This window comes from Meles meles, chromosome 10, assembly GCF_922984935.1.
Source record: "Meles meles chromosome 10, mMelMel3.1 paternal haplotype, whole genome shotgun sequence".
Taxonomy (NCBI): Eukaryota; Metazoa; Chordata; class Mammalia; order Carnivora; family Mustelidae; genus Meles; species Meles meles.
In genome coordinates this window covers 83,654,464-83,798,642 of record NC_060075.1, presented here as the reverse complement: position 1 = coordinate 83,798,642, position 144,179 = coordinate 83,654,464, and the positions used below count along the sequence as shown (strand labels likewise).

Below are 144,179 nucleotides of genomic sequence, written 5' to 3'. Positions count from 1 at the left end.
TCTGTTTTACCATCTGCATAGTTTTGCCTTTTCCAGAATGGCATGTAGTTGGAATCATAAAGTATGTAGCCTTTACAGATTATTGTCTTTCACTTAGCAATATGTATTTAAGTTTTCTCCATGTCTGTGGCTTGACGGTTCATTTCTTTTTAGCAATGAATAATATTCCATTGTGTGGATGTACCCTAGTTTATTTTTTTCATCACCCACTGGGCAATATCTTGGTTGCTTCCAAATTTTGGCTGTTATAAATAAAACTTCTGTACATCCACATATAGATTTTTGTATGGACATCAGTTTTGAACTCTTTTGTATAAATACCAAGAGGCACAATTCCTGGATTAAATGGTGAAAATATGTTTCCTTTTGTAGGAAACCACCAAAATGTCTTCCAAAATGGCTGTACCATTTTTCATTCCTACCATCAATGGATGAGAATTCCTGTTGCTCCACATCATTGTCAGTATTCTGGATTTTGACCATTTTCATAAATGAAAATGGTCACTATCTCTTTTTTTTTAATTTTCACATCTCTGGTGACATACGATGTGGAGCATCTTTTCATATGCTTATTTGCCATCTAAATATCTATTTCTGTGTCTTTTAAGGAATTGGTCTAGGTTATCAGATTCAATCAAATTTGCTATCAAATTTGTGGGCATATAGCTGGTCCCTCTAATGTAAATGGGTAATGATACCTTTTCTTTCATTTCTAACATTAGTGATTTGTCCACTCCCTTTTTTCTGTTAGTCTGTATAGAGGCTTATTGATTTTATTGATCTTTTCGAAGAACCAGCTTTTGGGTTTATTTATTTTTCTCTATTGATTTCCTGTTTGAAAAGTTCATCAATTTCTGTTATAATTTTTATTATTTATTTTATTCTTTCTTTGTATTCACTTTGTATTTTTTCCTAGTTTCCTAAGATGGGAGCTTAGATGATTAATTTTAGATCCTTAGTTTTTTGTAATATATGCATTTAATGTTATAAATTATCCTCTAAATATGATTTCACTTTACCCCACAAATTTTGGTAAGTTGTGTGTTCATTTTCATTTAGTTCAAATATCTTAATATTTCTCTTGAGATTTCTTCTTTGACTCATGTGTTATTTAAAAATGTGCTGTTTGATTCTTTCCAAGTACTTGGTAGAATTTCTACCTTTTTGTAATTGATTTCTAGTTTAATTGCGTTGTGGGATTCTACCCTTTTAAATTTGGTGAGATGTACTTCATGATATAGACTGTGATCCATCTTGATGACTATTCCATGCAAGCATGAGGAGATTGTATATTCTGCTGTTGTTGCATAAAGTAGTCTATAGATGCCTGTTGTATCTGGTTGACTGATGGCATTGTTTTTTCAACTGTGTTCTTACTAGTTTTCTGCCTGCTGGATCTGTCCATTTCTGATAAAGGGTGCTGAAGTCTAACTGTGCTAGTGGATTCATCTATTCGTCTTTGCAGTTCTACTTTTATCTTGTTTTGTAGCTGTGTACATATACCTTAAGGATCATTTTGGAGAACTGATACCCTTATGTGACAATTATGTGACACATTGATGTGTCAATATATAACACCTACTTTATTATTAGTTCCCCTTCAATTTTGAAGAATGATTTCTTAGAGTACAGAATTTTAGGTTTTTTGTCCTCAACACTTTAAAATATTTTCATTCCGCTCTTTTCTTACTTAAATTGTTCTGAGAAGTTGGATATAATTCTTATCTTTGTTTCTGTATAGGGAAAGTATCTCCTCCCCACTCCACTGACTTTTTCAGTATCAATGTTTAATCTTTGGTTTTCTGTAGTTTGGATATAATAAGTCCAGGCGTATTTTTGGTTTCTGTTTGTTTATTTGCTTGTTTTGTCATTTGTCCTTCCTGGTGTTCCCTGAAATTTCTGCATTTGTGGTTTGGTGTCAGACATTAATTTGGGGAAATTATCAGTCATTATTTTTTCATGTATTTCTTCTGTTCCTTTCTTTTTTCTCCTGGTATTCCCATATTTTGTATTTTTTGTACTTGTCCCACAGTTCTTGAATATTCTGTTCTGCTTTTATTCATTCTTTTTTCTCTTTGCTTTTCAATTTTGGAGTTTTCTACCAAGATATGTTCAAACTTGGAAATTTTCTCCTCACTCACTTGCTCATTCATTCAGACTGCCTGCTTGAGAGCTTGCTTGATTTGGTATTCAGTTCAACAAGCAGCAGGTTGTCTTACTACAGTGCATAGGGCTCTTCGTGATCCAGCTCTTCCTTCACTCCCCAGTCACATTTTCTTGCCATCACACCACACCCCTATTGTAATCATACTAAGTTGTTTATAGTCACGATATTCTTTCTTTAAACTCCAGATATTTTGCACAGACTGCTCCTTCTATCTTAACTTATCTTGCTAATATTATTCACTAATACATAAAATTGCATAGTTGTTAATTTCTTAAGTTAGGTTCCAAAATAACTAGAGAGGATTCTTGTATTATTTACTATCCTAGTCTCTGATCTTGACATAATGCCTGGCATGGTATACACTCAAGTTAAAAAAACAAACAAGTGATTTCTGTGTTGAAATGTTGTTGTTGTTGTTGATTGGCTTATTTGATATAATCAAATTGTTTTGAATGTGGCTAGGCATAGTTCTAAGCTGTGGACATTTGGGGGTAAAGTTTTTTTCTCTTTAATTGATTGATATAATTTTAGGGCTCTGCATCAATCAAAATAGAACAAGAAGTAATGCATTAAGAAATAATGCCAAAATCTCAGGAACTTGAAACAATGATTTCATATAGTCATTACATAGAGACAACATTCATGCAACAAAAAAACCCAGAATTCTAAGGACGGAGTACTGGGGAATATTTCACAAGTAAAATAAAGAAGAAACTTTTTCTGTATTCCAGTATAACTACATGAAGATAATTATTTCTATATTTTCTACTGTACATAAAATGCACTTATGTGCACCTATATGAATTTATAAACTCATACATATAAAGTTCATAATTGAATGCTGAAGAATATTTAGCTATTTAAGCCATTGTTATTAATTACATTTTCTAGAAAGAGAGACATTTGTATTCTGAGTTATAGGACTATTTTATCTAAAAGAGTGATTATTTAATTTTTTTCCTAATAATATTCCAGGACAAACATACATGAAGTATATTTTCTTTTTAGGTATTTGAATTAGCAAGAATGAAAAATTTTCTCACAAAAGACCTTAGTGATAGTTTGCAAGTTGTTTGCATGTCACCCTATTTTTTCCAGGTTTTATGTTATAGATTACTTCTAATCAAATTCCAAGACCTTGTTACTTTTATTTTCTTTAATATTTGGTTATAGCAGTTATTCCCGTTATTTAGAGAACTGTTTTCTAACTGGTGTGCTAGTATTCTTGAGCTTATTTCCCAGAAGGGGAGAGAATGTCTTACTTCAGGAATTTTATTTTTTAGGTCTCTTACTACTAGGAATGCAGATTATAACACTTTGGTTAAATGAAAGCATATATTACTTCCAACTCTTGCTCAATTTTTTCTAGCATATTGCTTCTTTCTATAGGCAATATTCTCAAGAAAGAATCTACTCTGCTTATAATTAGAATAAGTGGATCAATAACCATATCTTTTGAGTGGTTCCAAATTTCTCCACCACCCAGTCCAAGTGTCTCACCTTCCCACACTGGCCAGGCTTTTTAAGAAAAACTATTTTGGGGGCACCTGGGTGGCTCAGTGGGTTAAAGCCTCTGCCTTCGGCTCAGGTCATGATCCCAGGGTCCTGGGATCAAGTCCCACATCAGGCTCTCTGCTCAGCAGGAAGCCTGCTTCCCTTCCTCTCTCTCTGCCTGTCTCTCTGCCTGGTTGTGATCTCTCTGTGTGTCAAATAAGTAAATAAAATCTTAAAAAAAAAAAAAAAACTTTTGGCACATTTATAATGTTAACTCACACAAATATTTTTAAATCTGTTTTCTCTATGTTGTTGCTCTGTTTTCACATTTTATACCTTAAAATGTTACTCAGTTATTAAACAGCTTTCTGGAATAAAAACCTAGAAAATCTGTTTTTCTGAGTCATTTTTTTTTTAAGATTTTGATTATTTAATTGACTCAGAGAGCACGCACAAGCAGGGAGAGCAGCAGAGGGAGAGGAAGAAGCAGACTCCCCACAGAGCAGGGACGCCTCCCCCTCCATGTGGGGCTTGATCCCAGGACCCTGGGATCATGACATAAGCTGAAGGCAGACACTTCACCTATTGAGCCACAGAGTGCCCCTCTTCTGAGTAGTTTTAAAGCAGATTTAAAAATTGATTTAAAATTTAAAATTAATTTAATTTTAAATTTAAATTTAAAATTAATTTAATTTTAAATTTAAATTTAAAATTAATTTAATTTTAAAATTTAATTTAATTTTAAATTTAAATTTAAAATTAATTTAATTTTAAATTTAAATTTAAAATTTAAAATTTCCAACAAGTACTTTAGAATACTCAGGTGAAATTCATAAGATTGTTGTGAAAAATAAAGTGGGTCAGACATCCCTCTGTGAAAGATATAAGGTGCTCAGTAAACAAGTTACTTTTTTGAAAAAGTCTTTTCTAAGGTCCTTTTAACACGTGAGCCAGAATATACCAACCAGAGAGGACACATAATCTGGGGACCAACTCCGTCAAGCAAACCCCATCCATATCTCTCCTCGTAGCAGTGATTGGGGCACCACGTATCTCCTTGGGGGAGATTAACCGCAGTGTTTATAGAAAGCTGGTTTGGTAGTGAGTTAATCTGAGGCTTCTTTTTTGAAGGGACATGATAAGAGCCTCACAATTCCGTGTCCTCTCCACTGAATGCACTTGGATCTGCTGCGTTACTTAATTCATGCCTAGTCCTCTGTCTCTTCTTTCACATGACTGCATCTAGTCTTAGTTGTACTGGGTTCATCAGCTTTGGGGGTCTTAAACATGGATATAATTATCTTTGTGGGTATATGCAAAAGATATTTGTAAACACAAGCTTTAGCCTTTCTTTGGAAGAATAAAAAAAATTTTCAATGCAAACTTGTATGAAGACTTAAAAACCTTACTGTGTAGACTAGTTATCAGGCCTATCTGAGAGAAATGCAAAGGAATCACATGAAAGAGAATAGGAAATTTGAATTTAGTTAAGCATAGGAATGCAATGCCTTATGCCAATTTACCTTCAGTCACTCTCATTATTACTCAAGTTGTCTCATTATTACTCAAGTTGTCACTGACAGATGAGAATTAAAACATTTTTATTTTTGCTATCATTTGTATGCAGTGTTGTTCTGTAACATGTAAGTAGTTCTAAAAGTTCAGTACAGATGGGGTGCCTGGGTGGCTCAGTTGTTGGGCGTCTGCCTTGGGCTCAGGTCATGATCCCAGGATCCTGGGATCAAGCCCCACATCAGGCTCCCTGCTCGGCAGGAGGCCTGCTTCCCTCTCCTAGTCCCCGTGCTTGTGTACCCTCTCTCACTGTGTCTCTCTCTCTGTTAAATAAATAAATAAAATCTTTAATTAAGAAAAAAAAAAACTTTGGTACAGAAATCCGACTATAAAATAGCTCACTTACTTCCTTTAATGTATACCTTGAGGTAAACTTTCTTGTGTTTTATTCTCGTAGAGGTAGTGTGAGTGCAGAGGAGGATACTGGGGCGTCACTGGGCTAATAAGAATCTCTGATTATTTTTTCCTTGACTTCATCTGCTATTTGCCTATAGCCTGACTTCTTCAGGGCTTTCTTCCTGTTAACTCATCTTGACAACCAGCCAAAAGGAATTTCAAGGCAAACATAGTAAAAGGGCACATTCAGCTTTTTCTTCACTCCTGATCACAAAGCTGTTGTTGATTTCTTTTAGTTAAAAATCTCATCTAGAAAAAGTTATGGAGTAGAAAATTTGGGGCTTTCACGTTCTAAACTTTTGGAAACTCATTATGTCATCCTGAGGCTCTAATCCTTATTAGATCCCCTCCCTCTCCCTTACCTCCACCTCCCTGGCCCTCCAGACCCCGGTAGTTTTACTGCTTCGCCCTCAGTTTCCTGGAGGTTTATTTCCAACTGTGGAAGTTGGGGGCTGGGGGATCCTACTGAGCAGGGGATATGTTTATGGATCTTTTTAAATTTTGTCTCCCCTAGGGTCCTTGTAGCAGGGAAGACCCTTAACGCATTTTCTGACTGCTTTACTACATGTCCACTTAAATGAGAGAATAAGTAAATGAATAATTAACAGTTCTTATTACACTTTCCTACTTTGCCCTTCTTCTTATTCTCTGAAGTTATTTTAAGACAACAGTCAATGTACTTAACTTTTTCGTTATATTTTGAATTTTTAAAAATTCTTAACAGTCTTGTGGTTTATAACATACTACTACTTGTTATTTTAAATGCTTCAAATGTAATATTAAACTTTAAAAACTAGGGTGCCCTTATAAATATTTGAAAATAGCATTGTTTTCTTTTCTGTATTCTCTCCTTCCCTTTGTACTTCAGAAAAAGAGAAAGCACAGAGAAAGCAAAAGAGAAAGCACAGTTTGTTCTTATCAAAGGGGCATTTATCAGAGAGAATAGAGTCTACCTTCCTGGGGTTCTTTATCCTTTCCTATAAGGCTTTCTCTAAGTAATGCTCACAACCTGTTAGCCTTAAGGGAAGTTGGGCAATGCTTCATTTCGCCTGTTGTCTCATACCTGTTCAATAGCTCTATAGGTAATAAGAAGAAATAAAAAGTGAAAACTTAAAGATATTAATAACTTAACTGACATAAAAATCTCAGAAAAGCTTGCAAGTTTATGAAATCTGGGGGAAAACCGAAGCTTGGAATTTTATGGCTAGACAATAAGGAGATTATATAATAAAAGGTTTTATGTCATGGAATAGAGACCTGGGTTGAGTTTTGGTTTTTTGTTTGTTTGTTTGTTTTTGTTTTTGTTTTTGTTTTTATAATTCAGCCAGTTCAGAGCTAAGACAGAAATAGAACTCAGGTTTTTCTATGTTAAGCCTGGTTCTAGGGTGACTTTTATTTTTTAATTCTTTTGAAAGATTTTATTTATTTGAGAGAGAGATACAGAGAGCAAACAAAGTAGGGGGCAGAGTGAGAGGGAGAAGCATACTCCCCACCTAGCAGGAAGCCTGGTGCGAGGCTGGATACCGGGATCCTGGGATCATGACCCGAGCTAAAGGCCGCTGCTCGCTTAGCGGACAGAGCCACCCAGGGACCCCTCTAGGGTGACTTTTAAAAGGTTCATATTATTAGTATAAGCTCTCTGAGAACAAGGATTTGTGCCTTCTTCACTGTGGTGTTTTTAACTGTGGTTTAAAACAACGTCTGACCGTATTAGGTACTTAACTATTTTAGAGGCAGGTGAATATGCACTGAATACATTGATTCGTTTAGACTTCATTTCTGAAGGGTTTGTAACAAAGCTCCTATGTAAAATAATAAGGTCCAAGATTCAAAAGCCATCAAATATTTGATATTATTTTCTCTATATGCTTAGGAATTTTTAGCAAATAAATTATATGTAACTACTGATAGTTCAACATTTTTGACCTATAAAAATGGCAACATCCGGGGCGCCTGGGTGGCTCAGTGGGTTAAGCCGCTGCCTTCGGCTCAGGTCATGATTTCAGGGTCCTGGGATCGAGTCCCACATCGGGCTCTCTGCTCAACAGGGCCTGCTTCCTTCTCTCTCTCTCTGCCTGCCTCTCTGCCTACTTGTGATCTCTTTCTGTCAAGTAAATAAAATCTTTAAAAAAAAAAAATGGCAATATCATGGTTCAATTGAAAAATCACTGACATAAATACAATAATGTATAATTCTAAGAATATGAAAAAAAAAATAATGCTGTGTAATGTTGGAAAAATAACATATCAGCTCTGCTAGTGGTCTCTGCAAATTGCAAAAAGGTTAGTTTTTTCAGGCTGGGTGATTTAACATAAGAATCATCCTGGAAGCATTTTAAAATGTCCATTTCTGAATCCCTACCAGCTGGGATTCTGGACCAGAAAAATCAAATCTAAACTCCCCAGCATTCCAGGCCGTTGTACCAGGTTGTAGCTTCAGTGTGCCACTATCGCCATCTCTTCCCCAGTCTCATTCTACCCCTTCACCCCCAGTCCCACACTATAGATCCTTAAGTCTCCTTGTCCTCGTTATCTCTATCTCTATCTCCAATGCTGCATCACTGTCAAATTAAGTCATTTCTAAGCGGTTTCTTTACAGATTTATCGATTATCCTTTCCCCCTGGTAGGGAGAAAAGTTCCCCAGCGACAAGCCCATTCGCCAACATTTTCCAAGTTCCTGGTAAATTTTTCTGGTAAATAGGATGGAATTAATAAATATCTGTGATACCCATAATTGGAATGATATATGCCTACTTTGCTATAGTAGGAAGCATAATGACATAAATATAAAATAGAAATGGAGATTTCATGCAATAGGACTGCAGGGGGCGGGTTTATTAACTCTCCTCGGGTAGAGGGTGGCTATTAGGAAAAGCTGCGTTGAATTGGTGTCAAGTCAAGGTCTAGCTCATAATCAAAGACTAGGGATTTTCTCTATAGGCAAGGACTGACTGAGATTCTGATTTTTAGTTCTCTCACTCACTCACTCTCTTCTGCTGTCATTCTTTCTCTCAAAATGGCACATTTCATAAATATGGATTTTTAAAATTAATTTCTCAACTGTTATTATCTACCCGTTATTATAGCTTGAGAGCTCAACTTTATCTTAATTGGTAGTTTATATGTTTGTTTAATATAACCAGTTTATTACATTTTGAGAATTTTTCTTTTTAAAGTGAATTCCCGATTGGCGCTCTCTAATTATCTTGATATTTGTGCGCAGTGTTAAAGGGAGCTGACTTTTAGAAGCATTCTAGGATCTGTGACCTATGATTTACAACGTTTACTTAATGACACAAAAGAAAACAAACAAAAGGACATTTTTTAACATCCGCAGAGACTTTCCCCATTAACATCTAATTTTAGATTGTGTCAGTTCCTGCTACTGGCAGTCTTTGGATCTGCCAGTTCCCATAATGCTTTCAAATTTACATGAGAAAGCAGAGAGAACATATGGGACCAAAGTTCTGTTTTTCATATTCTCCATTTTAACCTTTCCCTTTAAAATTTAATCAGCATGAGAGGAAATAAACACTTTTCGCCTCCATTGTACAATGGGAGTGACATCCTCTTCCATTTCCCCAGTGATAGTCAGGTTCCAGATGGCTGCCTTAGACGGCACATTTTCAATCAGGTTGACTCCTAAGAGTAACTTGGCTAGTATTTTTGCCAAATGGAGTCCAACTGTTTCTTAGATGGTGCCAAAGGGCTAAATACTAGTCCAGAACTATTCACAGGACTTAACAATTCAAATCTGTAATAAGATAACATGTGTCAAACAACTAGTTTACATTTTATCTGAGATAGAACCCAGAAAGGAAAAATAATTAAGAGGAGAAGTCTTAGGACTCATGGAGCATTATGTAGCTGTCAAAAAACCGGGATTCGTACTACAGAATATCTTTTGAACAATTAACATGTAAAATTTAAAAGGGAAATGAACAGAATTATTAAAACCCCACTGTTTTTTCTGAGCTATTTCTTCTGCGTCCTTGGTGGGGGGTGGAGGTGATGGGAGCAGAAAGAAATACTGTAAAAATCTATAGATACTAAACATGTTACACATTTTTGTTTTTTATAAAAGGAAACCCAAAATTTATTAAATGTTAATTGCTTCATCTTGGGTGTATATGAAGTGGAATTGCCCAGATAGATATTTATTCCCTATGGTGTTCATACTTAATAGTACTATATTTTATTGACATCGGACTCAAAAACCAAAATTCTCATTCTTAAACTTTAGAGGGGAGACATTTTAAATCTAAGAGAAGTAAGTTTTGCTTTTCAGTAATTATGCTATTTTGATGAATAATTGAGTCTTTTTTAAAAAGAAACACTTGACAAATTTTATCAACTTCAAGTTCTGTAATAATCATCAGATAAATATGATTAGAGTTTCCTTAATTATTTGTTGAGATATTTCCTTTCTGAATATTTTTGTTGCAGGTTCTTTTTCTAAATAGTTTAGCAATTAGATAATTTCACCATTAAAAAAACATTTTCTAACGTATGAGATACATGAACAATATTTTAAGTAGCAATGATTCTTATTAACTGAGCTCCGTTTGTGTATGAGAGACTGGCAAGATCTTTACACACACTATCTGTAAAATATTAGAATTTTCTTCTGTATAAAAGGGCATAATAATAGTATTTACCTCTTTGTGGTGCTGTGCAGAATAAGAAGTAGTTGAATAAAAAGAGCACTAAGAACAGTGCTGGCCACAGAGGCACCTGGGTGGCTCAGTGGGTTAAGCATCCAACTCTTGGTTTTGGCTCAGGTCATGATTTCAAGGTCATGAGCTTAGGGTCATGAGTTGAAGCCCCACATGAGGCTCTGCCTCAGCGTAGAGTCCTCCCTCTCCTTCCCTCTCCTCTTCCCTACCCCCACCCCCACACAGAAGCACATGCACGCTCTCTCTCACTTGCTCACTCTAAAATAAACAAATAAATAAACTTACAAAAAAAAACAAAACAGTGCTGACCACATAATAACCCTGTATGCATTAGGTATTACATAATATAATACCTAATACAGTATATTAATAGAATTGTCCCATGAGGTTAATATTTAAATGTCAAGAAAATGAACACTTAGGAGTTTAAGCCACTGGCCCAATTTCATGAAGTAGAGAAGTCCAAATCTCGACTCCAAAGCCTAGGTTTGTAAGTTGCCTCTCCTGTTGCTCTGGTATGCCCCACCCCCATAGCATTCCCCAGTATATACAAGATAAATATCAGGGAGACTGCACCGCAGCACACGTGCTCCGTTATGGAGGTGCCTATCTTGCTTCCAGAGAAGCACCTCCCTGAATTGTGCCCTGCATGTAGGATTTTTCTTACCATTTTGTATTTACAAGATGCTACTCTTTCTTCAAGTCCTATTTTTATTTTTATTTTTATTTTTTTGTTTTCTGGCTCTCCTGCTCATTCTCTCTCCTACTCCATCTTTGTCTGCAAGCTAAGAGGAGGAAGATTATTCTATCCAATCTCAGGAAGGTTATCCTATCCCATCTCTCATAGCAAAAACCAAAAGCTTCTCTCCCACAACATCTCGGTCACCAGTAGGCATGGTGTACATTTGCCTCAATTACCCAAAAACCTTCCTTAATTTTAGTTTGAAATTTTTAAGGGTGGTTAGGAATACTTCAGTGACTCTCAAAAGATTAAGATAGGATCCCTTGAGTGACCACGTGAGTTTACATTGGAGAAATGAAATACTGATGCATTTTTGGTAAATACGGTCTTCAGACTCAACCTGTGTGACTGCCATGAGGAGGAAGGGTTATCCTTCCATGCAACAACTGACAGAAAAGTGTTTTATTTCACTTGCTGTGTCACATGATCTTTGTAAAAATATAACCAGACAGAAAGAAATAAATGTTTTAGGCCAGAATCCACAAATCAGGGAAAAATTTCAGGGGGGGTGGTGACTACTTGGAGAATTAATTTTCATCTTTGATGGTAGATACACCTACTTATCTAGGTGAAGAGACCCTTCTGCCTCTTTAATCAGCAACTTGTAAACATGTAATTACTGGGATAAAAATCAAGAGGAAAAGTCATTTTGCTACTTCCTGCCTTTCAATCAGGAATATAGGCAGACCTTCCGTTACTCTTCCTGTTCTCTCAGCGTTGGCCTTCATTCTAATGACCCAAAGATAACCTTTCCTGATAATAAAATTTTCCAGCAAGAATTATAATTTCTCGGGGCGCCTGGGTGGCTCAGTGGATTAAGCCTCTGCCTTCAGCTCAGGTCATGATCTCAGGGTCCTGGGATCAAGCCCCACATTGGGTTCTCTGCTCGGCAGGGAGTCTGCTTCTCCCTCTCTTTCTCTCTCTGCCTGCCTCTCTGCCTACTTGTGATCTCTGTCAAATAAATAAATAAAATCTTAAAAAAAAAAAAAAGAATTATAATTTCTCCTACTGAGTTACTGTGGAAATAGGGGCTATTTATACTGCTGTCTCTAAAGATATTACTCTTACAATGGTTACATTGAATAATTTCATGCTTTAAATGTGCTAAATAATCTATTGGGTTATTGTGCTAAATAATCTACTTATAATTTCTGAGAAATTCAGAAATTCTCACTGCTCCACAATCTTTTTTTCTTGCTTTGAGCCCCAAATTCTCGAGGGAATTGATCAGGTAGCTAACACAGCATATCTAACTTGGGAATTTCTGAAGGAGTCAAAACTATTTGTTGAGAATGACTAAGTATTTAGTGTAAAGTAAGACATTTGTAGAACGAACTTAGGAATACCTTTTTATGCACACTGAAAAACTGTAGAAGGTTCTATCTCACCTTCCAGGTGCTCATCGCTCACTGATAACTTATTGATGAGACCAACTATATTCTTACGTATTTAGAAAATTAAGTCATTTTTCTATGCATCTATATGTCTTCTTTCTAACCAATTTCTACAACTTTGCTCAACTTAAAAATTTTATGACATTCAATTCTCCTCTTATGACTCCGAATCTTATGACATGCACATGTTTGAATATGTGATATGTATGATTATGGAGTTTGCGGGTAAATTGGTGCTGATTTCACTTGGCAGAAAACTCAGATTCAAGTCTCAATAGATGCTTTTGAGATGTCAAAAATGATCTGGCAGGGAATGGTGCTAATGGCTAGAATTTCTTTGGTCATCTAGAAAGTTGTTGATAATTTATGGGAAAATTTTAATTTTCTTTTACATAATTTTCACTGCCTTTTCACTTTGAAAAATATTTTTATAGTATTTTATTTTTGCTTTTGCTGTTGTCTATGTTTTATTTTTCTTCAGTAAGTCTTTATGAAGCTAATTCTACTCCCAGACAATGTGTGCTAGATAGGTATCTCTCTTTTTAACTCAGTTAGGTATGCCAGATATTAGGTGTTATGAACTGATGGTTGTGTTCTCCCAAAATTCATATATTGGAAAATTAATTTCCAATATGATGGTATTTGGAGATGAAACCTGGAGGAGGTAATTAGATTCAGATGAAGTCACAAGGACATAGAATCTAGGATGGGATTAGTGCACCTAAAAGATGCAGAGGCCGGAGCTTGCTCTCTGTGAGAAGGGAACTGTCTATAAACCAAGAAGATGGGCCTTACCAAGAACTTGACCATGCTGATGTCCTGCTATCAGACAGAACCTCCAGAACTGTGAGAAATCAATATTTGTTGTTTAACAACCTACCCAGCTAATGACATTTTTGTTATAGCATTCTGAACTGACTCTGATACTGGGATTTACGATCTGAGTGACCTTTTTTGAGTTGTTTATATCATATACATAGATGAGTGAGGCATGCACTAAGCCCCCATGGAGCTTGTAATCTAGTAGCAGAGGTTGCATATATTCATCACTTGACTACAGTGAAGCTGAAAATTAAGAGGTCGTATGAGAGCCACAACCCATTAGCCATGTTAAAAAAAAAAAAGAAAGAAAGCAATTTAATATTTATAATCAAAATTTCAAAAATAGAGAAACCAGAAAGGACAGTACAATGGAACCCATGTGCCCAATCCTTCCTCTTTAACTGTTGTAAACATTTTTCCATATTTGCTTTAAAAATTTAGAAATTAACAGTGGAAAAACCAGAGTGTGCATTTTAGTTAAACTTTCTAAGGTAAGGCACTAGGATAAAGTCATTCAGAGGTTGCTTAGAGATAAGACAGGAGGATAGGGGACAAGAAGGAAACCAAGGTTATCATAGAGTTGATATTTGGATTATATGAACACCAAGCTCAAAGACATGTTTATGTAAAGCATGGTGGGGACCAAAGGGATTGAACTTTTTGCATCAAGCGTTATGCTGCATGCTTTCATCTGTATTGTGTATTTCATATAAGACATCCTTTTTTTTTCTTCTATAGGTATCAGACATCTCTTTAGATTTGTTTTTTGGAAATTCTGGCATGTTAAGTTGAACAGCTTTCAGGGGAAAAGGAATGAAATCATGGAGGTTGGTTTAGGAGGCAAGGTTTGATAACCATGTGAGTGCTAATAAAGCTGAGCATAGGACATGGTGAAGGAAAAGAAATTGCAGACACATTTTGGGGTTAACTTTCAAGGAAGTGGCAACTGAGTTGGTATGGATCATGAATGGGGAAGGGAAGAGGCAAGATGAAGAGACTGGTAAGCTAGTATTTACTGAATACTCACTCTGTAAAGTATGGTGCTTAGTATTTTAGTTAAATTATTGCATATAATGCTTGTTAATTTCAAGGTCAAAGGCCATTGGTTTTCCTGTTCGTAAAAATAGGAAGTTGAGGCAAAGAGGAGTTAGAACATTTATATTAATATTCTAAGCAGAAGGCTCTTGCAAGTTCAGTCCTGTTGGATGTTATAATCCCTCATCTGTCTACCTTATCTCCCTAAAAATGCATTTAACAGTAAAAGATTGTCAGTCTTAGTGAACGAAAAAACGATAGTACTACTAATTATGATAAGAGGAAAAACTAGCCATGGGAAATGATAATGACTTTGGTTTGCACACTGTAGCAGAAAACTCTGGTTGTCATATCTATTCTCCTTTTCTTCCATGATAAATTACCTTCCAATTTTTAATGGTACCCAGCTGTCTAGAATGAAGAATACATTTTCCAGTTTCTCTTACAACAGGTGCTGACTTTTGACCAAAGTCTGGCCAGTAGAAAGTAGGTGAGATGTTAAGTTCAGTGTCTGGGGAATGTCATTAAGGAGCAAAGTTACACTCTACCTCTGTATCTTCTCCTTGATAGAGGGAAGGTGGAGGCCATGGCTTCAACAGCAGTTCTGAAAGATTTATCTTTTGGGCCATGAGACCAGAAACCACAGCAGAGAATAGTAAGAAAAGTGGCTTGGATCCCTTCCACCGCGAAGTGAAAGAAAGAATAAACTTGTTTAAATTATGATTACTTTGGGGTGCCTGGGTGGCTCAGTGGGTTAAAGCCTCTGCATTCAGCTCTGGTCATGATCCCAGGGTCCTGGGATTGAGCCCCGCCTCTGGCTCTCTGCTCAGCAGGGAGCCTGCTTCCTCCTCCTCTCTCTCTCTGCCTGCCCCTCTGCCTGCTTGTGATCTCTGTCTGTCAAATGGGTAAATAAAATCTTAAAAATAAATGAATTAAATAAATAAATAAATAAATTATGATTACTCTAGAATTTCTGCCATGGAAAGCATAATCTTATCCTACCAGATACTAATATACTGATTTTGATTCCTATTACTTCCTCATTCCTTTTCCTATTATATATAAGTAATAAATACCTTTAATGCATAAATACCTATACTTCTATTTACGTGTTATTCACTATCTTAAATGTGTTGAATGATTATTTTTAACCATATGATTATTGTTAATATTCTTTCCTTCTGTGAAAGTATTTTGTGTACTTGAACTTAGATATCAGGTGTAATTTAGAATTGAATTCATCTATGTCATATGCTAGCTGTCTGTCCATGGAAAACTCCTCAGTCTCTCTGAAAGTCATTTTTCTCACCTCTAAAATAAAGACAAGAATATCTGCCTGCCTTAAGCATCGCTGTGTAGAGTAAATGAAAAAACATAGAAAATACTAAGTAAATTTTAGTTTTCCTCTAAGCTCATGACTCGTGCCTGGCACACAAAATGTGGTAATTGTTGCGTGAATTCCAGTTTGACAAGTTCAAGCCCCAAAATAAATGTAGTTCAAGTATTAAGCTCAAGACCATATTGTGAAAACTCTGGACGAGAGGCTAAAGAGTTCTCACAATTTTTTTTTCTTTCTGAGAGTTGGCTGTAACTAAATGCCTTATGTATTTTTTTAATTTAAATTTTTATGAATGAAAAGACTCCATGGAGAAGTAAGCCCCTGGGTGAAGAAGGACTTAAATTTGTGTGCAGATACCTCAAAATTTACAGGGTATATACTCTTGGATAGTACAAAAGTAACACAAACCTTCAACTTTCGTAACATATAATATCTCAATTCTGATTCTTAGTTGACTCCCATGGACTACTCACATAGATTTGTAATACTGTATCCCATTTAAAAGGCAGTAAACATTTTGAACTAAATATGCCAATACTAGAATTATTTAGGTAATTATCATCAAATAAATAACACTACTAATAAATGCATAATGATAAGAATAGTTAGGAAATCTTCAAAAGAAAAGAAGTGTTTCTGGAATCAGTAATAAGTTGTATAGGAAACATCATCTCTGGCTGTCAAGTGACCATATTTGATTTCCAGGAAAATTGTGGGAACTTTAAGGACATACATGTTTCCTCAAGTTATTCCCTAAATAATATGCAATGTATAATAAATAAATAAATAACATACAGTAAATAATTGAAAAAGGGCCTACAGAGTCTGCATGTGGGAGACAGTTTTGGTAGGGGACGAGGAAGAGCTTAAACCAAAAGGGAGATGACTTATTAAGGAAAGTCACTTTAGTGGCAGGAACACAAGCTTCTTTTGTCATCTTGGGAGATGCAGTTAGGATACACATTGCTTTAAGTTACTTAAATTACTGCAGTATGTTCCTTTGAATGTGTCACTGAACCCTTGGGGGGCTAGGTCATGCTCAGCATTTTGTTTAGGTTGCATGGTGGTTGTAACATGGAAAGGTTGGTTTTGTTTTGTTTTTTAATTTCCTAATAGAAGTGGCTTTTAACTACATGTAAAGAAATATTGAAACTGGTGGACCCTTTGACTCAAATATACATCAGAAACAATATGGAGCATTCATTCCAGGGATGCTGGAACTTTGGACTAGGCAGAAAAGAATGATTGAATTTTTGGTAACTAACCTCAAACTGATTCATTTGCATTTTGTATGTGTTCCTTATATCCTGTAAGAGAGGAAAAGTAAAAGGACTTACAATAAAATAGGAAAACACATGGATGATTATAGATAAAGCTATCATTCTTACTCTAAGCTGGTCATGTACTCTCCTTTAGGTAGAAATCAAGTCTCATTTATTCTTAGAAATAGAACTTAAGATATGGATATACTCCACAATTATTTGTCAAATGAATAAAAGTGTAGATGGTGAATTCAAATGACCATCCCACACTATGCTAAAATATCTCTTTTTTCAGTTATATATATATATATATATGAATATAAACTATGAGTGAGAGTTGATATATCTATAAATGACTTATATTTCAAATGTAAAACTGTGTGTAAAATATGTGTTTGTGTGTGCACATATAGGTAAGATAATGAGATGGATAATAGTAATGATAGCTGGTTAATATATATTAAACTTCCATTATATTCTAGACGCAGTACTAGGTTCTGCCATTTTCTTTCTTTTTTAAGATTTTATTTGTTTATTTGACAGAGAGAGACACAGAGAGAGGGAACACAAGCATGGGGAGTGGGAAAGGGAGAAGCAGGCTTCCTGCCGAACAGGGAGCCCGATGTGGGGCTCAATCCCAGGACCCTGGGATCATGACCTGAGCCGAGGGCAGCCGCTTAATGACTGAGCCGCCCAGGTGCCCACAGGTGCTGCCATTTTCTGCTTAATCATCACATGAGTCCATAAATTAAAAATTTCCACAAACAATGTACCATTAGGAAAATGAATGTGAATGCCACATTGTTAGTGGCAGGGTAAAATTTCAGTGCATGTATATTTGCCCAAAGAGACTACACTTTTTTTTTTCCATTTTATTTATTTTTTCATCGTAACAGTATTCATTGTTTTTGCACAACACCCAGTGCTCCATGCAAAATGTACCCTCCCTATTACCCACCACCTGTTCCCCCAACCTCCCACCCCTGACCCTTCAAAACACTCAGGTTGTTTTTCAGAGTCCATAGAGACTACACTTTTAACCAGTATGTATATATCTATAAAGATGTCCATAAGATCAAATGAACAACTATATTTCACTTTCTTTTTTCATGAACTTATAACAAAAGGTTTGAAAATGTTTTGCTTCTGTGTGCAGCCACATATACATGCATAGAATAAAGAAAATGATGTGTCATTCTCACTATCCCAGTTATATCATTTCCTTGCTTTTAATATGTTGCTCTAAAGGAGGTAGGGTCTACACCAGTGAAGCTGGTTCATTGTAATGTGTTCAGAGTGAATTACAATATAACTTGCTTTTTTGAATAAAGCAGGAATCTGATTCCTAGTGGTGTTCTGTTACCAACACCTATATGAAGTATTGCATAGAACATAAATGTATCATTATATGGAATATGAAATCAGAATTATTTTGGCCTCTGTTCCTTTCATTAGTTTAGAGTCATAAGATTTGACCTCCAGTTAAGTCCTTAGTCCGTGAAACTCTTAGCAGGTTTCTCAGCTCATAGCCTGGACATCCTCCAGAGTTCTCTCATGTTCTGGACTTTACTCAAAACTGGCAGCCTCCTGAGTCATCTGATAAATGAGCTGAGCAGTGTTCTCAAATGTCATGTATGCTGCTTCCAAATCCAGACAGGCCAACCAAACCGTGTGCCTCTTCCTTAGACGTAGCAAGTGTAAGGCCTTGCCCTTTACCTTAAGGGGGATATCCTAAAAATCAACATATCACCACACTCCTAAGACCCTCTCTGATAAGCCCATGAATCTCTGTGGGCTTACCTTGGACCCTCTAGGTCCAATGTGTCTAACTAGGCCGCGCAGAGTACTTGGACTTTATACACCAGTTCCAATTTCTGTGATGTTACAGTCACTCTCTGTGAAATCAGTGACTTTCTGCCACATACAAAGAAGACCAGGCATCCTGTGTACTCTCTTATGATAGAGACAGCAACAATTGAACACGACTTTGGACCATGATTGTAAAACCTTATGGTTGCCCTTCCTGCATAAAGGCAAGACAATGATGTAATTATCTTTATTGATAGGATTGAAAAATATCTGTTTGCCAGATCAACAGATCCATACCAAAGCCAGCTGTCGTGTTGATATATTCAAGTAAGAAGAACACATCTACTTTGCAGCAGCAGTTGGAGCCACTTGGTGAAGTTGATATTCCATTGCCCTCTGTATAGTTTTTCCAAGAGCCGTTCAAAAGAAGTTAATGGAAATGTAATGGAAACTACCACACCTATATCCTTAAATCTTTAAGGATGGCACTATGCCTTGCAATTCTATCTAGAATATGGTATTGCTTCTGAAGTTTCAAGAGTGAGAAATTTCAGGGGCTTTCATTTGGTCCTTTTTATGCTACTTGAATGGCTCTTACTGTCAGGTCAAGGGTCAGTATTGGGTTTTTCTAGCTACAAAATGTATGAATCCCAATGAGGCAGTTGGGGATTAAGGAAATAACCACAGAGTGGGTCTTTGGTTTAGGTCTTAGACTCCTTCTGTTACATGGTCTGTTTTACCCCAGAGTTGAACTGAGAAGTCAAGCTTACTTTTATGTCCCTGATATCAATGTCAGGTTTTATACATATTTATTTCTTGAAGAGAGGAGTATCAAATAATTGGTGGACATATTTTAACCTGGCTATAATGTGTGATGGTAGAAAGTCCATGTTAATCACGTACTTTTATTTTGCTTCGGGAAATACCCCAAAGATACTCTTTAATGTATCTTTACTCCATTTATCATTATAATGTATCTTGTATACATTATATGTATAATGTAATGTATCATTATCATTATAATGTATCTTTACTCCATTTATCAACCGTTTGGTGTTCTGTTTCTCTTAGAATTGATGGGAACAACAAAAACAAAATGACTTTCCGACCCTGACTATCTTTAACATTTTTTGGCTGGATATTGCATTTTTTTCTATGTTTAGGATAGACTGTTTCCACTGAATCATCAGATTATTTGAAATGGAAATAACCTATCCTAAACATAGATAGATTATTAACTAGGTCAGTGTTTTTAAAAGCTGGCTGTGGAAATGTTTGTTGTTGTTGTTGTTGTTGTTGTTGTTGTTGTTGTTTTTTAAAGATTTTATTTATCAGAGAGAGATCACAAGTAGGCAGAGAGGCAGGCTGAGAGAGAGGGAGGGAAGCAGGCTCCTTTCAGAGCAGAGAGCCCGACGTGGGACTCGATCCCAGGACCCTGAGATCATGACCTGAGCCGAAGGCAGCGGCTTAAACCACCGAGCCACCCAGGCGCCCCTGTTGTTGTTGTTTTAATTGTTATAGCTTTTTTTTTGGGGGGGGACAGTATCTCTGTTACACATTTAGCCAAGTAAGTGGAATTTCTTTTTTTTATTTCTTTTTTTATTGTTGGTCACCATACAGTACATCGTTAGTGTTTGATGTAATGTTCAATGATTCATTATTTACATATAACACCTAGTGCTCATTACAACATGTGCCCTCCTTCCACCCCCACAGATACTTCTCCAAAGAAGACATACCCTGTCCTTCCACCCCCACAGATACTTCTCCAAAGAAGACATACAAATGGCTCACACATGAAAAAATGTTCAGCATCATTACCCATCAGGGAAATCAAAATCAAAATCACATTGAGATACCACCTTACCAGTTAGAATGACAAAAAGTAACAAGGCAGGAAATCACAAATATTGGCGAGGATGTGGAGAAAGGGGAATCCTCTTACACTGTTGGTGGGAATGCAAGCTGGTGCAGCCACAATGGAAAACAGTGTGGAGATTCCCCCAAAAGTTAAAAAATAGAGCTACCGTATGTCCCAGCAATTGCACTGTTGGGTAAATGGAATTTCTAAGCAATAGGTCCCATCATCTGAATTTTTAACAAACTCCACAGCCAAATTTTGCTCTATTGGTTTAAAAAGTGCTGAAGTCAATTAAGTTTCTCTTTGTCTTAAATCATCACTTTCAAAGTTCTGCTTTGATTTAATTTTCCTGGTTCACTAATGGTCATAAGATACAATTTGAAATAATGGTCTACAGCATCATAATTTACATTTCAATCAGTTACTCTTATCATTATGTGATTGTGGTCTCTCTTTCTAGGACTCTGTGGCCTTTACACGGTAAAGTCATCAATTCCTGGCATTGGTTATTTTATATAATGGACTTCTTTCTGAATTTCTTTCTTAGACTCTAAGTTCCTGTGGGAAAAGAGATAAATGTAAAGAGAGTGTGGATTATATTCTGTGATTTTTAAGTTATGGTTCTTTAGCCCTAGGCTTTCCTTTCTGTGCACACTTTAAAATATTAACCGAGAGTGGTTCAGAATTATTTGAAGTTCAAAAATGAGTCTCTTGACACACGAAGGATCATTTTATATTTATGTAAAAGTTTTGGGATTTTTTTGTTTGTTTTATTTTTAATACGAGCATAGAAACTGAAAAACAGGGAAAATGCCTCATGTGTTCTGTTAGGCTGACCTAATTTAAAAATAAATATTACTCGTATCTTTCAGTTGATGTCATTCGATACCATTCAGGCCTCTTGTTTTTATCCTTTTTTGTTGTTGTTGTTGTTGGTTTAATTTTAAGTAATATTTGAAAATGCTTTACAAAGTAGACAATATAGAACTTCTAAAAAGAAAATACATAACCTATGTCCCGTTTCGGCCTATCCCCACTCCCATTTCTCTGAAGTAACCTCTTAATTTTTTCTAGTTTCAGTATTGTAGTAGTTCCCGCCCCATGTATGTATGTGTAGTTAGCACAATGTAGTGGCTTAAAGTGTGGAACTAAAGTACTGGCTCAAATCCTGGCCCACTATTACGAGCTGGGTCACCTTGGGCTTAAATTTCTATGCCTCCATTTTGTTATCTATAAAATGAAGATGAGAATATCAAGTTTGTTTGTTTGTTATTAAAGATTTTATTTATTTATTTGACAGAGATCACAAGTAGGCAGAGAGGCAGGCAGAGAGAGAGAGGAGGAGGAAACAGGCTCCCCGCTGAGCAGAGAGCCTGATGTGGGGCTCGATCCCAGGATCCCGGGATCATGACCTGAGCTGAAGGCAGAGGCTTTAACCCACTGAGCCATCCAGGCGCCCCGAGAATATCAAGTTTGTAAGTCCTAATACCTTAAAGTATTTTTTTTAAAGATTTTATTTATTTATTTGACAGAGAGATCACAAGTAGACAGAGAGGCAGGCAGAGAGAGAGAGAGGGAAGCAGGCTCCCCGCTGAGCAGAGAGCCCGATGCGAGACTCGATCCCAGGACCCTGAGATCATGACCTGAGCCGAAGGCAGCGGCTTAACCCACTGAGCCACCCAGGCGCCCCTACTGTACTGTATTTTTAAACAAAATCCACATATAGGTGGACCCACTAGTATGTTCAGACCCATATTGTTTAAGGGTCAACTGTTGTATATATGTATGTGTATTACTATGTGTATATATATATATATATATATGTGTATTACTATGTATTACTATGTGTACCTTTTCTCAGCATTTTTGCTGATACTACCCTCTGTTGGGTCACCCCTATACATCTCTGGTCTCCTACACTAATCTCCTAACTAATCCCTTTGCTCCAAATCTTTCCTCTACATTTGCTTATTTTAAAGATTTTATTTGTTTATTTATTTATTTATTTATTTGACAGAGAGAGAGAGAGAATCAGCAAAAGAGGGAGCACAAGAAGGGGGAGGGGGAGTGGGAGAAGGAGAAGCAGCCTTCACAACAAAAATCCATGCCACCATTATTCAGTCCTTTATATAAAGTGTTTTGGTTTTATAAAGTCACCTTTTAAGTGAAGAACATCACCATATTACATTGAGTAATATGCAGTATTCAAATGTTAGGAAGAGTAGGTATTTAGGAGTAGTCTTAAAAGTTTTGAGTAGAAGACTGGCATTGTGCTCAACCGGTTTCAAGATCAGACTAAATCAAGAGCAAAACAACAGAAAAAGCTAGAGAAATTGTAGATCAGAATTAGTGTTCTTTGTAGGTAGAAAGTAAACTATGAAAGTAAAATCCTGGCAGATTAGCTTAGACTGTGAAAAATGTAGGGACAGAATAGCATAAAGAGTCAAGAAAAGAGTAAAATTCAAGAAAGTTACGTAAAGGAAGGGGGTAGATCTTAGAAACATGAAGTTGAGGAGTTGGGACCCCATCATAGCTAACAGTCATTGAGATCTTACCACTTCCCACAAGATACTGCAGTGAAGATGGAGGAAAATTTCTTTTTTGGACTTTAGAGTCCTACCCATCTACCCTCTACTAAAGTCACTTCTCCTTCCTTTCTATGATACCAAGCATAATCTCTTCAATGAGCTGGAACACTTGAAAAAGTCCTAGCGTGCAGTTATCTTCAAATGACTTCTTCTGATGCTCTGCAGGAATATTTATGTTAAGAGCATTCAGGGGCGCCTGGGTGGCTCAGGTCATGATCTCAGGGTCCTGGGATCGAGTCCCGCATCGGGGTCTCTGCTCGGCAGTGAGCCTGCTTCCTCTCTCTCTCTCTGCCTGCCTGTCTACTTGTGATCTCTCTCCGTCAAATAAATGAATAAATAAAATCTTAAAAAAAAATAAGAGCATTCAGATGGCATAACAGTGTTCTTAGAAATAAGGGAAGGGAAAATGGAGATCAGTTACATATATGTAACTCAATAATTTATCTAGTTACTTCCACCCACTAGTGAGTCCTTATGTACTCTCAAACAACACTTGTTTCCCATTCCTTTGTGACCACATACGATCACCATAGTCACCATCTCTACTATCACCAGAAACCTGAAACATGTGCATGTTATCCCAGGTGGAGGTGTTACCCTGGAATAGTGTGACATGTGCACAAAGCAGTGCCATCAACAACTCAAGAACTAGATTGGTGAACTTGAGAACCAGGGTAATGTTTGACAACCCCTTTTAGGAGTTTACCTTTTTTTTTCCTCTTAAGATTATTTATTTGAGAAAGTATAGGAGAGAGAACACTAGGTGGGGTGGGGGTGGGGGGGCAGAGGGAGAGGGAGAAACAGACTTCCTGCTGAGCAGGGAGCCAGACAAGGAGCTCAGTCCCAGGAACCTGGGATCATGACCTGAGCTGAAGGCAAATGATTAACCAACTGAGCCATCCAGGTGCCCAGGAGCTCACTTTTCTTAATCTTCCTCCTAATAGCTCTACCCCACCCAGGCCAATAGTCTCAGGGAGACTCTAGGGCCCAACTTGTCCTCAAGGAGATGTGTCTGAAGTATGAGTAAGGCTAACCTAAAGGCAGCTATATGAAGTTTCTATTTGTTACTGCTAATTATAGCAAGCCACTGAATCCTATTCTCCAGCAATACCATGTCAGCTTCCTCATCATTCCTTTCCTTTCACCACATCTATATCAAGACCCCCTGATTTTTTCCCAGATTAAGCCAGTGGGGCATCTTTATCTCACCCATATGAGGTCCAGACTTTCTAGCTGAGAGAATGGGAAATTATGGAGCATAATTCCTTACAGGACTAGAGTGGCCTCACCCTATAGCGTACCTGAAAATTCCAGTGGCTCAAACCAAGCATGAAGAATCATGTGCTTGGGGAAATGCTAGAAGTTGCTCCTAGGGTATTTCCTCTCTGCTTAGGACAGTGCCATCCTTCACTGCAGCCTTTCTCAACCAGGTTCCTCATCTGATTCACAGAATGAGTCTCCCATGCATAGTGAATTTAAAAATGCCATTCTAGAGGCAGAGGAGAGAAGTTACTTTATTGCCCACAATAGACAACTGAGAGCATTAGGGCCTGATTCTATCCAGGAACTCCAGGAAAGAAAGACTGTAAGGGATCTGGTTTCTTCTTTCTTTATTTCCTTTCTCTCCTCCTCCTCCTCCTCCTCCCCTTCTTCTTCTTCTTCTTCTTCTTCTTCTTCTTCTTCTTCTTCTTCTTCTTCTTCTTCTTCTTTTCTTCTCCTTCTCCTCCTCCTCTTCCTCCTTTTCTTTTTCTTTTTCTCTTTTTTTCTTTCCTTCCTTCCTTCTTTCCTTCCTTCCTTCCTTCTGTATGGCCCCTGCAGGGTATCTGGCTATGTTGGGGTGGGGGATAGATGAGGAAGGGTTAGAATCAGAACTTTTAGGAAAAACAGCTTAAGGAGAACTACTTTCTATTGATGATAAAGCCTTAGGCTAACCTGTGATATGTGTAGTCTATACCTGTGTTCTCAAGAAAGGGTGGCTGGGTTGATCTGGCACATAGGAAGCTCTCAGTTAATTGTTGAATGGGCTATTTTCCTTATATTCCTGTAGCTTCAGTCTCTGCCCTTTCTACTGACTACTTCCCAACAGCACTTCATCATGCTTCATCTCTCCATCCCTCCATTTCTGCTCCTCAAATCCATAGGTTCTTCTCCACTACCTTATCTCTCTTTGGCAGCCAAATTTCCTTGTGCTTATCTCTCTTCTCCCAGTGTTCATCCCTCTCCAGTCTGTCTTCTACCCACAGAAGAGTCTCCAATCAAGGTCAGCCATAGCCCGACCTGCTAATTTCACATTGCTCAATTCTTTCTGTACTTGTTCTCTCCCACTGTTGAGAAATACTCTTCCATCAGCCTATGTGGCCTCAGACTTCCATTTGTTTTTTTTTCTTCCTTCCCGGAGGATGCTCATCTCAGTCTCCTCTGCAGGTCCCTCTTTCTCTGCCGAGACATTAAATGTAGTGGCTATTAATATATCCCAGGGCTTTGGTCTTTAAACTCCTCTCTTCATTTTTCGTGGATCATCTCACCTCCTTTGGCTTCAGTTACTAGTCATACTCTGTTGCTTCCCAGTCTATCTGTAACACAAACACATCTCCTAAACCCAGAAGGATATTTTCTAGTACATATCAGATATCTGTATATCCCACAGGCAGCCCAGACTCAAAATCTCCAAAGCCAAACTTACCATTTCTCCTCAAAACCCACTATTTCTTTTTTTCTTTTTCTTTTGTTTTTTGTTTTATTGTGTTTTGTTTTGTTGTTGTTGTTGTTACTGTTCTTTTACCGTTGGACTCTTTCACCCATTTCTCCCCCTTTTGGCAGCCACCAGTCTTTTCTTTGTATCTATGAGCTTTTGTTTTTCTTTTTAAGATTCCACATATAAGAGAGGTCTAATGGTGTTTGTCTTTCTCTGTCTGATTTCACTTAGCATAATGTCCTTGTTGCAAATGGCAAGACTTCATTCTTTTTTTATGGCTGAATAATATCCCATTGTGTGTCTGTTTATACTGTAATGTATACTATATACATTGTAATATATACATATGTACTATAATATATCTTTATATAACAATTTCTTTATCTGTTCATCAACCAGTGGTCACTAGGTTCCTTCCATATCTTAGCTATTAGAAATCACTGCAGTGAAATAGCTGCAGTGAACATGCAAATGTATATATCTTTTTAAGTTAGTGTTTTTGTTTTATTCAGATAAATACCCTAAGTGGAATTGCTAGATCATATGATAGTTTTATTTTTAATTTTAAATGTAATTTTTAATTTTAAATTTTTGAGGGACCTCCATGCATTCCTCCATGCGTTTCCATAGTGGATGCTCCAATTTGTTCCAAAAGTGCCCAAGGCTTCCCTTTTTCCCATTCCTGCCAAAACTTCTTATTTCTCGTCTTTTTGATAATAGTCATTCTAATAGGTGTGTTTTTGTTAAAGATTTTATTTATTTATTTAAATTATTTAAAAAGATTTTATTTGTTTATTTGACAGAGAGAGACACAGCGAGAGAGGGAACACAAGCAGGGGGACTGGGAGAGGGAGAAGCAGGCTTCCCATGAAGCAGAGAGCCCAATGTGGGGCTTGATCCTAGGACCCTGGAATCATGACCTGAGCCAAAGGCAGGTGCTTAACGACTGAACCACCCAGACCCCCCAAGATTTTATTTAATTTTCAAAGTAATCTTTACACCCAATCTGGGGCTCAAACAACCCTGAGAACAAGAATCACTTGCTCCACTAACTGAGCCAGCCAGCTGCCCCCTAACAGGTGTGGTTTTGATTCATTTCTTATTGTGGTTTTGAATTGCATTTCCTTGATGATTAATGATGTTGAGCATCTTTTCACATATCTGTTTACCATGTGTATGTCTTCTTTAGGAAATTGTCTATTTGGTTCCTCTGTCCATTTTTGAATTGGATTGTTTGGGATTTTTTTGCTATTGAGTTGTATGAGTTCTTTATATATTATGGATATTATCTCCTTATCAGATATATGATTTGCGAATGTTTTCTCCCATTCAGTAGTTTACCTTGTCATTTTGCTAATGGCTTCCTTTGCTGTGCAGAATCTTGTAGTAGTTTGATATAGTTCCACTTGGTTTTTTTGCTTTTGTTGTTTGTGCCTTTGATATCAGATTCAAGAACTCATTGCCAGGACTGATGTCAAGGAACCTATGTTTTCTTCTTACAGTTTTATGGTTTCGGGTCTTATGTTCAAATCTTTAGTCCATTTTGGGTTAATGTGTTGTGTATAGGACAAGGTAGATGTCAAGTTTCATTCTTTTGCGTGTGGCTGTCCATTTTTTTCCAACGCAATTTACTGAGAGACTGTCCTTTCCTCATTGTATATTTTTGATTCATCTGTTGTAAATTAATTGACCATGTATGTGTGAGTTTATTTATGGGCTCTTCATTCTGTTTCATTGATCTGTGTGTCTGGGTTTTTTTTAAAGATTTTATTTATTTATTTATTTGACAGACAGAGATCACAAGTAGGCAGAGAGGCAGGCAGAGAGAGAGAGGAGGAAGCAGGCTCCCTGCTGAGCAGAGAGCTGGATGCGGGGTTCGATCCCAGGCCCCTGGGATCATGACCTGAGCCGAAGGCAGAGGCTTTAACCCACTAAGCCACCCAGGTGCCCCTGTGTGTCTGTTTTAATGCCAATACTATACTGTTTTAATTACTACAGTTTTGTTGTATAGTTTGAAGAGAGAGAGAGCATGATGCCTCCAGCTTTGTTCTTCTTTCTTAATGTTGCCTTTGTTGTTTGGAGATTTTTGTTATTGCATTCAACTTTTAAGATTATTTGTTATGTGTCTTTGAAAAATGCCACTGGATTTTGATAGGGATTGCATTGATGCAAAGCTATAGATTGCTTTGAGTAGTATTGGCATATTAACAATATTGACTCTTCTAATCCATAAGCACACAATATCTCTCTATTCCATTATGTCTTTTTCAATTTCTTTCATAATTGTCTTTTCAATATGCAAGCTTTGACCTCCATGGTAAAATCTATTCTAGATATTTTGTTCTTTTTGATGCAATTATAAATGGGATTGTTTTCTTAATAGTACCCTTCCAGTATTTTGTTATTAGTCTTTGTAACAGATTTTTGCATGTCGATTGCATATCCTGCAACTTTGCTGGATTTGTTTATTCGAACAGATTTTTGATGGAGTTTTTAGGGTTTTCTTTGTGTAATATCCTGTCGTCTGAAAATAGTGACAGTTTTACTTCTTCCCCCATCCCTACTCATACACTCAAACTTCAAAAAGTTTACAGATTTTGGGTCTGGGAGGCCCTCAAGTTTCAGGCATTAGGTAACTCAAGAAAACCTGACTGCAGACTGGGTATATAGTGACATTTTATCTTCTGTATGCCTATTTCCCTTCTCAGGGCTATGACCTCAGCTCTGTAGATCTTTCTGCTGGTGTATCTTAGTTCCCTTCATCTCTTCACACAGCCCTTCCTAACCACTTTCCTTTGCCATCAGTACCTGAGCTGAGGTTATATTCTGTCAGTCTCTTACCTTGTTTTGAATTAAGCAGCACAGTGATAAAACATGGGTCTATCTATGAAATAAAAAGAGCCCATTCTGCAATCAAAACCAAGCCTTAAAATACTTATATCCTTAAAGCACATGAATAAGATTTGCTTATTTTAACTATTATGCAGTATAAGCATAAGTTTTCATAAATATTACTGTTTTAAGATTTATTTATTATTTCAGAGAGCATGAGTCGGAGGGGTGGGGGGAGAGAGACTCTTAAGCAGACTCCATGCTGATCGCAGAGCCCAGGTGGGGTTCCATCTCATGAGCCTGAGATCAGGACCTGAGTTGAAACCAAGAGTTGGACACTCAACTGACTGTACCACCCAGGCACCCCTAAATGTAAGGTTTCAAAAGAGGGTACCAATGGAAATGGCACAACAGCTTTGATGGGAGAAGAGAGAGGCCAAATCAAGAATAATTTCACAAGAATGGGAAGCCACGGAATCAAACTAAAACTTCGACTTCAAACTTTTGCCTAAAATGAGCCTTCAGAGTCTCTCTTGCAAGGGTTCCCATCTAGGTGTACACAGCTCTCCTGAGTTCCTGCTGGTTACCAGACTTTGTTTTGGACCACTGGACCGTTCTGCAGCAAATGACAAAACTACGAGATCAGCAAGGCAATATTATTATTTCCATTTAACAGACAATAAGACTGAGACCCAGAGAACTTACATAAGTAACTTTCCTGAGGTTAAGAACTGCATCAAGAATCTGGATCTCCTCCTTGCTCTTAGTGGACCGTATCCACAAATCACACTTCAGGGATAGGATTCTAGGAAAGCCTGTCATGTTTGCTTACATCCTGTCCCCATTTGTTCTTCACTTACTAGACTGTTACTCTGCATTCTTCTCTGTCTTTTCCTCTGTTTCCCAAGCGCCTTTGTACTTCGCCCTTGATATTACGTGTGTTGTTCCATTATCTTAAATAGACCCAGGCAAAGATTCACATGATAACCTCTGCCATAAGCATGTTGATCAAGGTACTGGGGAGGTAGGAGGTGTGCCAACACATTGCATAAGTGCTTTGATCAAGTAATCAGATACAGTGACACAGGACAAAGTGACCAAGGGAAGCAAGGAAATAGGGTAGAGTCAAAGTGAAAAGGAGAAAACCACAGAATTGCTAACACAATGTACTGGAGGCAGAATAGGCTGAAATTCTTCTGCAACCGTACTGTTAGAGACTTTACTGACAGAAGGAGGTTTAAAGACTTCATTTATTTATTTGTTTGACAGAGAAAGATCACAACTAGACAGAGAGGCAGGCAGAGAGAGAGAGAGAGGGAAGCAGACTCGCTGCTGAGCAGAGAGCCCAATGCAGGACTCGATCCCAGGACCCTGAGATCATGACCTGAGCCGAAGGCAGCGGCCTAACCCACTGAGCCACCCAGGTGCCCAGGAGGTTTAAATCAAATCCAGAATCTAATTACATGGAAACTCATTGGGCCACTTGATCCTTGATCAAAGACAAGAAATAGACATTCCCTTTGCAGCCCTGAGTATGTGATCTCCCCAGCAGAGCTGGGATATATATATAGAGGAAGCTCACTAATACTATTTGTACTTTTTTCTCTGAAATTTGTTGCAGGTTCTGCTCCAGAAGATCACAGAACTGGGAAAAGTCTTAGATAGCCCTTTTATGCAATCTCTGAAATGTCATTTGTTTTAAAATTTTTAAAGGAAAGGTATTTCATCTCATACTCTTTCTTTTTAAGTACCGTTTTCTGCTCACCCTCAAATGATTGTTTTATAATGTCTTTGCATATTTAGCAAGAAATGCATAATTGGTATTCTCTAATTTTATACACAACCAAGGTTAGAAATGGCAGTGGGAAGAGATGCTTGGGGAAGGTCCTAACATCTCTACCTGTCCCTTGTAGAACAGCCTCAAGATGGTAGTTTTCCAGTGCATCTTGTTCATCCCCTACTTTCACAGACTTTAATGTCACCACTTATCAGTACCCAAGATTTTCTAAATAGTTCTTATGCTATAAAAAAGAAACATTCTGGGAGTGGGTGTATTAGACATGTCTGGATGTCAGAGAATTTAGGATATGAGCTCATTCTGTTTATTTAGAGCTTGATTTCTCTTGGGAGGAAATGTACTCCCTTTTCACTTACAGGATCTCCCAGGTGGAAGACAGTTGTGTTTAAGTCATTCTGTTGGCTCTTTCAGTCAAAGTTCTTGGGCTCGGGACTCATTTTTCTTCAAGGCTGTATAAACCTTGGAGTTGGCAGGATGATTTTGGAGGAGGTACAAGATGGCAAAAAGGGAGTGCGGACTATGAGGGCAATGATCTGACAAACTATTTCTTATAATTCCCTAAGGAAGCTTCAACTGTGTGGTTGACTCCTCCCAACTGAATGAATGCTAATTTTAAATTGCATTAATATCACAAAGGAATTGTAGAAAACAATGGAAAGTATATTGTTTATAAGGCAATGCTTGTTCTGTTTCTTGTTCTACCATAAGTAAATAAATATATTTTATTTCTTATACTCTTCCATTAAAAATGTAATTATAACTGGTGGGTTGCATAAAATATTTCCTTGGAAAAATATTCAAACCATAGCTTTCATATTGTCTTCCTTGATACAGTTTTTAATTTTCTAGTTGATTTATTCTGCAGAAAGATGAACATGTTCTTTAAATGTATATAGGGAAATACTTGAAAATGAAAAAAAAATTCACTAAGTAAAGTTGACCTTTAAAGGTTTCATGTATTTTCTTCTAGTGAGAAGGCTATTTCTTATCACTTAAGAGTGGTTGAAGATAAACTACTGTATAGTATTAAAAGACTAAGAAATCCAATGTTATTAATTTAGGATTTGAAAAGAATGATTAGAACTAAAAATGCCCAGGGTGTCTGGGTGGCTCATTGGGTTAAGCCTCTGCCTTTGGCTTGGGTCATGATCTCAGGGTCCTGGTATCAAGCCCCGCATTGGGCACTCTGCTTGGTGGGGAGCCTGCTTTCCCTTCTCTCTCTGCCTGCCTCTCTCCCTACTTGTGATCTCTATCTGTCAAATAAATAAATAAAATCTTTAAAAAAAAAAAAAAAAAAGAAAAAGAAAAAGAACTAAAAATGGAATGGTCATACTGAATTCATTATGACAACTTAGGTACTTAGGTCTCATTCATTTAGGCTTTGCTTCTATTCTTTTATTTATTTATTTATTTTTGGTTGGAGTATTTTTCTAGTGTTCTAAATACCTCTTGTTTTTTTTTTAATACCTCTTGTTATAATTGATTTTTACCATTATTCCTAGATGTTATGACAACAAACTTCTACCGCACATAGTAAAAAACAAACAACTTTGATTCTGATTTCAGACCCTTTGTGCATTTCAATTTCAAATTTATATATTGATAAATCTTAAATCCAAGGACAGTTTTATAATACATATAACCCATACTCTAACTTTCGAGAGCCCAGGATTCTGATACCTGTTGTTCAGACCTGAGACCTGAGAGCCCAGGATTCTAATACCTGTTGTTCAGACCTGAAAAAAGATTTTATTAAGCCCTAAAAAAGGTTAGTTGAGACCTGTGAGTATTGAGAAATCATCCAGGTGTTTGGAAAATAGAGTTATGGATAACTCATTAGACATTCATTTCCTATTAAGAACTCTAGTCGTAAGAGTAAAAACATAACAACTGGCTACCAGGATAAGGAAGGATATTCTAACCAAACTACATTTTGACACTTGATTAGTAGCTATTCTAACAGCAAGAATAAATAATAATGCCTGGCTGATAAATAGGACAGCTTCTTCATGTAGTAGTTTATCTGCTCAGTAAAGTGTTGTTTACCCGAGACACTGAATGAGGCTTAACTGAGATGTTACTGTAACTGTAAGATGGAGTGTCACGGCAGGAGTAATGAAAGTGTAGGTAAAAACTAGACATCAAAGGAGCATAAGCCCTGACTTATACCTGGAGACATAAATTCAGTGTAGTGTAAAGACCAGGAGTTGGCAGCAGAGTCACTCACTAATAGCAGTGCAACCAGAGGATGGCATTTAACTTTTCTCATCCGCCACCTGTGTCGCCTGCATTGACACTGATCATTTGCATTCACTTTGAATACATTGCTTGATGTAGATGTGTCAACCAGTTTGGTTTTTATAATCGCAAGTCATCCGAGTAGTTCTCAAAAGTCAGTCTTGCTCTAGAGAGTGCAAACATTAAGAAATCATTAAGAATGGCCTGACATTGGGGGCGCCTGGGTGGCTCAGTGGGTTAAAGCCTCTGCCTTCGGCTCAGGTCATGATCCCAGGGTCCTGGGATCGAGCCCCACATCGGGCTCTCTGCTCTGCAGGGAGCCTGCTTCCTCCTCTCTCTCTGCCTGCCTCTCTGCCTAGTTGTGATTTCTCTCTGTCAAATAAATAAAATATTAAAAAAAAAAAAAAAAAAAAAGAATGGCCTGACATTGGAGAGAATTCTGTGACCCAAGAGGAAAGATAGGTTCGGTTGATTGTGCGATAGGAAATCCTTGCGCACGATGGAGACTCATTGTTCATGATTCTGATAGTATGGACAATCAAAATTCAATCAAATTCATGATAATTATTACATTAAAGAATAAATGAATTCATGTGTTAAAAATATTGGGTGGCGTTATATTCTAGACACAGTGATGACTGCCAGTCACTTCCCTCCAGGAGCTTCCATTTCAGTAGATGATGATAATTAACAACACAAGGCAACATTTGTTAATTTTCAAATGAGTATCACTAACAGTAAATTCTCCAGGAATTCTTAAGAAGAAACAATCTTCCTAAACAGAGAGGCTCATAAAGCTTCCATGCTCCCTGACAGGAATTTGTCCAGCTTTCACGTGAAACCAAACACTCAACTAAATGTACATTCTTCCCCAAGGAGACTCAGCTGTTTGTATTGAATTCCTTTTGGCTTGATTATTGCCACACACAACTTATTGTTATTTAATTATTATTATTAACTTACTATCATTTGTCCAATTTCCATAGAAAGCCGTCAGTGGGACAGGCCCTGAGCTAAACAAAGAGAAACTCACTAATCCTGAGTTGTGATTGGCAAGTAACAGAGCCAAACCTCCAAAGAACTTTATATGATAATGTGACAAAGGTTGTAGAGTCGAGTTTTCTTCAAGAAAAGTAGAAGTGACATTTTTAGACTCAGTGATTTATATCATCTCTTTGTTCCTATGGATTATTCTCTTTGTTCCTACAACCAACGTATTATAGCAAAATGAACCCGATCAATTTCTTCTAGCTTGTGTGCAAAACAAACATAACATTTCATGACTGCTTTTATCTCGTGACTCCCAGCCTTGGTCTTTGCAATTCTAATTGAATCTCTGATTTAGCTTCCAACTTTCAATTTTCACATCTCATTTTTCATGTGTCCTCCATGTTTCCCTTCCTATTCATCAAAGGCCTTCTGGACTCCATATATAAAAATGATTTCCTCTCCAAATGGCAAAATATTGATAAACACTGAAGCTGGGAAATGGTCATATAGGTCATTACACCTTTATTTCCACTCTTAGAGATTCCAAAACACAAAGTCAAAAGTGTTTTCTGTGTCAGTTTTGTGTGCAGGTAAGTCGTTGCACCAAAGACTGTCAGTCTCCTGTGGTTTCTAAGTCTCCTTGATAGGGTGATATCATGTAAATCGTGATCAAGAGTGTGGCCTTAGAATCCTAACTGCAAAATTCACCATTTCTATGTGGTGCACATTGTTGTTAAATATAAAATTCCACAAGTCGGTGATTCTTTTTTAACACATTACTAGTGTCAGGGACCAGATGTTTCCTTTAGATGGTGTTAAGGCTTCTGAGTTGCTTCCCTTTTTGCTCTTATAATACATATCTTGCAATATCTTCCATGCAGTTGTTTAAGGAACATTACACTACAGAGTCCTTGAGCTGGAATCTTGAACTAGTGTCTCAGTGACAAGGAAGGAAGCTCTAAGTGAAAAATGTGGAAAGAAAAAAATAATAAAAGAAACAAATACAGTATATGGATATACCAGATGAGGTGAAGAAAAAAAAATAGGCAACATTCTCCAGTTGTTTAACTATGATCTTAATGCAGAAGGAAAAACAAAACAAAAGAAAAGAAAAGAAAAGAAAAGAAAAGAAAAGAAAAGAAACAACCTAATGGGGAAATGTTCCAATTCACATTGTTTAATATTCAGAAAAACTTTTAGTAACTGTCTTTTAGAACGTGACAGTATTCCCATGACTTAATAGTCTCACTGTATTGGAGCATGTGGGTGGCTTAGTCACTTAAGCAACTGACTTGTTTTTGTCTCAGGTCATGATTGCAGGGTTATGAGCCAGCCCCTTGGTCAGGTTCCTCCGTAGGCACTGAGCATGCTTAAGATTTTTTTCCGCCCCTCCCCTACCTCTCTCTCTCTAATATATATATATATGTATTTTTTTTTCTCAGTGTATCATTAAATTTTCTATTATATGTCATTTAATGGGAAAACAGAGATACTTAGATTATTCATTATTTTTCTTTTGATGTAACTTTTTTTCCATATGATCAAATAGAATATATGCATCAACAAAAGGCATTCAGGATTGTAATGGCTATTATAAAAATCAAGCTATTCAGGTTTTATTAGTTTATCATCTTTCTGCTGCATTTTACAAATGATAAAATTAAGATTTATGTAAGTTAAGTGGCCTATGATCGCATATATTATAAGTGGGAGAGTCACCATCCCAGATCTCCTGATTCAGTGCTTGATTTTCAAGGGCTCCCATTATGTAAAAAGCTCATTTTTTTCCTTTGAATAAAAAAGAAAAATAGAATTTAAAAATATATTCCATTTTTTCAGCTTCTCAAAAGTTTTTTCCTCCAGATTTAAATGTGTCTCAACTAAGTTGTCAAACATATTTAATTAGTGAATCCTGTATCTCATCTAAATCTCATTGCAAGTGGTTATGTGTTTTTCCCTAACAAACATTATTTCTCAAGATCTCATTATATTTAGAAACAGGATATTTCCAAAGGAAAGAAATGACAAGACTGTATCTTTTTTTTTTCTTTTTTTAACTAGTGCTATCTTTTAGGGATTGAAGGCCAGCTTCTTTGAAGTCTCATCAGAAATTATGGTGAAGACTCATTTGTCACTAGGAAAAAAAAGTAACTAAATTTTGTTTGTTTTTACATGCTTGACAATTCAGAGCCCAGAAGAAATTGATTGGATTTATTTTGCTATCTACTAATTTTATCTATAAACATATACACAGAATATAAGTAAATTCTTAAAATACCTTTAACTGATCAAATGTCTGTTCTGAAATGTATTTTAATAAGTGATAGATGAATTCAAGAGGTCTAAATAGACTTCATTTTAAATTCCAAACTGTTAAACACCAGCTGGTCACTTGGGACACCATATTAGTGTCAAGGAAGAAGACTGAGTTCTTCAAGGACCAAGACCTCATTGAAAATAGCCCACTCAAAAAACTAAGACACCCTCAGATAGAATGAGCCTAAGCAAAGTGAGTGAGATAAAATTGAGATCCATCTTCCAGGCAAAGAAGCTAGGAGCGCCAAGGTCATGATGAGGCTTGAAGTTAAAATCAGAAGTTTCAGAGCTAGATGACGTAGTTAGCAATGTCATGAACACAGACTGGAAATGAGCAAGTAGGTCTGAATTTCATGGGCTGCCTGAGCTGAGCAGCAGAATTCAGATGCCAGCAAGGCCCACCAATTTCTTGCAGATTCTGAATGGAAACCTATGTCAGTAATTACATAAAATGACTTGAGAAATTTTTCTTACCTTCCTGCTGGGCTTTTCTTTATCAGGAATTATAGCCTGTGCTCTCAGTGAGAGCCTCCCCCCACACACCACACATACACTCACCAGGCCATTTAAACTAGAAATAAAAGGAAAGAAGTTACATGATTGCATGTTCAACAATTTATTGACATCTGCCTGCTGGCAAATTTGTGACACGTACCCCAGGCACATCACTTAACATTTGTAATTTCGACAGTCTTCCTTCACTGAAAAATGCATGGCAGGCCCCCATTGAGTACATTGTCATTCCCTGTGGCAGCTCTTGAAATACCTGGGGGAACATTAAAGAAAAAAATAAATCCTCTATCATGATGACCACTGAGTAATGAATAGAGTTGTTGAATCACTATCCTGTATGCCTGAAACTAATCAAAGTAGGATCAGCAAACACATAGGTTTTCTTCATCATCTGGTAACAGAGACTGTTGTGATGTGTTATACCATTATAAAATAATTTGAACTTTCACAATTATTTGAACTTTCTCTCATACAAAAATATAAAAACACCTTGTTACATAATAGTAAGTCTTTAGGCTTCCTTCCAAAAGTGTTTCAAGTTTGATAGATAGGAAATCTCTTTTCCTTGTACCCTTATTGTTATGACTGATTTCTGGCTGCATGTTGAGTCACCAGCTGAATCATGGACATGATCAGTAATTATGACCTTAACTCAGTACAGAGATACTGTGGATTTTGTTCCAGACCACCACAATAAAGCAAATAGCATGATAAAGTTAGTCAAATGAATTTTTTCATTTCCAAGTGTTTATGACTTATGTTCACACATACTATAGTTTATTAAAGGGTGCAATAGCATTACATCTAAAAAATGTACATACCTTTTTTGCTTTATTGCTAAAAAATGCTAACCATCATCTGCACTTTCAGTAAGTTTTACCCTTTTCGCTGGTGGAGGGTTTTGTCTTAATGTCAGCAGCTGCTGACTGATCAGGGTGGTGGTGGTTGCTGAAGGTTGGGGTGACTATGGCAATTTTGTCAAATAAGATAATGAAGTTGGTCACATTGTTTGAGTCTTCCTTTCATAAATGATTTTTCTGTAACATGTGATGCTGTGTGTTAGCATTTGACTCAGAGCAGGATTTCTTTCAAAATCAGAATGGATCCTCTAAATCCCTGATGCTATTTTAACCACTACATTTCTGTAATATAACTCCTCTGTGGTCATTTCAACAATCTTCACAACATCTTTGCAAGCACAGATTACACCTCAAGAAACCACTTTCTTTCCTCATACGTAAGAGCAACTCCTTACCTGTTCAACTTCTACCACGAGTTTTCATTCATTCAGTCTTATCTCTAGGCTCCAGTTCTAATTCTAGTTCTCTTGCTGTCTCCACCCCATCTGTAGTTAAATTCTCCACTGAAGTCTTGACCCTTCAAGGTCATCCATGATGGTTAGAATCAACTTCTTCCAAATTTGTGCTTTTTTCACCTCTTCCCATGAGTCATGAATGTTCTTCATGGCATCTAGAGTGCTGAATTCTATCTAGCAGCTTTTCAAGTTAACTTGCAGGTCCATCAAAGAAATCACTATCTATGGCAGCTATAGCCTTATAAAGTGTATTTCTTCAATAATAAGACTTGGAGGTCTTGGGGTGCCTGGATGGCTCAGTGAGTTGGGCTTCTGCCTTCAGCTCAGGTGGTGATCTCAGGGTCCTGGGATCGAGCCCCACATCAGGTTTTCTGCCCAGTGGGGAGCCTGATTCCCCATGTCTCTCTTCCTGCCTCTCTGCCTACTTGTGATCTCTCTCTCTGTGTCAAATAAATAAATAAATAAATAAAATCTTAAAAAAAAAAAAAACACAGAAGACTTGGAGGTCAAAATTACTCCTCAGTCTATGGGCTGTGGAATGGATATTATGTTTGCAGGCATAATCTCATTGTCCACCTTCATCAGAGTTCTTGTCAATGGGCAGTAATATTTTGAAAGGAATCTTTTTTTTCCCCCTGTGTAGTAGGTCTCAAGAGTGGGCTTCAGGGGCGCCTGGGTGGCTCAGTGGTTTAAGCCGCTGCTTTCGGCTCAGGTCGTGATCTCAGGGTCCTGGGATCGAGTCCCGCATCGGGCTCTCTGCTCGGCAGGGAGCCTGCTTCCCTCTCACTCTCTCTGCCTGCCTCTCTGCCTACTTGTGATTTCTCTCTGTCCAATAAATAAATAAAATCTTTTAAAAAAAAAAAGAGTGGGCTTCAGATATCCAGTGAACCACATTATAAACAGTTCTCTCATCCAGGCTTTGTTGTTTCACTGATAGAGCAAAGGCAGAGTAGATTTAGTGTAATCCTTGAGGGCCTTAGGATTTTCAGAATGGTGAATGAGCCTTGGCTTCAACTTAAAGCCACCAGCTGCATTAGTCCCTAACAAGAGAGTCAGCCTCTGTCCTTTGAAGTTTGGAAGCCAGGCATTGACTGCTCCCTAGCTATGAAAGTTCTGCCTCGCAACTTCTTCTAATATAAGGTGGTTTTATGCACTTTAAGAATTTCTTTTAAATCAATTTTTAAATCTGCTTTAAAACTACTCAGAAGAGGGGCACTCTGTGGCTCGATAGGTGAAGTGTCTGCCTTCAGCTTATGTCATGATCCCAGGGTCCTGGGATCAAGCCCCACATGGAGGGGGAGGCGTCCCTGCTCTGTGGGGAGTCTGCTTCTTCCTCTCCCTCTGCTGCTCTCCCTGCTTGTGCGCGCTCTCTGAGTCAATTAAATAATCAAAATCTTAAAAAAAAAAATGACTCAGAAAAACAGATTTTCTAGGTTTTTATTCCAGAAAGCTGTTTAATAACTGAATAACATTTTAAGGTATAAAATGTGAAAACAGAGCAACAACATAGAGAAAACAGATTAAAAAATATTTGTGTGAGTTAACATTATAAATGTGCCAAAAGTTTTTTTTTTTTTTAAGATTTTATTTACTTATTTGACACACAGAGAGATCACAACCAGGCAGAGAGACAGGCAGAGAGAGAGGAAGGGAAGCAGGCTCCCTGCTGAGCAGAGAGCCTGATGTGGGACTTGATCCCAGGACCCTGGGATCATGACCTGAGCCGAAGGCAGAGGCTTTAACCCACTGAGCCACCCAGGTGCCCCATGTTGAGCATTTTTAATGTGTCTGATGGTCATTGGTCTGTCTTCTTTGGAAAAAAAAAAAACCAAACTGTCTATTCAAGTGTTCTCAATTTTTAATAAGATGTGTGGAGTTTTGGTGTTGTATAACTTATTTATACATTTTACATGTTAACCCCTTATTGGATATATCATTTGCAAATAACTTGTCCCATTCACTAGGTTGCCTTTTGTTGTTGTTGTTGTTGTTATCGTTGATGGTTTCCTTTGTTGTGCCAAGTCTTCTTATTTTGAAATAGTCCCAATAGTTTATTTTTGCTTTTGTGTTTCCCTTGCCTGAGGAAACATATATGTAAATCTATTGTTGACACTCTTGCCCAAGAGAGTACTGCCTGTTTTTCTTTTAGGAGTTTTATGGTTTCAGGTCTCAACATTTAGGTCTTTAATTCATTTTGAATTTATTTTTGGTTACGGTATAAGAAAGTGATCCAGTTTCATTTTTTTGCATGTAGCTATCCAGTTTTCTCAATACGACATATTGAAAAGAATATCTTTTCTCCATTGTATATTCTTCCTTATTTTGTTGTAGATTAATCAGCCTTATAAGTGTGGGTCTACTTCTGGGCTCTTTATCCTGTGCCAATGATCTATGTCTATTTTTGTACCAGTACCATACTGTTTCAATTATGATAGCTTTGTAGTGTACCTTGAAATCTGTGACTATGAGTAGGGTTATTACTTGGTCTACTTTCAATATTGTTGTCTCTCAGGGAATAGGGAAGCACCTGCAAGGGAAAGAGACCAGAAACAGCTGATCAGTGCAATAGTCAGAACACACACAAGATTTATCAAGTTTGGTGTTGTATATGGCAGTTTGTGACACCCCAAGACAATTACAATAATAACACCAAAGATCACTGATCACACATCACCACAACAAATATAATAATAATGAGGTATACAGTGATTTCTCTATCAGCCTTCTGTATGTGAATACTAACAACTTTTGTTGGACTTGATTTGGAATAATAGCATATTAGATGTGGTTGACAGAATTCCATAATGGTCCCCACTATTCCTGGTCCTGATATGCACACATATGATTTCCTGCCCTTGAGAATAAGTGGGATGTCTATATTACATTTTTCACTCCAGTGATGACAGTGTATTTTATTGCAAAATTAAAAGGAGTCAATGCTGGGGAGGTCTTAAAAGGGGTCAGAGATTTCAAGTGTGAGAGATTGTCTTGCTGGATTTCAAGAAGTAAGCTACTATGTTGCAAGAAGTCCACATACAGCTAGGGCCCAAGGACTCCCCTAGTAGCTGAGGACAACCCCTGGCCAACAGCAAGTAAGGAAACATGAACCTCAGTCCTACAACCACAAGGAACTCATTTTGTCCAACAAACACATGAGTGTAAAAGATGACCTCAAGCCCTAACTGAGAATGTAGCTCAACAAAGCTTTGATTTCAGCCATCTGAGACTCTCAAAAGAGAATTTAGCCACCCCATGCCCAGACTTTTGAAATCCTCAGAACTGTGAGATAATAAATGAATGTTGCTTTAAGTCAATAAACTTGTGGTAATGTGTTATGAAGCAATAGAGAACTAATTCATTAAAGGATTTTTATTTTGCTTTTTTTTGTTGCTATTCTCATCATCTCCTGGGGGAGGGGGAGGAAGAACCTGGAAGCTATTCTTGACCTATAAATATTCTTTCCCCCATAAAAATTCTTTCATGGACTTGAGTTTCAGTGTTAAATCTCAAACATTTTGGTTGTGAGTTAATGTGATAAATATATGACAGATAGTTTACTTAACTTGTTAATAAATATTTCCAGTATGCCTTCTTTCTGTGTGCTGGGTAGTCTAAGCAGTGTAGAATATGGCAGTGACCAAGACAGTGAAAATTCCCTGGCCTCAAGGAACTTACATTTTCGTATGGTAGATTTTAAGAACTTAAAGTATACCAAACAGATATTTGATAAAATCAAGTAGCATAATAAATGGAATAAAGAGGACTAAGAAGATAATGATGAAAAATTGTTCTTTAAATAAATAGACCCCAAGGAGGTTAACATGTGAGCAGAGAAGCTGAATGAAGAGAGGAAGCAGCACCAACACACAAACATTTGGGAGAAGAGGTTTTTAAGTAGAGGGAACAGCCATGGAAGGTCGAGATGTAGTTTGGCCTGTTTCAGAAAGACCAGTATGGTTTGAGCAGAGTCCCTGAAGTAAGCCTAGAAGAGATAAATGTGGAGAAGTGGTTAACATAAAAACCATATGAGGTCTTATTTATTTTTTTAAGTAGGCTCTGCAATCAATGAGGGGCTCAAACTCATGACCTCAAGATCAAGAGTCACATGCTCTACCAACTGAGCCCACCAGTATCACCCATAAGAGGCTTTAAGATTCTGAATCTTTTTTTTAAAATATTTTATTTATTTATTTGACATCACAAGTAGGCAGAAAGGCAGGCAGAGAGAGAGGAAGAAGCAGACTCCCTACTGAGCAGAGAGCCTGATGTGGGGCTTGATCCCCAGGATCATGACCTGAGCCAAAGGCAGAGGATCTAACCCATTGAGCCACCCAGGCACCCCAAGATTCTGAATCTTTTAAGATACTTTCTACTTCTGAACTTTTTGTTAGAATTCTTTGGAGACACAGTGCCTTTTAATGTCTATCTCATAAGGATCTACTTAACTGAGTTAACTTAGAGTACAAGAAGTTTGATGTCTTCTGAAGGACTGCTGTTTTCTTTTATGATGAGAGCTTTGACATACATTAGAGCTCCCTTTTGGGCCTGCCTGCCAGGGGACACCAAGCTTGGCTTTGAGTGAACAAACATTTCTCAGGCAGGGTTTTGGAATAAATCCGTCTCTCCTCCTTCATGATTATCTTTGTTATTTATTTCATGCCTCCATGGATTTTATGTTGTTTTATTGTCTTAAATAACTTTTAGAAACAAGTACAATAAAAAAAAAGAGGGGGACACTGAAAATACATTTTAGATATATTGCCAATCAGAGATCTTTCTTTCTAAAACTATGATTCATAGTAAATCCCTTTATTAAATAATTGGTTAGTATCCTGGAACTGTGGATTAAATTAAATGAAAACCCTAAGTGTCATCAAAGAAATTAAATATGTATGCAGTGTGATAAAATATGAGATTATGGGGAAATAAAAATCAAATGTAAATACTATGGGAAGTCAGTACAGGAAAAAGCTTACACTGAGGAGACTTCACAAAGACAAGACAGAGAAGAGAGGTTCTCATTGAATTTTCAAGCAGGATTGCCATAGGCTGCTAAATTTGTACAATGAGCAATACTAAAGGATGTCATTTGTACTGTATATGTGATAAATTATATAAATTATAAAAGATATAGTATATATGTGTATGTGTATATATCTATATATGGCAATTTTCTCATAGAGTATAGAAGAGAGTCTTGAAGAAGTGATTAATTTGTAAAAAGTAACCCTATGGGCTAATAGTAGCACTAACAGTAATTTTTAAACATGGAAGTATCCATTAATTCTAATTTAATTTGTCCGGGATGGAGATTGAGCATAGTATGTTTTTTAAAGCTTACAGTATACACAACATGTTAAAGGATCATTGAATTTCAAGAGTAACATTTAGGTAGAGTTTTCAGAATTCTATGCAGAGGAAATATTTGAAGCAGTGAGACATGCTAGGTGAAAATACAGGGACCATTTCACTGAAGAAGAGACTTCACACATCAATAGAAATGACATCTGAGAGCCTTTAACAGTGGTCTAAGTAGTTTAAAGTCCATTCTCTGGGCAATGGGTACAGTTAATGTTTTATTTTAAATAAATAAGTCATAAAATCTAATTTGTTTTTGGAATATTAATCTGCAAGCTGTGGAAGGGATAAATGAGGAGGGAGAAATTCTGCTTACAGGAAAATTAGGAGACCATGGCAGTGAACAAGGTTCACTGGAATCAAAACCCAACTTAAGTAGAGGCACTGAAAATAAAACACAGGAGACAAATAGAAGGTTCATAGTGAAGCTAGAATTATTAAGAACTGGAAGATGATTGGGTGTATGGGAAAGAGTTTCAGGCTGGGTGACAGAAAGCCTAGTGATGTAGCACTGCAGAGAACAGGAACGCAGTCTCAAAGATAGTGAGGTGGAGATGTGTGTTTAAGGCAGCGGAGTAGAGAAGTCTATAGAGGTGGGAGATCACAGTGAGTCCATCTCAGCAGCACCTCCCAGCTCAAGAGCCGGATCCATGGAGAACCAGACCCAAATCTGGCTACCTGGAGCCTTCTAACCATGAAACAAGTAACTTAACTTCACTAAACTTTATTTGAATTTGTTAAATGTTAAATATTAATTTTAGCCCAAAGTTTTTTATTTTTTTTTAAATCACATGAGACAATATAGACCCTTGACTAGCATATAAGAATTCTCAAAAATGCTAACTAAATTTATTAGTAGGACAGAAGTTAAAGGTAAAAATAGATTTGCAAGTTAACTCCAGAGGTTCCAAATTAAGCCCATAGGGTAGAATATGTTGCCAAGGAAGAGAAGATATAGGAGGAAAAGAGGGGCTAGATCTAGATCTTTGTAGATGCCTACATTGAGAATGCAGACAGAGCAAGGAAAACCCAAACATGGATGGGAAAAGGACAGTCAAGAAAATGGGTGTCTAATCTTTACATGAAAAAAATATATATTCAGAAAAAAAGGAATCATTGCAAAATATGACCTAAGCCTGGAGATCTTAAATCTAGAGCTTTGTTAGAACCCTCTAATGGACTTCAGGATTGTCCTACTTAATCTTCCCATTTCTGTTAAAGAAAAGAGAGCTACAGTGCACTAGACACTGCTTTGTACAATCACCCACCAACAAAGTACTAAGAATTGCCTGATAATTAGCTGATATTATGTGAGAACATCAAAATAAAATGTTATACACAGAAAGTGCTACAACATGGAAGTAATAATTATAACAAACCAAAGCTCTCTGTGTCTGGTTTTAAAAACCAGTGGGACATCTGCTTGGCTGCTACCATAATTGGCTACCAGCCTGTTGTTTTGTTGTGCTGGAAGGAGGACTTTATGTTCTGTGGATATTATTTGCTCTTGGTCCAGAGGGACCCAAGTTTCCATTAGATTACAAGCTCTATAGACATAACCACATGTGTGCAAGACACTTGCACAACTTCTCTAAGTCACTTTAAATTTCTTTCCTTTGAGCACTGGGTTCTTTCAGGTTTTCTTGATACTTTTGTATGAATTGACTGTCCCCATGATCTTCTGGTCTCTGAGGTGTAGCTTGGTGTGTTATGACTCCACTTGGCGGTCACTCTGAGAAAATTGCCTGTGACAACCTAAACAGATAAATATATACAATGTCACAACAGAACTGTTCACTCCTGTTCACAATGTACTTAATTCTACTCACTCAACTTGTTCATTTTTGCCATCCCTCATTCAGGAAATGTTTCAGCATCAGCTCCGTGCTGATCACTGACCTAGACGTATTCTCTCCTGTTATCTGAAGAGTAGTGTTCCTGTTAGGGTCCAGAATGATTTCTGGAATACCTTCGGTTTAAAGACTTCCTCAATTAATTCTTCTTCTTCCCCTTTCCTCATATACCACAACCACAACCACCACCAAAATCTCTCGATTTTCCCTTCTAAGTGTATTTTTGCAAATCCATGTGTTTTTCTTTTTTTTCCCCTCCATTTTTCCTATATCCATTTTAGGTCAAGCTGCCATTCAAGTTAGTAAGAGTTGCCTTACTGGCTTTCCCACATCCATTCTTCCATTCTCACCTCTCTTCAATCCCAGCAGCCGTGCTGCTCTCAGAGTTCGTTTTTCCAATCTGTAATTCAGACTTGAGCATGTATCTCTCTGGATTAAAATTCCTCAAAGGCTCCCCATTGTTCTTGGGATAAATCCCGGCCAATATCTATGATGTCTGGCTCTTCCCTAACTCTCCTGCATCATCTCCTATTACTTTTCCCTATCCTCTCATCCAGCCCTGCTGGCCTCCCGCTCTCCTCTTTCAGTGACTTGAGTCTTCTGGCTCCTCCCTTCCATGGCAGGCTGCTTACAGTTGCTGGCTTCTTACCCTTGAAAGCTTTCCAAATTCTTTGCCACTTAAAACCTACTCACCCTTAGATATTAGTGTGTGTCTGTAAATCGGTGGTAAATAAAAATGGTGAATAAAAAGTCAAAGTTTGTGCTCCCAAGTATCTTACTGTTTTGTGAAGAGAACCAGGCATTATTTAAGAAATCATAATATATGGTCATAAACTGAGATAAACTAAGGTAAACTGGAACAAAGTGTAAAGGAATGTTACACTGTAATAAGCTAAGCTGAAAGGTCAGAAAGGCTTCCCTATACACACACACACACACACACCCCATGTCTATGTGTGTACACTTTAAACAAGTTGATTACAATCCAAGGGCGTTTTCCAAATACGTTTTTCCTAAAAACAAGGTAGCAAGGTTAGTGTGTTGAAGTATCTTGGTGAATATTCTCATTGTTTTCAAGTGTGTACAGGGGTTTATGCCAAAATTTCCCAACAAGGCCACGAACTATTCCTTCCCTGATACGTTACAGAGCCAATGATTCAAAAACACTTTACTGTTAACTCTTACACACAGTGGACAAAAATATAAAATGAGGGACAAATCTGAGATTTAAAATTTGATTTCTCCGAAGGAACTTTTTAAGGCATACGTTAATTTAAAAGTCCTAAACGCATTCATCGTGGCGTGCTTAAGGATGAAGCCGGTTCTGTTACTAATATTTGATGGAGGCTACTGCATCATGCTGGCTGGCTGAAGAAGAAAGATACCTGGAAGAAGAATGGTGCCCTGGAGGCATCAGAGCCACAGGACTGGGAGAGGTTGGGAGGACAGAAGATAGGAGTACTGTTAATGCCCCTGTATTAATGATGTTGTGCGTATGTACAGATGAGCTGCCTGTTTCGAGAAAAGCTTTTCACAACAAAATGGGAAATTCCATAATAGCATCTTGTGAGGGCTAGTCTATCAACAGCTGACGACAGCTGCTATTAGCAGCAGGATTATTGGTTCAACTTTAATGCCCTAAAATTCTGCCATTCGGTGTGCAACAAAAAACAGATGTTTTGGTTTTCTCTGGTTCAGAAATTTAGGCTCATCAACCCTTGAAAGAGGAACGGTTGCGGGGGGCATGAAAAGTCCTGGGCTTAACTGACATTCTGTGGTGAAGTGTTTAATTTTGAAGATAGTTGGTGAAGAAAGTTTCTGATGATTCTCTGGACAAGGGGGTCGGAGGTCTTGTCCTAGATCATTATCCCAGAGCTATAGTTTTATTTTTTTTATTTTTATATTAAGTAGGCTCTACACCCAATGTGATGCTTGAACTCATGACCCTAAGATTAAGAGTAGCATCTTCTACCAACTGAGTCAGACAAGTGCCTCTGTGGTCTTTTTTTTTTTTTTTTTAACTGGGTCTACCACTAGTCTTTCTCTCAACACCCACTGCTCATAAATTGGTGCCTATGAGGGAGTGAACAATTTAATGACAATGAATATGTAATTCATGGAAAGGAAATTCAGGATTTCCTATTCTTATTTATAGGACATAATCCTTATCCAAAGATAATGGTGCTTAGAGTGTTGGAGACATTCTATGATATTCATTGTATTCATTGAAAGTATGTGTGATCCTGAGTCCACTGGATTTTTTGTCTTCTCAATTCTTGGATGAAACGTTTTATACATAAATTCAAGTAATAGAAAGACATTTTACACACATGAAAATTGTGGAAAGGGACGCCTGGGTGGCTCAGTTAGTTAAGCAACTGCCTTTGGCTCAGGTCCTGATCCCAGCGTCCTGGGATTGAGTCTCACATTGGGACTGCTCGACAGGGAGCCTGCTTCGCCCTCTGCCTCAGCCTGCCACTCTGCCTGCCTGTGTGCTCTCTCTCTCTCTCTGACAAATAAATAAATAAAATCTTAGAAAAAAAAAAAAGGAAAGAAAATCGTGGAAAATCCTTTTTTTTTATGAACAGGCTCACATTCACATTCTATGATAGTTGAAAATCCCTCCCCACCACCACCAACCCCAACCCTCTTCTCATGCAAAATCTCCCTGGTACTGGTTGGTTAACCTCACTGGCTGACTCTCTGCCCTGTGGATAGCCCTCCTTTCTGCTGGTTATCCAACCTCCACTTGCCAGATGTGCCATTATGGCTGAGAAGTGGCCATCAGACCTGGCCCTCCAGGCTCTGACAGGTTGAACTCTGCTTATAGAAAATAATGAGGACAAGTTGCAAAACATAAAATTTAAGAGATGAGAAAGATCTCTGGCTAGAATTGTGCCTTACAGAGCTGTCTTTCCCTTGTGCTGGGGACATAATGCTTCTGGGGATTTCCTGGTGCCATAGCAATACTCCACAGGGACTGTTTCCATCCTTTCCCTAACTTTGTTTTAAAGTAAAAAAATTAAAGAAGCCTTGGAATCACAACTAGGATGGCTAATCTAATACAGATAAAGCATGGATGAAACTCATTTTTAACCTGTAACTCTACTGTATGATGGGAAAGAAACATACTTTCAGGTCAAAATCGTGTAAGTTAGATTTTCCTATGAGCCACTTACTAGGCATATGTCCACTATCAGTATTTACCCTTTTAAGTTCTAGGTTTCTTTTCTGCAAAATGGGACCTAAAAAATATTAACTTGATTTGAAAGGATATTTTTGGATTAGGAAAAGAGAATGAAATTATATGATATCTACTAAGCAAAGTGCCAAGAACATAGTGCTCAATACATGGGACTTAATAAAACACAAAAATACTGGTTTTAGTCATTGGAAAAAAGAATCATTCTCCTTTCTGGGATGATAGGTAGTACTAGGTACAGGTCAGCATCACTTAGAAAGTGGTAACCCAAAGTCCATTATTTTTTCTCTAATGTCATTCTGTAAGACATACTATTAAAATATTTAGTACCTCAAAATATTTAGTACATCAAAATATTTAGCACCATCAAATATTTAGTACCTCAAAATATTTTGAGGTAATATTCGTAAATATATATTTACGAATAGTACTAAACAAAATTCAATTGAAATCAGCTACATTACACAACTATATGGAAAGATTAACTTAAGCCAAAGCACCTGGCAATGCATAACACTTTCTGCCTCACTGAGGCAACCAATAAAGGACCACATTACTCCCCCACCATGTAAGAGAAAAGATACCAGAGAGTTTACCAAATAGATATTCACATTTAAGGACTCGCCTGCAAAAGAAACTCAAAAAAAAGTTAAGTAATTCTTAATATGCACTATTCTGTTTCTTTTATACTTAACCAGAAAAGGAGATTTTGAGCTTGTCTCTATGCTGTCACAACAAATGGTAATTATGGAGAGAAGCAAATTGATTACTAATGATTATTTGATTTCTCATGTTTCATAAGCACAGAAACTATTTTTTATGGGACACAAAAGGTTTTAATAGGAAAAGGATTATAGGTTTTATTTTCCTCAACTGAGGCACAAAATGAATGAGATTTTTCAAGTTAACTTTCATTCCATCTGGCTCAGGTGTCAGGGATCTATATTTATCTCGAGTTAGGCATGCGCCTGAAGAGCTGGAAGGCTCAGGATGTCAATGGCTTTCAGATGTCAGGATAACCTTAAAGACAGATGAATGGTCAAGACCCCGGGCCTCATTTTTGAGTTCTCAGCTGCTGTGCTGTGGAAATCATGTGTTTATTTTCTGCGTCTCCTCCTACAACAGTGTCTCTGAAGCCACACTTCAGATCCTACTTGTAGGCAAGCAAGCTACTCCAGAAGTTGGTGAGCAAAATATTTTTACTTAGGGGTGTGGTTATAAATGTCTTTGTTGTGGAAGGGCTATCATCTAGTAAATATTAATAATTATTTTTAACTCTTTAGGAAGATCATACTATCTGTTCTAATAATTTAGTCTAGGATGCTTTCTTTTTTTTAACATTTGTAAGCTTTCAACTAAATAGATGAATAGCCTTTTGACACTTAATTTAAACATTTCTACTAGTCTCCAGATTCATCTCTTGATATTTCCATTTGCCCATTCTCATGGCTTTGACTTGGAAAGTATAAGAAAAACAAATTTCTTATTTCAAAAGTATAATTTTACTGGAAACCTTATTCCTTCAGATTCTCTAAGTTGATATGGCTTGTCCCAACCCAGTCTGTGTTATTTTAATTTTGTTTATCTTCTTCTAAGCTTTAAAAATATTATCCTTTTGAAAAGGACACTAAAAATCTGACCAATGAAATGTTTCTCTTCCAAATTGAAAAAAACTTTTATTTTTCTAAAATGAGACTAGAGGTTGAATGACCTTTGTTCTTGGGACGCTGAAAATGTTTTTTGGCACACCATTAAGACTAACAAGTATATTTAAGAAATAATTTAAAAGATCAAATCCTCTTAAGCTGACTCGTAGGAGGGGAAAAAAAGTAAAAATCTTTATATATACTTACTGATCACTGGTGATATTACAAATTATGCTGACAGTGGGAACCAGATAACTTATTTTGGAGGGAGGGGGTTTTGTCACATAGCAGAACTTTGTTTCCTGGGGTGTTTCATAGTAAGGCTGTGTAAGATCAGAGAACACTGCAGAGAATAACAGGAGTGACTTACGCAGAAAGGAAACTTAAGGACATACTCAGCTTACAGACAAAAGCAGATGCTGATTTAAAAACAGTCCCCTCTGACACTCCACGCTATTTTTAAAAGTTTCAGAAAGAATTGGGTAGAATTCTTTACCTTTAAAAGATCATTTCCTTTTGTTCTTTGGAGAAGTGGTCGTTTGGAGCTGTGCTGAATTCTGGGGAGAACATTCTGACCTGATGCTTACAAAAGTGTTAACTTCTCGTCCACTCCCTGCGTGAGAACTCGCAGCTCAGGTGGGAAGTGGATCAGATGAAGAGAAACAGGCAACCTGTCTCGTTCTCAGGTACACCTGACTAAATAATGGAAGCGGGATTTGTAGGGCAATACACGAGACTCCTGTAATCCTGACAAGGAAAGGAGAAATATTTTCAGATGATGTACAACGCAAACACTAATTATTTGGAATCTGATCCTTTTGTAAAGGACAATGACAACTTTGCAGCTAACTGTTTTGAGAGTTTAAGAAAGCAGACACCTGAGGATAATAAAACAGTTTTCACCTGGGAAAAGTTAAGCTTTTGAACTCAGAAAAATCGTTGTCAGGCAAAATCAGGGGGAAGGAGAAAGGTGGGGGGACTTTAATATGGCTAACAAATCAGTAGTAAAGACTATTTAAGACTGCAGAGCAGGTCGGTTAAACGGAAGAATGTGTTTTTCTTAGAGTGAAGAAATACATAGTAATCTACTAATGTTAATGTGACTGTGGTTAATTTTGCTTTTAGCACAAATGGCTAATTAGGATTATTCATTAAGGAATTTAATATTCTTAGTATTTACAAACTAAACTTCATAGAATTCTGAAATTCAAAAGAAATGCTTTAAAATGAATGACAAGGGAAAATGTCTTTTATTGGTCCGTTGTTCATGTTTTTCATCGTTCTTTGGATGAAAACTGCTACGTGCATTACCACTTTCCTGCAGCCTGTAGGAAGTGTTCTGAAGTGAGGAACGGGGAGGTGTCTGCAGGTGAAGTGACCTTGTGTTTTCACCGGGTTCCTGGAATCCTAAATTCTGCTGGGTTAAGTGTGATTCTCTCCATCATAAACAATGAACTCTTGTCAGGAAAGAGGAAACAGTCTAAAACAAGCTTAAGTGCAGGGAGAATAAAAAAAAGAAACACAGTTTTATAAATAATTAGTGTTACTGTTTGTTGTATTGTAGCAAAGTGCAGAAAATGACTAAGCCACTAAAAACTTTTGTCTTTTACTAAAGACAGTGAGTGTATGCCCCTGGTTTCCCCGGGAACTTTCTAGCCCTTCTTTATGAAGGCTGGTAAGGTGGATTCTGTTTTGTGTCTTCTGAGGAATTTAGCTGTGTGGAAATTAAATAACACTTTAAAGAAGGTGCTTGGTGGTACATCGTTAAATTGTTTAAAATGTTTTGAAACGTACCCAGAGAACTTTGTCACACAAACACTATCATCTGAAAAAGGAAATGACAGAAAATTGGCAAGCATCATTGAGGGGCATAGCAAGCAGCTTGGCTACATTCATTAAGGAGTCCAGAGTGTCCCCAAATAGAAAAGCATTGTTCAGTGCTTGTGAAGTTTAAAAGCGGAATAAGAACAGTGCTTTTTCAAAAAAAAAAAAAGTTTCATCTCTTAATGTTGTTTTTCTCATTAAGTCTTCCAAATATAAATGTTACGTTTTTTCCCACTTTAATTTTTAGGAAATCAAAAAATATTAGTAATCATGTCATAGTTTTAAAAATTAAGAACACAGTCTAAACAAAATTCATGTGGAGGCCCATTTTGTCCTATTCTGGAATCTCATTATTACTCCACTTGAAATGTAACAGATGCCATTTTGTAAAGTGTCCTTCCTGTATCTCAATCTAGGAAGTTTTAGAAACGAAGTAATAAAAGTTATTTTATTCAGGACACTGGCTCCATAGCATGGACCCTAAACACAGTATCTTTATAGAACAGGCATAAATTTGCAATAAGTGAGTGGGATCTTTTCAACAAGTGTTGTTACTTTAAGAGTGAACCCTAAAACAGCAAACCTGATGGAATGAACTATCTGTCAGTCACTTATTCATTGTTGCAGCCATTAAAATATACATAGGAGCATTTACTATGTGTCAGACACTGTTGTAGGCTCTAGAGAACATGATTAACATTACTGTGCTGGATATTTATAAGGATCCAGGATCTTTGTTCAGGTGCTTGTTCTCCCTCGCCCCACCCGCCAGGTTCTAAATTTTGTTTATATGGAATGAAACTTTTTTTTTCAAGATCTTATTTATTTATTTATTTGACAGACAGAGATCACAAGTAGGCAGAGAAGCAGGCAGAGAGAGAGAGAGGGGGAAGCAGGCTCCCCACAGCAGAGCCCAATGTGGGGCTTGATCCCAGGACCCTGGGATCATGACCTGAGCCGAAGGCAGAGGCTTAACCCACTGAGCCACCCAGGCACCCCAGAATGGAGCGGTTTGATGAAAGTTTCAAAAAACCTGTTACTTGGTAAATGATAAAGATGTAGGATGATTTTTTGTGGACACTTTCCCCACCACTGCGCACAGATCCCATAATGAATCATCTCTCCTGAAGAAGATGGGCTGGACAGGTGACTGCTAACTTTACAGAACTGGAAGGAAGCGACTGTGCAGAGTTATTTCTTTTGCCCGCACCTAACTTCTTGTCACTGCCCCTACGGGTGAGCAATGCATTCTTAAAAAGCTAAGGAACTAACAGAAAGCATGTAGAAAACCCTTCTGGAATACGATCACGTAACTGCGTGCGTACTCTCAGCTTTGGGTTTGATATCTCCTTAGGCTTACTTTGTGATGAACTATTTCATCTGAATGAGGGAATCAACACTCCTCTAAACTTTAGCTCCGTCTCTTGGAGGGGAAAGGAAAGACATCTAGTTTCTCTGGAAACTTCTAGTTTCTGGGACCCGTCTCCTTTTCAGAGCTGCTTGGTCAAAAGTTAGATTTAAGCCAACACATGGAGGGGCAGTTACAGAGCAGGAGGACAAAAGCTGTGATAACTAAAATGAACAATGATTAGACCTTCACTGTGCCCTCTGAGTTGGCCCTTTGGCGAGGCTGTAAACTCCAAGGAGGCAGGGGTCATCTGTAACTGAGCATCAGCACTGTCCCGTGCCTGACCCAGAGTAAGCCCTCGATAGTTAGATTTTACTCCTTTATTCAATACAAAAAGTTTTACATCTAAATCTTTCCTAACCCAAAATGCTCACCTTCCACTAAGCACTCTGACTAAAATTTTCAGAAGTTTTAATCAGTTAAACATTTAAATGCATCTCTTATGCTTGGTGCTTTAAAAAAAAAAAAAAAAAAAAAAAAAAAACCAAATGAGTACAAATCTCTACCACAAAGTGATAGCTCTGTGCAGTGTTTTGTGTGTGAAATCCTTAGGTAGGCGCTTTCATGGAACGTTACCACGACGAGCACCCGTCCTCCCTTCTCAGCACAACTGGGGTTTTGTTATTCTGTCATACAGGGTAGATCTGTTAAAAATTGAATTATGAAATGTAACACCCAAGTATTCCGTAATTCACATAACACGATGATCTCCCAGTGGGTCAAGTCCATGAAGTTCGTTTATTTCCCCAAAGGCTGCTGATTTCTTAGTCTTCCTCCCACCCCCCTCTGCATGCAAAACTCAGATATGCTTGTTTCAGCATTCAGTCTGCAGTCTTTACTCTGTGTACCAAGTTTTGGAGAATAAGAGAAAATCTCTTCTTTCTATCCATTCCATTCTCCGCAGGGTCCAATGGTCATCTTCTAGATTTGCTAACCCGGCCCCAAATACAGATTATTATTCCTCCACGCCTCACACACTTAATGGGAAGCCACAGCAAAGAGAGAATCTGTTGTTTGCAAGCCTAGTCACACAGAACCCCAGAATCCTCCCTTGCGGTGGAAGGAATGGCCAGCTGGTGGGAGAAGCATCATCATCCTCTGCTGTCTTCCTCTTGGTCAGGGGACTTCCTTCGGTTTTCCAAACCTCTGTATTGCATCCTTATCCTGCCCTGCTCTTAGGATAATTCAGCGACATTTTGTGTTTTACCCAATGAAGTCAGGAAAAAAAAAAGATTAAGCGGGGAAAATGGTAAATCCTGGTACTCGGAGGCACACTGTAGGAAGCTCACTGTGATGATGCCCGTCATCTTCTCCACCCCATTAATATTCCTCTGAAGTAACAGAGGTGCCATTTTGTTTTTCTCTCTCAAATCTCCCACACAGAACTTCTGTACATAGTAACCGCAGGAACATTTCTGAAGCTGAAATCCTGTAGAATAAATAAAAGCAGTTGAAACTCACTGAATGGTCTTTTGTGAAAAGAAAACAACTTACTAATTATTTCCCATGGCAAAGCAACAACTATGAAGCTTGGCTTTTTTCTGAGGTTTAAAGCTGGAAGTCGACTTTCGGCAGCTCTCGCAACGTTCACAGTTGCTCACAGCAAAAGCTGCAAACCTTAGAAGTGGGAAAAGTTCTTAGCATGCTCTTAAACCAAGATCCACTGATTTTATATTAGTGTTTCTAGTTTCTCTGGAAAGGCCCATAGATGTTAAATGAGCTGTTTATGCCACTGCCTAATAAGCTTTGAAGTGACAGTCTCCTGTTTCCTTGTCTTCAGTTTTTTAGGGCCCCGTTCCCCATCAGCACCTACTAAGTGACCTTATCAGTTTTTTTTTTAAAGATTTTATTTATTTATTTGACAGACAGAGATCACAAGTAGGCAGAGAGGCAGGCAGAGAGAGAATAGGAAGCAGGCTCCCTGCTGAGTGGAGAGCCTGATGCAGGGCTCGATTCCAGGACCCTGGGATCATGACCTGGGCCGAAGGCAGCGGCTTTAACCCACTGAGCCACCCAGGCGCCCCGACCTTATCAGTTTTTATAGTTTTGCCAATAATCTATATGTTCAAGAGAACACAAATCTGTATCTTGTGGCCCCAGTGCCTGCTGATCAAGGTCTCCATGTGAACGCTTGGTATCCTGTGTTGAAATTATCTGACCCCTTTAAACTTACAGTTTTGTCTTCTGTCTCATGATGCGCATTTTACGTTCAAGATTAAACCGAAAGCAACCCCAGGATGGGTATGTCACTTACTATGCTTGGATCGATCCTCATGTTGAGTAGAATGTATGTACATACATAGAGTCTGCAAACACTTCTTAAACAAAGCAATAGGTTGAATCAGTAATTATGTCCTGCAAGTGAAACCAGAAATTATAACCACTCTGATCACAATGATGTAAAATAATTAGTATTTAAGGAGAGGTATTGTAAACCGTTGGTGGAAACACTGTCTCTGTAGTCCGATGGAAGAGGTGTGAAATTTGGAGCTGCCATTTCCCTCTCTGAGCTTCTGCTTCCTCATCCGTAAAATGGGGATGATGAAAGTACCTACCTCATAAGTCAGTTGCTCAAAGTCAGCAAGTTACTGCATGGACGGTATTTATGTAAGTGCCTCTGAGGTGATAAGTGCTTAGAGGGATTAACTATTGTTATTTCGTATATTAATTTAGACATGGGTAGTGTTAGTCTCATTTTAAGTGTGAGTAAACAGAGATTAGGAAACTGGCCCGGGATCTTGCAACTAGTTCAGTGAAAATGGCATAGACCTAACCTTATCCCACACCCACATCTAGTCCTAGTATTTCCTCTCCATTCTTTGCTTTCTTCTTGTTACTAGAGCCTGAAACGTAGGATCCCTTCTTGATATTTTTTTTAACCTTTACCTAGCTAATTATTCAGCAAGCCTGAGCTATTTCTGCGACTTTCTAAATATCTCTCCATCTCTACTAAATCTTTCTGAAATCTTTCTCAACTACTTCCTTCCCAGCCACTACTTTAATTCAGACCATATAATTTTCTGCCTGGGTTATTTCCAAAAGATTCCTCTGGGTTTCTGTCCAATCTGTTCTCCACATAGTGCCAAAGCCATCTTCCTAAACCTACATTTTATTATGTATGCCTTCCCTAAAATTCTTGAGTAGCTCTAGATTGCTTTCAAGAGAAATTCCCGAGAGAATGAATTCCTGGGTCTTCAGGCACACATCTCGGTCTGGTGTGGGTCATCTGTGCCTGTCTTTCTAATATCCCATCTTGTCTTTCCAAAACCCATACCTGGTACCAAAGCCTTCTCAAATAGCTATATTTACTCCACTATTCTTCTCCCAACCTCGGTGTACATGTCACATTGTAAAATAATTTACAACTATTTGTAAATTGTACAAATACTATTATTTGTAAAGAGACAATAATTGTCTCTTTACAAATGTCTCTTTCTAGCCATGCCTTGCGCTCCTTGAGGGGAAATAGCAGCTTTTTGTTTTGTTGGTTCTCCCATTTTTTCCAGTCAGAAGTCCAGACTTAGACTACCTCAGGAATTTATTTTACTCTTGCAAAGGCTACAGAAACATTTGCCAGTGTCACTGGAGAAATGAAAGTCTAGGTAAGTGAGAAACAAAGTTAATGATTCAGACGATGATGGGGAAGTGGTTTCAGAAGTAATCTGGAGCTTTCAAGAATATGGAGGAGTTTGATAGGGGAAGTGATCCAGTATTAGAACCTGCAAAAGTTTGTGTCTGGGTGGCTCAGTCGGTTAAGGGACTGCCTTTGGCTCCGGTCATGATCTTGGAGTCCTGGGTTGGAGTCCAGAGTTGGGCTCCCTGCTCTGCAGGGAGTCTGCTTCTCCCTCTGACCCTCCCCCCTCTCATGCTCTCTCTCATTTTCTCTCTCTCAAATAAATAAACTCTTTTAAAAAAACAAGAACGAACGAACCTGTTAAAGTGATTACAAAAAGCCTGAAGCAAGAATTTGTGTATCTCCTGGGCTGTGATGTGGTGAAGGGAGTGGAACCAGAGCTTGGTTCACGTTGCAGGCATGACCACTCAGCAGGTGCTCGCTATGTGGGCAAAGGGTGAAGGGCAAGATAAGATTAGGGAAGGACAACACTGTGATGGCTGATCCAAACTCAGAGTCTGGTGTAGTTTTAAATCCTTCCTTCTTTTGGAAAACAAGGACAAGCAAGGGAATGTTGGAAACTAGAGAGTGAGAAGTATTATGTCCTAGCACTCCGCGCAGTTTTGACAGCTGCTTAAATCAGACTAGATTTAGCACAGTAGTTCTCAAAAAAAACTTTGAGTAGTTCTCAAAAAAAATTGGTGTGTATGTGAATAACCAAAAACATTGAACTCGTGTCTCATAATGCCTGCTTTTAAAAAATCTGTTGTTATGTGGCGCAATTAGCCTCATCATCACCATGACTGTTTCCTTAATCTCCTCTCACATCCTGTACTTCCCACTTTACTGATTATCATTAAAATTTGATCCCTTTAAATACAAACTTTATCTGAATCTCTTTAAGAAGTTCTTTAAAATCAACCTACTATTATCTTGATAACCCTTTATTGGGAAGGTCATTGGTTCTCTAATCATATGGTGCTGTTTCTGTGTTTTGTGGCTATTAGAATTGCATAATATCTTCAATGTAGTGGCTGAGACTCCTTTCCATTAGTGGGATTTCGGTGATAAAGACTCCACATACTTGGGACGCCTGCTAGGCTCAGTCATTAAGCGTCTGCCTTCGGCTCAGATCATGATCCCAGGATCCTGGAAGCTAGCCCCACATTGGGCTCCCTGCTCAGTGGGAGACCTGCTTCTCCCTCTCCCACTCTCCTTGCTTCTGTTTCCTCTCTCGCTATGTCTTTCTCTGTCAAATAAATAAAATCTTAAAAAAAAAAAAAAAGACTGAGCATACTCTTCTAGCTTCTCTTGAAGCAGAACTATAAAGGTCTTCATTGTTTCAATGTCCTTCAGCTCCTGATGGGTCTCTCGTCCCCTGCCCTGGCATATGTTTCTCATCTTGGCACATTCTTTTATTCTGCATTTGATACAGTTGCTCTAACCTCAAAATCATTGTTTAATGCCATTTTGCATATCTATAATCATCTCTCTTGTTCCTCATCACCATAGTATCTTCTAATTCTTCTTCAAGTTCCATTTAGTCTTCTACCACATTCAGGGGAACCGTGGTACCAAATATGTCAGAGCCTCCTGATACCCGGGGTACGAGAGCCAGGCTTTTGAGATACGTTATAGTCAGCATGTTCTTGAGCCAAAGACAAGCAGGAACACACCTGCAGTTGAACAAGTTGAGTAGATTACTCATTGCAAAGAGGGCAGAGTGTACCACAAGGAACCAAGGGTGACTCAGATAGGTGTTTGAAAGAATCTTATAGAATTTGGACTTTGGGTGATTGGGTGGCAGGGGGCAGGGAGAGGGGGCGTGGCAAGGAAACAGCTTTGCCCTGAATAGGGTATTATTGGAAAGCAGGGTAATTTTACAACTGGGTGTCTAATACAGCTAATCTAGGAGGAGGCAGGATGAGACTGGCAGATGCTGTAGTCGGCACAGAAACAGTGATAACCTTTATTAGCTGGGAAAGGGGTTGCATCTTATCCTAGTGTTCATAACTGGTCTATGTTTCTTTATTTTTAAAAGATTATATTTATTGGAGAGAGAGAGAGAGAACACAAGCAGGAAGGAGGGGCAGAGGGGGAGGGAAAAGCAGACTTCCCACTGAGCTGGGAGCCCAATGCAGGGGTTGGATCCCAGGACCCTGGGATCGTGACCTGCATGGAAGGCAGACACTTAACCGACTCAGCCACCCAGTGGCCCCGATGATTGGTCTATATTTAGACACAATTACAGAGTGTTTTGTTTTTGTCATGACCCACCATGATCATAGAGTGGCCATGTCTAAAGCTGATATTTGTGAAGTTGTTCCTGTTTGACAAGCAGATACCTAAGCCTGGCTGTGGGTACCAGGCCAGTGTCCAGAGACAGCAAGACCTACCTGTCACATAGCAGGGGGTGAGGTCCTGACATCAGGGGCAGTTTTCTCTTTCTCGTGACAAAATTCTTTGTTATTTCACTAATGAAACCTACATCTGTGAAGTCCACTTTCTGCTACATTGGTGATAAGATTCTAATAGAGCTTCTTTGTAATTTTCTTCCTAAGCCCTAAGGTATGGTCAATGCACTGAGTATTTTAATACAAAATTTTATTTATTTTATGGTAGCTTTTTTTTTATGATTTTATTTATGTATTTGACAGAGACAACGAGAGAGGGAACATAAGCAGGGGCAGAGGGAAAACAGGGCTGGATCCCAGGACTGTGGGATCATGACTTGAGCCAAAGGCAGACGCTTAACAACTGAGCCACCCAGGCACCCCTATGCTAGCATTTTGATGGTTAGTAAGAACCACAAGAGATCGATCTGTGTGTAACTATAATGCGTACCAGTTTCGGGAATTGATTCATTTCTTTGCACTTGTACCATAAAAATGAATTTGTTATGTAAATAAAAAACTATACCATTGACCGATGTGAAATAAATGGAATGAAATCTTAATTTCACTTAGTGAAAGTTACTTGTGGAGAAATTAGAGGGTCTTTCCACTTAGTGCAAAAGGGAAGAGCTTAATTAATCAGAGATTGCAGAATCCTGGAGTTGAGAACTACTATAAATCAAAGTATTTCTGGAAATAGATCTAAGTTGAGCTTAAAAAAAAATGTCGTTAAAAATAAATATGCCAAACTTCTACTTAGATATTCTAGATGCCTCCTAAAATAAATGGCATAATCTTACTTTTTCTTTTACATAATAGACTATCATTGTAAATTTTGCTTGAAAGAACATCTAGGAAGTGATTCAAGTTCATGATTGAATAATGTTCAATATTTTAGTAATGTGTGGATTTAAAATCATTAGAAACATTGACAAATACCCCATGCTTACATGCTTTAGAACTTGTTAGGCTTCTGTAGAGGAGGTGTGGGTTGGGATAGCACAGGTTGTGGGGGCGGTGGGGAAAAGATGAGATAAAATACAAATTAAGCTTGATTCCATAAGTCACATATGGAAAAAATACTTTTCACAATGTAATATTTAAGACACTTGGAATATTGTTAAATATACCACTCGTTTTATATGTACTTACTTTTTAAACATGAGACGCATCATAAATCCAAGATTTCAGTCCCATATGTAAGATTAAATTTCTCCATCTTTGGGTGTTTTTCCGATTAGTCTTAAAATAGAATAAAAGCAGTACAAAATAGAAATTTGTTTTTCACCTCTGCTTTTTTTATCATATTATCTTGTTAATGAATAGAAGTTATTTTCATTGAACTTTATAGAATTTGCCCTTTAGCTGCCCCGAAGATAGGATCTAAATGAAGAAAGATGTGCATTTTTTATTTTCCCTGTAAGATTTACCCTTTTGCATGATCCTGTTTCATCTTTCCTGTTTTCAAGTGAAACATGTAGCTTTGTTTTATGGAAGCAGGAATAATAATTTACCAAATGGGAAACTGAAATTGAGAAGTTAAAACTCCAGTTAAACATTTCAACTGTTAATTAAGCAACAAGGCTTAAATCTTTTTAAATATTACAGGTATCTGTTAGGAGCCTAGGTGATGTGGGTTTGTTCAAGTCTTGTACAACCACTGGAAGCACTTTGGGTCCTGGAATCCTGATAGTTCAGTGGTTATAGCAAGATCTTGACAACTGACTTGATTCCTTGTTTATAGTAATAAAAGGGAAATAATACCAATAAATATAAAAATATCCATTTGTTACTTGGGAAATTGGTATTCTTGGACAGTGTTCTCTATTTTATGCAGGGTCAAATTTGCATAAATGTACTTGTGGATATGCATTTTCTTCAATACTACTGGAAGTTTGCTACAGATAATCATTAATTACTGCTTTTTGTAATGGTCAAAGTAATTAATTACTGCTTTTTGTAATGATCAAAGTATTTTTTGTCTGCTCAGCTTAGCAAGAGATACATATTTTAAATGGAAATAAAAGAGGATTAGGGCCAATCACTTTCCTTACCTGAAACATTCCTGCAGTTGGTGTGTTTCCACAAACTCTTCACACATCACAGATATTGTTAAAACAGTTGTTATGACTTAGGTCAGAATAAAATGGCAACTTTCTCCTCCTGCCTATATCTAATCCTTGTTTCTCCAGAGCGTATCAGGCTTAGGGGCAAACAGAGGTGATTGTTTTTAATTGCAAAAACTTGGGAAGTCCTCATGTTTTCTACTGGCTTAAATTCTCTTCCGTTCTTTAAACTGTCCTAATGCATTTATGTTTTGTGCACCCAGTGGCCAAAAAAGACATTATACATATGTGCACCAAAAAGCAGGTTCATACAATCTTTTTACTTATTGCTTAACAACATACGTTGTTAAGGTCCTTCTCGAAGATACGCACACTAGACTGAGTAACACAACTGAACAGTATCTCCTACTCATTGGTCCATGGCCTTGGTAATAGAGCCCTCTGTGTCTTGACCTTTTCCCCCAAACTTAGCCCCTGCATCTCTCCCCGACCCCCCATGATGCTGCAGGGCTCTCCCAATTCTCGACCTTGTGAGCCATACTGCAGCCTGGGAAAAGTGAGAAATTAGGAGTTTAAATGCTTCTTAATAGCGGCTGAAGACCGTGAGTGCCCTGGTTATCTGCTTTGCTGTTTGTTCGCATTATATTATAGTTGGCACTTCAGCCAGAGCCGGTGTAAGAGAAATGCTCCGTCCTAGGTTCCTTTGGACGTTAGTGGTTTTGTCTCTGCCTTTACTGGGGCTATTGGTTCAGCTCTTACTCCGTTTTCACTACTTCTCCTCTTCCTACCCCTGCTGTTCCGCTCCAGAGCCCCGTCAAACAGGCTTTGCAGGATTATTTCTCCCAGTTAGGAGGAGGACTCCAGGGGCTAGCTTCTCAGTTTGACGACCCCCTTGCCATGGCTGCCACCAAAACTGCAGATATCCCCATGACCCCGTTCTGTCTAGAATGACTCTATCTCCTCCGCGTTAGACTGGACACAAGTTTTAGTTCAGAGCCTCATGTCGCGCCAGTGTTCATTAGTCTTCTGTGGACTTCCGTCCCAATTTACTGCTTTTAATACAACCCTTTATAAGGGAAAACTCTTACCTTGTCATTTTCTCTGCTTACAGTTGCTTAATGAGTCTCTTCTGCTTACAGAATAAAATTCAAGTTTCTTAGAAATAGGCAGGGGGCTTCAAAATCTTGTTTCCACCCATTTTCTTCACTTTTTGCTACTTCCTTAAAAGTGATTTTGTGGTCTTCCAGATACATCATTCCCTTCTGACTCTGAATTCATTCATGCTGTTCGCTTTGCTTGTCCTGCCTTTTCTTCCTCTTGTATGATTAGAAAATATCTACTTATCCATTGAAGCCCTTCCTTTAATGTATAGTGTATCCCCTCTCAACAAAATCACAATCTATTAAACACCATGTTTTTACTCATCTTGTATCCCAGTGCCAACCTCAGTGTCTGGATAAAATCAGTGGCCAGTAAGTGTTTAAATGAATATATGAGTAAATGAGTTTCCCAACACCTTTCCTCCCTTTTAATCCAATGCTTGGAACTTTCTTTACTTCTATTCTTTATAATTTATCCCAGAAAAGCTTAGGAGAAAAGCTTTATGAAAACTCTTGGAGTTTTCCCCGATAGCAATTCCTAAGTGTAAAATTTATATGGCATTAAGTAGATCTGAATTCAAGTCTTAGTTACAGTTTCATGCCCTTGGACAAGTTGGGCAGCTCTCAGTGTCTCAGTTCCCATCTGTAAAATGGGTGGAAAATTATTATACGGTTATGATTTTAAAATCCAAACTATGCCAAAAAAGTTGGAACTCTAAATGATTTTTAATATCCCTCTCAGGTTCAAAATTAGAAGACATGAGCTTTGTTCCCTGTTCTCTTACTATCTGTGATATTGAGAAAATAAATTTTAAGCTCCCCTCTCTGCTTTTTAGCTAAAATGAGGCAGTTGTATCAGATGATCTATAAAGAATCACCCAGTCTAAGTTTACTTGATCATCCGTCATCTGAATCTGTTTCCTTTCTTATGTATATATGATTACACTATAGTTTCCCAAGTATTTTTTTAGTTTTTTTGTTTTAATTAAAATTGTTGTTTTTTTTTGTTTTGTTTTTTTTTTTTAGTTTTCCCATGTGTGTTTTTAAAATTATTGACAAATGAAGATAATTTCAGCAGGGAAAGTGTTCTAAATTTACAGGATAGGTGTCTGGGAGCTGGTAAGCAACAGGCTACAATATCTTGGTCAAATTCCAAACACAGAAGTAAATTTTGGTGTGTTGATTTTCTGATCTACAGGCTTGTATAGCAACTATTTATAATGACTCCAATAAAATTTTTAGACTAAATAGGAATGATGTCAGCAAGAGAGCAGTTTTAGAAATTTCTAGCACCCATTCTGTCCCAGACACATCAATCTGAACAACTACCTACACATGAAAATACCTTCATAAGAGCTAAGAATTCCAGGTCAGGAATTATTGTACCTGTGTGAAGCAGCTACTCTATCTGTCTGTCTATCTGTCGGATGACCTCAATATTTTCAGTGAAGTAAAAAATAAAGCAGTTTTCTGAGAAGGTAAATTTCCTGGGAAATTCTTGAGAAGATCAAGACACAAAAGAAACGAGAGAGTGATGGTAAGAGACATAAGGTTAGGAAGAAAAACTAAAGGATTGAAAGTCCTTACTGTGGACAGCTCAGTTCAGATCTAATATTGTTTCAGAATGTTTTTGATTGGGGCACCTGGGTGGCTCAGTTGGTTAAGTGTCTGCCTTCAACTCAAGTCATGATCCTGGAGTCCTTGGGATCCAGCCCCAAGGTTCAGCGACAGGAGATCCAGCTCCTGTTCATCGAGGAGCCTGCTTCTCTCTCTGCCCTTCTCCCCACTAGTGCTCACTCATTTGCTGACTCTCTCTCAAATAAATACATAAAATCTTGAATAAATAAATAAATGTATTTGATTACCAAAAGAATGTGATTGAACAAAAGTCAAATAGTATTTTAGCACCTAAAGAAAAAAAATTCAATTGTCCTAGTTTCCCTGTCTTCTCCCATTCCCCATGTCTCCTCCCAGGAGAGGAATACCTTGGACTTTTTCTAGATAACATACCTATAGCGTGAATGCTTGATTTTTTTTTTTTTTAATTGTTGTCTTTTACACATTAGCCTTTGATTTGCTCCTGTGGAGAAGGAGGACCTTCCTTTTATTGTATACACACCACACCCCTCCCCCCAGTCACCCACTACCCCCACATATATACCTCTTCCAACCCAATCAGCATGGTTCCTTCTTGATACTACTGACTGTTTGCATTCATATTATACATTTTCTGAAAAGCAGAGCCACAAGTTGAGAATGAGTCCTTTCTTTCTGGTCAAATTTACCTTTTCCTGGTGATGGTAATTGCCTCCTTCACTTCTTTCATCCTCCTGACCCAACATTACCTTTCCACACCCCCAAGCCAATGACATAATTCTTACCCTGAAACTTCCTTTAAATTTCCTCATGGAAATTCCCTTTTGTCTCTCAGGTATCAGACCAGCTATTTCTTCAATCCTCTGTCTTCTGGTTTCTTGGTTTACTTCCTTGCTTTGACGGAGTTTCTGTTCTGGGAGTTCCTTGAGCTCCTTAGGAAAAGGTAAAAGACAAATTTGGGAACTTGGAGATATTAAAATGTCCTTACCCTCATTCTTGAAAATCTGTTGGCAAATTGACAGTCAGAGATCATTTTCCCTCTGATGGTTGAAGAGATTGCTCATGTGACTTCTAAATTCCCAGTGTTGCTATTGAACGTTGTTGTCTTTCAGACCTGTGTGTGACATTACTCCCAAGCCCACCAGAGGCTTTTAAGACCTTTTGTTTATTCTTGATAGTCTCAAGGCTCATGAGTACAGACGGCTAGGACTCCGCAGGGGCCCTATGAATCCACTGTGCTATGGCTGGGTGACTTCTTGCGCTCCAGACACTTCTGTCCCTCAACTCTGGAAAATACTCATGAATTCTACCCTTATTTCTTCATTTTGTTTCTCGTTTTATTTTGCTTTCCCTGGAAATGGCTTCACGTGGATGTTGCCTCTGCTCTACTCCAGGGATGGTGCTCTCATGACTTCTCTGTGCAGCCAACACTGACTCAGATACTCGAACTGCTCCACTGACTCTCATTTCTGTGAGCATCACTTAAGTTTTCCAGATTCTACCTTTTATTTCCCTCGCTATGATTTTATGATTTTCTATTTCACTAGTCTCAGGGTGGAATCTCTTCTCTCAGTAGTCTAAAGATATTAGTCACAAAAATATTTAGTGTTTTCTTTATTCCCTTTCCTTATACTTATCCTTATTGTTTGCTTGTCTGTTTTAAATTTTGTCTTGCATGTCAGGTATTCCTCAAATGTCTGATGATGGTCCATTTATGTTTAAAATGGTGGCAGATAAATAAAAATCTCATTCATATGGGTTTTCTCTTACCCGATAGGGTAGCCACTAGCCATAGGTAGTTCTTGAGAATTCACTTAGACCAAAATGAGATGTGCTGTTTTTTAAAATTTTATTTTATTTTATTTACATTCAGTTAATTATAGCATATCATCAGTTTCAGAGGTAGAGGTCAGTGACTCATCAGTTGTATATAACACCCAGTGCTCATAACCTCATGTGCCCTCTTTAATGTCCATCACCCAGTTACACTATCCCTCCACCCAGCAACCCTCATTTGTTTCCTATGGTTAATGAGATGTGCTCTAATAGTAAAATAAACTTGGACTTCTAAGACTTTGTATAAAAAAGGCAAAATATCTCATTAATAAAAAATACTATAATTTTTATTTTGGTTATTAAAAAATAATGCACTGTAACACTATAATATAATATAATATTATATTATTTATACATATAATTATAATTGATTAAAATGATAGTATTTATGATGTTGGGCTAAATTATATATTAATATGAAAATTAATGTCACCCATTTATGCTTTTAATGGGTACCTGGACATTTCAAAAGTATGTATAACATGAAGCTCATGGTATACTTCTATTGAACAGTAGCACTCTAGAGGAATCAGGTAAGGTCCCGGCCATGTCATTGTTCTCCTCCACCGCCCATCTCCACTAGGACATCCTAACAACACATTATCTCTTACACCAGTCAGTTCCCCCAGAAAAGAATCCTGTCACTTGCTACAGTTCTGGAAATGGCAATAGATAAGGAATCAGTATATAGAATTTCACTTAAACTTATTGCAGCATGGATCTCCCTCATGCCCATAACTGGGCCTTCTGCTCTTAAGCCCAGAATTCTCTGGCTCTGTACTGCCAAAAAGAAAAGATCCCACCTCTCAGCAGGGCGAGGAGGGAGAGCAAGCAGGCTGAGTGGAGTGTGTGGAGAGAGGATCTAGGGTATAGGACTTACAAAGATATTCAACCAAGTTATTCCCTGCTTCCCATGGCCCCCCATGCTGTTAATCCATGGCCGCATCTCTGGTACTCGAGAACAGATTCCGTTTGCTTCTCACTGGCTTCATGTTCTAGGCATAGATGCTGAGAATCTGACGCTCTAGGGTTGCTGAGCAATTACCATTGGTCCATTTGCTTCCTAATTATTGAGTTGTTTCTGGCCTCTCTCATCTAAGTACTTGGGCTGAACACATGCATTCACGTTTTTGTAAGCTCTGTTACTTCCATTTTAATGAAATTTCGAGTGCAAGTGAAAATGCATGCAATTTGCCACATTGAACCAAAAGTCTTAGAAGTTCTTCACCTTCCCTGTCTTCATTCTTTTCCATCAGGTTGTTCTCAGGCATTTAAGTCTCCTATAACCCAGTCTAAATATACTTACCTCTACCTGTAGATATATCAAACCAGGCATAGTTTGTTCATATGCCAGTTAATCATGCCAGTTACAGTGCTAAATGCTTTATTTAATGACCTAGTTTTATTTTCTGAGAATCCTACTTCCTTCTACTTGGATCTCAGAGTTCTGCAAATATATTCTTAGAACGCCATATGATTGTTTCCTACAACTTACAGTTTTTCTAATAGGATATAATGTTGTTGTGACATATTCATCCAGCTAGTTTTGTCCCTCCCATGCTTGTCATTTGAACTGCAAAATAGGAAGCTGCAAATTGGGGAAGGACCTTAAGTGGAGGCAAGAAATGGACTTTATGTGACTATTCAGGTTTTGTTTTTGTTTTTGTTTTTTGAAGATGTATTTATATGACAGAAAGAGTGTACAAGCAGGGAGAGTGGGAGAGGGAGAAGCAAACTCCCTGTTGAGCAAAGAGCCTGATGTGGGGGCTGGATCCCTGGACCCTGGGATCATGACCTGAGTCAAAGGCAGAAACTCAACCAACTGAGCCCCCTAGGTGCCCCTGTTTCTTTTTTAATTTGAGAGAGAGAGAGAGAATGAGCGAGGAGAGGGGCAGAGGAAGAAGGAGAGGGAGAATCTGAAGCAGACTCCACACTGAGCATGGAACCCCAAGGAGCCCCACACGGGGCTTGATCTCATGACCCTGAGATCATGAGCTGAGCCAAAACCAAGAGTCAGATGCTTAAGGGACCAAGCCACCCAGTCACCCCAACTCTTCAGTTTTAATAAAGATCTGGAAAGCAGTCATGATCAGCATTCTCAACATTATCCTAAGGCAGATAAAAGATCATTAAGCTTGGACCAAAGTGGGAACACAGCAGCCTAGATGTGAAGGAATCCCAGAGAGTTACTGTGGTCTGCCTTGCCACAGACCATTGACTAATGCAAGCTTCCTCCCCTCAAGTGAGTATGACACTCTCAGAGCTGAGGTGTGGCTCAGAGAAAACAGCCTTGGAATACACTGTGTCCTTCATGGCACCAGAGCCGTGGTGTATCTGTAGTGTATCCTGGGCTCTGTGTGACGTATAGGCAGCTGTGTTTAGAAGCACATTCATGAAGACCCTGGGACCCTAACAGTGTGCTCAGGGTTCTAGAAGGTTGTGTAAGTAAGCAGAAGAACAACTATGATCTGCCAAGCGCTCATGGCCAGGGAAAGCCGTAGGCACCATTCAGAGCGGGTTCTGTCTTCCCATCTCTTCCTGTGAATCTAACCCCTACTGAGAAACCTATTGTTGAGAGTTTAAACCTGAAATGACTGAGAAATGTTCAAAAAAAAAAAGGAGGGAGGGAGTTTCTTGAAAGTGCCGATATGAAATATGCTGGACCTGATCGAATGAAGACTTGAAATAAAAAATAAAATGTAGAAAAGAAGGGGGCGCCTGGGTAGCTCAGTGGGTTAAAGCCTCTGCCTTTCGCTCAGGTCATGATCCCAGGGTCCTGGGATTGAGCCCCGCATCGGGCTCTCTGCTTGGCAGGGAGCCTGCTTCCTCCTCTTTCTCTCTGCCTGCCTCTCTCCCTACTTGTGATCTCTATCTGTCAAATAAATAAATAAAATCTTTTTAAAAAAATGTAGAAAAGAAGACTTTCATTTTTGTACACCTGAGTTAGTGACTCTGAAGCTCATTTCCATTTCAGTAATAAACAGCTATTCCCAAAGTCACCAACTGTGACAGCTCACTCTTGCCAAAACAAATGGAAAAGTATTTGAAGTTTACCAGGCCTGCTTCCCTTTGTTGTATAGAAGTGAATTTTCTATTCCATATTCCCTTTGTCAGGATAGACTGTTCTCTTTCCTGGAAGGATGGAAACTTCAACTGGATTTTTATTTTATTTTATTTTTTTAATTTTTTAAAGATTTTATTTATTTGACAGACAGAGATCACAAGTAGGCAGAGAGGCAGGCAGAGAGAGAGGGAGAAGCAGGCTCCCCACTGAGCAGAGGGCCCAATGTGGGGCTCGATCCCAGAACACTGGGATCATAAGCTGATCCCAGAGCTGAAGGCAGAGGCTTTAACCCACTGAGCCACCCAGGTGCCCTGGATTTTTATTTTAAACTTTGATTTTTATTTTGAAACCTTAACATGGAACATTTTCTCCCTTTAAAGCAATACACACCCTTCTACATGACAGGACATCCTGTGGCATTTCTGTGGTCTTTGGTTCAAGTTGATGGCGCGCACACACACACACATGCATAAGCAATTTGGTCAAATAACTGGTTTCAAGATGGTAAAACAGCACAGTGTTCTGTAGTGGCTTCTTCCGAGAAAGGCAGCATTTCAGAAACTGATCATTATTTCCTAGTAAGTATTATTTGACAAGTACGTCGGTGTTCCTCCATACTTTGGCCTACTTTTCTTGGAGCAGTATGTTGCTTGTAGACAGAAGCACCCCCATCAGTGCGGCCCGGGCTCAGCTTTCTTAGACCTTGAGCCAGTGACTTAATCTGTGTCAGTCCTTTTGCCCCTCAGTACTTGGGTACTTTGGCCATTTCTAATACGGGGAAGACAATACTCCTTCAGATGGTTGTGAGATGTAGTAAGACCCCTATCAGGTTCGTGAAATGGTGTCTTGTCTCTGATGAACACCCTCAGGGTTAACATGACACAGTTTGGGTTTTTTAAAAAGAAAATGTGCTTCTGACAAGATGACCCTTTTACAAATTAAATGCACCGTGATTCTACAAAAAATAAAAATGGTGATGTGATTAGTTAAAAAGTCAGCTGATGCCCGATAAGACTTTGTCAACCAGGCCTGCAATCAGATTCTGGAGATAACTGCAGTGACTTTTGAAATTACTCAGGAGGCAAAACTTTGGTTTTACTTAGCCTTAAGGCTGAAGGGGCTGAAGATTCCATTGAGGTGGTATTTACAACTAGACTAAAATAATTATTTGCCCGATTGTCTTATTCTAGAAGCTTGCCCATATATCCGAACTTTTATCCGTGAGCTTAAACTTGGAAGCTCAGTGATGTTTGGAGAGAAGAGGAATCCAGTCCCTGCCTCCGGGGACTTTGGGAGTTACCTCTTCGATAGAGGACAAAGCAAGACTTGACTTTTTATTACCTAATCCAGTTGAGCAATAAAGAGGGAGAGAGTCCAGGATAAACTGCCTGACAGAGGTCACAGGGAGGATTGCGTGCTGAGAGAGTGTCCTGTCCTCACATTGCCTCTTTGTCTTGTTAGGAAAGCCTCGAGGTAAATGATTATGACCAGAGAACATTATATTTGGGTGGCACCTGTAGGAGTAGATTTTAAAATGAGTGATCTGGAATTAGGAAAAAACTTTAAAAAAAAAAAAACTTAAGGGACAGTCAGCACTTCTAGAAAGCCAACTTTCTGACCTAAGGCTGCAGTGTAGGCTATGCATATTTTAAGAATGTTTTATGGTGAAAAATAGAAGAATTTTTCCTCTGTGCTTCCAAATGGAAACAAATTTCACCCCTCACTCCTGCATTTAATTTCTTTAAACAAGAATGCATTGCTTAAGTTTCTATCTTTTGTGAATTAGTATTTGTACAACCTCAGGTTTCTTGTTTCCTGAGGCATATGAATGTTTGCTTTCTCTAACGCCTAACATTCACAGTAAGATGATAAGTTTTAGCCATAACAAGAGATACAGAAATATACAAAGATCTTCTTAAAATTTACTTAATACAAAAGGAAATGTATAACAGTCATAAGCATGTACATTTTGATATGTTTAGCCTGACTAGTTTTAGATTTAAAAATCATTAAAGTGCTTTGAAAGTTATAGATACACCTTTACTTTTCATCTTCATTATTTTCAAATTAAATTGGTATGTTTTGGGGTGCCTGGGTGGCTCAGTGGGTTAAAGCCTCTGCCTTCAGCTCAGGTCATGATCTCAGGGTCCCAGGCCTCTCTCTACTCAGCGGGGAGCCTGCTTCCTCCTCTCTCCTCCTGCTTCCTCCTCTCTGTCTCTCTGGCCTGCCTCTCTGCCTACTTGTGATCTCTATCTGTCAAATAAATAATTAAAATTAAAAAAAAAAAAGAAAAAGAAAAAATTGGTATGTTTTTATAGCAGTCAACATATTTGTACTCATTTTCTAAATTTAAATGACCTTTCATTATCTGTGAAGGTACCAAACAACCAATGATGTTCATAAAATGCATCCAGTATTTTCTGTTTTGTTTTCTTTTTTTTTTTTTTTCCTCAGCGCTAAGTAAACTTCTTCTGTGCTTTGAAGTAGAATTTTTAATTCTTTCCTAGACTGACTTAGGCAAAGTTATAACTCACAGGAACATAATACAAATTGCTTTTGAATTTTAAGATGAAACCACATTTTGACCTAACAGTGCCTGAACTTAGCAGACACTCAGTTGGAAATTAATTTCTTCGAATCTTGTTCATTTTGATATTGTCACAACAATTTTTTACATTTTCTTCCTTGAAGTCACTAGCTTTCTGGTAGAAGTTGCTGTATCTTTCTGAAGATGGAGAAATATCGGCTTTCACCCTTCTCTGAGTTGGCCAATACATGGTAATTGGTGTGTGATTCATGTGCCTGTGGAAGGAACTGGACATAGTTCCTCTGTGAAGCTTGGCATCTCTCCTTCTGAAAACTCCCCCCTCTGCAAGTCACCTACCGCACCATCAACTTTCCATCAGACCACCTGCTGTCCTAGTGTAGAAATTTTTCTGTATGTCTGTCTCACTCCATGAAGCTAAGGTTTTATTTTATTTACTTTCATAATATTTGCACCCAGAAATACCCAGTGCCAAGAGGAATAGATTTTTAAGACCACAAATTCATTCACTTTTATTTAACTATAATCTCTACATAAAAGTAATGAAAATAATTCTAAAACCTCAAAGTAGCATAGCAAGATGCATGTGCTGAGAGCTTTATTTTGACAAAAGGTCAAGATTTAGATCTTGGCAAGGAAATGGTTTTATGTAACCATATATACTTACGTTTTTCTACTAATCTTTGCTATTACTCGTCACTTAGGTGCATAAACTCCAGGTCAAACATTTAATGCTAATACTGAAAATCTTAGCATTTGTCTAATTTTCCTAGTTTTCCCTGTGTTAGTTATCTTCTCTGTAAAAATGTAGCTAATAACACCTAATTACAGAATTTCTTATGGACTTGAATAGTGACACATGGAAGCATTTAGCATGATGCCTGGCCCATGGCATAGTGTTAACAAATATTTGTCTTCTCCCTTGCCCTTTCCTAGAATTTTCACATTGTCCCACGAGAAAGGGAAGAACTAGAATATATTAATCAAATAGAAAGTTTTCTTTTCATATTTAGTAATTTAAATAACTTTTAAAATGTTTAAAGATTTAAAATCAAATTTGAAAAGTCAAAAAAGCAAGAACCAGAATAGTTTTCAAAACTTTAGTAACAGGGGCTAGCAAATGGGAATCAAAAAGAGGGGTAAATTATTCTAATTATCCAGGAACTGAATATTAAATTAACATTGCTGAAGAAGAACAAAGAATAATAGAATGCACACAAAATTAAAGCATTGCCTTAGCAAATTATCAAGGTAGAACCTGGAAGAAGATATGTGAAAAAGAGGTCAAAATTGGAGAAAATAGACACATAAGGAGAAAAAGCAGTATTCTGGTTGAGGCTTTTGTTCTATTTTGTTTTGTTTTGGGTTTTTCTGGTTTTGTTTTTTGAAAATGGTTAAGACAATGTAGAATAAACATTTCCGGCTCTCTGGATCTTTGTAACCTCTTTTGTTAAATGATCGGGACCAGATGATTCTTAAGATTCCTTCAATTTCTGCAGTGTAAAGGTCATGAACAGAGAGAAGAAATGTGTCATATGCAGAAGTGGGCGAAAGGTCTTTGAACGAAGAGTCACAGCTATTTATATCTGAATACATGTGGATGTTCTGGGAACCCAGGAAACTCTGTGGTCTTCTACCCTAGAATATTTATGTAGAATTGCCCTTTGTGTGCGAGCTATATCCTTAGAATGAGAGCTCCTTGCAGGTAGGTGTTGCTCAAGGATCCAAGCCAATTTGAGCATCTGCTATTATCAGGTTATTTTAGTAAATAGTGGTAGCCTTCAGTAACTAACAGCAGGGAGAGCTACAGATCTCCTGCCCACAACAGACAAAGGGAAAGCTCTCTCGGAACGACTTCTGACTGAAACAGATGAGTAGCAAGCCAGAGCTCAACCTGGTGCTCGTGCTCCGAGAAGCCCTCACGCTCAGTAGGCCCGATATGTCTTACATGGATGAGTCAGAGGCATATGCTTAACATGCTCACAGTGGAATTCAGCGAACCACCTAGTCCCAGGCAGATAACCAGGAATGCCCCCAAATCAAAAGCTAGACAATGGGTCATTTCTCAACTGAGCCTTATGCAACCAGGCTTGGTGGGTATAAAGAGCCTATAATGTAAGAGGAGGGAGTTAGCCATATGTCTAGCCAACTCATAAATCTTTCATTTCATTATGAAAACCTTACGGTTTTCAGTGGACATTTTTTAGAGACATTTTCCAATTTTAGGAGATAAAGATATTATAATGAAATTTTATATATATATATATATAATTATATATTATACCAAAGTCTTATATATATATATATATATATATATATATATATATATATAGCAAAATTATAGACTTCGGTTACATGCTAAATAGCTCGACAATGAGCATTCATAGCCAGGATAGCAGCCCATTTTGAGAAGGTAGCTTAAAAATGCTTAGTGCTTGCAGGCTGTGCTTTCTATGGAAGTATTTGAAGTACTTTACAGAAAACCTCATGATAGGAGTCATGCTATCTTCCTTTTTGTGACGGACTTCTGGGCACCTCGTGGCCACATGATAAATCTTTATGGAGCACGTGTATGGATAAGGACTCATGTCATCAACAGTCATCCCCAGGGAACAATTGCCTAAATGATGTGGGGAAAATCAGCTTTCATTTTGTCCAATTTAGCATATACCATATTGGCTGGATTTGGTTTTGGAGTGTCTTTGTTTCAATTTTTTATTCTGATGAGTTGCGTGTATAATAATATGCCCACCAAATATTGCTATCCTGGTTCTCTTCTATGGCCAAAGAATGTCATGATTCTTGTAGACCTGAATTTGCTCATTTTGTGAGGCTCTACACCAGAAACCTCTTCTCTCCAGCTTTCACAAAGTAGAATAGCCATTGATGCTTTGTTTCTTATCCTAAAGACAAGTGTGCATGTTGTTATATGGTTCCTAGGAGGACTGCAGAGTCCTGTAACAAAGACACAGGATGAAAAGAGTCTAGGGAGTTGCCTTGAGAAAATAAGTAGGGAGATCCCTGGAGAGGGACCTGCTTCTGTGTTCTTTTAAACGTCACAGAGTAATTGTTTCTCTCTCTCTCTCTCTCTCTCTCTCTTTTTTTTTTTTTTTTTAAGGGAAAGAACCAGAGTGAAGAGCAGCTCACTTTCTTGCTGGGGAGGTTGGTAAACAGTGGCGGCAGGGTTTACTGTGGCTTAGGAATCCCACTGCCTCAGTGGAGTGTCACTCAAAATTCCACAGCCATTCTCGGATACTTGGAGGTGGGGCTGACTGATGCACAGCAGTGACTTGACCCAGAACTTGGGCCAGACTCAACCACAGTTATCAGTGTTAATTCCGTTGTCTTCCAACCAGCATCTTGCAAGTTAATATTGGCGGCCCTGGGTTTTTTCACCGGACTTCAAACTGGTAACTACACTTTTGTAATCACTGTGAAGTTTTCTAGCTTAACAACGTAGGACTCAAGACCGGTGCCTGCAACACTCAATGATCTGATCGTTGTCCACTGTAAGCTCTACTTGTATTTTTACTCTTCTCTCAGTGAGTGTTTGAGACCTGGACCTACAGGCAGCCTAACCGAAGCTTTAGATAAGAAGTTATATGGAAAAGAAAATGGAAAGAGTTGGTCAGGTGTAGTAACTTTTCTGTGATCTTGTCAGTGAGAAGTACAATACTAAGTGATGAGGTTATTCAAAGATATTTGAAAGTCTCCAGACCCTCCAACGTGCAAGTGCTTATACGCACACAGCAACGGAGGAATATCCTAATAGAGCAACAACATACTAAAAGGGCAAATTCATGCTCTGTTGTCTTTTACTCTTAAAAACACCTATGCCCAGGAAGACTGTTGTAAGAGGGTCATTTCTTACGTGAAGAGGCAGTTACAATATCATTATGCAAGTTTTGAACTCACCAGTATTAAGATTGTAAGGCAGAGTGTTCTCTTCCCAGTCTTGGAGCAAGCAGCGGCTCTCTTCCCCACTTAGAATCAGCAGTAATCCCTAGAGGTCACAGGCGGAGTTTGTCCTGGGACATTCCTGGTGTGGCTCGAGTCAACAGCTGGCTCCTGTGACTTGTTTGGGAGGTGACTTTGCAACTTTATTTTTTTATACTCAGGTGAAAGAACTTGGTCATCGTATTGTGATTACCAAATCTTTGATTCAAAGGCTAAGAAGATATAGGAATTAACGTTAAGGAATTAGCCAATCCATTAAAGGCAGTTTTCAAGTTGCACATTATTCCTACACTGTTTCTGATGGTAAGAACCAGCCACATGGAACGATGATAGGAGGCATCAAAGACCAGATACTAGAATTTGGTAACATTTTTACAGATTTCAGACATAACCATTTTACTGGTCACACACAACCACTTCTAGTCATGGCATTTTATTTTGACCTGCATTGTGATACAATGCAGGAACAAACGATATCTGTATCCCTTAACTTAAATTATCATAAATAGTTGGAAAGTGAACCTTGTGAATTATAAGACAGCTTTCAGTTCACATCTGTGGGTATTGTGTGAAGACAGGGGACTAAGGAGAGAGAGTGTTTGACAGAGATAGGGACAGGAAATGCTAACAGAACCTCATTCAAAGAATCATTTGTGACCTTGCTTGTACCTCAGACCTATACAATTCTGTTTGCCATCTGGGTGGTTAATATTACTTAAGCATTCTGGACATGCTGCAATTAAACATTTCAGTATCAGATTACAGGCCATTACATATGTTACCTAAATGTAAGCCATTAGAAAACAAAGAAACAAAAAATTGAAATAATGTGCTGTGAGGTAATGCGACTAAACAGATATAGTTTTTCTACTAAAGAGTCAGGATTTTGTGAATGCCAGCATTATGCAGATGACTTTGTCTTTAGTGGGAATATGAATATATATATATATATATATATGATCAGAGTGTTAAGTGGATGATATCAGGTACAGAAAATGATTAGTACCAAGTATGGGTTGGGCAGACAAATATTTGTTGAATGAATATCAGGGAATCCTGCACTGAATTTGATACCACGGGTTTTCGTATTTCTCCCTTAAGGATGATGAAAGATCAGTGAATTCCTAAGTATCTGAAGTCTGCGGAGTCTTAGGTTGCTTAGAGACTGAGTGACTATGGGCTTGCTATGGTAACCCGATTTATCAGTGAATACAGAGCCAACATAGCTGGCGCCGTGCCACGTCTCCATACTTCACTGGGAAGAAGACTCAGATCAGGTCCTCTGTTGTAACAGTATTTTTTTATTATTTATACAGTCAAACTAAAAATAAAATCGCAGACTACCAGATTTCAAAATAGTGACCTATAGTTCATAATAGATAGAAACTACATGAAAATTAAGCTTACATTTACGGTGTGATTTTAGTTATTTCCAGCATATTATGTGTGTTGGTTATTATTCCATGGCCTACCTTGCTTTTATACAAATGATTTTCATTAAATTAAAAGCATGAGAAAGCAGGACTAGTAAAATATTTAATCTATGTGATAATAAAAAGGTTCTGTAAATTTGACTTAGATTAATCGTTCCATGCAAATGATCTGTAAATATATCTATGTATGTTATGTTAAACATTTTAGCAATATTTTCATTTTATATTAACTCTTTATTTGCATATAATAAATGTGTTTTACACAATTTTTTTTAATCTTATGCTCTAAGTGATACACCATGTCATCTGACACACAAATGTATTAGATAATTTATTTGGAAAGCACATTTTTGCAATAATGGAAAAGACCTTAGACACCTACTCTCATCCTCAGTTTGAGTATTTGCTCCCTGTAGTACCTTTGCAACTATTTTGTCCTTTCTGCTTTTAGACATGGTTTCAGATTTTAATGACATCTTTTCATACTTTTTGTATATTCATGCTCTATTTGACTGTAATCTCTGCGCCTCTCCGTAGGTGGGTGTTGTATCGCTCTTCTCTCCCTGTTCATCCTACCTTCCCCGTGTTTATTCCACTCCCTAGCAGAGCTGGAGCCCACAGCCTCTCCTGAGGAAAGAATGCTACCAGGTTCTACCTGCTGTCCTTCTCTCCTGGGTTTTGGCATTTATGCATTTTGTTTTGATATTTAAGAGTTCATTGTATTGGGGCGCCTGGGTAGCTCAGTGGGTTAAAGCCTCTGCTTTCGGCTCAGGTCATGATCCCAGGGTCCTGGGATCAAACCCCTCATCGGGCTCTCTGCTCAGCAGGGAGCCTGCTTCCTCCTCTCTCTCTCTTCCTGCCTCTCTGCCTACTTGTGATCTCTGTCTGTCAAGTAAATAAATAAAATCTTTAAAAAAAAAAAAAAAGTTCATTGTATTAAAGGTTGTCCTGAGAGGGGAAAAAAAAAAATCAGTGTGACTCAGGTTTTCATGGGACAAGGAAGGATACATTTGATGATATTTTCAATTTGTTCTTTGTACTTTGCTCATTTCGACAGAATTCTGAAACTGATCAGTGTTTTGAATCCTCCAGCATGTCTTTTCAGCTGGGTGATGCCCAACTTAATGATAATATGTCTCATCTCATGGATGGAAAGAAGTAAAAGATGGAACTTGGGCCATTTTTCTTGAACCAACTGCTATCAGAACAGAAAAGCCACTTCCCAGGAGTGCTTGTTTAAGGCTCCAATGACTGTGCCATACTAACCCTCTTGCCAAAGGTGCATTTTGAAGTCAGATAAAGGCCCACTGTTTTTTAACAAAATAAGTGAGCGGTCCAGAACACATCTTCTAGACAACCCAGAGGAGTCAAACTATTAGCAAGGGATTACCTAAATTAGTTTGTAAAAAGATAGATTGGCATGTAAAAATTAGATGGTAGAGAATAATATTTGGAAAACTTGGAAAAAATTCTAATAGGCAAAATAATATAACACACTGGGGCACCTGGGTGTCTCAGTGGGTTAAGCTCTGCCTTCAGTTCAGGTCATGATCCCAGGGTCCTGGAATGGAGCCCCATTGGGCTCTCTGCTCAGCAGGGAACCTGCTTCCCCCCACCCTCTCTGCCTGCCTCTCTGCCTACCTGTGATCTGTCTGTCAAATAAATAAAATCTTTTTTAAAAAACATACAACCACTTATTAATGGTCTATATCTAGTACTGAATCATGTTTTTTAACAAATTTGGAAATCTTCATTTTTTTTTTTTTGAAGATTTATTGTAGAGCGCGTATATGTGCACACACAAGGGGGGGAAGACCAGAGGTGGAGAGAAGGGGGAGAGAAGCAGACTCCACACTGAGTGCAGAGCTCATCACAGGGCTCAGTCCCTTGACCCGGAGATCATGACCTGAGCCCAATTAAGAGCTGGATACCCAAACAAGTGAACCACTCAGGCGACCCTAGACCTTCACTTTAATGTCTCTTTCTTGCTGTGGACACATGAACACAATTGGTATATTAGATTCATTTAAAACACTTGGAAAGATCTTATTATATAGGACCATGTCCTTCATCCTTGCATTGCAGTTCTCAGTAAATGTCTGTGAAATGATAGAAGTAAAGCCCTTCATAAGAGTATTGGCTCATGTGGAAGAATCAGACTTTTGTTCAATATGTGCAGATTTTTGCTGAAAGCAGATCACAACTGTTCTTTGTTTGATTTCATGCCTGGTGTCTACTGAATATATATATATATACGCACACCTGGAAAATAAGCAGTCTTTTTTTTTTTTAATTAACATGTAATGTATTATTTGCTTCTGGGGTACAGGTCTGTGAATCAACAGTTGTACACAATTCACAGCACTCACCATAGCACATACCCTCCGCAGTGTCCATCAGCCAGTCACCCTATTCCTAACCCGCCACCCACCAGCAACTCTCAGTTTGTTTACTGAGATTAAGAGTCTCTTATGGTTTGTCTCCCTCCCGGGCCCCATCTTGTTTCATTTTTTCCCTCTCTAACCCCCACAACCACCCCACCCTTCCTCTCAGATTCCTCATACCAGAGAGCTCATATTGATAATTGTCTTTCTCTGATGGACTTATTTGTCTTTGGCTTAGCATCATACCCTCTAGTTCCATCCATGTTGTTGCAATGGCAAGAGTTTGGGGTTTTTTATGGCTGCATAGTATTCCATTGTGTAAATACACACACACACACACACACACACACACACACACACACACACACACATATCTTCTATATCCATTCTTCTGTTGATGGACATCTGGGTTCTTTCCATAGTTTGGCTATTATGGACATTGCTGCTATAAACATTCAGGTGCACGTGTCCCTTTGGAAAACTGCATTTGTATCTTTGGGGTAAAGACCTAGTAGTACGATTGCTGGTTTGTCGGGTAGCTCTATTTTCAACTTTCTGAGGAACCTTTGTACTGTTTTCCAGAGTGGCTGCACCAGCTTGCATTCCCACCAACAGTGTGGGAGGGTTCCCCTTTCTCCGCATCCTCGAGAACATCTGTTGTTTCCTGACTGGTTAATTTGAGCCATTCTGACTGGTGTGAGGTGGTATCTCACTGTGGTTTTGATGTGTATTTCCCTGATACTGAGTGATGTTGAGCACTTTTTCATGTGTCTCTTGGCCATCTGGATGTCTTCTTTGCAGAAATTTCTGTCCATGTCTTTTGTCTGTTTCTTGATTGGATTATTTGCTCTTTGGGTGTTGAGTTTGATAAGCTCTCTATAGATTTTGTATACTAGCCCTTTTTTGGTATGTCATTTGCAAATATCTTCTATTCTGACAGCCGTCTTTTGGTTTTGTTGACTGTTTCCTTTGCTGTGCAAAAGATAAGCAGTCCTTTTAAACTTGATGTCAGATAACCTGGTACTTCCTCTTCTACCGAAGTATTAAACGTACCCATGTCTCTTTTTTATCTATGCTGTGGTACTCCTGCAGGTTTTTCACTATCTAGTCAAAGCATATTTGAACACCTATTATGTGGCAGGCACTGTTTTCAGATCTGGGATATAATGACAAACACTACTGACACAGTTCCCAGTAAGTACATTATAGGGAGCTCCATTGTGACGGGCTCCCTTGCAAGTCATGAATAAACAAACAAATGATGAATTGAGCTTTTTATAACACCTTTTATGAGTATAACACTAAGGAGTTCTGGAGATACATAGAAGAAAATATAGTCAAATGGTATTTTATATGTGCTTAATATTTCTGTTGCATGTAGTGTAGAAAACCATATTTCTTGCTTTTTTTTTTTTTTTCTTTTAAAGGCCTCCTGATAAAGTCCTATTTCTTGACCACACTTAATGAACCAGAACTTTGGTTAGATATTTTAGTTGCTTAAAATATATTTGACCTGAGGTCCACATTTTACATAGAATCTCAAGGTATCAGTTTGGGCTTTTAACTCAAGCTAGCTGAATCAACACAGGGATTTTTGGCTGTCCACATAACTGAAAAGTCCAGTTAGTACTCTTTAGGTGTAGTTGGATCAAACTTGCTAGTTCTTTCTCCTTAACTTTTTCTGTTCTTCCTTTCTTGGGGTGTTGTCTTTGACTTAGACTGATTTTCCTTGTGGTTTTGAGAAGTCCTCCAGCAGCATGCGTATGTGTTTCCTTATTCTTCTATATTGAGGAAGGGGATGGGGGAGAGATAATAATAGAAAGAGTGATTCCCACCAATGTTGTGCAATGTTGACCAATATCTTTGTAAGTCCTGAGGGAAAATGTATGTTCTGCTAACACTCTCCACTTAATTAAAGGAAAGTATTAAATGGAACATTTGTATTTTTAGAGGCAGTGTCTCTAGAATCAAACCCTTTATAAATGAAAACAGGGAGCGGTTTTTGAATTTTCCTTCAGAACTTAATATTTAAGGGCATCTCTAAAAGCTGAGTCAGCCACTCATGGCTTCCATGTCGCAAGCTGCTCCTCCCTGCATGGGAGGCACTAAAGATCTGAGGGTGTGAAGCTCCAGAAAAAAATGTTACTGTCTGTCTTTCCTCTGGGAAGTTCTCAACCATAATGAAATATCCCTTACAGATCATGATTTAGTCAGTTAAAATGGCTGAATTTAGTCAGATTTATTCATTATGTTTCATCTTTAAAAATCAAAGCCATTTCCCAAAACATGTCTTAACACTTAACGTCCTGGACTTAAAAAAAAAAAAAGAAAGAAAGAAAGAAAGAAATATTCTCGGTTTTAATTTTATTCCCCTAGGATCAGAGGAAGATTGAAAGAGTGACCTATACAATAGTAGACTATTCTAGAAAGAAAAGTTTTCCAAGTAATAAATTTGCACCAAAAGACTTAAAAAGAAAATCAGACAGTATCTCCCCTAACCTAGCTGACATGAGCCAGAGAAAGTTTACTAGTAAATAGCACAAATATAATTTAAAAGTTTACTAGCAAATAGCACAAATATAATTTAATCTTCATTTTTTGAGTTTCATAGTTTGAAGAATTTAAATATTTTATACTTCACAGGGTGGTAAATATGAGGTTAAAAGAACAAGTGACAAAATAAGGCAAAGTTTAGGCAAAAATATTTTCTGATAACATTTGGTATATTGAATTCCCATTTGGAGGCTGGATGCCTTTCAAAACAGAAATATCTGTTAAGTGGATAATGTGAGCCTGTTTGTAAAAGGAGTGAAGGGTCAAATGAATTAATGATTTCCGCTGATTTAGGGATAGGCATGCTTCTGTAAATGCAACTGCGCTAAGTAATTTGGATGCAACTCCAAATCTATATAACCAAAATCATGGACCCTTTTGACAAAATACTAGAAAAATAAAAATGAAATATCTAATAGGTGCATAGAAACCAACCAGGACAAATACATGTAGGGTGACCAAGGAAAAGAAGGAAAAATTAAAAGAGAAGTTTATGAAAGATAGAAGTCTATGCTGAGGCTTATTATAAAAACAATATTTGGGGACACGCCTCTTTATAACGTTGGAAATATTTTCATGGTTTCTATTTTTGAAATGAGTTAATTCATGAAATTGTATGGCTTCCATGCTTTCATGGACTTACTTCAGCTCCCAGTATTACCCCAGCAAGCCGCCTTTCCTCCAGCCTACCATGATGACCCTGTTTTCCCTGAGGAGTTGTAGGAAATGAGAGGAAAAACAGGCCTAGCCACATTCTTGGATCATATCCAGGAAATGGTTTTTAGCCCTTGGAATACATGGAGGATGCTGCTCCGAGCCTTGTATCTGTGGCTTGGGAAAACAATAATATCCTCAGCATTCACTCGGAAAAGGAAAGCACTGTGCTGTTAACAGAAGAGCCTCCCAGAGTGCAGTGAAACGCCCTCAGATAACAGAAGCACCCCAGTTCACACTTGTCTCCTTACCCATGAACTGGAGACATGGTGGAGGAGGATAGTTCACCTGCCTGCATACCACAATGGAGAGACCTCAGGCCCCCACAGCGGGGAAAACAGTTGGGTCCCAGCAGTCCCTGAGGAGAGAGGAGGTCATGAAGCAGAACAAAACCAGCAGGACTGAGAGAGTCAGGCAAGGCTGACATTCCGTAGCAATTCATATTCTCCAAGCCACTGCTGTTTACTTGAATCATACCCTCAGAACAAAAGAGAAGAGTGACCTTCAGGAATCTGAAAGGGATGGTCATGAGAAACATGTTTTGGGTCCTGGGTTGCTTGTTGCAGAGGTAGGACGATGACAGAGACTTGTGCAGAGACAGGGTGGATGCTGCCTAAACCCACCTAAACCTCCCTAGTACAGTTACCTCCCCGTGATTTCCTTTATCAGTTTTACTCTCAATGCCCCAAAGTGCAACGCAGGCTTTTTTTTTTTTTTTTTTTTTAAGATTTTATTTGAGAGAGAGAGAGAAAGAAACAGATAGTGAGAGAGAACAGGAGTGGGAGGAGAGGGAGAAGGAGCCCAATGTGGGGCTCGATCCCAGGCCCCTGGTATCATGACCCTAGCGGAAGGCAGATGCTTAACCGACTGAGCCACCCAGGTGCCCCACAATGCAGGCTTTAATGCTGCTACTGAAATGTCATAGCCAAAATTCAGTTTCATAGGCAAGTCAAACTTCTTTGTGATTCAGAATCGAAGTGTAGAGATTACAGAGGGAAGGTTTTACTCTACCTCTGATGAGCCATGAGTAGATAACCTTGTGATCACAGAGACACATGGAGGCCAACTTCAGGGTTTTGATATTTTAGAATTATTCTGAATTCACCTGTCTACTGTGTCACAGAGTAGTGGTGTATCACTTTTTATTCGGTCTAGGTTCTAATGTTTATGGTATCTGGGATATGCCCGTTGAACTAGTTAAAAGACGTGAGCTAAATGATTCATAACATTTCCAGGTCAATATTTGCTTCTGAAAACTTTATCATATATATTTATATAAACAGTCTGTGTGTGCATGTGTATATTTTCAGTATTTTTGTTGTTGTTTTCTTACAAACTATTATACGAGGCTTTATTCAAACTGAAAAATACATCTAGTGTAAAATGTTCCCACCTTGAATCCAATGGATTCTTGGAAATCTTAAGAATATATTTCAAATTCTTCCAAGGAGCTCAGTGGAAAAGCAGCACTCTAAACTAAACTTGCGGGTCTCTTTGAAGGCAGAAAACTCAGACTTGTCCAAGAGCAAACCCTTCCTTTAAGCCCACTAAGAACCAGCCGGAATGATGCTGATGACTTGATTTCACTCTAGGATTGATAGACTGTTTTATGTTCCCTTAAACCTTCTAGCAGAGGCGGCTGTGCCACTCAAATGTGGGCTTTGTGCCAAGCGATTCTGTGTAGCGTAAAACTCTTCCACTTCACTCAGTGGATTAAGCCACTGCCTTCCGCTCAGGTCATGATCTCAGGGTCCTGGGATCGAGTCCCGCATCGGGCTCTCTGCTCCGCGGGGAGCCTGCTTCCTCCTCTCTCTCTGGCTGCCTCTCTGCATACTTGTGATCTCTCTCTGTCAAATAAACAAATAAAATCTTAAAAAAAAAAAAAAAAAAAACTCTTCCACTTCAGACAAACAGAAAAAGAAAGGCAACCGGAGTGTATTTTTTCCTGTGTGGTGATTTTTAAAAATAAATTGTTGTTGTATAAGCTGCCTCTTAGAAACTTCTTTTCATCTTTAAAGAGACCTAATTAGGTATGCTTCTGCGTCCCTGGAAAAGTGTGCGCATACATGTGCGTGGGTTTGTACGTGGGTGTGTGGGTGTGCACATGCATGTACATTTAACTCTTCCAGGAATCTGATGTCCAAGTGTTGTGTATCTTTAAACTTAAGGAAACAGATTGTCCAGTGGCATGGATGTCCGTACAATGAAGGTGGTTAGTATGTCTACAAAATGGAACAAAATCACTTTGATTCTCATTATTCAGCTGATTTCTTTGTGTAAATTTTTACGATATACCTTTGCCACACTCTTCAATTTTCCCTGATGATTAAACAGTAAACAACAACAACAACAAAAAACAAACAAAAAAACCCCCTGATATCTTTAGCGTTTAAAAGTACCTCATTTTGATCAAGCCATGAGCTAACACGAATGTAACTGGATTTCGCTAACCTTTCTTTATTTTATTTCATTTTTAAGACCCCACTTCAGGGGCTATCTGAATAGTCAGATTACATTTCTTTTTTTTTTTTTAATATTTTATTTATTTGTCAGAGAGAAGAAGAGAGAGAGAGAGAGCACACAGGCAGGCAGAAAGGCAGGCAGAGGTGGAGAGAGAAGCAGGCCCCCTGCCGAGCAAGGAGGCCATGCGGGACTCGATCCCAGGATCCTGGGATCATGACCCGAGCTGAAGACAACGGCTTAACCCACTGAGCCACCCAGGCGTCCCCAGATTACATTTCTTAAGAATCAAATGTGCTTCCCCCTCAGCTCAGTCATTTTTTAAAATATTTGTCCTGTGAAATTTCAAAATAATAAGTTGTATATATTTTTTTCTCAGCCTTTTCCAATTTGGCATTTGTTAACAGCTTGTTTTCCTTATTGATTATTGTGCTTTCTTTCCTACTATTTCGCCATGCCGTGTTTTCAGACCTAGTTATCCTTTCACCTGAATATTTTTGTTTTTACCCCTAATAATTTTCCATGTAGTGTATGAGCACAAATTACTCTGACAACTATGCTGATCATACCATTTTCCTTATGTTTCCTAGTATCATTTAAATATTGCCTTATTTTCTTCCCCCTTCCCGAGCTGAGTCAGCTTAGCAAACTGTTGCAGTAGAAACTAGGTCTGTCAACATTTTTAGGTGACCTGTGAAATTTACATATTGATTTGGCCCTGCCCACATGAGCACTGGCCGCATATACAGAGGTGTTCTCTTTTCAATCTCTTTTCCACACAGCTCCTACCATGGCTTCTATTAAATATGTGGGTAAGTTTACTTTCTCATTTTAATGTAGTGTCTTTGCTTTTATCCTGTGCTTCCAGTCGTTAGATTACATGGTTTAAATCTAAACTTTGATTACCCTGACATTCTGCATTTTACCTTTAATGGTGTCCTTGAAATTCTCTTCTAAGGCCATCTTAGAAGCCTCTGTTTTAGTTTCTCAAGCTTTGACTGGCATGACATTATACTGTTATGTCTTAATTATGTGCATCTATATTCATTTATTTATATTCCTGCATGTGAAGTCCTTTCTCACCATAGAAAGCAGGTAAAACATGCCATTGGTTTGATGCTTTCACGAATAAGCAAGGTAGCAATTGAAAATAATAGATGTATATTTATACACGTACACACATAATTATGTATATATGTATATATGTATTATGTATATGTATATAAGGCATATGTATATACATATGCCTTAATTTGTATACATATGTGTGTATGTTATGATTAGTTATCCCCAAAGATTAAAGTGATAAATTTTACGTATGGTTTGACATTGGTAGCTGATGTTCTGAAATAGTTTACAGGACTTTAAGAGGATTTTATTTAATTTCAAAATAATTCAGTTAGTAACCACTTACAGACTACATTCACTGTTCATTCTCTGTTGTGGTTAGAAATCATTTTCTTCTAAAGGTAACATCAGGTTTTTTAAAATTGTTGTTCAATGTGTACAAATGTGTTAAGAGTATATGCAAATTTAGGTATTGATCAAGAACTTTTCATTCTTCTTGCTTTCTTTCAGAAAAGAGTATAGGCTCTTCATTCAGTCTATCTGGGTTTTAATCCGTGCTTTGATGCACACTAGCTTTGTGACCTCAATTACCTAAAGGCCCAGGGAGGTGGTATGGCAGGTCATTGAGGTAACACGGGTGAAAGACTTAATTCAACAAGCCTCCAGTGTGTCTGAGCTTCCTCATGTCATCATCATAATTAGTAGGTTTTTGCGTACCCATGCAATCTAAAATTGCATTGTATATTATACTAAGATTTGTCTATTATACTAAGATGATTTTTTCATTTCCTGGCCTGTAAAAAACAAAAACAAAAGCAAACAAATGAACAAACAAGAGAGTCAAACACCTAAAAAATTGCATCTCCTAGTTGAAGCTGCATATAGATTTACAATAGGTTTAAACCTAATATCTGATCTTTCCGCCTGAGGGTGTAGGTGAATTCTGTATGATTGTCCCCTTTGTGATGAAAGGAAATCAGAATTACAATGACTGTGTGTTACTGAGTCCACAAATCTTGTTGTTAATAAGCAGTGATCAGAACTCAGGCCATGTGACCCCTCTTTTAGAGTCCTTACACCCCGTACATCATCTGCTTCTCAAATATGTTGCAATATTTGTTACTCAATTCACTTTCTTCTTCCTCTTTTACTTCATAAGTGTTAAATTCCATGGATCAGCTTATCCAAAAATATTGTTATGAATGATTTTATTTGAACCATACAAATACTAAAAGAATTATTACTTTGAATATTTTTGAAATGAAGAGAGTCTTTCAAAGTATGACACATTATGTTAAAGGAAATTACTGTGAAAGTTAATGGCAGAAAAATTTTAAACTTTAGTAGTATAAAATTAGACAAAAAATGAAGTTAAATATTATCAGAATTTTTTTAAAACTGTCAAATGTCAGAAGACTAGCCAGTTCCTTAGTAATTAACAAGGAAAGGACAAAGAAATTCATAGAAGAAAAATGGACAAGAATATAATCACAAATACTTTAAAGATTTATTTGTTTTAGAGACAGCGTGTGTGCATGAGCATGGGGAGGGGCGGAGAGAGAGGGAGAGAGAGAGAATCCCAAGCAGACTCGCCCCTGAGTGTGGAACCCATGCAGGGCTCAATCTCACGACCCTGAGGCATCAGGACCTGAGAAGACACCAAGAGTCAGACATTCAACTGACTAAGCCACCTAGGCACCCCTCACAAATATTTCAGAATAGAAATGGCTAATACCTAAGAAAATAGGGTTGACTTCATTTGAATATTTACCAATAAAAAAGTACTTGTTAAAAACTCAAAATTCAGTATAAACCAGTATGAGTGTGTATTCAGACAGGTAGTCTCACACATTGTGGTGTAGATCTATAAACAGAAATCTGGTAAAACTCTACTGCCCACTCCCACAAAAAAAGTACACAGTTTTGACCTAGAAATTTCACTTACTGCTGTTTACTGGTGTCCTAGAACACGGAAACAAAACTATATATGCATACTATGATATTATAATAATGTTGTAGGTGACAGGTGAGAGTGACACCTGGAAGCATAGCACAACACAGAGCTGTTGAATCACCATGTTGTACACCTGAAACTAACGTTGTGTGTCAGTTGTACTAAAAAAAAATTTTTTTTTCATTTTATTTTCTTTTCAGCGTTCCAGAATTCATTGTTTATGCACTCAAAAAATTTTAAAACTGTATATGAACGTTTAGCATTTTTTGGTAAGACCATGGAACTGCCGATAAAAGAAAGTGTCCATTAAAAAAGAGATCAGTTATTTCAAAGACAATACATCCTTTGCTATGGGATATTTTTCAATAATGGAAAAAGAGAACATTAACTCTATCCAAAATAAGATATCTCCAAAGCATATAGTTTGAGAAGAGTCAGTTGCAGAAAGTATGATTTGGTATGTGTAGTATTCCATATACATATGTATGTAAATTTTAAATTCATAAACCTATAGGCAGTTGAGAACATAACTAAATTGGGGGGTTGAAACTTCTCATTTTATGTATTTTTATAATTTTCATTATTTATTTGTCCATATTACTTTAATAAATTCCCCAACATAAACATTTGATTAATAGCCAATGATCGCCATAGCTGATTAAACACTATATGTCAGGCTCTGTGCTAAATCCTTAATATTGTCATTGTTCATCTTTACAACAGTTCTGAAAAGGCAGTATTTCCACTGTAACCAAGAGAGGCAAAGTAGTTAGATACGGCACATGTTTTAGGAAGTGATGAACTCCAGATTCAAACTCTGGTCCATGGACTGTCAAAGCAGATGCTCTTCATCTCAAACCATTGAATATTTGTGGTATGAACAGACAGCCTAGTAACTTCTGATTTCTGACCATCCTTGCTATTTTTTTAAGGGGGGGGGGGGAGGGAGGGAGGAGAGGGGAGAGAGAATTTTAAGCAGGCTCCAAGCCCAGTGTGAAGCCTGATGTGGGGCTCGATCTCATGATCCTGAGATCATGACCTGAGCCCAAATCAATAGTCAGAAACAACCTACTGAGCCACCCAGGGGGCCCCATTCTGCTTCTTTTGAAATATTATGGTTATGACAATTACTGTGTGTATCCATTTATTTCATTGTTTACCAGCTTTGAGTCTGGTCTTCACTCTGGGGATTGAGCAGTGAACTAACTGGACAAATGTCTCCCTCCTCTTAGAGCCAGTATTCTATCAGATGCAAGAACAGGACAAAAAATAAGGCAGATCTATGTAGGATAGTGCTATATAATCATCAGATAATAGAACAGAAGGGGGAAAAGGGGCAGGGGCCCAGTGGAAGGGGTTTGAATTTGAGTGCTAGTGATCAGGTCCCATCATGTGTTGCAAAGAAGTCCCTCACTTAGTTCTTACCATCCTCTTACTTAGTTTTGTCCATTTTTTGATTAAAAAATAAGAGTAAGGGGTCCTGGGGCGCCTGGGTGGCTCAGTGGGTTAATGACTCTGCCATCAGCTCAGGTCGTGATCTCAGGGTCCTGGGATCGAGCCCTGCGTCAGGCTCTCTGCTCAGCGGGGAGCCTGCTTCCCTTCCTCTCTCTCTGCCTGCCTCTCTGCCTACTTGTGATCTCTGTCTGTCAAATGAATAAATAAAATCTTTAAAAAAAAAAAAAAAAGAGTAAGAGGCCCTTTAACTACTAACCTCCACTCGATTCAACCAGTGCCCAGTAACCTCAGGATTCACTTGTCTGTCTGATTTCAAACACTGTGTGGTCACCAAAAAGGGTTCCTAGAGAGCTGCGCCCAAGCAGACTTTATTCTGTCGCAAGTTCCATCCTTCATTTTACTAGATCTGTCTGGTGCTCTAGTGGACGTATATACGGCGAGGTGTACTCTCACATAAAATACATCCCTTCAAAATACTGTGGGTACATATTCTTTTCCCAAAATGAAACCCTCAACATTGTTTACTCAGAAATGGGTGCAGCGTTTTCCTGCTTAATTGTCCCAGGTACAGATTTTGCTCAAAATCTAAATGTACGGTTACAGATTTTAGTTAGCTGTGCTCTTTCCGAGTCTTAGCACACAAGACTCAGAAAGCTACTCAGGAACTGCTGTCTATGGGATTGAACACAGCTGCCCTCTGGGAATGGAAATTTGATTCTTTGGACTGCTTGGGAGTATGTGACAGTTCCCTCTCCAGAGACAGTCAGAGGGTTTGGATGGCATTAGCCTACTGATGAGTGTTCCAAGTAAGTTCAGTGTCAAAGCATCTATTTTGCTTGTATTTTTTTTCTGAAGTATCTTTCTGTGATGGTGTTCATGTTTTCATCGTCATTTAACTATCCTTGCAATATGTTTAAAATTTACTCTTTAAAATAGGAGCTATCTGAACTCCTGTGTCTGTGAGCTATTTTTGAATTGTCATGTTGTGGGTGGGGGAAGGGTGTGAGAATTCAAGTTGAGAAGAAAGTATATCAAAGCAGTTCAAAAACAATAAAATAGATACTCTTAAGATAGTTATTAAAATAGCCCTTTATTACCTTTTTACTAATACAGCAAAGTCACAGTCCTTTCAAGGACTCCTCTTTTTAAGTTGCCTGAAATCTCTAAGCTCTTCTGTTGAAATGAAAAGCATAAATCACAAGGGGATTGTACAAGTTCATTTCTACTTTATCCTAATGGAGTGGTCTCAAGATTTAGAAAGAAAAAGCCCAATAATACCTAATACCTAATAAGTACTAATATCGAAGCATTCATTTTTAAATATAAGCACCCGTGAAAATACCTGGGAAAAAGAAAGCTTGAGGGAAAAAGGGCAGTTGAGAATCCTGTCCAGTTGCACTGCAGTGCTTACAAATGAAGAAAGTCCCACCATACTCAGAAGGGAGAACACAGGCAATCCAGTGAGAAGGACTACTTTAAATATGATCTAATGAACTAAATATATCCTGCCTGTTATTGTCAGCTCGCTTTATTTCAAGGTTGACTTGGAGGCATTTATGCAGCGGCCTGTCTGATAGATGGCAGTTCAACTTTGTAAAGATGTTGATCTTCCTTACATGATTTTGGGAATTTCTTTGTATTCTTAGTATTGATGCTCTCTCCCCCACAAGACCTTCTGTTTTCATTAGATTTTAGAATCTGGCCTTTTCTTTAAAGTACCTTAAGTATATACCTTTCTACATTAAAAGGTCATCTTAAATGTAATTCTATTTAAACGTTATTGAATAGTTGTCTTTTGGCTGAAGAAGCCTAAGGGGAATTTAATTTTTTGTTTTCATATGGATATTTTGCTGTGCTCATGACAGTTGTGGAAAACTAACAGAAAATGATAAGCATTAGTTAAGAATTTCCAGTTAGAACAATATGCTCTTTCCTTTTTTAAAGTCAGTTTATCGTCCTTGTTGATTGACAGTGTCTCCAGTTGTTTTCAAAATCCTTCGTCTTTATGCACTTTAGATTAATGCTGTCTAGAGAAGTACATTTTCTTTCAACTTTGTGGAGTTTTGCAAGCTAAATCGTGACGAGGAAGTAAGATTACTAATTCTTCCTAATTTACACTTTCCACCCCACCCCCCCCCACCCCCCCCGGAACCCAGTTCATCTTCTGGAATAATGATTATACAGGAAAATAGAATATATTAGAGGCAGATCAGCAGGTCAGTGCCTTTTGTTTCTCTGGCCTCTGACTTACTTGGATGGGAAAATGGCCAAAAAAAAAAAAAAAAAAAAAAGTCTGCTGAGTATCTCAGATATAGGTAATGGGTCCTCACCAGACCATAAAAATAGACCCTTAAGAGCCATACCAGTAGTGTGATGTGGGTGGGTTTCTTTTCCTTTTTTTTTTTTTTTTTCCTGATTCCTCTGGCAACAAACCACTCACTGGGATTTGATATCGTACTTTTTTTTTTTTTTAAGCATATTTAAACTCACAGGCTTTATGTAATGAGGATTTTAGTGTAGAGTTTTTCTGCAGAGTACCATTTGGTCCTACCAAGAACTGTCTATTCAAATATTTGAGCCTTTGATTGAAAAGTCTTGCTTAGCCTATTTAAAGGTAAGTCATATGATTTGTTTCTAACAAAAAAGATTTCTATCTCCTAAATGATAGGAGATGACTGTGGTATAACACTCTTAAGAAGTTGTAGCACTATAACAACAAAAAGCTGTAACAGTTTTTTTCAAAGTCATTAGGCTCTTCTTAAAAATTAGATTTGTGTTGTTTTCCAAGTTACAAGTCTATGTACATTTTATGTTTGAAAAATATTAAAACCTTGTCCAATGGTCAGTGGCATTTTACTTTTTGATGTTCAAAATTTTACATCTGTAAACATTTATTTATTAACATTTAAAATGATTTATGATCCAGTTTGATTACAGTGAAACTTTCATGGTACACTTAAGCTATTTATACCTGATTTTTAATTTAGGAATAAAAATTCATGGTAAGATTAATATAAATTAATTATTATAAATGACTTGCTACCCTCATGTCCACAACATTTCTAGTTTGCAATTAACTACTTATTACTTGACAGAGTCATTAGTGTGTTTAATTTTCTGTCTGAATAGTATTAATTGTTGGTGAACTTTGTCACTATGGTTAAATGCAGTGTGTATTTTGGGTGTTTTCTTGTTAAACATTTTTTTCCTTAATGAACAAAGAAACTATAATTGCTACTTGGAATGGTAAATTATATTCCAGATAATGATTCTAGATTTAATTAATTAGTGTAAATTATGTAAAATTTGGTAGGTAGGAGAATAAAAAGAAATCAAAATTATTATTTTTGGCTCTGAAGAAAGCTTATTACAAATATCAGCAAATTATTTCCTTGAATGATGACACCAAATTTATTTATTTATTTTTTAAAAGATTTTATTTATTTATTTGACAGAGACAGCAAGAGAGGGAACACAAGCAGGGGGAGTGGAAGAGGGAGAAGCAGACTTCCTGCCAAGCAGAGAGCCCAGTAAGGGCCTCGATCCCAAGACTCTGGGATCATGATCTGAGCTAAAGACAGACGCTTAAAGACTGAGCTGCCCAGGATCCCCTAAGTTTAAATTAAGGATAAATCATCCTAGGAAAATTAAAAGTTTCAATTTAATTACAGCAAGTTAATTCATACTGGAAATGGCATAAATTCTCTGGAGTAAATCTCACACAGTTTCTGGAATTATCAAGAAACATAGTGAAAGACGTTTTTAAAATGTTTGCGTGCATTTTTCAGCCCTCTCCTATGTGGTTTTGAGTTATTAATGTCTTTTGAACCTATAAGAAGCATTACTTCCAATATTGGTTCAGAAAAACCCCAAAATGAAATTTTAAAAGAGTTATGTTATGTAGGGTCCAGTGGTCCATTGGATTTTATGAGAGAAAAATATGTAGAAAATCTTTATTTACCAGAATCATTACTATAGCAGAACAATGAATCCAGTCCACCATCATCAGATAACAGTTTAGTCTGGGAGGTACACTGACCTTACAATTGGAGAGTACTTGCACAGGATGTACTGGAAAGTTCGGAATTCATAGTTGCCTCCCTTATTTTTTATGAAAATGTTTGGCCCTGTTTACTCAAGCACACTTGAATCTTGTGGGTTTTCTGTTTCTGAAGGAGGAAATTCTGTAACTGTTTTGATTTAATTTTGATTTAATCACAACGTGTTTTCATTCACTGGCCCAAGTTATGGCTAAAAGCTTTAAGCAGCATCTCCTAAACTAGCAGCTACCTCCCATTTGTGTGATACTTTAAGTCCTATAGATAGATATAAATTTAATCAGATTTTATTGTTATCTAAGTGTTTTGCAAATAGTTGTTCCTACTTGTATACACTATATACATTTATTAGATTAAAAAATTGGCCAGTATGAAATAACATTTTACTGTTTAATTGTATGGTTCAAAATAATATTTCATGATAACATGTCAAAGTAACATTTTTTATGATAGGAATTTGTATACATAATCTCATTTACTTTTGACATTTACAACCTTATTTGATTAGTGATACAGCCATTTTAGAGAAAATTTAGCCACAGAGAAACTATCCTATCAAGACCCAAATTAAACCTAAATCACTTGACTTCAAAGTCCAGAATCTGAACCATTGCAAAGCACATGATATATTACTGTTTATAGTATAATTTGAGGTGGGAAAAAATAGAATTCCTGTCTGAGGTTCAAAGATTAAGAAAAGCTCTAGACAGTCCTATTTAAACTGATATGATTCTAAGAAAATCATTTCAAACCGCTAGTAATTCCTCCAAGTACTCTAAAAAGTAGTGTTGTTTCTAGATGGACTTAGTAATGAAGTCCAGTGTACTTACTGTTTTAAGACTACCACTGAAACAAGTTTTAAATTATAGTATTTGAAAAGTATAATTTAGTGATATGTATTTTTGTTTCATATTATAGATGTTTGTAATTTTTTCTGTGGTATATTTTTATGTCCACTTATTTTTTTTAATTAATTTATTTATTTTAGGGGAGGGACAGAGAAAATCCCAAGGAGACTCCCTGGTGAGTGTGAAGCCTGGATGTAGGGTTTGATACCAAGGACCCTGAGATCATGACCTGAGCTGAAACCAAGAGTCAGCCACTTAGGTGTCCTTACCCCCACATATTCTAATAGGATAGAAATGCACATGTAAAAAGGACTGTGGTAACTTCAGTAAGAAAAGATATTGGATAACTCCTCATCTAGTTATTGAAGTGTTTTTCTGCAGAGCCCTAGGGTTCTGTGAGGATGACTCAGAGCCCAAGCGAAGTAGGACAGGAAGGGGAAAGGGCCACACTTCTTACCCCCTTTAACCAGAATAGTTTTTCTTTTAGCTATGTTTATATGTTGGAATTGCATGTAAAGAATTCTGTCTCTGAATAGAAGACTCTAAGATGCGGCTCTAATGACTTCTGTTTCCACATGATGAAATGCAAGCAGATTTAAATTACTGGTTTACACACCCATTGCAACTAGCTTGGGTTTGAACCTGCATCATATTTAAGTCTAGGAAATCATGGCATGTAAACACACCTAGGTATGGTGTAGGGTTAGAGTGTGAAAAGGAATCTAATTTTGAAAACTAACTTTCATCATCCATATCCAACCTGTTGAATTAATAACACCAAAAATGGGTTTTGTGGGCAGGTACCATATTTTCTAGGTGAGGAAGGCCTGTGTACCAAAAGAACAGTGTATGTGTGTGTGGTTGAAAACAGAAGTGTATAATCTGGTTTTCTGTTCTAAGGAAACATGCAAGGAAGGTTTATGGATGGAATAGGAATTCTGAGCTACTCACTCATGAATAAGAAAATGTCATGAAGGTCCTAGCATTCATTTATGGTACAAATACTCTTGTAATCTGAGCTTTTTCAAGTTTTGCAGTTCACATCCCAGGAAATTTTGCTTCTAGGCTATGCCTTCCCTGGGAGGAGTTTCCCCAGGAACACAGCTTTATCCACACATGGGAAGAATTATAGATTCTCTGGGAATTTTCTCTGATTTTCTGATCTATTTATTGGAGAGGCTTCTTAGAGCTCAGTCTCTCAGTTTCTACTACCAGTTTTCCAACATAGTGGAAAGGCACAATGCTCCTAAATTCATTCTGGAAACACTCCTTTGATTTGACAAGGAAAAAAAGAGATAACCCAAGGGAATAAGATACACTTACAAATTCTACAAAAAGAATAGGATTTATAATCTGTAAATTGATAGGATACAGCTGGTCTCCCTATAGATTCAAGAAAAGTATGTGATAAGTGATATTTTTAAATATGCCTTTTTCTTTTTTTTCTTTAGAAAGCATTCAGCCATTAGTTTTCTGTCCTGTACCTGTGATTGTTCTTTGCTTTCCAGATTTAAGTACCTCAAGCAAGAAGTAAATTATTGCAGATATCAATGTCTTGTCTATTCTTATGAAGGAGAAATAACAATAAATGTAATCCAAAATTAGCAAGTGAAATAAATTACTATTTTAATATGTAAAGAACTATGTTTTGAAGAAAACCAAGTACGCAAGACACACATTTTACATGCCCTAGCTAAATGTGAGAGAAGAACGGGGAGGAACTACACTTTTTTTTTTTTTTCCATGAAGATAAACATGGGTGGAAAAACTATTGAATAGAATGTGCTGTAACCTGAGCTTTTCTCTTAGGTATGCAGTGTGTGTCTTATGTAATGTTGGGCCCTCCTTTGCCTCAGGTGAATAAAACTGATTTTAATTTTATAATATGAAGCATAAGGTTAAAGTATGAGTTGAATAACAATACCTAATTACTCATGTATCAAGGCACTGAAGGAAAATAAATGAACCCAAGTAATGTCAAATATCTTGCCTATTATTAGGGGGAAAAAATTGGAAAGTTACAACAGTGTACCAAAAACGAATCAGTTGAAAATGTGGAAAAAAAAAAAAAAAAAGACACAAACTCAGTCTTTCTCAAAAATATTAATACACATGTGAAGTAATGTCAAACTACTACTTGTAGCTTTCCTTACATAACATCCAAACCAGTATTATCCTAGTAACTATCTAACCATGAGATTCAACAGAATAAATTACTTGATACTTCTGTTTTCTGATGAACTTAAAACTCACAAGCAGTGGGATGGATACACTATCTCACTTCAGTTTTAAGTTTAAAGCAGACAGAGCCTGGGCAGGACCCAGGTTTCCCCATTACTTGACATCTTTGGGGCCCTGGATCCTTAGTAGTCACAATAATGGATTTCCTGGTTCACAGAGGGAGGCATTGGACAACATGTGCTGTCCCCTGGGTCTTCCGGTAGACGTTCCTGGGACTCTGCCCTTTGCAGAAACCCTTCCCTCTTACATGGGCTACTTGAATAAAGGAGAATAATTCTGGAAACAGTGAGATTCATGATTTGATTACGGCACAGAATCTGGAAAGGGGCAAATATATGCACATGTATCTATTTTAGCAACAATAGAATTGTAATTTTTAAATCATTTTATGTTCCATCTGTCAGAGTTGCAAATGACATGACTGTTAGTGAAGATTTTTAGTGATGTTTATATGGGACATAAAATAACTTTCCAAAAGGTATGACTTAATATTTGAGGTTTTTTTTTTTAAATAGATTCATGATATTTAATAAAGAGAACTGCAATTTTAACCGTGGGGATTTCCTGTACTCATTTTTAAATGGGTTTGCAAAGCCATTGATTTCTATAGAGATTCTCCTAGAGCTTCCTCAGGGTGGAGGAAAGGAGAGTGTCAGGTGGGAGAGGGGGACAAAGCTGGGAATCTAGACCCTGCGTTCCCACCACAGTTGTACTCCATAGTCACTCTGCCCATTTGTCATCCATGTAAGAATCTGAAGAACCAGTTCAGCCACTTAAAAACTGCAGATCTCGTCATAGCATCTTAGTTTACACATGAGGAAACTGAAGTGTGAGAGATTAAGTGATTTGCCCACTGTCATCTGGCAAGACAGTTGCAGATCAGTTTTTTGGCTTAATCTCTAGTCAGTATACTAAGTCTCAACTACACTAGGTTAGATCTCTGGATTCAGATTGCTATTTGAGGTAAAACATGCAAATGGGAGTTGGAGGATGGCCTTTGAAATGAGCATTCAGTAAGATATTACTTAATAAGCTACCCTGATTATGATTATTTGTTCATAGTGTACAGAACACCAGGATAGCAATGCATGTTACATGATTTCAGAGAGTAGGGAAAGCTTTTCTTCACACTTCACCCCCAAGCAATTAATAAAAAGCCAACTCCAGACCGCAGGAAACCTAAGTCACTTGTTTAGGCTTATTTATTTACTTTTTACATTGGAAAAAAACATTTGACACTAATAGGATTCAGGCTTCTTAGCCATCAGAACCTCCATGTGAATGAGTTCAGTGTACCCTGATCTACAGTGGAAGTATCCAGGGTATAAGGCATGGGTAAAGAGATATGACAAAGATAAGATTGAGTAGAAGTAAGTAAATAAAATTGCCCTGGGAAAACCATACCACTTATCTTTCTCCATTTTGAGGACAAGTCTAATTTTTCTTATTTTCTTAGCTATACAAAAAAGCTTTAAAAAAGCTTAAAAAAAGAAATGGTTCCTCCCACGGAAATAAGTGCTCATGATGTCATAAGAGTGGTACTTCTGTCGCAACAACGCTGTAGAGGGAAAATCTGAGACCATAAGAAAAGTAGAATTTTTATTATTAAATTTAAAGTGTTGGCAAAAAATGTTTTGTGTGATTTATTTTTTGTCTGCAGTCTCCATTCTTTTGGCATTTATGCTTTCCATGGCATTGGGCAATGAAGCAGGGAATATTTGTTTCTAAGCTACAAGGCACGTTTTAACTGTTCGTCAATGCCAGGTCAGCCCCACTTAAAAAAAATAGAGTTGTAACCAAAAATAGGAATGTGCTTTCAAATATTAGAAAGAACAAATTCTTATTTCTTACAATAGAATCCACTCATATCAGAAATAATTTCCTTTCAGTCTTTGTGAAATAACCACATAGTGTAGAAAGATACCAAAAATAAGATTGACTAGGTGCAATACATACAAGCACAAATTAGTTGATTTTAGCACAATTGGTGTGAAGCACTTGCCCATGATGACAAAATAATCTTGCAGTTGAATACGCAATAAAGAAAAAACGAAAAAACAAAAAAACTGAGACTCGTAACAAAGCAGTGCCTATCATTAAAACTACATATACTCTACCTCATGTATTTAAATTCTTCACATCTATGGTCTATCCAAGATTCAGTTATTAATGACGAAATTGAAAGTGAAGTACACTTCTTTCAAATAGTTCAGGTTTCAGCATTATTTATAAAAAAATAAACCAGGCATGAGCTCAGTATTCATGAAAATGAGATTTTTCTTTTAGTAGTGGTTAACATTTTGGTGACATGAGAGAGATTCTAGTATTAATTCTCTATTTATTTTCCCAATTTAACCATGCATTTTTTGTTTTAACAGAGAGCTTACGAATGATTCGAAGAATTGATTCTTTCTGAGACTGCTCAGAACAATCCCTCTAAAATCTGTATCTTGCTGGATACTCGTGAATAAGGTATAGTAGAGACCGCGCGTGTTATCATACTTAGCATTTGGCAGCAAAGACCTCAATCCACACATCTTCATGAGCAGGAGAGCTCCAGGCAGGCTGTGGCTGGCTGTGTTTGGGAAGTGAAGCCAGATAAAGGACTAGTCAGCATCCAAGGGTTCCAGGAAAGCAGAAGAAGCCAGAGGTACAGCAAGCATGTTCTCCTGAGATAAGATTTCAATGCTCATCATCCAACGGTAGAAAATTGAAAAGATGAGAATTTTGAGGAAATACCCTCCAACAAAATCTTTTAGATCTTCCACCAGTAGACAGTTAACATGGAGAAGGGGAGGACCTAACCTAGAAAGTCCATCTCTAAAACAAAAAGGAAAAGCATCTGTTTATTTATAACTGGCAAAATGACTTTTCAGTTGCGTTGTCTTTGTACTTTGATCTTCTCATACTGATTATTTAAGCTTCTGTTTTATGATCTGTTTCTAAGGCTAAACCCAGACCTCTTGAAACCATCTAATCAAAGCCAGGAGTTTGAAAGAAGCAGGTGCTGAACAGTCCTGTTTCCCCAATAAAGAAAATGGGCTGTGATCGAAACTGTGGGCTCATCGCCGGTGCAGTCATCGGCGCAGTGCTGGCTGTGTTTGGAGGTATTCTGATGCCAGTTGGAGACATGCTTATTGAGAAGACCATTAAGAAGGTACAAGTAGTCTAAAGGGTATTTCTTGTCATTGGGATTCAGTCTGTCTTCTGTCCCTGTTTTGCCGTGGTACCTGTTTTCTATTTCATGGTCATAGGCAACGTTGTGTCTTTAATAAAAAGGGGGTAATGAACCATTGCAACTTCACCTGGTAGAGAAATGTTAAAAGTATAATGTACGTTGTACATGAACTCATTACTATCTTAAGCATAATATTCCAATTCTGACAAAAGCTATGTAGAGGTACGCAGGTTAGCAGAAGTGATTGCTTTTCATTATCTCTCAAGACTATGTTGATATGCTTTTGAATGAGAAATAAGTGTGCTTTGTGAGGGTACATTTATAAAATTAGTTGTACTTTGGTTCATATTGAGAGAAGTTAATATATTTATTTGTAGGTAGATATATACACACACATACGTACACACTTAAAATGGATTGTATTTCATAATGAAGCAGGAATGTTTGGTAAAACTGGTATAAACTTTTTTATTTTGCAAACTGCTGCTTTTTATAATATGTAATGACATGATTGTCTTATAAACATTTCCTATTTATAAAGGTTTATACTGATTCTGCGAAAATGCTTTCAGAAAGTTATGAACATAAGCCAACATATATGCAATGAGTTGCCTGTAGTTTTAACAAAAATTAGACAAACTAGAATTCATCTCCGACCCTCATTCTCTCTAATGAGCTTCACATCCACCAAACTTTGACTGGTGGGGGCGGGCACGAGAGTAAGAAGCAGGTTGGCTGGAGTCCTAAACCATGGGTGGTAAATTCAAATGGCTTCAGGGGTTCCGAGACAGGGTTTAAAAAAAAAAAAAGATTCCAAGAACAAAATAACATAAGAATGGGAACTATTGTGAACCTTGAGAGCATGTGTCCTGCCACAGGGCATGTATGCTTAGGTTTTATTTGGCAAGTATTATATGTAAAAAAAAAACTATCTGAGTACTGGAGTACTGGCCTCAGTTTGCAGCCTGTCTAGCTGTCAGTGGCCCAGGCAGAGGGTTACGGAGCATAGTACACAACAGAGAACAACAAAAATCCATAAAATGGGCTAGACCTACCAATTTATGCTGAAATTTCTGTTAGTGCCAAAACCTTTACTTCCCTCATCCATTCATCCCTGTTGACCTCTTGTTCTTACTATGAGTATAAATAATAGTTTTAAAGATTTTTATTTATTTATTTGACAGACAGAGATCACAAGTAGGCAGAGAGGCAGGCAGAGAGAGAGGAAGGGAAGCAGGCTCCCTGCTGAGCAGAGAGCCCAGAGAGCCATGGGGCTTGATCCTGGGACCCTGAGATCATGAGCCGAAGGTAGAGGCTTTAGCCCACTGAGCCACCCAGGCGTTCCAAATAATAAATAGTTTTAAAATTAAAAGAAAATGTCTCAGAGCCACTGGGTGGCTCAGTTAGTTAAGCACCTGCCTTCAGCTCAGGTCATGATCTCTGGGTCCTGGGATCGAGTCCCACATTGGGCTCCTTGCTCAGCAGAGAGCCTGCTTCCCCCTGTGCCTGCTGCTCCCCTTGCTTGTGCACTCTTTCTCTGTCAAATAAATAAATTAAATTAAAAAAAAGTAAATGGTCTCACTATAGCCATTGTCTTAGTATAGAAGATAGGAGAGTAGGCCATTTTTGAGATAATGGCTCCTGTATATGAGTGCTGTATTTTCTCAATAATAATCTAGGCATTTCTAGCATTGCTATTACTAACACATTGCCAAGCTGAAACCCCATGCATTTAACTTCAACTTTAAAAATATATTGTAAAAAAAATAATAAAAAGTAAAAATATATTGTAAATGGAATGTCACCCCTCCCTCCTTGGAATTCCCAGTTTTTTTGCTATTATTTATGATCCACTTCAAGAGAGACAAGCAGGTCTGGTGAAATGGGGCTCACGTGACCCTGTGAGATGGAATTCCACTGCGTGGTCCTCTTCCTACTTTATAAACTGTACTTCCCTTCTGGAACTTCTGTGGGGAGAGCACAGAATCAGTTTTTCTGCTAATGTAAAGGCTACAATGTATCTTTTGGGAAAGTCTCCAGAATGAAAAGTCACCATAGTCTCCCACTGTGCAGCTAAATTTTAGGCTTTTTTTCCTGACACAAAATTGATGTTCAGTAGCTAAATATTGATCATTTATCTTTTTCTTCTTCATTGAACAACAGTAGTACAGATAGCCTCTCTGGTCAACGGTGTGTGAAGTGCTAACATCTATTTTAAGTGTTTAACGTTTATCTCTACTTTCATAATATTGAACGATTAACTAATAATTGAATGATTAACTAATCATGAGAAAAGTAAGGGTTTTGAGATGCCAAAAATGTGCTTTTATATAGTGACAGAGAGGAAAATATTTTTTTTTTACCTCAACAAGTTTAAGATTTAACTGGAGAAGGTATATCACACCAACATACAGAGAACTTTGAGCCTCATGTATCATATGGGAAAATGCTCCTTGGAGTTCTTTCTTAGAATAGTAATTTCAGAAAGGTGAACCTTCGGATTTTGATCAAGCATAGGTTTTTGAAAACCCAAAGAGGGCTGCAATAAAGGCATCAGAGGACTGATTAATATTATGGAAAAAGTAGTGAAAATGCAACTAACAGCTATGAAGAAGGAGGGAAGAATCCAGAAAATGTGCCCAAATACAGGATCAACAAAAGAGATGATTAGAAAAACAGCATGGGGTAAAATTTAGGAAGCTTCGAAGATCAGGAGAAGAGCATTTAACTGACTGTATGACAGGCAGTAGTAGTTGGTGGCTGTTTTCTTGTAGGCGTAAGAGAGAACAAAACCAGCAGGTAGACATTGGCATCATATGGCCAGCATTTATTCAGAGCTGTGGAGAGCTTCAAATATACCAATTCATTTAATCTTTGCAGATCTCTATGAGAAGCTGTTATTTTATCCATTTTAGTCACAAGACCTTAAATCGACTTGCCAATTCATGTGGCCAGAAGAGTCTGTTGCCGAACTTGGACAGTCTTGTGCACTGTGATCCTGCCGTAGAAAGGGCTGAAGAGTGAGGAGGCCAAAAACAGGAGAACAAGGAAAGCCTATGTAGGACGTAGCCACTTTCAGGGAGAAACTTAAGAGTCTCGTTTAGCAAGATCTCTGCACAGTCTGCACATGATACCGCAAAGGTGCTCTGGGCTCACATGGTAGAGTACATAGGAAAAAAAAAAATGGGTGATGGAGTGTGGTGCAGTTTGGATATGGAACTAAATTAGGAAAGAGGGTAAAAATACTTCAAGTTGTCCTGCTGTGCTATTGGGAAAGATGTGCTATGGGAGGAAAAAAAAAGACTGAAGTTTTGTGAGTGTTTTGATGAGAATATCAGTGTGTATTTCAAAGGTCAGAACTCGGATTGATCATTGCTGTAGAGATTACAGATAAAACTAAACAGTCGATACGCTTTCTCAAGAACTTGAGTATAGAGACAAAAAAGCAGAGAGATCACTACAAGTTTTATGCATAATTCAGAGGTAAGAAGACAAAAACAAATGATTTTATGTGAAGAAATAAAAACAAAAGAGTAATTAATTTGGAAGTTGGGGGGGCAGCACTCAAGGAAAGAGAAAATCAAATGCTCTCAGGCCGATGAAAATAATTGTTAGAACATGGTCACTAAGGTTAATGAATGTATAAATTCAGTAGGGTAGGATAACAAATTTAGCATGGGAAATGCAGCAAAGAAATGGAGGACTTTCTCTTCTTGTTTTTGAAGTAAGGGTTGAATGTGCAACCTTTCACAAGACATGGTGGGAGAGTACGGATCTAGAACCTAGAAGGAGAAAGAAGCACAAAACAGTTCCAAAAATTTCCTGATGGTTTATATTGTATGCCTGCCACATGTCCGTAGACGAAGACGAACCATTAGAATCCCTTCAGGGGTCAGAATCTCTAATATATTTAAGACTAAGCCTGATTTTCTCCCAGATCTCCATATAGCCACGTTGATCTTGTCAATTTTAGTCCTATAAAGATGCCGGGACTTTTTCTTTCATTATACTAGGCTGTTTCTTTTTTCTTCAGTTTACAAAAACTGTTCTAAAAATAAGATTGCAGGGGCGCCTGGGTGGCTCATTGGGTGCAGCCTCTGCCTGCAGCTCCGGTCATGGCCCCGGGTCCTGGGATTGAGCCCCGCGTCGGGCTCTCTGCTTGGCAGGGAGCCTGCTTCACCTCCACCCCACCCCCACCTCCCTCTCTGCCTACTTGTGATCTCTGTCTGTCAAATAAATAAATAAAATCTTTTAAAAATAAATAAACAAAAAATAAAAATAAGATTGCAACATGTATCTGCTGACACAGAGTAGAAGTCAAATCTCTGAATTATGTGTAAACCCATGGAGCCCAGTGCCTTTAAGACCCCCTGCCTCAGGAGCACTTAGGTTAAAGCTCTTATTTTGCAAACATATGAATGTTTTAGTTCTGGTTATTGTTTGCTACTGAAACTCACTGACGATTACTTTCTTCATTTAATTGACTAATAGCAAATTGGGCAAGTTGTTACCTGCATACAAGCACCCTTTAAAAAAAAATGAAGTGTTTACTTGAAAAAGGTCAGAAAATCACCCTGTGGTGTTATCTCATTTATAAAGTGGAGTTGGAACTGGGTGCTGTCTTCTGTGATATCATTTAGATTTAAATGATTTAGATTGATATCATTTAGATTTAAATGATTTAGATTTAAATGATATCACAGAAGACAGCACCCAGTCAGCACTTGAAATAGTCTAAAATAGTCCAGAAATTTGACTTCTTTTATATATATGTGTGTGCATGTATGTATACACAAAACATTCATTCTACTTACTTTCTAAGGGTTGTTTTCTAGGGACATCATGCTCTTTACAGATTACAGCTGAATACTTTCTTACCAGTACTTCTGACTCTGATTGCTAAGAAAGTTCTGTGGAGTCAGCAGGTTTCTGCAGTCTTACATAGCTAGACAAAGTCAATGGCATGAGCCGTCACAAATGTGGAAACTACCACAGCACTTTGGAAAAAGGTCAAAGTTCTGCCAACATTTACAAAAGATAATTGGTTACTTGATCTTGTTAATAGCACTTGATAAATATTTGTGTAACATTGGTAATTTTAAATAAATCTTAATTGCCCTATCATAATAAGTATAGAACACCAAGAAGGAAATTAAAGCTTCCTTTTCTTTCCTCCTAAAAGACTAATGTTAAATTATACCATCAGTCAATTACACTGTCATTTCTTTCCCCTATTCTTGAAAAGAACAATCTTTTGGTCGCTTGTAAGACATGCCTTCAGATAAAATAAATTGAAATGATAATTATTTATTAAAATAGCCCAGATTTGATGTGATAGTCCATATTTTAAATAATATAATATTTATATTCTATAATACCATCTTATAGTGTTTCCAGGTATGAAAAAATGATTTGCAGGAATTGTTTTATGTTAACGACAATATATGAGAACATAAACATGAACATCAAACAGTATAAAGTAAATTTTAAATTAGAGGTGTAAAAATGGATTAAACACTACATATATTTTTCATTTGAACTGCAGTAATAAAATTACTTAACACCAGTGTTTCAAGAAATAGCAGGTATGTATGTATGATTTTCATCCTCCCATCCAAGTTGTATCAGTGTATCAGCATAATTGGTACTCAGCTGAATGTACAGCCTCCCATATTAAGTTCTCACATCAGTTTTTGGAGGCTAATTTCCTGGGTTTCAACAAATCTTATGCTGGGTTTTAATGGATGATTTGAGGCTGAAGCTCTTCTTTGCCTGTCAGCACAACTACCACTAATCCCATAATTCAGTGTGGGTGGTTAGTGTGCGCGCGCACACATGCACACGTGTGCACAAATTTTTTTGCACGTGAGGAAATGGCTTGTAAGTAGTCCTAAACGGAACAAATTGTGGTAGTGAATGGGGAGGGTGAAGACTATTTTCAGTATGTTTCTGCATTTTAAGGAAGTTTTAATGTCACTGCGGTGAGAATAAATTTTAAAATGACTAAATAGCAGGAAAAAAAGTGCCAGAGAATACTATGTGAGTTATCGCCACATGACTGGTTGAAACAGAAAATGCTATGAATGAAACAATTCAAGCAGTCTAGAGACTAAATGATGTTAGAATTCTCCCCCCAAAGGGTGGATAGGATTTGTATGAGAATAATAGCTAAGATTTATTGAATGTTGCTAGCTATGTGCAAACACTGTTCGAAGTGCTCACATTTATTAATCTCTACAACTAGGAGGCTAAATATTCCATTAAACCATATTCAACTTATGTTGAGTTTCAAAAATGCTAATTTTATGTGGTTCAACCTAATACTATTTTTTATCCCTATTTTACAGATAAACTGACATTACAAACTCGACAGACATTAAATAACCTGCCTCAGTTTGAGTGGTTTGCACAGGACCAAACTGGGGACGAACCCCATAGGATCTAGTGTTATTCTTAAATATTTCACTCTGTTTTGTTGGAAGAAGCCACTATGCTTGTTCAGGGTGAGGATATGGGAAACTAAGTCATAGACTAAATTCTGCTACACATAATTCTCTTAGCAGTTTATGAGATCCTTCAGAATTGGGACAACATTGGGTACATTGGTACCCTACCTACTCCACGCATAGGAGGATATCAAGGGCATTTTAATAATGATACCAAAGTTGCCCTCAGTGGTGATGAGCAGTTTTCCTGCAACAGCAATGATCCAGTGGGTATGTAACTAGGTGGAAGACACCGCTGTTCCAAACATCTGCTTTCAAATTAATGTAGCAAAATAGAAGTTACAATGTCTATAGCTTTCAATGCAGCTGGTGTCCTTGCCATAGGAGAGTCATCAGGTTGGAGTCCAGTCAGGACTGGAGATAGTAGACTGTGTGCTTAAGGTCAGGAACAGATACTGATGGACATGTCAGCCAAGTGAGAGGACCTTATATTATTTTCTCATGTACCCCATTTCATTGACTCCGTACTTTAAATATACTGAGAGATTTGCAAAATTGGCTAGATAGCCCAAATCCAACTTAAAAGTCATTCATAATATTCTTTGTTCCTCTTAAAATTAGAGGAACTTGTGGCATATTCGGTCTTGGTACTCAAGGAGTGGCTGTACTATTTTCTAATACATACAGTAGTCTTATGACCGGAAGAAATGCATCCCTATTTTGACTGTTTCAATATTTTTTCTCATTGTCTCTGATCAAACTGTGAATTATGGAAACTACACAAGATTGGAGTAAGAACTGATTTCTCTATTACCTGCTACTAAACTGTCACATAACAGTCTCAGAACTCGTTTCTAGAGGGGGAAATCTAGAAATGGAGACTTTCTCCAGAACTCATTTCTATCACTGAAAAAAAATCAGAGATGGGGTTAGATGACCCTACTTCTAACAGCTGATAATTCAATGTGTTCATTTCAATTTTTGTGTGTCAACTTGCCCATTTAAGAAAAATACCTCCCCATCAACAAATAAGGCAGAATGATTCCTGGCCTTTAGAAGAAAGGCATGATAACACTGACAGCCTTTGGATTTTAAATGCACACACCTTAGGGTTAGGGAGGTTTTCTGTCCTGCCAAGTACCTTCCGTCACAGTTCCTTTTCAATTCAATTTCAACATTTATTGAGTTTCTTTCATTAAGAACTAAAGTAAAATGTGTGCCTTAAGAGTTATATGATAAATAATTGCTATTGCATTAGTCCTGGAGATTCTTACAGTGCAAGAGTGTAGTGCCTATGTTCATGTGTTCTTTCCCTCATACAGGCTTGTGAAATTGGTATATTATCCTAGCTGTCAGTTTCAAAACCCTCATCAAATACCTTTACATTTAGAATAGCCATAAGACTTCGTCTGCTTGTAACTCTGTCTTAATATTGAGCTTGTTTGCATTGGAAAGAAGACTTTTGGGGAGCTAATAAAAAGTTTTCAAGGGCCAGTGGTTGCAAAAATAATGGTCTCACATCGTTTTAGCAGCTCCAGTGAGCCCAGTGAAAACGCATTGCAACAGCGTGGGGTTTTGTAATAGCATTTTAGCTTGGTGCCCTGTTCTTCTCTAAGGAATTTCCTTATTCTCTGCATTAAGCAATAAGTAATCTATCCTGAAGATATGAAACTTAGCTTGACTTCTTCCAACTAAGTGCAGAGGTAACAGGGGGGAAAAAAGATAGTAATAGCACAGTGTAAAAGAGGACTAGTCTAAGAGTCAGAGACCAGTATTTTCATGATGGTTCTGCTGCTCTTAGAGTGCCCATGGGCCAGCCACATAGGTCCTCAGAGCCTCAGAGAGCTCACCTAGAAAATGTGATAATGTTCAGTGTCCATTCCCAATTCATCGTTTTATGAATTGATGCTTCCTGGTAAGGGAAATGAACAGGTCACATTGTTCTGTATTCATGGGTTTGTTTGGGCGCATTTTCTGTGAAATACTTTTCTTCCTCTTCCTCAAGCACAAAGATGGAGTTTCATTCTGGGCATTCTTCCCAAGGTACTTAACTGGAAATATCAAATCACCTTTGTTTGCGCTGGTTACCATAGCTTTACAGACTTACTCAGAGAGTGGAAGCCATGGACAGATACTGGGAGAGCATCTATTACTCCCTCAATTAATAGGTAACAAAATTGACCCTGAGGCGTCTGGTGACTTTCTACTCAGTCCCACGGCATTTAAAACAAGGGAACAGGTTTCTAATATAGATTTTGTGGTTCCATCATTGGTACTTTTTCTACTTATTTAGCCTCACTACATGGGGCATTGATGCTTTGTAATGAATTCCACAAAAAAATAATAAGACAACTTCCTTATTTCATCCTTTTATTCTAAAAGTGGTAACTTAATAATATTAGACTATTGCAGCTTTTGGAAACATGTCCTTTTCAGTTACCACAAATATATTCAGTTAGGGATTGAGAAGGATTTTGAGAGAGAGAAAATGTGGGAGCAAGCATGGGGGCGTGGGGAGGGACAGAGAGAATCTTAAGCAGACTCCACACCCGGCATGGAGCCCTGCTCAGGGCTCCATCTGACTACTCTGAAATCATGACCTGAACCAGACTTGGATGCTTAATTGACTAAGCCACCCAGTTGCCCCAGGATTGAAGATTTTGAAGAGAAGTCAGATTTGTGTTTCTCATCGAGAAGCCTTTTTTCCCCTTAATTTAATAAATGTTAAGTGATCATCCTCCAAAGTGTACAACTTTTGAGGAAAAATCAAAGCTTTCAATACTGCCAGATTTTTCTGTTTTTCTGTTTTGTCTCCTCAGTCTGAGGGCAGAAGAGAAGTTAATGCTCAAGCTGATAGGAATTTTTTGGAAGAGGTTTAATAAAATTTGTTAATAAATTGTGTTTAACTGTTGCAATATTACCAGAGGGTCACTGTAAACCTTGCCAACTGTTAGCCTTAATTCACCAGTCATGTCTGCAGTATCACATACTGATTGCCTTTATAAAAGGTTGACTAAAAGAGGTTGCTATAATTTATTGAAAACATTTCTGTCGCAATCGTATGACAGGTTTGCAAAAGTTCTCTTGAATAAGGTCCTTGAGCTTGGTCCTTGCAGTGGCTCACCAAAAGTTCTAAACTCCCAGAAGTGCCCACCCATATTTATTACAAAGAAATAACACAAACTTGTTTTCCTTTTTGTAGCAAGTTGTACTGGAAGAAGGTACAATTGCCTTTCAAAATTGGGTTAAAACAGGCACAGAAGTTTACAGACAGTTTTGGATCTTTGACGTGCAAAACCCAGAAGAAGTGGTTGCAAACAGCAGCAAAATCAAGGTCAAACAAAGGGGTCCTTACACATACAGGTGAGTCCCCACAAGTAAGTGGCATTCTTTCCTTGACCATTTGTATTTCTGAAAAGAATTTCACTTGCAAAATGACATTTTCAGATGTACTTATTATTTTTTCCAGTAATATATATTGAAGTATTTTGTTTCTGCCTATAGAGAATCCTAATCTAAGGATTTAATGATTATAGGGAATACAAATTTTATTAGAAATTTGGCGGCATCAAATAACTGCCTTACATTTAAGAAGTTACAGGCGTTTCGCACTTGAGACACATACTCTTGGCAACTCTGAAATATGCATGCTTAATAGCAAGAAATCTATGAGAATTCTTAAAACCAGAGTATTTTAAAATTGGAAAATTGACTGTATACATTATACCAGTGGTTCTCGAAGTGTGGTTCGCCCCCTCATGGCATCAGCCTTCCCTGGGAACTTGTTAGAAATGCAAACTCTCAGATCACACCCCAGGTCAAATGAGGCAGACTCTGGGGTTGGAGCCCAGGAGTGAGTTTTGCAGACTCTCCGGATGATTTCAGTTCGTATCCAATTTTGCAAATCACAGCATTAAACTGATTTTATATAACTGCAGGATCTGCTAAGGATTTCTATCGAAACTAATTTCCAAGTCTGACAGGTGTTTGTTTCGATTCAGTGGTTTCATCCTTCTGTTTTCTCCAGGACTGAGACTGAAGATGCTATGCCTATATCTTATATTCCCTAATAGTTTAACATACTTTTGAATAGAATCTTCAGGTATTGGTACTAGAGGGGAATGATTAGCCAGAAGTTTTCATTTTGTAAACTAAAAAAAACTGACACCAGAGGAAGTGAAGTGATGTGTCCATGTTCTCACAGACCTAGGAACTGGTGACTCATAGATTTTTGCATGGGTTTTTTTTTCTTATTTAAATTACAGACTATGTAGTTTTTCCAACTATAAGGAAGGGAAAGGGGGGAGGGACTGAGGTGCTAAAGGCACTAACCATCACCAAGGATAGGGAATACATTTATGATATCCATGTGGGAAGTTAGGTAAGTCCTACTGTATTATTCGTTATACCAATGTGTGATTTTTTTTCCCCTCAAAGATAATTATATATAATTATCTTTAATTATATATATAATTTAATTATATATAATTATCTTTAATTATATATATAATTTAATTATATATAATTATCTTTAATTATATATATAATTTAATTATATATAATTATCTTTAATTATATATATAATTTAATTATATATATAATTATAATGGATCGTTATATAGTACGATCCATTATTATTACAAAATTTCATATTTACAATGATTTCTTATAATTGGTAGTTTTAATATCTGTTTTAGATAGTCTATAATTACATAATTTATTTCTTTATACATTTATATGTTTTTAGATTGACAACTCCCACTCAAAATATAACAGCCATTTTGAAGGTAGTGCCTGTTGCCCTAGTGTATGATACATACACTGCTGAGGCCTTGGTGACTTTTCTGTACTAGCGATTGTCCCCAAGCCTCTTGTTTCTGTGCACATGTCTGTGACTAATCACAGTGCTCTTGAAGAACACTTGGTTTTCATTGTTGCAAGAAAACCCCTTGCAAAATGTTTTCATTTTGTTCATGGTCTTAGAGTTCTCATGTCATTATCAAAAGCCTAATACGAGTATTTTGTCCCCCCACCAAAAAAATGTTGTAGCAATGATGTATACCTATGAAAATTTAGAATTCAGTGTGAACTATTGAGAATCTAAGAAAAAATTATTAAGAAAATTACAACCCAAGTGAACTGAATACATGTGAGGAAAGCAGATATTTGTTAGAATTTGAGAACTCCTTTTCTGTTTTATTTTTGTTTTGGGGAGGGTCACGTTTCCTATTTTTAAGGATATTGCTTAACATGTGGAGAAATACAGACATAATACTGAATCCAGCCCAAGTCCTGCTCTGATACTCCCTTTTTAGAGACTTTAGCCTACCTTTCCAAGGAACAGGAAGGTTAGATACACTTGATTTACTTGGAGAAGCAGTGAGGGGAAGGTTGAATTAGAGAAGTTGGATTTGCCGCTAAAGTTTATAAACAATAAATTCCCATTTGTATAACATCATTAAAGGGATTTCTAATTAACTAGGGATCATCCTGTCTTATGATGTCACCAAAATGGAGCCGTTAGTGTGTTTGGATGCCTTAATAATGGGAAAACAATCAGTTACCTTTCAGAAAAACTTAATAATTTCAGAGTCTTCCTAATAGCTAATAGGCTGAAGCGAACTTGCCTTCACATAAATTATACCCTGAATGCAGTTGAAACTGGAAGAGAAGTAGGATTTCCCTCCCTCAGAACCATAGGCTCATTTGACTCATGTCTGCTAAAGTGAGTTCACTGAAACTTTTTTTTTTTAAATATTTAATTTATTTATTTGACAGAGAGGTCACAAGTAGGCAGAGAGGCAGGCAGAGAGAGAGGGAGAAACAGGCTCCCCACTGAGCAGAGAGCCTGATGCCGGGCTCCATCCCAGGACCCTGGGATCATGACCTGAGCCGAAGGCAGAGACTTAAACCACCGAGCCACCCAGGCCCCCCGAGTTCGGTGAAACTTTGATTGACAAGGTATAACATGGGTCAAAGCAGAAATTGCCTGGATTGAGATCTAAATTATGTATACTGCAATTTCGTCGTCTCTATGAAGATTCAGTAATTCCTTGAGAATCTCTGATCCAACATTACTGCTTTTTTTGTTGTTGTTTTTAAGTTACTTTGCTCTGGCAGGAGTACAAGGAAAGCAATATGCAGCAAAATCTAAGGCACATGTCTCCCTTTGACCTTACTAACTAACACTTTGCAAAACCTGTGTACATTCTATTTTTTAAACAAAGGAAGTGAGCGGTAACGTTCTCTTTCTAAATGTACATTCTAAACACTGGCGTCATTGTGAAGGCTTTTTCTCTTAGTGCCATCTACTGGTGTAATATTGTTAGTACAACTTAAGTAAGCTAGAATCTGGGTCACAGATGTTGCTATTGTTTCAGTTATTACACATACATAAGTCTTCCTGAAAATTAAAGTGCTTCAGTTTTAAATGTTAATAGCAGGTTGTCTAATTTTAAGATACAATTACGTAAGAAAAAATAGTAGTTGACTAGTAATAGACTGTCCAGTTTGCCGTTTCAGATTTGTATATTCCTGGTGTGTCTACAGTACTCCAAGAAGAATAAATAATAAGACTTTGACAAAATTATGTTAAAAATAAATTACCGGGGCACCTGTGTGGCTCAGTGGGTTAAAGCCTCTGCCTTCGGCTCAGGTCATGATCCCAGGGTCCTGGGATGGAACCCCACATCGGGCTCTCTGCTCAGCGGGGAGCCTGCTTCCTCTTCTCTCTCTGCCTGCCTCTCTGCCTACTTGTGATCTCTGCCTGTCAAATAAATTAAAATAAATAAATAAATAAATTACCTCTCCATCTTACTGTGAACTCTTTTGAAAAAACGTGATCCCTTACTTAATTTATTCATCCAAAAATTATGTATATAACTCACTAGGTGCCAGTCACTGTGCTTGGGGGATATAAAACACTCCTAATTTCAACCCTACAGAAATTTACTTCTTTTTTGTTTTAAAGATTCTATTATTTATTTATTTAGAGAGTAAGAGAGTGCACATGCATGTGCATGAGCAAGGACAGGGAGAGGGTGAGAGGAAGAGAAAGAATCTTGAGGGGACTCCGTGCTGAGCATGGAGCCCAACCTGGGACTAGATCCCACCACCCTGAGACCATGACACCAGCCGAAATCAAGAGTCCAGTGCCCAAGCTACTAAGCCACCCAAGAGCCCCCAGGAATTTACATTTTTATTATACTTGAGTGAAATGTTGTGTCTTTTGGTTTTACATTTTTTTAGTCCCATGTGTTTTCAATCTTTACCTTAGCAATCTGTTCATCTCCTTTATAGGCATTCACATATATGGTAACGCAGTGAATGATGTGTAACTTATTTTGTCTCAGTAAATATCCTGTAGTTGCACAAGATTTTTTTTTTTTTTTATAATAATCAGCCTTCACCATGTTCCTAAAAAGTGATTGGTACTCTTTCCAGCCAGGAACTTAGAACTAATAAGTATTTAATACATGGCAGGAGTGGGGAGGGGAACTGGCCTGTAATATGGAAATTTATTTCATTAGTTATCTTTCATTCTCATGAAAGTTCTGGAAAATATAGAAACACCAGTGCTGGACAGGTTATATACGTTGAGCATTCTTTCTAATATAAGAAAAGGGATTCTTACTATTCCCCTAGGGGAAACTTTCTGTGCTCTCTTCCTTACCCTCAGGATAAAGGCTGAATAATAGAGGATAGGATGCAACCCTTTTATGTTTGAGATCTTACTTATTTTGCTGGCTTTATTTCCCACCATTCTTACTCACTCTGCAATCCAACCAAATTCAACAATTTGCATTTCTAACAATACACGATGTGGCTTTTACCCTGTTTCTCCTAATTTAACTTCTGTTTGTCAGTCAGACCTCTTACATGGAATTGCTACCAAATCTTACCTTGACCCTAACTCCCACCATGACCATCGTAAACCTGGATTTGTATCTATTTCCCACGGATTCTGTGAAAACTCTTACAACAACACCTATTACCTTTCCCATGTATGCAGATTTTAGGTCCCTTTCTCTCTTTGCCCAAGACCCAGCATTGGCTTATTTATAATTTTAAACAAATTGGTTAGCATAATTTTGGACATATTCTAGATACTCAAAAATTATTTGTTACCTGAGTGGATGGCAGTGGAGATCTATTCATTTGAGATATTTATTCTGAATTTTATTGATTTCTGTTTTTCAGAGTTCGTTATCTAGCCAAAGATAATATAACCCACGACTCCGAGAGCCACACAGTCTCTTTTGTCCAGCCCAATGGTGCCATCTTCGAACCTTCGCTTTCCGTTGGAACAGAGAATGACACTTTGACCGTTCTCAATCTGGCTGTAGCTGTGAGTAGACTAGACAAATAACCAAATTGTTTGTTTTGAAATACTCTAGAACCGACTATCATTAGTCTCATGATTAGAACTATCATCAGATAATATTCTTGTCATTTTTTTTTTAAGATTTTATTTATTTATTTGACAGAGATCACAAGTAGTCAGAGAGGCAGGCAGAGAGAGTGAGAAGGAAGCAGGCTCCCTGCGGAGCAGAGAGCCCAATGTGGGACTCGATCCCAGGACTCTGAGATCATGACCTGAGCCGAAGGCAGAGGCTTAAGCCACTGAGCCACCCAGGCGCCCCATATTCTTGTCATTTTTATAAAAATATATTCCTATGTCATTATTTTGAATGGAGTGTAGGTCATTTGGAAAGAAGACAAAATCAGAACAACTGAATTAGAAGACCACTTAAGTTGTATATCACTAAAAAAAAAAAAAAAAGGTCTAACTTTAAATGTCTCCTTGTGACTGGCACCGAGGCAGAGAAATGTGATTATCTAGGGATTAGACAAATTACATTTTTTTGTCCTGGCAAGATTGGGTAATAATTTTAAAGATACAGTCAGATTTTTTTTCCCCATTGAACTTAATTGTAGTATTGGATCCATCTATGTGTTAGGTACTAAATAGGTGCTAAAATCGATGTCTCAAGCAGTGATTTTTTTTTCTTTGTAGGCTGCACCACATCTCTATCCAAATGCATTTGTTCAAGTGGTACTCAATTCACTTATCAAAAAGTCAAAATCTGCTATGTTTCAAAGAAGAACGGTGAAAGAGTTCTTGTGGGGCTATACGGATCCGTTCTTGAGTTTAGTTCCGTATCCTATTTCTACGACAGTTGGTGTGTTTTATCCCGTGAGTGCTCAAATATGAATGTTGATTTTATACGTTAATTGGATAAATATGATGGCATTGGTAATTTATAGTTTTATGATTTAGTGTGTTTACATGATTTCTGATCTGGGAATAAATTTCCTCATTTTTTAACATCTCTGTCTCAGATGGCTTCAGCTTTCCTGGTTGGAAAACTTAATTCATCTAAATTTAACAATTAAATTTAAAATGAAGAAGCTGAGATTTAATTAGGTTTCCACTCTTGGAGAAATACACAATTTGTCTAAAGTAGGTCATAAAATACACAATAAGGCTTTGAATTCTATTTTCGGTTTTGATGTCCCTTCTCAAAAAATCAAGTTTAATAATTATGTTTTTATTTGTGTTAAATGGATTCATCTTATCATTCCTCCTTCTTCAGACCTCTTACAGATTTGTGTTAATGTAAATTTAAGTTTGCACGCAATGAGACAGATGAATCAGCAATGTCCTATTTTAATGTGTTTGTCATGAAATAACAGCAGATTACAGAAAGAGCGAACCAGGCAATGCACTTACTTATAGCTTAAGGTTTTGAATTATAAACAGGACAAGCTAACTATCGAGTTGGAATTTTGACTGTGGCTTATTTGGCACTATATGTGGTATTAGTTATATTCTCCAATTCATTGTTGTTTAGTTTTAGTGTTCAGGATTGCAAGGCTGTAGGTCAATAAATATGAATGTAGAAAGCCTTAAAAGGATCAGAGATTCAGCTAGTATCTTTTTTTTTTTAAACTCAAAAACTCATAACTCTTTCCTTGCTAATTCTCTTTTTAATTTTGTAGGCCTAATTTTTAGTATCCACTTATTAAAGATCATAGCATTTAGAAAGAACAAAAAAAGACCATGACATTTGGAATACCTCTAGAAGTCTGTCCTTGTTCTCATAGATATTTTTTAATATCCCCTCACCTCAGTATGATAGTAGTGGTAAAATTGCCTTACCGGCTTAGCTAGGACAAAGAGCACTACAGTTTGGATCATGTCAGCTTCTGCTACAGGTTTTCCTTCCTTTGTCTCAACCTCGAGCACTTTTTCCTAGGTTCCTTTTATATGCTATCTTTTTAAAATGTTCGAGACCAATAATGTTAAACCTTCATTGCATATGTATTTCCAGCCATGTAATTACAAACCACCAGAATCTGGAAAAACGCAAAAGCGAGTTACATATTTTATAACTTGGAAAATATGGCTTGTCCTAGAAGTGATTTCTTCTTGTACCTATCTTTTCAGTACAACAACACTGCAGATGGCGTGTATACGGTTTTCACCGGGAAAGACAACATAAGCCAAGTTGCCATAATTGACACTTACAAAGGTAAAAGGTAAGTAAGTATCCAGATAAAGTGTGTGTACTGGCAGGCAGGTGTGGTATTCATTCAACAACTGGTAAGGCACAGGCACCAACTGTGGTCCAGACCTGCCTGTATCTCAGCCCTGGAAAGTCTGTTCTGCCTGGTATTAACCCTTTAGATATGACAGCTGGTCACACCCAGGTGTGACTGCTGCAAATCAGCCCCAGTTGAGAATTTGGTTTACCCTCACGCACAGGTTCTCTTATGTAAAGAAATCCAAAGGGACTATTTCCATCTTTGCCGCAGGATGTTCCTACAGTTACGTGACCACAAAGGAAGGGATGAAAATCAATACATAAGCCAACAACTAGCAGCTAGAAAAACAGCGTGCCGGGGGTGTTGCACTTTTATGAAGCCTGTCAAATAAAAATTGTTCATGTCACCGCATGACTGCAAGGGTCTATAAAGATGAAAACTTAATGAATCCATGCAAATGTTTTCATGACTTTTCCCTTCAAAAATTTCTTGAGGGGCGTCTGGGTGGCTCAGTGGGTTAGAGCCTCTGCCTTCAGCTCAGGTCATGATCCAGCGTCCTGGGATCGAGCCCAGTGTCGGACTCTCTGTTCAGCAGGGAGCCTGCTTCCCTTCCCCTCTTTGCCTGCCTCTCTGCCTGCTTATGATCTCTGTCAGACAAAGAAATAAAATCTTTAAAAAAAAATTTCTTGAATAATTTTCTGTATTGGCAAATCAGCATTTTTAAGCCTTTATCAGTGCAAAAACGGAATTAGTATTTCAAATACAGTTCTAAAATGGGCATTAAACTTGAAAATAAAGACCGTGCCTCCTTTGAAGTAGTAATAGAATGAGATAAATTCATATAGTCATGATTTGCTTTTTTTTCCCCTCTAGCTCCTGACTGTTCATCTGGAGTATACATAATTTATTCTATGTGTAAAAAATAGGAAGATTCTCAGTAAGTGTCAGGGAAGAGAGTCTTTTTCTAATCAAGGTTAATAAAGGTGCTTTAGCTCAGTTATTTCCTGGTAAAGAATACAGCAGTCAGAATTGAAAGAGATGAAATGTTTTTATTAATTTAAGTAACCACTGCCTCACACTGAGTGCCTATCTAAAAAATTGCATACAGCCATTAAATATTCACTAAGGTAGTACATCTTTCTATAGAAAAGTCTAGTGGAAGAAAAACACTTCTAAATGCTTATGTTGGGGGAAATAGCATCACTGTATATTGGGGAACATGAGCATTTCTGCCATTTCAATATTACAGAGACATTTTGAGGAGAGGTGCTAAGTGCTTCTAATTAGAGAGAATTCCACAGCATTTTGAGATTATGACAAGATCAATTTTACTGACCCTGGCAAGACTGAGCATGATTGTCCTCTTATTCTGCTTAAAAAAGAAGCAACAGCTTGCCTTGACATGTCACTGGATGATACGTTAACAGTGGGAAAAAGGTTTTCCATCACCAAAAAGTGGCTGAAGATACAGAGAAACTATTACTACTATTGTTTGTATTGCTTCCAGATATATAGATATATAGATATATATCTTACGTAGACACCAGGGTAGGAATTAGCTCTGTCCTACTTGAATGCCAGCTTCTGCAAGCATTAAAAGGGAGAAAAGTATAAATTAATGATCTACAGGTTTCCAGTCTCTTCTCTTTCTTCAACATCTGCTTTTCTTTCCTTTTCCCCACACCCCTCTTCTCCCTCAGACTGAGCTTACATCAGTTAACCACTTATTCTTTTTCCCCTATTTATTTTCAACACTTAAAATACTACCAATTCGTCCATTTCTCCCAATGGGGAATAAAAATTCTCCCCTAGATAGAGATCTAAATTTCAGATGTGTTTCTCCATTTTCTTTCTTCAGAATATTCTCTAAGTTGTTTTGAATTAACATTTGGCAATTTTTAATATATAATCTGGCCACTTAATGGATCCTTCAAACAAAACATGGGCTCAGTGGTTTAGAACAATTCTTCAACTTGGCTTTCGTCACATCTAATCTTTATTATTTTAGCAGAAGTACAGAATCATAATAGATAAAGTAATGTGAGAAAGTTGCTCTAAAGAGAGAATGTTTGTTGATTTCCTTTCTTTTTATTCCTCAGGAATCTCTCCTATTGGCCAAGTTACTGTGACATGATTAATGGTACAGGTAAGGGCATTTGTTTCATGGTAATACTCAAAATGAACCTGCCTCCCTCTATTGCACAAAGTCCACCCCTGTACCTACAGTGTTCTGAAAGTTAAGGGTATGCATTTACCTATCTCTAGAGCCCTGCAACAACATTCAGTCTCTATTGTTACACAGGCTTAGTAAATGTCTGTCTAATGTGATGGGATTTGGGAGGATTATCCCCGAGGACTAGCCTTTCCTGCAAGACTAGGGAAACATTTGTTATATAAAAGCTCAACTTCATGAGCCACCTTCCTGGCAAAGAAGTAAAGGGTTAAAAAAAAAAAAAAACTTATAAAATGTGTGAATAGTAACTCTAAGTAATGTACAGATAATTTCAAATGGACAGAATTTTTAAAATAAAGATAATTACAAAAGGTAAAACATTTCACAGTGGGATTTCAAGCTGAGGTAGAACCCGTGAAGTTTCAAGACAGCCATCTCTTTTGAATAAAGTGATCAGAGTGAAAGAAAAAAAAGAAAGAAAAAAAACTTAAGGCTAGAGGTCTACGCTCAGTGAAGAACATGTGCAAAATGAACATTCTAAATTAGAAGTGGGGAAAAGTAGTATGAGCTTAGATTTTACAGCAGGGTTACATCTGGCTGCTTACGCTCCTCGAAGAAAAGCAAAGGCAAAGTGCAGGTGGACATATTAGTTAAAGAATTAAGGTTTTAAAAAGCAAATGGGAATGGAATACCATGAGGTAATTAAAACCTGAGATGAGGAGAGCTCTCAGCAATGCAGAAGCCGAGACAGAAGCATGAGGTTTTCCAAAGTTGTTGAGGCCGTACCCTGTAGGAAAAAAATATAATAAAGATGAAGACAGTTAAATACAAAGTTATGTAAAGGGTACGGAATAAAAAGGAAACACAGGGAATATTTACTTTTCCAAAGGTACTGTTGGGTTTCGCATATCTGTTTAATTTTGTTGCCACTGTCTTATAGAAAAAGAACAGCAAAAACCTTGTTGAGTTTGCTTTGTACCGAATTTCAAGAAAGCCCTAAGTAAAGCATTTCTGCAAGTAAATTGTCAAGTGTTCTAATGCTACTCACTTCCGTAATTACAGAAGCATAATACTTCAGACCTTAGATACAGAGAAATACATTGTACTGCTCCTGAATACTAAAGGATTCTGTATGGGTTTAAGGGGGGGGGGACTATTAAATTCTGTCCAAATGTAAGTTTTAAAAGGAGAGGTAAAGGATTCATTAATCACAAAAAAAGATAAATATATGAGCATCAAGCATAAAGTTAAAGGTATCTAAGAAGAAAATAGAAGGAAAACAAACTAGGATCAGAGGTAGATTGGACAGGGCAGGGGACTCTGATGTGATCTCTGTGAGAGATTCTTGGTTTATAACACTGGGAAAAGAGACTGACGAAACAGAAAAGGTTATGATTTAAAAGTGCCTCCTCTATCTTCTCCAGTAAGAAGAGACATAAAATGAAAATATTGATAAACATCTGAACTTTAAAAAAAGCCAGCAATCTTGTAAGTTATTTCCCTGGTAATTAAGAATAATTGTGACATAACCTTCAATGATATTTCAGATGATGAGTCTTGGAGCTTTTTAAATTATTTTTCGTTATGTTAGTCACCGTACAGTATATCATTCGTTTTTGATGTAGTGTTCCATGATTCATTGTTTGCGTACAACACACAGTGCTCCTTGCCATACGTGCCCTCCTTAATACCCATCACCAGGATAACCCATCCGCCCACCCCCCCCATCTGAAACCCTCTGTTTCCTGGAGCTTTTTCCTTTTCCTTTAATGGTCACAGTGTTGAGAAGGCATTTGTAGACAATGTCCATTGAGTGACCTATCTGGAGAGTTCCAGCCATCCTTGAAGATCCAGTTCTCTCAATGCCAGAATCAAGTTCACTGAGATCTTGTATTATATTTCACTTACTACAAGAGCATAAGTGAAATGTAACAAGATCACAAGGCTGAGGCATTTAACCAGAAAAAGAACCCAGAATGCATAATTGAAGGAGGGGTCTTCCTGTTTTCAACAAACACATTCAGTGGTATGGCTCATTTCAGTGAAACTAACTGGAGAAGCAAATGCAGGAGTTACCCAGTTATTTCTTCATATATCATGTGTGTGATAGGTATGGAAGAAATTTTGGTGTGGAAGAAATTTTGGCTAGTGAATTTTAATAAATGATTTTTTAAAAATATTAATCAGCCATTAGGACAGACTAGTGTATCACTCCCTAAAGTAAGAACAACATAAATCTAACAGAGGTTCTAAGGGAACTTCATAGTAAGAAAAATGCCACCTACTGATGGGGTGAGGGATTTCAAAAACAAACACAATCACATTTTAACATGTGATTTTGCCATTATTTTCGTAAACTTTCATTTATTTTTAAGGAGCGGGAAGATTTAATATGAAATTAAACACCAAAGAATATATATAGTTATTCTTTAATATAATATATAATAATATAGTTATTCTTATTGAACAGGGTAACTGCTAAGCACATGTTGATATTAAGGAAAGGAATTAAGAAATGGGCTTAATGGAATTATGAATTGAAATGTGCTGTAAATATACACATTGTATTTTGTTAATTTTTGTATCAATTATATGCTGAAATGATGGCATTTGAGATATGTTGGGTTAAATCAAATATACCCGTTTCTTTTTCCTTGCTAAAAAAATGTGGCTACCAAAGAATTTAAAAATTACATCTACAGGTTGCCTTAAATTTTCTATTGATCATACTGGCATAGAGATCACAGGATTTTTCTAGAATACACGTTACATCTAACCCCTTTTCACTGGCTTGATTTTTAAACAGATGCAGCCTCATTTCCACCTTTTGTTGAGAAGACGCGAGTATTGCGTTTCTTTTCCTCTGACATTTGCAGGTAAGACAAAGACAACGATGCAGTTCTGGGAGTCAGAACGTCTTTCCCCAAGTGACAAAACACACATCTCAAGCTCACACTTAATAATGATATTATCTGAGGGAAAAAAGTACACATAGGGAAATTTTTTCCTGCTTTATTCAGAATAAACAAATATTCATGTGCTTAATAACTTTTATAAAAATTGACGGTTGCAGATGGATCATATACATCGTACAAATTACTTTTTTTCAATTTTTAAGACCTATTTTTTCCTTATTTGTTTATTTATTGACTACACTATATTCAATAACAGTCCCATCTAGAAGGTCATGCCCATCTCTCTAATGATGTCTGGAGAAGGGGATGCCATTAACACAGAACAATGGTCATGTGCTCTACTACTCCAGCCTCTTAAAATTGGTGGCTCGCAGCAGATATCACCAAAGCACTGGAGCCTAGGCCAGTTGAGTCCTAGCCCTGTTCCTAAAGACTAGATGATGGGCAAACCTTTGAAATATCTCAATATTTTCCTTACCTGTGAAATTGAAGAGAGCAGTGTTCCTTTATGTAGGGTTACGTGGGGATTCGAATATGTATTGAGTCCCAGCACATTGCCTTGGTGTTGGTGAGTACTCCGTACCTGAAGCGGTCACTTAGTAAATAAGAAGATATGTATATCAAGAACTCACATGCAAACGCCGCAGTGAGTACTTGGTCTTCCTCTCCAGGACTGAGTTTTGAAAGAAAGAAATTTTCATTGTATTTCATTTAACCTGGGCACAAATAAAAGATTTGAGGGAAGTCAGATGAATGTTTACTCTATAGAGGAAATTAACTGTGAGCAAAGTCTTCCATATTAATTCCCATGGTAGTTCACAGCAAAAATTGCTCTTGGAAACTTTTGAGCATAAAGGTAAAAATAGTTCATACTCAGGTAGTATGTCTTGGTATGCCTTGCAGTTTCCCAAGAATTTTTTTCCTGTGAAGTAAGTGAGAATTTAAAATTCTAACAAGAGTATCCAATATAGTTTTTCTAAATTAAAGCAAGAATAGAAATCTAAAAATAAAAGAAAAAAAAGATCTCCAGAATGTAGTTCCGTTTCCTCAAATAAAGCTCTTTCTTATCTGTGTTTAGGTCAATCTACGCTGTGTTTGGAGCTGAAGTTAATCTGAAAGGAATTCCTGTCTATAGATTTGTTCTTCCACCAATGGCCTTTGCATCTCCAGTTCAGAATCCAGATAACCATTGTTTCTGCACAGAAAAAGTTATCTCAAAAAACTGTACATCATATGGTGTGCTAGACATTGGCAAATGCAAAGAAGGTGAGTAAATGTTCTCAGTAGCACAGTCCATGATACAACTTGCAGTATTCTTTAAAATGCAACCTTTATTCAAGATCCCTTTCCACCAAAAATTTAAAATCAAAGCAAGAAAGCAATAAGGCCGGGAATTAAGTGTGGTGGTAGAAAAGTGTTGTTTTGATTTTGTTTTGTTTTTCAGGTCCCACTTAGTTATTATTGGGTGGTATTATTATTTTCTCTGCTGCTTTGGAAAATACCTATTTAGGTACTTAGCCCATTTTTTTAAATGGGTTACATGGTGGTTTTTGTGGGGTTTTTTTCCTATAAATTCATTGTATATTTTTGATATTAAGTACTGATTGGATATTGGTTTATAACCATTCCTATGTCTTTTCAGATAGCTGATAAGATAAAAATAATTCCTAGACTACTCTGAGCATCCCAACTTAATCCATCTTCCATTTTTCTAGCTTTTTCTTCCCAAGAAATTGGCTAATAAAAATACGTTTTCAGGATGTCTTTGAAGCAAGAATCGACTTAAATGCAATTTGGAGTCTGTCTTATTTAGCTTACCTCCTTCCTATTGGGATTAATGTGAATGAAGAAAGAAAACCTCTTAAATTCATTCTCAGTTCACAGATATATCACTGCCTGAAACATGAACATAATGCTTGAAATTTTGTGCTCAGCAGCTGAACTTAACACACTGAAAATTAACACCTAAGAAAGAACAGTACACATTAGACATTAACTGCCTAGGATGATGAAGAGATTTGTATTTTATTTCCGTCCAGTAGTGATCAGGTCATATCATTTCCTCCCTGCCTTTATTCCCCAGTCAGTGTTTAAGTCCAGCTATGCCTTCTTTTATTGAAAAAGTTTTATTTTTAAGGAAATATTTTCTGAGTGGTATGTGAAATGAGGGAAATGATTTATCCCCAATTGTTTCTTAAAATTTGTTTTCAGGAAAGCCTGTATACATTTCACTTCCTCATTTTCTACATGCGAGTCCTGATATTGGAGAACCTATTGAAGGCTTAAGTCCAAATGAAGATGAACATAGCACATACTTAGATGTTGAACCTGTAAGCAAATATATTATTGATCTGATTTGTTTCATTAAACTGAGAGAAAAAATAAATTCTCTCCTTCTTGTTAATCACGTTTATTGAATCACAATCTTGATAAATTACTATTTTCATTTCAGTGAAAATTACATTGATTTCTTTCTATTGTTGCTTATAAAATGTCAAAGTCATTAAAATTTAGTTTTTCAGCGTATAGAACTTTATAGGCCTTTTCAGTGCTTCATAAGTCAGGAATATCGATGAGAAAGTTTCTAATTGGCTTAAAACAGTAAATATTAGATAAGCATAAAACAGCAATTTATGGGACACGTGGGTGGCTCAGTCAGTTAAGCCTCCGACTTGGTTTTGGCTCAGGTTATAATCTCATGGGTCCTGAGATCAAACCTGCCTCCGTGCTCAGTGGAGAGTCTGCTTGAAGATTCTCTGCCCCTACCCCTCCCATACCCTCTCTTTTTCTCTAAAATAAATCCTTAAAAAAATAATTTGTAACTGTAAATATTGCTTGCCTAAGGAAATACTGTGTATTATGAGGAATTAAAAGAGATTTTTATGGATATATGTGAATTGGGGGCAAGATCCATTATAGTTAGTGTGAAGAAAAATCAATAAAAAGTTAAATATCAAAATTTTAGTGGTCATGTGTCAGTTTGAATAATGAGAAAGGTAGTATCATAATGAAACTGATGATACATTGATTCTGAGTAAATACACATTTGATGATGCAGAGTTCAGGAATCTATATGATCAGCTCAGCACTGCAGTATTTTGTTAATTACCCAAAACCATTTTTGGTAGATACCACACATCTAACTAAAACCTTGACATCTGGGCGAGGAAGTTGTGTGTGCTTGCACAGGCATGCCCATGCTTACCTGCATGTACACATGTGATTCTTGTAATATGTAATGTAATATGTAATTTAATATGTAATTTCTTAATATGTCAAAATTAATGTCACAAGTTTCAAGTAGTAGAATTTCATCTTAATTTCCATATAACAATAAAAATTGGGGATTTTTTAAAAGTTAATAACCAGTTTGTTCTCTTTTTAGATAACTGGATTCACTTTACGATTTGCAAAACGGCTGCAAGTCAACATATTGGTCAAGCCAGCAAGAAAAATTGAGTGAGTTTCTTGAACAAGTTTATGGTTACCTGATTTTTAGTATTTTCTTGTAAAAATGTGAGTTAGTCTATTAAAGTAAGTGGAAAGAATACAAATTTTCAACTTCTCTTTGGCTTGTCATTAAATAATCATTATTAAATGTGTATGATGATTTTCATTTGTAATTTAGAATTCTATCCAGTGTTTATTGAAATGATAACTATACATATTTTGGAATTTTTTTTTTAAGATTTTATTTATTTATTTGACAGACAGATCAGAAGTAGGCAGAGAGGGGAGGGGGAGAAGCAGGCTCCCTGCTGAGCAGAGAGCCCGATGCGGGACCCGATCCCAGGACCCCGGGATCATGACCTGAGCCAAAGGCAGTGGCTTAACCAACTGAGCCACCCAGGCGCCCACATATTTTGGAATGTTTTGAGTGTTTGGTTGTATCTCTCATTTTGTGACCAAATATTTCTATGACCAGTTTTTGGAATTCCTATTTCACTTTCCCATTGAGGAGAGGGAAAATCTGTGCTTAGAAAAAGTCAGTCTAATTAGAAATAGGTATTAGAAAGTTTTTTAAGACTGAAAGCTGTCTGAGAAACAGTTATATTAACATTTAAATGATTTATTGCAGGGGAAAAAAAATCAAGGAACTTAACCAAGTTGCAAAAGCAGCTAATTTCTGAACATATATTTACACTAGTTCTTATTGAAATTTATGTCATATATGTGTAATATAGTAATGTGTTTTCATAATTACTTTTTATGTATGTGTTACAGCGCATTAAAGAATCTGAAGCGAAACTATATTGTGCCTGTTCTTTGGCTTAATGAGGTTAGTATTTTTTTAATCTCTGTCATTAAGAGCAGTAAACTTCCATGCATATATAAAAAAAGTTTTTGGTGTCTCAAAACTGAAAATGTATGTATAGTATTTGAAATTGTGTATGTTTTCTTATCCATATAGATGAGTATATATATTCTATCTATTTGAGAAAACCCAACCACACAGAAATACCAAGTTTGTGTTAGTTTTCAGTGTTTTTCTTTTAGAAAGTCAAAGCACTTTCTATCATTTATTTATTTTCAAAATTTATCTTTCAAGCACTTTTTCTTGCCATAGTGCTTGTTTTAGAAGTCATATGTACATGTAACTCCAAATAACTCAAGACTCGGCGAATATTACAGTGTTAATAAAGTCAACCAAGCTTGTAAAAATCTGGCTAGAGTAGGTACAGGCCGTCTGTCCTATTGCCTGATGAGATATTTGTAGTGTAAACCATGGAATTAATTAGCCCTGGAATTAGGAAATGCAGAACATAAAACTTGAGAGGGATCGGAACTGTTGACCTTTGCCACTTCATCTGTCAGTAGGAAACATCTATTGGAAAATTGTGGAATATGTTAGTAAGGCCATTTTGAAGATCAATGAAGCTTAGTATGTTCAAAAGCACTATATAACATATTCAAAGGGAAGGGAATTATATTTCACTCTAAGTACTCTACCTTGGCATTTATTGCTGCCCTTGACGTGCAAGGTGAATTCTATTGGCTTGTCTTAAAGATACAGATGGCTAACACCTATGCAAGTGTTTGGAGAAAAGAGTAATAAGTGGAAGGTTTCAAGTATTTTGCTCTGATCTACTCCTATAATGTTAATTATTAATCTGATTACAGACTGGTACCATTGGTGATAAGAAGGCAGAAATGTTCAGAAAACAAGTGACTGGAAAAATAAACCTCCTTGGCCTGGTAGAAATTATCTTACTCAGTGTTGGTGTGGTGATGTTTGTTGCTTTTATGATTTCATACTGTGCATGCAGATCAAAGAGAGTAAAATAGGTAAGTATACCAAGAAATTTATTTGGTGCTTCAGTAATATTAGTTTTCATTTTACTAAAGAGGGGTTATAAATTAGGCTGTGACCATTTCTAGACTTGTCTAGCCTACTATCATTTTTAATATACCCTCCAAGTTTTGGGATGTCTAAATTAAAACAAAAATGAAGACTGGACAAGTAAATGTGGCCTGTGAATAGCAAGCAGATTACTACATTGCATCTTGAGTTCTGGGAGGAATGAAATAAAAGGTGAAATTACCACCTTTGAAAAGTTTGTATGAATATAGCTTTATTCTGACTCTCCATTTCTTGATTCTCACTGATTATAAAAAAAATCAAAAGTAATTAATATATCATTGCCTAGAGAAGATTATGCAAGATTGAACTTCTTAAGGAGAAAAAAAAAACTTAAGCTAGAAATTAGTAAAAACTAAAAACTCGTACAAAACACTAGAGATAAAAGAAAAATATGCTGTTAGAAAAACACTGAAGTAAAATGAACAAAACGTGTTAATATAAAAACAGAATTGCTGCGTATAGACATGCAGGCCATGCTGGTCTATAATTAGGGTGTACACCCCAAATGTTTACTGTGGAAGCCCCAGTGTATGATTAGATTGTGTGATTTGACTTTGAATATCACAGTACAAGAGAATATGAAAAAAATCGTGTTCAACACAGCAAAACTAAATTACTCAGTTTAAAGGAAAAATCTCTTAAATGTGGGCAAGATTCAAGTTTTAGAAAAATTGTAGAAGTAATCCAGACCTCTGTGTTTTAGGTATTAGAGCCCATGCCCCCTTGTTCATAAACAGGAATGAAAGCCTGATCCTATCTTCCCTAATGGAAGCCTTTAATCTTCATGGGTGGCATTGGTATGGTCTCTAAGGGAGAATTTTCCATTTCCCCCAATGTTTCTTCCACTTCCCCAAATATTTCCACCAGCCTCTCTCCCCAAGCTCTTCAGAACAACAAAATACAACCTCAGTAAAAGCAATATGCTTACTTGGAAAGTCACAACTTCAAATCAGGCTGTTGACCCGAAGATGTCTTTATATAGAAATTCTGGAGTTGCTATCCATAACTGTGGAGTTTTTACTTTGCACCAAGAATAATCTTTGTAAACAGTTTCTTGCTAAATCTTGCTAAACAGTTTTCATGGATTATCACAGTTAATCCCTAATAAAATTTTATGAGTTCCCAATAGTCAGGGACTCTTTAGCATTCATTCTATCTTCTGGAGACATTCCAGAACATTATAACAGTGCAGAACTATTCATTTTTAAAATGTGAATCAGTCAAATTGATTGCTAAAAAAAAAAAAAAAAAGTACAGTGGAATTTTCTGTCCAATATTTTTCTGTGAGAGTCACAGCCTGTGTCTAGGGAAGCAGCTGAATCTTGTTCTGATCATTTCAGCCATTAACTTTGTCTACATACATTCGCATTAAAATAGAGGACATATTGCATCACCTTAAGACCTATCATTAAAACTGTAAAAAATAAGTTATGATTAGACAAAGATATTCATGTGACAATTTAATAAATTACTGCAAAAAACTTGTTCTAGTGGGAAAGCATACTTTTCAAAAAGTGGTAGTTATAATTTTTTTTCTGTATTCTCTAGCACAACTACACGATAAATTTCATCAGTGTTAAACAAGCCCTGAATGTCAAATTTTTTCAGTCTGTACATGCCTAAGTTAAGGCGAATAAGTGAAAGCTTTCAGAGTGTCTTTGTCAGCAAGTATGTTAGTTTTGCTTCGACATGATGTTACAAGAAAAAGTTACTGCTTTTTATAAAACTATTTCTTTGTAAGAAAAGAAAAATTCTTTGCAGATTACTAGTTCTAGAAAAATCATGGAAGATAGAAATTTCCTTAAATGAGCATCAGCTTTGAATATTATAAAAGTTATGTCTTTGGATAGATTTGTAAACAGTTGAAAAACTCAGATGGACATACGAGAGGGAATAAAGATGGTGGAGTTAACGTATGGTTTTACTCACTGGATCACAGATTAAGCCAATAGTTCTTTCAAAAGCCATAGTGTATATACCTCTAAATGAAAGATGGCCTGAAGGGATGGCAAAAAGTGGTTTAATTAGCTACAACTCTTTATCTGGCTAATTCTTGAGAGTCAGAAAGTAGCCTTCCATGATTGGGAATATGTAGTGCCTTATCCATAATGTCCATCTGAGAACTTTTCTTTGTCATTTGAAAAATTAGGCTAAATAATAGAAGGAACGATATCTTGCATATATAGAACATAAATATTACCTGTTTTATTTCTCCACTGCTTTGAAGAAGTAACATTTCTTCTATTTTTTCAGGCAGTAAATGAGTTTTCACCTTTCTGTACCAGCTACGTCAGGACCTTTGTTACTGTTGGCCTACAAAATGAAGACTTAAGATGCTTTATTTTTTCAAACATACCTTATCCTCTAGTTAAAGAAATGGTGGCATTTTTTTTTCCACTAAGCAGCAGCACATTTCTAAAGGATTTTAAGGTGTTGGTAAAATCCACTTTGCACACAAAACCGGAACCTTTTAGAATTCATCATGTGCACAATTGAATTGATTTCAGTTTCTATAGACATGGCTCAAGAATGAACCAACTGTTTTTATTTGGTACTGCTTCACTAACTGGTTCCCTGCTGGCAAATTCAACACAGTGGGCATTCTCAACAAATCTTGGACCCAAACTCCTGTCTTCATTATCAAGGGAAAAATATCAGCGTCCCCATTCATTTGCAGTAGACTGACCCCAGGACTGTCAGTACATCACAGTTGATGAGCACCGACTATTTTGAAAGACATTTAAGAATGGAAAGTAAAGTTATATATTACTCACGATTCTCTCTCTATGGAATCCTCTGTACAGCAACTGCAGCCATTGTAATCATTCTCTTACTGTATAACAATATGGGCTTATATTTTGCCACTGATTATGCAAATGGACATTGTTTTTAGCACATTTTGGCTCTTCCTGTTTAAGGACTTTGCCCTCTTCCACATTCTGCAGCTCTTCTGGCAATATGAATATGTGCTCTGTCTACTCAGTTACATACAACTTACGCTTGGCACCTTCAGAATACTGTGCTAGGCGTTAAGAGATGTAAATGGTAATAAAGGAATTACTGTATGAAAGACTACCAGGCATAGAATGTGCATTAACGATTATTTGTTGTAATAGTTCTTGCTTTCATAGTCACCTCAGAATGGTCTCAAGCATTAAAATACGTTCTTCCTTCCTGTACTTTGCAGGGTTCTTCTGTCACAAGACATTTACCCTGGTTTTCTGCAAGACGTATTCTGTCTGAATCTCCATTTCCTTCTGGCACTACGCTTTCTGAGTTCAACCATGACCATTTTGTCCTAGGCTGTTTTTAAGCCCGTATGAGGAAAAGCAAAAAAGATGCTTGGTTTCATCCTTGAGAGCAGTAGGACTTCAATCTAGAGCTTAAGGATTTTTCCTTCTTATGAGGAGACCTACTATTAGGTAAATCTTCTTTCTTTAGCAAGGGTTCACTTAATGCACAGCACTAGTCCCCCCAAAAAGCTTTCAAAGGAAGGAAAAATAGACCATATTCTATCTTGTGTTTTATTCACAGTGGTTTATAGGACAAAGTAGTCATAATTGGATACTTCAACAAAGGAGCAGAAGACACAAGTATCAAACAAGTGACAGAGCTAAGAATAAATAACTGCACTGAAAGTACATGAGAGGGATTCAGCAGACCAGAAGACAAGAAGAAACAGAAGAAATGATCAGTGAATTCAAGACATGGCAGAGGAACTCACCCAGTCAGAACAGCAAAAAGAAAAAAAAAAATGAAAAAATGTGACGATAGCTTAAAGGACTTAAGGAAAACATCAAGCAGGCTAACATCTGCATTAAAGAGGACCCAGAGAAAAGGAGACAGAGAAAGAGATGAAAACTTATTTAAATAAAGGCTTAAAACTTCCCTAACCTAGGTAAGAAAATAGACCTCTAGATCCAGGAAGCCCATAAAATTCCAAATAAGATGAACCCAAGGAGAGCCTCACTGAGACACATTACAATTAAATGTTGAAAAGTTTAAGACAAGGAAAAAAAAAAGCAGAAAGAAAAAGCTACTTGTTACACACAAGGGAACTCCCTATAAGGTTATCAGAATTATCAGCAGAAGTTCGCAGGCTATATAGCGGCACAATATATTCAGTGCTCAAGAAGAAAAAAATCCCAACCAAAAATGTTCCACCCAAAAGCAAAGTTACTCAGAAGAGATACAGAGTTTTCCAGACAAAAAAGCTAAAGGAGTTCATCACCACTAAACTTGCCTTATAAAAAATTTAAGAGGGCCTTTAAGCTGAAAAAAAAAGCAGGCTAATTAATAACAAGACATTTAAAATATAAATCACACAAATAAATATGAAATAAAGGTTATGGATTAATCACTAAAAGCTAGTATAAAGGGTAAAAGACAGCAGTAAAAACCTATAATACTAATTAAGGGTCACACAAGAATCAAAAAAATATAAAATGTGATGCCAAAAAAATGTGGAGCTTTAAAAAAATGCATTCAAACTTAAGTTCTTATCAACATAAATGCATTCAAACTTAAGTTCTTATCAACATAAATGCATTCAAACTTAAGTTCTTACCAACTTAAACTATTACAAGTTTTCCAGGTAAGTATCATGATAACCACAAAGCAAAAACCTCTTGTAGATACACAAAAAAATAGAGTAAGAAATGTAAACACAGCATTCTGAAGGTCATCAACTCACAATGGAAGAAGGCAAGGAAGAAGGTATAGAAAAGAACTACAACACAGCCAGAAAACAATGAACAAAATGGGAAAAAACACATTCCTATCAGTAAATACTTAAAATGTATATGGACTAAATTTTATTATCATAAGACAGTAACTCAGTGGACTTAAAAAATGAAAACAAGATGAAGATAGAGGCTGGCTACAAGAAATTCACTTCAGGTATAAAGATACACGCAGACTAAAAATAAAGGGGTGGAAAAGGATATTTCATGAAATGGAAACCAGAAGAAAGCTGAAGTAGCTATACGTACAGCAAACAAAATATGCTTTAAGATGAAAATTGTCATAAATGACAAAGGACATTATATAATGATAAAGGTATCAGTCCAACAAAAGAATATAACATTTGTAAATATTTATGCACCCAATATAGAAACATCTAAAATTATAAAGCCAATTTTAACAAACCTAAAGAGGGAAGAGACACCAATATAGTAAAGTAGGGGACTTGAATACTCCTTTTGCATCAATGAATAAATCATCCAGACAGAAAATCAGTAAAGAAATAGCATGTTAGGCCAGATGGACTTAACTGATAAATACAGAGCATTCCGTCCAAAAGAAAGATAACACACATCCTTCTCAAGTGCACATGGAACATTCTCTAGGATAGATCATCTGTTAAGCCACAAGTATTTCTTAATAAATTTTAAAAGATTGAAATCATATCAATATCTTTCCTGACCACAATGGTATAAAACCGGAAATCAATTGTAAGAAGTAGACTAGAAAAGTTACAAATATATGAAGATTAAACAACATACTGCTGAACAAGGAGACAAAGAAGAAATCAAAAGAGAAATCAAAAAATACCTTGAAACAAATGAAAATGGAAACAAAACATACCAAAATATGTGGAATGCAACAAGAGCAGTTCTAAGAGGGAAGTTCATACCAACAAATGTCTACATCAAGAGACAAATATCTCAAGTATATAACCTAACATTACATCTCAGAGAACTAAAAAAGAACAAATCTCAAAGTTAGTAGGAAAAAAAAAAAACAACAAAGATCAGAGTACAAATAAATGAAAAAAAGAATAAGAAAATAGAAAAAGATCGATGATAAGGGCTGATACTTTAAAAAGAGAAAAATTAACAAACTTTTAGTTAAAACTAACCAAGAAAATAAAAAGAAAACTCAAAATCTGAATGAGAGAGAAGACATTACAACTGATAGCACAGAAATACAAAGAATCATAATACTATGAGCAAATATGCCAACAAATTGGGCAAAATTAGAAGAAATGGATAAATTCCTAGGAATATACAATCAATCAGGACTGAATCATGATGAAATAGAAAATCTGAACACACTGATTACTAGAAGATTAAATCAATAATTAAAAACCTCCCAACAAACAGAAAGCCAGAACAAGACAGCTTCACTGGTAAATTCTACCAAACATTTCAGGAAGAATTATTACTAATCCATCTCAAACTCTTCCAAAAAAAAAAAAAAAAAAAAGAAGAAGAAGAAAGAGCACTTAGAACTACATCACAAATCAAGCAATGTGATATGCCACTGGACATCAACAAAATGAAGAAGAATCATATGATTGTCTCAAAAGATACATGAAAAACATATGACAACATTAACATCCACTAGTGATAAAAAAATCTTAACAAAGTGGATATAGAGGGAACATACATACCTCAACAAAGGCCATATGTGACTCCAGCACAGCTAACATTATACTCAACCATAAAAAGCTGAAAGCTTTTACTCTAAGATCAAGAGCTATACAAAACTGTCCACTCTCACTGCTTTTATTCAACATAGTATTGGAAGTCCTGGCCACAACAATTAGGCAAGAGAAAGAAGTAAAAAGCATCCAGATTAGAAGAAGTAAAATGGTGACTGTTTGCAGATGACATGGTACCATGTAGAAAGTCCTAAGGACTCCACTAAAACTCTTAGGACCAACAGGTGAATTCAATAAATTGGAGGATACAAAATTCATAATAAAGAAATCAGTTGTGATTCTATACACCAATAAAAGAGTAATTAGGAAGGCAATCTTATTTATAATTGCATCCAAAAGAGTAAAATAACTAGGAATAAATTTAAGCAAGGAGGTAAAAGATCTTTACGGCAAAAGCTTTAAGACAATCAGGGAAATTGAAGGTAACACAAATAAAGGGAAAGATACTCCGTGCTTATGATTTGGGAGAATATTGTTAAAATGTTCATACTTCCCAAAGCAATCTCCAGATTCAATGCAATTCCTATCAAAATTACAATGTCATTTTCCACAGAAACAGAATAAATAATCCTAACATTTGTGTATAAGCATAGAATAGCTAAAGAAATCCTGAGAAATAAAAACAAAGCTGGAGCATCACACTTACTGATTTCTAAACAGTATGGTAACGTCATAAAAACAAACATAAAGATCAATAGAACAGAATAGAGACCCAAGAAACAAACCCATGCATACATGGTCAATTGCTATACAACAAAAGAACCAAAAATACACAACACATAAAGGGCAGTCTCCTTATGAATGGTATTGAGAAAAATGAAGGACCACATGAAAAAGAATGAAACTGGACCACTATCTTACAACCTGCACACAAATTAACTCAAAATGGATTACAGATTCAAATGTGAGACCCAAAACCATTAAACTATTAGAGGAGACATAGGCGGAAAGCTCCATGATGTAAGTCTTGGCAATGATTTTTTGGATCTGACATCACAAGGAAAGCCAACAAAGGGAAAAATGAACAAGTGAAACTACGTTGAACTAAAAACTTTCTGCACAGCAAAGGAAACTATCAGAAGGCAACCTATATAAAGGAAGAAGATATTTATAAATTATATATCTGATAAGCATCTGCCTACAGCTCAGGTCATGATCTCAGGGTCCTGGGATCAAGTGCTTCGTTGGGCTCCTCGCTCAGTAGGGAGTCTGCTTCTCCCTCTGCCTGCCACTCCCCCTGCTTGTTCTCTCTGATAGATTGACAAATCTATTTTTAATTTTTTAAAAAAGAACTGCTATAGCACTCTGCTATTCCACTTCTGTTTATTTTCTGGAGAAAACAGAAATGCCAACGAGTAAAGATATCTGAATACCTATGTTTATCGCAGCATTACTTATAATAGCCAAGATACAGAAACCACCTAAGTATTTGTCAATGGATGAGTGGATGAACGGACAAAGATGTCACACACACACACACACACACACACACACACACACACACACACACACACCACGGACTATTATTCAGTCATAAAAAAATTAAATCTTGCCCTTTGCAACATGCTTGGACCTTGAGGGCATTATGCTAAGTGAACTAAGTTGGTCAGAGAAAGACAAATACTCTATGATCTCATTTATATGTGGAATCCACATAAATAAATACTTAAGAAGGCCGAGCTTACAGATAGAAAGATCGTTGGTTGCCAGAGGTGGGGCGTGTATATGGGGATTAAAATGGTTGAAGGAAGTTGAAGGCGGCAATGTTCCAGTTATAAAATGCCTAAGTCATGGGGACATAATGTACAGCATGATGACTACAGTTATTGATACAATATTATAGATTTGAAAGTTACTATGAGAATCAATTTTAAAAGTTCTATCATAAGAAAAAAAGTTTCCTAACTACATACAGTGACAGATGTGACTCATTGTGGTAATCATTTTACAACATATACAAATATCAAATCGTTATGTTTAATGCTGAAACTAATACTCTATGTCAATTATATCTCAATTTAAAAAAAGAATATTCAGCACTGCTAATAAAAGAAATAATATGGAGAGATGAAACTAAGTGTATAAGGAAGTAGTTTGTGTGACATGATAGACATAAAGTCAAGCATGTGATGAAAATAGGAAGGTATGAAATTACCAAGTACGTATAAGTCACTAAATGTGTATAATACATTTATAAGAGACAGACGTATCCCATTTCCCCCCTGCCAGTAACATACAGAAAAAAGCAAAAACCAAAGCCATGGCTGTCTATCAGGTCACTGGTTCTCCACAGCTGTGGCTAGACATACTTCTTCCTGTGTCTAATTCAACAAGGGTAGGTTTTGACACCAAGCACCCTTGTATTTTGGACCACCTTGTTCAAATCCCAACTCCAGTCCTACTCTTCTCACCATCAGCAGGGCAGGCTGCCGCAACAGCATGGGATTCAGGCATAGTGGGGCTTCCACTCTGTCCTAAGTTTGTAAACCTACTTAATCTTTCATAGCTCCTCACTGTGCATTTTAAATTGATAAATCATGTCACTAGATATGCTATGTTCTCTGAGATGTTCTGTTCCAAGACCCGTGGGACAGCTCCTGGCCGTACTCAGAGGAAACTACGAGTCAAGAAGTTCCCTACACAACACTATAGTACTTCTAGTGGGACTGAAAAAACCATGAACAAGTTTGTTTCGAGTAACTCAGCTTGCAAAATAGGAAAATATTTAACAGTCTTGCTAAATAAACAGTAAATTACAAATAGTATATGCGGCATAAGGCCCAGATGGCAAATAAGTTCATTTAGCAGCTGTTTGATGGTAGTTGCCTGAAATCGTTTGGTTGAAAAAGAATGAACTGGCTGAAAAGGGTAAGTAGATGGGTCCAAGACCTGCATAGACCAAAGGCCCTGAATAGTTAGCAAGGTCTATCATGGAAACACTGAGAGAAAAATCCCTGGTCTCTAGAGGAAGGGGAGGTCCTTCAAGTTAACTGTATGAAATGGGCAAGTTGATGTGTGGGTTTAAACACTGACACCCTCGAATGGCATAAACATTTATGATCAATAAGTTTAATTCACTACCACATTGTAGAAATATTACCAACAAAAAGTCTCCCAAGTTTTATTAATCATAGGGTTTACTTCTAAACTAAGTTACATGGGACTCAGTTGTACATACATGCATTAAGGTATTTATCACTGATGAAAATGTGCTTAAGCTACATTTCATTAAGCTACATACATTAAGCTACAGGAATCGGCATACCTTTTCTGGAACGGACCAGATAGAAAATATTTCAGGCTTTTCTGGTCCTAATGAATTCTGTGGCATTCGCTACTACTTAGCTTGATCATCATAGCATAAAAGCAACCCCGAAGATGGCTGGATAACAATAAACCTTTATTTACAAAAACCAGGAATGGGCTAAAATTGGCCCCCAGGTCATAGTTTATGGATCTCTGTGCTAAGAAGTATTTACACTTTGTAAATTATAGTATGATGGGTGATTATTTTGAGTGGTTTGGTTAATGGGGACATTTCCTATACCCTAATATTAAACCAGCCTATCATTGCTATATAAGACATGTCATCCAAAATTTGGGCTATAAAGAATAGATATTTAACTGTGTTGCTTTACCACACCAAGAATGGAACCCTTGACTTTTGGGACTAGAGGTCCCTCTCACAGTGTTGATCTGTTTGATACTATCTGAATTGTTGAATGAGAATTATCATATTTGAAACTGGTAGGACCCTCCCTTCTAGTTCAAAACTCATTTTCTCTTTTCTCAGATACTCTTTATACTTGTTGGATAGGAAAATTTTGATTTGCTTTTACCTTTATGGGAAGATATTTGAAAATTCAGGGTTTTGATCAGAAAATCTTTGATTAAGTTTATTTTTACTTTGGTTATCATAGTTCCAGTTTCTACTGTGACTAAATCTAAAAATTTATCTCCTTTTTCTAAGTTTAATGGTTAGAAATTTGGTTCTGGTGTCTGGGTTTGAATTCCAGGTCCACCACTTACTCTATGGTTTTGGGATAATTACTAACCCCTCTATGTCTTAGTTTCTTCATCTATGAAATGAAGACATTCATGGAGTGGCTCTGAGGGTTAAGTGAGGTAACAAAGTGCTTTCAAGGGGCTCCTGGGTGTCTCATTCAGCTGCCTTCAGCTCCGGTCATGATTGGGATCGAGCCCTGCTGGTGGCTCCCTGCTCAGTGGAAAGCCTGCTTCTCCCTCTCTCTCTGCCTCTCCCTCTGCCTCTGCTGCTCATATGTACACACACGCACACGCACACACACACACTCTCTCTCTCAAATAAATAAAATCTTTAACAAAAATAAAGTGCTTTCAACAGTGAATGAGGCAGAGTAAGCACTCAGATGTTAACTAAGACCGTGTAAATTTGGTGGACCCCAGCAACTGTGAGAGCATTGTCTAATAACTCATTTTTCTCCTCGGCCAAATAAAACTCATAACCCTGGAAAAATTATTCACATTAATCAACCTTTGGAAGGAGCTGAAAGCTGATTATTACTGTGTTGTCCTGTTGCCCCCTGTAGGTGAATCTACCCTATTTACAAGCTAATAATTTAGTCTATACTGTTCATAGATATTGACAGCAGACAGGATACTCCGGGGAAAGAGACAAAAAACTGTTACTGGTAATACACCAAAGTACGAGCAACAGCGTATTTGCTCTCAGCTGCTCTTAACCCTAAGTCTCACAGAGCCTATTGAATATGGTCCAGATGGGTGTCGTGGGTTTGTATCCCAGCTGAGGAACACCGGGTTTCAGGAATCCACCACTTTGAAAGTAAATAGTAAGCAAGGCTGCTTTTTGTTTGGGATAGGAGTGAGACATTTGCTTATCTCTACCGATCAGTCAATGCAAAGATAAACCTTAGAGAAGGACAGCCTAAGAAGTAGCCAGGACCTTCCTTTCTTGGCACATCCAGCAAGACAAGAAGCCTGATGGTTCCTATCTCTTTCAGGAGCATACATGGTTAAGCCCTTTGTGTTAGGTTTGTTTTTTTTTTCACTCTTTTTAGCTATATGATAAATGTGGGTAAATACCATTAAACTGATTTCTTCCTGGGAAGCTTTTCAGACACTTTAAGGTGCTATAAATCTCCAAGAGGAAAAATTATTGTTCAATGTATCTCAAAGTTTTATGACTCTGAATTCCTTTGGCTTGAGAATAATTACTTATGAATGCTAAGTACATTCTTTAAAACACCGTTGGTTGTTCCTATTTTGCTTTTTTCTCACGATTTCTTTTTTTTAGTCACTGTAAAATAACTGTACCCTTAATGCATGAATATAAAGTGCCTAGGCAAAAAAAAAAAAAAAAAAAAAAAAGAAGCACATATAAAGTGCTCAGTATTTAAAACCACTGTCTTGGGCACTGTTTGGCTCAGGTCATGATCTCAGGGTCCTGGGATCGAGCCCCATATCAGGTTCCCTAGTCAATAGGGAGTCTGCTTCTCCCTCTCCTCTGCCTGCCGCTTCCCCTGCTTGTGTTCTCTCTCTCTCAAATAAACAAAACCTTTAAAAATAAATAAAAATAAAAACCGTTGTTTTCCCCTACTCTCTGGCTATCATTGACATACTGACTTTAATCATCTGATCATCGTAGTGACTGCATTGTTGTAGTAACTGGTTGTGCCACATGACACATTCCTGGACTACACAGCCACCCTCTTTAAGCAAATGCCAAATGTTCCTTTGGTTCCTCGCCAAGACTTTCTGAAATTCTTCTCTCACTAGGACATGACACGTATCTTACTAATGCTTTTATCTTCTCTCACATTCAGTATTTCCTCATTCTTCCGCAGACTCTATTTACCATCTCACAACACATGTAGTAATCTCTCTTGACATTCAGGAGACAGCGAGCTCTTCATACCATGGAAACTTCACTCATAAAAAGAAATTAAGAAGCACTGTTAGTAGCAACAGAAAGGTGCCGAACATTTTGTCTACTTCCCTGCATCTCTCAGAGCCCGACATTTAGGTCTTGGGCAATAAATTCTGGCCAATTGTCTACAGAGAGAAGTGTGATGCAATACTTTCTCAGAAACACCAAAGAGCTCTTAGATCGTTGTTACTTGTTGCTACATGTGACACCACCACAGAGGAAGCCTGGTTTCCCGAGTGACTGCAACACAGCCACCAGCCCCAACTTGGAGACACGTGGCATGGAAAATAAGCTGTTGAGTTATGCTGTGAAGGTTTGTTATGTTATAATAAAAAAAACCCAACTCTGATAAAAGATCACCTCCCCTCCAAAAAAAAGGATTCCTCCAAACGGTTTCTTTTAAGTTGTTTTTGGAGCCACCAACAGCCTATGTACAAACTGTGTTAATAAATTCGGAAAACTTGAAGACCCTTATACTGAGAATGAAGATAGCCTGTAGCAATGTTTACTAAGTGGTGTCCTTTAGCACACTAATTCTTGGATTAGTTCTATATGGGGAAAAAAATTGGTCCTCTGGTGAAATATTTAGGACGTATTACAAACTAAATAGCCCTCTTAAGAGGGTCACAAGATATATAAGCATGATATATGTTCCAAGATACCACTGAACTCCTTTAATCCAATGTTTTCTTTTTTTTTTGAAGTTGGTTTTTTAATATTTTATTTATTTATTTGATAGCGAGAGAGATCACAAGTAGGCAGAGAGGCAGGCAGAGAGAGAGAAGAGATTAAATTTCCTTTGCTTCATCTATAAATCGAAAGAATTAAGCTAAACTATTTTTTTAATCTCGAAAATTCTAGATGTTTAAAAAGTTTATACTAGTTATAATATGCTGTACAGAAATACACCAACAAGGGGCGCCTGGGTGACTCAATGGGTTAAAGCCTCTGCCTTCAGCTCAGGTCATGATCCCAGGGTCCTGGGGTCGAGCCCCGCATCGGGCTCTCTGCTCCACAGAGAGCCTGCTTCCTCCTCTCTCTCTGCCTCCTCTCTCTCTGCCTGCTTCTCTGCCTACTTGTGATCTCTATCTGTCAAATAAATAAATAAAATCTTTAAAAAACAAAAAAAAAGAAATACACCAATAAGAAAATTGTTATTGTTACTCTAGAATCACCCTGATTAACATTTTCCAAATAAATTGATTGAAATTATTCAAAACATCCTAATATCTTACATATCTCAAGAGAGTTGATTATTTCAAAATTTATCCTCTCGCCTAAGACAACATTTTCCCACATTTAAGTCTTTTGCTCAGATGAAAAGTGATTTAAATGTTCCTTCAAGGCCATGTGGCTATCTTAAATATCTTGGGAAGACATCTTGGTCTATAAATGCTTCATGGGCTATTGGTGTTTCTGAAACTTGAATGAGCATCAGATCATCTGGGAATCTTGTGAGAACACAGACTCTAATTGCATAGGTCTGGGCTGGGGTCTAAGATGCTGCATTTCTCACAAGCTCCACATGAGATCCTAACGCTGCTTCTCTGCACATAGTAACACAGACTTGAGTTTTAATGCATTTTCTGTAATTGCCAGCCTGTCTGAGATTGATCAACTAAATATTTCTGTTCCTGTTTGCTCACTGGCAGACAGTAGTAATAAAACTTGCTTGAAAGGCCTCCCAGGGTTATTGTGAAGATAAAATGAAATTTTATGTGGTGATTCAACAAAATTTAAAAATATTTTATCCATATAGGTTAATTTTATGTAGATTCAATGATTCTCTCATGGACATTTTTCATCCTCTTTCCCACAACAGAGAGGACTTATTTTAATCATCTTTTAAGACCTCATTTATTGATTTTCCACATAATTCAGGTCTTCTAATAACACTAATACATATGAATAATCTGAATAATGAGATATGAAAATAGGGGAAGAGTATCAATTTTAAAATGTGATTTTTTTACTATGAAGTCAAGATTTAGTATAATGCCACAGAATTTTATAGCTGAAAGAGATTTTAACCTCATTTTGTGGAAGAGTAAATGAAGATGGGGAGGGGGGAGGAGATGTCAATATTATTATCCAAGATCAAGTAACCAAAAACTAGATTGTACAAAAAATTCAAGATGACATAACCCCTACTAATATATGAGATAAGAAATAATATGCACATAAAAGTCCTTTAAAAGTGTCAGGTAAAGTTGGAGACTTTGATTAAATTTCAAAACCAAAAAGACTGGATAACCTCCAGCAGGGAAGGAGCCCTCAGTTTTTACATGTGGTTGTTCAACAGTCCACTAGATGGCAGACAAAACCCAGTGTAAAATACAGTGGGCCTCAGGCAAGAGGAATGGCTAAGCAACTCTCACTTTTTTTTTTTTTTTTTTTTTTTTTTGCAGCGAAACCTCGGTCACTCTCTCTTTTTAGCAAATATTTCTTTATTCAAACACCGGGCCTCTGATTTTGATATGTTTATTCAATTTACTAATAGAAATCCTATCACAAATTCACAGAGATATACTTCCTATGCCTTAGTTTGTTTAACACTGAACTAGTTAATCACCCCACAGAGAAAAGTATTTAGTATTGTGGAAAGAATATTAAAAGGAGGTTTGGGGTCTGGGCATAGTTTTGACACTAAATGAAGTAATTATATGAAGACATCTAACCTCCGAATTTCATAGTCTTACTCAAACTGTGGGTAACAAACAACAAAGCACTACCTGATTGGACGGTGTTGGGTTATATGAGAAGCTGCTTTGTGAACTCAAGAGCGGTACTCAAGGGTTCATTAATGTTATTTCAGCCTTCCCCCCCCCCTTTTTTTAAAGATTTTATTTATTTATTTGATAAACGGAGATCGCAACTAGTCAGAGAGGCAGGCAGGGAGAGAGAGGAGGAAGCAGGCTCCCTGCTGAGCAGAGAGCCCGATGCCGGACTCAATACCAGGACCCTGGGATCATGACCTGAGCAGAAGGCAGAGGCCTTAACCCACTGAGCCACCCAGGCGCTCCTCCCCCTTTTTTGACTGGATGGTAGGAACCAAGAACCTCAAGGCAGGCTGGCCCCCCTTAACCAATCCCTATTGCAATCCCCACCCCCACCCCGCATCCTCAGGCTCCAGGAAACTCCACTCTTCACGGATTCTGGCTGGCTTCTGTGTTTAGCTCCCAGACTCCTTTGGACATTTTCAAGTGTGTCTACTTTAGGTAAGACATTCTACTGGTTTAGTACTGTGGATCACAAGAACTCTTGTTCCTCCCACTTTGAGTTAAAGCCCCGACTTGGCTCTCATGAGAGAAAAACAGGAAACTTCAGAGTCATTTTGCTAAAGTCACAGAGTTTTCAAACCTAGGAGACAGAAGCCAGATGATGACACACTTGTCCCCTCACATTCCCTCTGCCCTTCTGCAGAAGTTTTTTTCCCCTCCTGGTACTGTCCAAATTCCAGTAATTCAGACTCAGCAACAGCCTCACTTCCTCCTTCTATCGCCTTAGAATGGCAGAGTCCCCCTTGCAAGGCACATCCCAACAATAAAACTTAATTCAAGACTCAAATTAATTGTTATAGTCTGAGGTTACACGGAATATGACTCAAAACCCTATAGCGGGCACTACTGAAGACATTCTTGCTACTTAATATGTGAGATGAAATAAAAGTGACTTGTCAGATCTGTAGCTTGTTAGCACAATAGGTTGTAGAATATTCCCCAAAGAAAGTTGTGGCCAAGCCATTTTTGGAGAGTGTGACCCAATGGCATTAATCGGAGGGTGAACTAGCCGTTCCATGCAGGAATGATAGAAATCTTTGAACAAACTGCAAAACTTCTAAGTAATTAACTAAATTCCAAATAACGAAGCATTTATCTGCCATTTACAGGCTGTAGAAATGTGTGTTCATCTGCCCTTTTTGTTCATAATTTTCACAATAAAACAAACTTCTCAGTGGTTAGCGTTGTTTTCAAGATCTGCTTGTCTTCATTCACCAAGGAGGTGAAACTGATTCACTGTGATTTCTCTCTGGGAAGAGGTCATCCCCACTTCCCAGAAATGCGCCTATGTTTAAGCTTTCCTCTTTTTCCCCCCATTAAGTCCTACCCCCCTGGCTTGCATTTACACAGAATGGTAAACAACCTGATAAAATCTGAATGAATTAAATACTCCTTCCTAAGCTTTCACATTTCAAAGAAATCAGAAGGGGATGAAGCAGAAAGAATGGTTGGGATTTCCACTGGGTTCTAAAGTCCTTGAAATTCCCCTCCCCCACAAGACTGACACCTCCTACCATCTTTATGAGTCTATATAAATAGACTAAATTTCTGTCTTTTGTTACTAAGTGACAAACAGCTGACAGAGTCATAACAAACTGGAAAATTATGCTTGGAATGATTTGACTTGAAATGGGTTAGTCAGTCACCCCAGGAGTACAACTCAAAGACATAAGTGAGCAGTGTCCAGAGCAGAGGGTGTAAGGAGAAGCCCGTCTAAGTTCAAACTGGACAGAGTCCTATACAAATTAGAATATTCTATACAGAGAAAACACAGTGCTTTAAATTAAAAGTGTCTAAGTTGAAAGTAGGAAGGACTGATCATCCAAAACACACGTGCTCATGTAAAATGTTCTTAAATAGCTTTTCACTTGAGCAACTCTACAGTGAGTGGCAGCTGACTTATTTGCATAGACCAAGCAACA

At 37.4% G+C, this 144,179-nt stretch overlaps 1 protein-coding gene and 1 long non-coding RNA gene across 5 annotated transcripts; one reads left to right on the top strand and one right to left on the bottom strand.

Annotated features, from left to right (window-relative positions):
- Window positions 1-53,427: 53,427 nt before the first annotated feature.
- Window positions 53,428-99,423, bottom strand: LOC123951604. 2 transcript variants are annotated; one of them, XR_006820480.1, is made up of 7 exons: window positions 98,987-99,423; window positions 75,275-75,528; window positions 69,205-69,769; window positions 64,700-64,846; window positions 60,305-60,394; window positions 55,401-55,501; window positions 53,428-54,575 (listed from the first exon to the last, which is right to left on the bottom strand). It is a non-coding gene; the product is annotated as an uncharacterized LOC123951604 (long non-coding RNA). The 2 variants fall into 2 exon arrangements; XR_006820479.1 differs by lacking the exon at window positions 60,305-60,394.
- CD36 (CD36 molecule) lies at window positions 85,594-130,181 on the top strand. 3 transcript variants are annotated; one of them, XM_046020391.1, is made up of 16 exons: window positions 91,843-91,951; window positions 94,384-94,418; window positions 98,863-98,956; window positions 99,432-99,641; window positions 109,311-109,471; window positions 114,308-114,455; window positions 115,125-115,304; window positions 116,559-116,650; window positions 118,756-118,802; window positions 121,636-121,705; window positions 122,823-123,010; window positions 123,956-124,074; window positions 125,130-125,203; window positions 125,969-126,023; window positions 126,866-127,030; window positions 129,360-130,181. In XM_046020391.1, exons 4-15 carry the CDS (start codon window positions 99,522-99,524, stop codon window positions 127,028-127,030), a joined length of 1,419 nt encoding a protein of 472 aa, XP_045876347.1. In that variant the 5' UTR covers window positions 91,843-91,951; window positions 94,384-94,418; window positions 98,863-98,956; window positions 99,432-99,521; the 3' UTR covers window positions 129,360-130,181. The 3 variants fall into 3 exon arrangements, with proteins under 3 accessions (XP_045876349.1, XP_045876346.1, XP_045876347.1); XM_046020393.1 differs by lacking the exons at window positions 91,843-91,951; window positions 94,384-94,418 and adding an exon at window positions 85,594-85,672; XM_046020390.1 differs by lacking the exon at window positions 94,384-94,418 and having other exon boundaries at window positions 91,823-91,951.
- Window positions 130,182-144,179: the final 13,998 nt, after the last annotated feature.

Excerpts from the sequence above, each read along its gene's own strand:
- CD36 (XM_046020393.1), top strand. The coding sequence starts at position 99,522 with ATGGGCTGTGATCGAAACTGTGGGCTCATCGCCGGTGCAGTCATCGGC. Across the intron at positions 109,472-114,307 it reads AGGGGTCCTTACACATACAG|AGTTCGTTATCTAGCCAAAG; the intron begins GTGAGTCCCCAC and ends TCTGTTTTTCAG. Across the intron at positions 116,651-118,755 it reads GACACTTACAAAGGTAAAAG|GAATCTCTCCTATTGGCCAA; the intron begins GTAAGTAAGTAT and ends TTTATTCCTCAG.